The sequence below is a fragment of the Sphaeramia orbicularis genome, chromosome 9 (assembly GCF_902148855.1).
Source record: "Sphaeramia orbicularis chromosome 9, fSphaOr1.1, whole genome shotgun sequence".
NCBI classification, from domain to species: Eukaryota; Metazoa; Chordata; class Actinopteri; order Kurtiformes; family Apogonidae; genus Sphaeramia; species Sphaeramia orbicularis.
This window is the reverse complement of record NC_043965.1, coordinates 44,165,221-44,267,720: the sequence shown is the minus strand read 5'-3', so window position 1 is coordinate 44,267,720 and position 102,500 is coordinate 44,165,221. Positions and strand designations below refer to the sequence as shown.

At 36.1% G+C, this 102,500-nt stretch overlaps 1 protein-coding gene across 2 annotated transcripts; it reads right to left on the bottom strand.

Moving 5' to 3' along the window:
* Positions 1-12,377: 12,377 nt before the first annotated feature.
* htra4 (HtrA serine peptidase 4) lies at positions 12,378-71,847 on the bottom strand. Of its 2 annotated transcripts, XM_030142530.1 has the most exons (9): positions 57,362-57,419; positions 44,069-44,168; positions 40,937-41,141; positions 31,782-31,973; positions 31,622-31,654; positions 31,024-31,138; positions 27,879-27,936; positions 24,963-25,058; positions 12,378-12,602 (listed from the first exon to the last, which is right to left on the bottom strand). In XM_030142530.1, exons 2-9 carry the CDS (start codon positions 44,146-44,148, stop codon positions 12,437-12,439), a joined length of 945 nt encoding a protein of 314 aa, XP_029998390.1. In that variant the 5' UTR covers positions 44,149-44,168; positions 57,362-57,419; the 3' UTR covers positions 12,378-12,436. The 2 variants fall into 2 exon arrangements, with proteins under 2 accessions (XP_029998390.1, XP_029998391.1); XM_030142531.1 differs by lacking the exons at positions 12,378-12,602; positions 57,362-57,419 and adding an exon at positions 71,731-71,847 and having other exon boundaries at positions 24,959-25,058.
* Between the last annotated feature and the right edge of the window lie 30,653 nt (positions 71,848-102,500).

The window sequence follows — 102,500 nt, the reverse complement described above, 5'->3', positions numbered from 1 at the left end:
CATCAATAAGGCAAGAAATTCCACTAAGTAACCCTGACAAGGCACAGCTATGAAGTGGAAACCATTTCAGGTGACTACCTCTGGAAGCTCATCAAGAGAATGCCAAGGGTGTGCAAGGCAGTCATCAGAGCTAAGGGTGGCTACTTTGAAGAAACTAGAATATAAGAGATGTTTTCAGTTATTTCACACTTTTTTGTTAAGTACATAATTCCACATGTGTTCATTCATAGTTTTGATGCCTTCAGTGAGAATCTACAATGTAAATAGTCATGAAAATAAAGAAAATGCGAAGAATGAGAAGGTGTGTCCAAACTTTTGGCCTGTACTGTATATATATATATATATATATATATATATATATATATATATAAAGTTGTTTAGACTTGTGTTTGAGTTTGTGAATTTGCATCGTTTCTGCACTTCCAGCTGTTTTCTTGAACTGAGACGCATTGGGCGGCTGGCATGTGTTTGGCCCTTGTCGGCCACCGTACGTTTCCATCGCACATCTCAGAACATTAAAGTGCAAACTGTGCAAAAATAGAAACATTGCACATGTTTCTTTTCCAGTCCAGTCCTTGTCCATTCTCCAAACTTTAACTCTTTGTCCGGTCTAGTCACAGATCACTATGGCAGTAGATTGGTTTGTTGTACGTCCATAAAATGAGTCCAGGATGTTCCAACGCTAAAACATTAGTTCCACCTGCTACATGTTCTAACCTGAAGAAAAAAAACACCTAGGAATGATCCCATGCCCCCCCCCCCCCCCAGGAAACACTGACATAGATGAAGAAACATGCCCAAAGTGCAGGTGCCTGTTATAAAAGTCAGAAACAAAAACACATTAGAACATGTGTGCGGTCGACAGGTGGTAAAAGAAGTTAAACGCTCAGAGGCTGAGGACGAGGAAAGTGAAAGTGTGTTTTAGTGCCAACGGAGCCGACTGCAGATGAACCATTTCTTTAAATGTGCTCGATGTAAATTGTGTTCATCCAGTTCTCTAGATGGCTTCTAGTGCAGCTTTAATAGAGGAGGCAGACAGAGGGAAAGTAGTTTTTCTGGGGCGGGGGGGTGAGTCTGCTGTGGATGCTCCTCTTCTGGAATTAGATGCACTGTCTGTGTGGACTCAAGTCAAGCCGTGGATAATCTGGGACATAAGACAATAAATCGACATATTTAATCAGGTTTTCCCACCTGAACATAGCCATAAAATGACACGGCTCAGCCAAAAAATGAAAGTCCCACATGTGAAATGTCACTGGACCGCCTTAACTGGTCTAACATGAACCATGGTACTGTTTATGCCACACAATGCTCCTGTAATGTCACAATAAATGTCATATTTATTTCTGTCCATTCTTACAGTTTAATAAGAATATACATTTTTATTCTGTCCTGCACTTCATTCTTTACTGTATTATCATCCAGTCATTTTTCATATTTACTCTTTTCATGCGTGATATATGTAATTATCTTAGATTTTAGATTCTAGGATTTTACTTTTACTCTTTATTTTCTATCGCTCTTATATTTGTTTACTTTATTTGGCTCTATATTCCCCCACTTTGGAACAATAAAGGCCTTATCTTATCTTTTATTTATCTTCTGAACCACTTTATCACAGGGCCATGGGGGGTGCTGGAGCCTGTCCCTAGGGATGGGAATTGAGAACCGGTTCTTTTTGAGAACCGGATCCCAGTAGCTCGATTCCTTGGAATCGTTTGCCTGCCTGCTTAACAGTTCTGCTTAGCGATTCCACCTTCATTGCACATGCGTGATGATGTCACGCGTACGCTGCATTGTTTTGGTCGGAACGTAGCCAACATGGTGTTGAGGCAGAAACGGTCCAAACAGACGACACCAGGTCCACTGGAACACTGTCAAAGCTTCCATGTCTTCAAAAGGGTGGAATCCCTGCAATCTGCTCAAACATTTGTCCACAGCATGTGATTCATTTGATTCGCTACTTAGCGGTGCTCGTGAATCTAGTGGCAGAGTGAACACCAGACCATCATCCGGGCCCAGGTCCGGTTCCAGTGCAGGCAACAAATGTCGTACCACCTCAAATACAAGTTTCCGAAGGTAGGAGAAAGGAAATGAGGTGTACAACAATGGGAGACAAGCCGAGTCGAACCGGTTCCACATAGTAGAAATGTAGCAATAGAGGAGTTAGCGTCTTTAGTTTCATTTTCACTGTACACCCCCCCCCACCCCCACAATCTTATCTTATCCTACCTTACCTTATCATCTTATCTCATCTTATCTTACCTCACCTCACCTTATCTAATCTTATCTTATCTCATCTTATCTCATCTTATCTTATCTTACCTCACCTCACCTTATCTTATCTTATCTTATCTTATCTTATCTTATCTTATCTTATCTTATCATCTTATCTTACCTCACCTCACCTCATCTTATCTTATCTTATCTTACCTCACCTCACCTTATCTCATCTCATCTCACCTCACCTCACCTCACCTCATCTTATCTTATCTTATCTTATCTTACCTAATCTTATTTTACCTAATCTTATCTTATCTCATCTCATCTCATCTCATCTCACCTCACCTCACCTCACCTCACCTCACCTCACCTCACCTCACCTCACCTCACCTCACCTCACCTCACCTCACCTCATCTTATCTTATCTTATCTTATCTTATCTTATCTTATCTTATCTTATCTTATCTTATCTTACCTAATCTCATCTCACCTCACCTCACCTCACCTCACCTCATCTCATCTCATCTCATCTCACCTCACCTCACCTCACCTCACCTCACCTCACCTCACCTCATCTTATCTTATCTTATCTTATCTTCCCTTCCCTTAGCTCAGTGACCTGCGTCTCTCCACACATGGAGTAGATCATCATCACCAGAACAGCTGTTGTGGTTCAGGTCTGGCCTCTGCTGGCCAACCCATGTGTGAAAATGAGCTTTCATGCTCCCTGAACCGCTCCCATTCTGAGCCTGATGAATTCTGACTTTGTCCAGTCTTTAGTCTCTCTGTCAAAGTGATGGTTGTTTAAGAAATGAAACGCTACTCACTGTGTCATTTAGGATTAAAGAACTTGTTGCAGTTGAAACACATTAATCACTGTATTAATTATCTAAGGGTAAATCTAAGTAGAGACTTTTTGTGGCCTGGTTATATAAAATGAAGATTTCTTTTTTTGTTGTTGCACAAAATGGGACATAAATCACAACCAAAATAAAGTAAACAAACAGTAAATAACACCAGTTACTGCTACTGGTCACATTGTTATTAGTTGTTTCTTTATGATCAGCATCAGTCAACTTTTCCTGAACTCATAGAAACGACCCTGTTATCAACTTTAGAATTATAAATTATCCAGAAAATGCAAGAGGATTCATTTCATTTAAGAAGAAACAGGTTTTCACTGGACATGAAATGTAATGTAGTGAAAAAAACAGTATGTGCCTCTGAAAATGTAGCACAGAAATAATGTAGAGTAGAAATATAAAGCTGCATAACCTGGACGTACTCCAGTAAAGTACAAGTATCTCAAATCTGCATTCAGTACTTGAGTAAAAATAGTAGATTTAGTAGATTTTTTTTGTTTTTGTTTTATATTTTTATTGATGCACATACAACGGGAACAAAGGCACTTACATTTACATTTACATTTACCATTAAATATGTTTGTATACACTCATTTTCTTCCAGGGGCCACATTCAGTCCAATTTAATCTGAAATGGGCCAGATTAGTAAAATAATAGCATAATAACCAATAAATAATGACAACTCCAAATTGTTTTAGTGCCAAAAATAGCATTCAGTTATGCTAATATTTACATTTACAAACTATCCAAACAACAAGGATGTGAATAACCTGAAAAAAATGAAATTTGTTAAAAATATAAGTACAGTTTAATCAATATTATGCCCTGATTTATCATTTATACATGTGCATTACATATGAGATCTACAAAGGCACAAAACTTTTACTAACAGGCAGAATATTGTTAAAATTACATTTAATTTTCTTTAGACATTTCAGGTTGTTCATATTTGTTCAGGTTATTCACATTTTATTGTTAAAGGATAGTTTGTTAATGTAAATATTTTCATAATTTAAATTTTTTTTTTGCACTAAATCAAAGAGAAAAAAATGGTGTTGTCATTATTTATAGGTTATTATGGTATTATTTTTGAGTTTGATGCCCTAACTTGCACTTTGCAAATTCATCCCGTGGGCCGGACTGGAACCTTTGGTGGGCCAGTTTTGGCCCCCGGGCCACATGTTTGACACCTGTGCTATACACCATTAGATTTAGATTTGTATATTTTTAAGAACAAATAACAATTACAAAACAATAAAACCCGATAAAAAATACAACTAAATAATACTTAAATATAGTCTGTATAAAATAATTAAACTGGTCGCACAAACATTAGAATAAATGAAAATAAATAAATAATGGCACATTAAAAAATGTACATGCTAAAACCCAACATCTGTTCTATTTTTATTCCAACATCTTTCAAAATAGTTGTAATTTTCAAACAGGACCAAAAAATGCAGGTGTGGGTTTGTCTTGGTTTCCCCACAGCCCCTCCAGCATATTCAACATTTCTTAAGTGATTTATCACCATGTATTATAATATTATCTTCTTTATTTGGCTTTTTTTCAGTAAATAACAGGTTTTTTTCTATATTTAATTCACTGATCATCAGAGGTGATTTCTCACAGACTGCAAGGGAAGCTCGGCTTCCCCTAAAATTATAAAAAATTAAATGGTTAAATATGTTCGATTGTGTTGACATTTCATTGACTATAAATGTGTTAGAACACGTTCATCTCACAGATGACTTCGTTCAGAATCAGCTTTATCACAAATCAACAGACTCGATGTTGTTCACTTCTCATACATTCTCGTTGTGCTGTTTTCTCATTCGATCTCTGCTCAGTGCATTTGTCCGTAGACGCTCAGCGTCCATGCACTTCAAAGGGACTGAGTGGAACAGTTTTTTTCATTGCTTCAAACTGGACGGTAATTGGATAAATGCCACGATGTTGTCCCGCCCCCGGACGCTCGGCATCTCTGGGGGTGAATGGAGCTGTGGGCGGAGCTTGGCCGGGCTGGACGCCAGGCTTCCACGTGCTGATTGGAGGATCGGTCAAAAGGCTGAATCCTGTTTTATTGACAGCTAGTTTGAGATCTACTCCTTCACTGACACAGTTCAGTTTAATAACATCGCACATTCTGCTGTGAAATCAACAGAGAAACCACTACGAAATTCCTCGTTCATTTCTTCCACTGTAAATAAAACACACTCATTGTACTTACTTGTTTCAATTTAACATAATTTCAATGTCTTCTTGTTTAGTTGGTACAATAAGGTCACTGACCATTTTCTTAAAAAGGAACGGAGGGACGAATTTATGTTTAACCATTTTATTCATAAATTATGAGAACCTTGGTTGAGTTTTTTTCCTGAGTGTTTTTATTCCTCTTTAGGCATGAAAAAAACAATGCGACTGAAATTTTTTTATGAACCTATTTTTCGTGGAGTTACAAAAATGTCCACTCAGCTGGACAGCATGCATTTCATTTTTGAAGCAAAGAAACATGGATTAAAATCCATCATCAGAAAGTGATAAACTGCGTGAAAACTATGAAATAAAAACATTTTTCATACAGCCAATCTGATGTTTTCTCACATTTTAACGTACTCTAATACTAGTTATTACTAACTTCATGCAGACAATATGCAAAAAAACCCTTTTTGATTAAGAAAACTGTTGATTACAGTTTAATAACAATTAGCAATTGATTTAACACATTACTGCAGATTATTGCAGATCAGGTTTATCAGCCTGGTCTGCAAAGTTACAGTAATGGAATGAATTACAATGTATTATGGGATGATGCATAAGTGTCCACTGTGTTGGCTGATATGGAACTAAAACAACAAAACCCATGAATATAGAAGAGAACAGCTGTAGAATAACTGTCCACTGGAGTGACCAGTGTGCATGAAAGGGTTAAATAACTTGACTTTTTTTTTTTTTTTATGTAAGCCGACAATGAGCTTTTCCTCTCTGAAAGACGAGCAGCCGCCACTGCTGATCATATAGACGTTCATTAAAGCTCAGATTAATTTGAGGGTTATTATATCAAAAGCAGAGAAAACTGAAGAAAAAGTGTCTTTTTTTAGTCAAATCTATCATTTACTGAACATAAGCCCAGTGTCTCCATCCACTGTCATTGATCCAACTCCATGGGTTGAATCAATGTTGTAGAAGATGATCGTGTTTCCGCGGTAACTGCAGAGCCTTTCAACGTCCAGATGGGTCATATCTGATGACCATGAAAAGATGAAGAACTATATTTTACACCAATTATTTACATGGATTGAAAGGATTAATAGATCAACAGGTATTAAACACTTTAGATCAGTAGATGGATGGATGTTTGGGGTTTTATGGGTCAAAAGATGCAACAAAAGCCAAACGTATTTTTTAACAGAGTCAAAAATAATCCACATTAGCATGCTAGATTTCAAAAAATATATCCAAGGCACACTGTAGGATTTGTGTAAAAATAAAATGCCTTTATTTATTCTTGGCAGTCTTTAAAATACAGCCAACGCATTGCGACTTCTGGTCTTCATCAGGGCTTTTTTCACTAATGAGTTGCACACCTTCATACAATCACTTTAATGACCTGAAGGAGGGAGGTGTGAGGGAAAACAAACAAACAAACAAAAAAAACATGCATACAGACATACATATACATATGCACACACATACATGTACAGGGTGGGGAAGCAAAATTTACAATATTTTGAGGCAGGGATTGAAAGACAGAGTATGACCAATTAGTTTATTGAAAGTCATGAGAATTTATTTGCCACAAGAAAATTGACATAATAGAAAATGTTTTTATTCTATGTGTCCTCCTTCTTTCTCAATAACTGCCTTCACACGCTTCCTGAAACTTGCACAAGTGTTCCTCAAATATTCAGGTGACAACTTCTCCCATTCTTCTTTAATAGTATCTTCCAGACTTTCTGGTAATAGTTTTGCTCATAGTCATTCTCTTCTTTCCATTATAAACAGTCTTTATGGACACTCCGACTATTTTTGAAATCTCCTTTGGTGTGACGAGTGCATTCAGCAAATCACACACTCTTTGACGTTTGCTTTCCTGATTACTCATATGAGCAAAAGTTTGTGAAAAGGTATGGATAATAGTGTTAGGTATGATTATGACATCAATATATGTTTGGTTTCAAAACATTTGACGTAGTGCCTGCTGAGAAAAAACAACTAAATGTGCATTGTAAATTTTGCTTCCCCACCCTGTATATACACAAAAAAAACAAAGAATACAAATGAAAAAAAAAGACAAAAAAAAAAAAAAAAAAATCAATGAACCACAAAATAAATAAATAAATAAATACACATACATACATACATACATACATACACACACATATATTCAAATACACATACATGCATACACGTATATAAACATATATAATAAAATAAAACAAAATAATAAAAAAAATAAATACAATAAAATAAAAAACACTTATAAAGTTAGGTCCCACTCTTAGTACCACATGCTCAAATGCAATACACTTTGAAATCTTACTAATTCATATTTTCTCATTAATGTTGAATCAATCTTGTAGAAGTTGACGGTGTTTCCACGGTAACTACAGAGCCTCTGAACGTCCAGATGGGTTATATCTGATGACCATGAAAAGATGAAGAACTGTATTTTACACCAATTATTTACATGGATTGATAGGATTAGTGGATCAACAGGTATTAAACAGTTTAAATCAGTAGATGGATGGATGTTTGGGTTTTTATTGGTTAAAAGATGCAACAAAAGCCAAATGTATTTTTTAATAGTTTTATTACTCACTCATCTGTATTGTCTTAAAAGTTGTCTATTTATTCATTTGTTTTATACAAAGTTGATATTCATCAGTATAAAAGAAAAAAAGGCACAAACAACACACATCATCTATTTACATACATTATAATACAATCAATAGTCATCACTGTTTACTGGCATTACAAGTACTGTTTGTTAAAAATATGACATTTCTCACTTTATTCACAAAACTCTGCTGTATATATTTCAGATCCTCTTAGAGTAGAGAAATGTTAAACTGCATATTTGTGTGACAGACACAATACGTTGCAGCTGAGCAGCTCAAAAATGTCATGGTTCACATAATAGATTGTAGAATTTATTTGATTTAGTATCTTTTATTTACCCACATAGAAGAAAACCTCTTTGACAACACTGACCTTACTGAGGGATCACAAACAAACATCACAAAAACATACACACAGCCACAACAGAAAATAAGTATTATTAGATTCGTGTATGCAGTACTGGCCTGTTGAAACATAGATCAGTATGTTTCATTTAAGACTGTTAACGCTATCTTCATGTGCTGGTCGTTAGAAGAACAAGAAGACTCCTGAATCGGCTGTAATTCACTGAATAATGTGATTACCTGGTTTAAGCTGTGCACAGAATGTATCATGTAACATTAAGTATGTATGAACCTCCTGGAGGGTCAACAAAACGGAGCACCACATAGCATGTACAATAACTACAGAACACCCAATACTCGCAGGTTTCCATGGAACTTGAAACCCATCCTGAGAATTTCTAATAATAACACATAGATCTTGGTTGTAAATGGATGGATCTGCCACGGATTCAGTCGAACACGAAATGCAATGAAATACGCCTCAAAGTTCCACACATGGGAAACATTTAAAGGCAGGGATGCACCGATTCCGATACCAGTATCAGGCATCGGCTCCGATACTCAGTGTGTGTACTTGTACTCGTAAAAGTAATCCGATATAACTGCACCGATACCACTTGTGGCCGTGTGACATTCACAGTTCAGTGCAGCAGGTACGTGGCAGTGGAATAATGTGTGTGGAGCGTGAAGAGTGTGGGGATTTTTCAAAATAAATGACAGTGATAAAAGTAACGCTGACTGCAAGAAACGTTACAAACACAGACAGATACGGACGCAGCGTTCTGTCCGTCCTCTGCGTACATTCCATCTGTTTACCAGGTGCTGGCGGATGTGTACCCAGACGGAGAATACCACCAGGAACCGTGGAGGTAGAGCACAGGTGTCAAACACGGGGGCCAAATCTGGCCCGCCAAAGGGTCCAGTCTGGCCCATAGGATGAATTTGTGAAATACAAGAATGACACTGAAGAAATTATCAATCAATGGTGTAAAAACCGTTTTAATTCAGGTTCCACATACAGACCAATTAGATCTCAGTTGGGTCAGACCAGTAAAATATTATCATAATAACCTATAAATAATGACAACTGCAGATTTGATCTTTGTTTTTAGTGTAAAAAAGTAAAATGACATGAAAATATTTATATTAACAAACAAAAAATGTGAATAACCTGAACAAATACGAACAACGTGAAATGTCGTAAGAGAAGTAAACACAATTTTACCAATATTCTACCTGTTACTAAATGTTTTATGTATTTGTAATTGTAATGTATGTTGTAATGCACATGTGTAAATGATAAAGTGAGGCAGAATATTGTTAAAATTCCCCATGTTTTTTTCTAAGACATTTCAAGTTGTTAATGTTTTCCAGATTTTTAAGGAAACATTGTGGATATAAACATTATCCTAATGTAATTTTACTTTTTTCACTGTTATTATTTTACTGGTCCGGCCCACTTGAGATCATATTGAGGTGAATGTGGCCCCTGAACTAAAATGAGTTTGACACCCCTGAGGTAGAGGGTCTGTTCAAAGAGTGACTGTGTGAGTTAGTGAAAAACTGGGCTGGGCCGGTTTCCATCCTACTTATAATACTATGGGGGAACTCACCTGAATCTCTTGCATTATGGTGAACAGTTTCTTCGTGCCATCCACCATAAACAAACCGTGTGTTTACATCCAGAACCGGGAGGTAACTCGGGCATCTTCGGAATTTTGTCGCGATGTGCATTGTGGGAAATGGAGGCTTGCGCAGCCACCTGACAGCGGCAGCCGCTAAAGACATGACGAGGAAACGGCAAGAGCTCCCTTCCCTCTATGCATATTTTAGATGTTTCCGCGTCGTGTTTGTTTCATCCATATATCATAAGGTCGCGCTGCCGCTGTCCGAAGATGCCTCTGAATGTAAACACATGGTTTTGTTTGTAGTGGATGACACTTTGAAATTGTTCACCGTAATGCAAGAGATTCAGGCGAGTAATCACAGACAGACTTACAGATTCGGGATACCGAGGATATGACTGAGGTTTGACAGATTTGATGAAAAACTGGTCATGAAAGTCTTCTGCACCTTTAAAGGTGGGGTAGGAGATGTTTTCCTGGAGCATTTTTTTTACTATATTGCTTAAAATCCCTGTCACACCCCAATTGCAACCAATTAATTAAATGCTCTAAAAATAAAAATAAAAAATTCGTCACCTGTGGAACAAACAGGACTGAAAAAACACCATCCAATCGTTTTAACCGGCCCATCGAAATGATTGAACAGTGATATGTCTATCAAACTCAACTGACATTTGTCCTTCCCCCTCCCCCCTCTGCGTGCACCTCTCTTTGGGCATGAATTGTGTGTTTTCAGAGGTTCGGAGCACTTGTACAGGTATATTACAGCTATCTTAGGATGGAAAGTTCACCAGCAAACTGTTTTGTTGCTAACATAAATCACAAGGAAATGTAACGTTAGCCAGATAGGAATGAACTGGGGCTGTTCTGGAAGAGCATGGATCCGTGAGCCAGAGTAGGGGTCTTAGCCGGAGACGTGGCCGGGGTGTTGGAGCTGGAGCTGGAGCCAGAGCCGGGGCTGGAGCCGGTGAATTGTTGCTGTGTAGTGCTCGGTGACATGTCTATCAAACTCAAATGCCATTTGTCCCTCCCCCCTCTTCGTGCATGAATCGTATGTTCTCAGAGGTTTGGAGCACTTGTGCAGGAAACAAAGCCAGAGCCAGAGCTTGGCTATATTAGTTATATTAGGATGGAAAGTTCACTAGTAAACTGTTTAGTCACTAACATAAATCAGTAGGAAATGTAATGTTAGACAGATAGGTATGAGCTGGGGCTGTTCTGTAAGAGCGGGGGGGTTGGAGGACACTGAATGAGGTATGCATGGATCTGCAAGCTGGAGCCAGGGCCGTCGGAGCCGGGCGAAATTATGCTGTGCAGCGCTCGTGAACCCTCGGGAACAAGCACTGAGCGTGCCAGTACTCTGGAGGCGTGGCTTCGGGGGGACGTCCGAAGAAAGGGGTCTGGACTTTTGAATGATGTTTTTTCAAAATGTAGCTTACTCGAACCGTTTTTCCAAGATCTCCTACCCCACCTTTAAATGATCCTTAAAGGAGATCTGCAAAAATGCAAAATCTGCAAAAATGTTTGTTTTTTGAGTTGATGGGCATTAAACATAACAACAAAGAAGCATCAGTAGGTAGGAGGATAATAGAAATAATTTAAAACAGTGGTCCCCAACCTTTTTTGTACTACGGACTGGTATCATGCATGAAAATTTTTCGCGGAACGGTAAGAGGTGGGGGGGGTTCCAATAACAAAAACCTTTGTCAGTTCAGAGCATGTGATCTGAAACACTTCCACTGTATATCAGACAATTACAATGATTCTACAGTAGAATATCAACTCACCCTAATACAGAATCAGTCAGAACCCTGGACTTGTTTCCTTGCAACTAGATGGTCCCATCTGGGGCTGATGGGAGACACACAGTCCAGTTGTGTTCTGTAGATCCAGTCTACTATTTGGTAATTCATCATCACAGAAAACCCAGCCACACAAAGAGGTTGGAAACGGAAGAAGGACTTTCAGGGCTTTTGTGGCGATATCCACATATTCTGCTTTGACTTTAATCCAGAATGCACAGAGGTCTGAAGTTGTCTCAAACATGGATCGATGCGCCGGCAGCAGTTTGGAGGGTTTCATGTTCATTTACTAGTTGGTCACGGCAAATTAGGCATCGTAGTTGTGGCGCTTGTGTGTCACCTGTTGAGATGAACCTGTAACTTCGGCAGGAATCCTGATTTTTCCTTCTAAATGCAGCTTTCCGTTTGCAGGCAGTCTGTGACCCTTCTGCAGCCTCATCGTTTCATCGCTTCTTCCCGAAAAAGTTCTCCGGTGAATTTTGTTTTTGGCTCATTTCTTTAGCTTGTGTTACTACCGAGTCATGAAATGGCACCAGAGTCAAAAGAGGTTGAGGCGAGGGCGGAAACAGTCGCTTTTCAAAATAAAACCTCCGCAAGACTAATGGAAAAAATTGCTTTAATATTAACCACAATTTTTTTTCTTTGCGGCCTGGTACCAAGTGATCCACGGACCGGGGGTTGGGGACCACTGATTTAAAACATATATTTCATCCTTTGACACTGGCAGCCAGTACGTTCAGTCCATCTCTTCCGGGACGATGGTTAGCGTAACGTCCTGATCCTTTCGTTTTACCAGAACAGACAGAGTGGAGGCGCTCTGCACGGCTTCGCTCATATCTTCTGTGGAGTGGATCGGCCGACCGTTTATGCCCACGATCACGTCATGATCGATCATTCCAGCCCTGAAGAAAAAAAAAAAAAACACAACCCATCACACATGAAGGCTTAGACAACAGACCCCCCACTGACAGAGACTCTAAAGGAAACATCAGTGACCATTAGGCAGGTTTGTTCACCCCCCCCCTTCAGGACGCAAAGCAAACGGTGGAAGGTGAAGGGTCATGAGATGGACTCACTGAATGGTTTAACATTTACATTTGAGGCAATAACCTATTACTGCACATCCTACTGTTTACTGACTGACATTCAGTAACAGGAGGGGAGTAGAGATTTCCATAAAACAGCTCAGGAAATATTCCTGTTTCACATATATTACTACTACAGCTTCTTTTAAAGGTCGATAGAACAAACTCATCATGACTGAGACCATTTTTATATGGAATTATGCATAAAAATAAATGAGTATGCAAACTGTACATTTCATATGCAGGTGTGTTTGGGCCAGAAGAAAATAAAGACATAATATTATAAGGAAGAAAGTCACTATTACGAATGAAGAAAGTTTTTATGAATATTATTAGTGCTGTCAAAATGCAAAATGATTCAAAAGTTTGTTTGTTTTTTTGTTTGTTTGTTACTTGCTGAGCCATTGCCATTAATTTTATTATGCAAGGGTCAAATACACGTATATTTCAGAAATGCTATGTTTTTATTGTTATATATGTCTTTTTTCTCTAAATATTACACATTTATTATCATAATATTAAGTATTTTTCCACAAAGTATCAAGACTTCATATTGAAAGTGCGATATTTTGTGTGGTTCTAACGGATACAGAATAGAAATAAGAAGAAAAGGAGTGAAATACAGAAGTTTTTTTTTTTTTTTTTTGTTCAGACCAGGCAGTAGTAGAGTGATGTTCCCATACTACTACTTTGTCTGAACAAAAGAAAATAACCCCTGTATCATTAAGATAAGAAGACAAAATGAAGATTCTTGAACTAAAGGAGTGAGATCGTTACAATGTAATCTTACAGTAGATGTACTGTACATTAGGAGTGTGACAAAATATCGATATGGCAAACTATCGCGATATTTTATCATACGATGGATTACTGATGCGCTCTCGCTGCGTATGGTTTTTTACAATGAGTATTAAACAAGTGGTGTCAGGCAAAACAAACCCCGCCCCTCACATGCATTTCACCTATTATAAGTAAATGGGAGACGAAAAAAGGTTCAAAAAATTTGTCAGAAATTTTAACTTGGACCTACTTTTCCCAAAATCTAAAGACATCTATTCTGGGTCACTGGCAATCTATAAACCAAATTTGGTATGAATTCAACCAATAGTTTTGCTGCTACAGATATGTGAAATTTTGCCCATTATAAGTAAATGGGAAAAAAAAAGATTTAAAAAATTCATAAAACTTTGAACTTTGACCTACTTTTCCCAAAATCTAATCACATCTATTCTGGGTCACTGGCAATCTATAAACCAAATTTGGTATGAATTCAACCAATAGTTTTGCTGCTACAGATATGTGAAATTTTGCCCATTATAAGTAAATGGGAAAAAAAAAGATTCAAAAAACTCATAAAAAGTTGAAACTTTGACCTACTTTTCCCAAAATCTAATCACATCTATTCTGGGTCACTGGAAATCTATAAACCCAATTTGGTATCAATTCAACCAATAGTTTTGCTGCTAGAGTGTTAACAAACAAACAAACAAACCGAACCAAAAACAATACCTCATAGTTCCGCCCCTTTTGTCCAAATATGGTCACTTCCAACTCCTCAAAGCCAACCAAATTTCCAAACTACTGACTTCAAACTGAGAATTTCAGAAACTAAAAGGTGAAGTCACAGATCTTCTGTCCACTAATGGCTGTATATACCATCTGTGAGTTAACCTATATCAATTAATTTTTAGCTACTTAGAGAAACAAAACCACCTATAAACTTATCACCACCATTCCAATTCGCTAATAAAACTTGCTAACATGGCTAACATGTTCCCAAACATTAGCATTAACTTCTCTTTCTGGACGAACATTGAATTTACAGTGAGTCCAAATATTAAGTTGAAAGACTATAAATTCAGAGCGATATGCAATCTTCTCAGTTCTTTTTCCCCCTTAATCCTGATGCAGCCTTGTATAGGATTGTTGGATTCCCTTTGATAATTTAAATGATTATTTATCTAAATTGGGAGTACTGGCACTGTCCTTTTATGTGTTGTATTGTGAAAGATATTAATGTTCTGTCTTTGTCTGGTTTGTCGTTTTGATTGTTGGTTTTCATCATGGTTTAGATCTCTGTTTTTTGTTGTCACGTATAATTGTAAAAATTAATAAAATGTGGGGGAAAAGAAAAAAGAATTTACAGTGAGTCCAATGTTAAATGACATTTTAGTGCTGATCATCTGATGGTGTCTAAAAATGTCTGAGGGAAATATTTGAAAATTCACCAGCTAGTTGTTACAGCAGACATTCATTCATTCATTCATTCATTCATCCACTCATTCATTATCTGAACCAGCTTTATCCTCACTAGGGTCACGGGGGTCGCTTGGAGCCTATCCCGGCTATTTTAGTGCTGATCATCACAATTTTGTATGAATTCAACCAATAGTTTTGCTGTTAAAGTATTAACAACCAAACAAACAAATAAACAAACCAAACCAAAAACAATACCCCTTGCCTTTTCTTCTTGGGGGGGAGGGGGGGAGGGGGGGTAAATATAGCTGCTATAAACTTCTTACATAGTTCCTCCTCAGTGAGTCAAGTCACTGTTTTACATGTCATCCAGGGGGCGATACAGAGTGACTGAAAATTGGGCTGAAGTCACAGAAGAAGAAAAAACAAACAACATCGCTAATATGGTGGACTCAAGCGGTGAAGTTAAACTGAAATATGCACCAACATCATTTAAATCCAAAGTGTGGACTGACTTTGGCTTTTCTGGAATGGATGGAACAAAGCTGGATAAGGACTTTACAGGATGTACGAACTGTCTCTCAAAAATACAATACACAGGTGGCACAAAAACATGCACACTGGAGAGACATGAGATGTGGTGTTTTCTGAATGAGTTTGAAACAGTGTCACTGTTTGTCACACACCTAAAAAAATCCTGTTTACAGTTCTGTTGAACTAAAACAGCGTCATTGTTTCTGTACTATTACTGTTTGTACTCTGGTTAAATTATGCTGCAAAATATATACAATGAAAAATGTATTTTGTTTGTTTGTTTCTGTTTCACCCCTATAAACGCACACATATTTTAGGTTATTAACCCTGTAAAGCCGGAACCATTAAATCATTGACAGAAAATTCCAGTTCTTTGAAACTGGAGCCTTTATTGGTCCTTCTGAACACCCAATTTTTATTTTATTTTTTTTCCAAATATCAATTTCCATGTATGATTTTCAATTTTGTATCATATTTGATACATCAGGTTTCAATGCTCAAATTTTGTTATTTCTGAACAAGCAAAAACATAGTACAACACAAACATGTCCAACAAACTGGTAATTCCTTTTCAAAATTGCCAAAGTTCTGCCTTCTTCATCATTAATTTAATCTTGTAGTGTCACTGGAGAGGGCTCTGGTGAATGAATTCCTCCCCCTGGTGGATTATCTGTGTATTACATGTGTCTAATTGTATACATCAGGTTTTTCAAGAAAAAAAATATCACACTGATCATTGTAGAGGGCTTCAAAACTCATGTATCAAATATGATACAGTTGGGGTTATAGGGTTAATAGCAATATATATATTGGTAATCGCAGTATTGCCTTATCAAGATATTATCGTGATACATGTATCGCATATCGTTTTGTGAGGTACCCTGAGATTCCCAGCCCTACTGTACATAAATCAAACCAACATAAATGGCACAGAAGAAGGTGAGATATTCCTCCCAAGCTTCATATTTTCAGTACTAAGATAAGGAGAACGTGCATGTATGATAGTATGATAACCGTCAGTATTTTCTTTTTTTTTTTTTTTAACATCATCCCTTTACGATGAATGAGCGTAAAGATAACATTCTGATTTCAGCAGAAGAGGAGGAAAAGCGTCACACTGCAGCTCAGAGCCGACATTGTCACGGTAAAGTGACATGCTCAGCTTTACAGGATATATGTTAAACTCCTTTCCTACACCGTTCAAAGCTTCAGGCTTCAATGTCGTGGGAGGCGGCGTTGCGCGATTAAGAATATGGAGAATCTAAAAGAGTCAGTGAGAGGATTCAGTCTGCACCAAGAGGAAGATGTCAGAGCTCTGCCTGTGGGAAGCGCAAATATAATGAGCAACCGGACCACAGTTCAATCTGCAGCCTTGAGAAGTGCATGGATACTCTTATTCCACGCCTCGGAAAATATCCAGAGGCCTCCAAATGCCAGTTCACTGCGCAGCTGTTGCGTTTTGTAAAAACCGAGTGGCTAAACAAGCTCATACTGCGCATCATACAGATTAGCTCCGGGCAACCCTTGTGAATAAAAATCCTTCCCCTCTAGTGTAGTATATTACTCTGAAATTAACAATGATGGGAACTGAAGGCATATTTATGGCTAAACAATGCAAATAATTTCTTTCATTTTAACAGAATTAAGAACAACTGGCATTAATGAACATATTTATTATAGGGATTTGACGAAACCTCTGAGTCAATGTATATGCAACTGACAACAAAATACACACTCAAATTAACATTACAGCTCATATTCAGTTCCTCAAAGTAACTTAACAAGTCTTACACATGTCGAAATGAATTCTAAACAATCCTGCACAAAACGCAAAAACAAAATTACACATATGAAAATCAACTCTGTCCATTTCATAGCCGTATTATGCATATATATATATATATATATATATATATATATATATATATATATATATATATATATATATATATATACTGAACAAAAATATAAACACACCACTTTTGTTTTTGCTCCCATTTTTCATGAGCTGAACTCAAAGATCTAAAACTTTTTCTGTGTACACACAAGGTTTATTTCTCTCAAATATTGTTCACAAATCTGTCTAAATTTGTGTTAGTGAACACTTCTTCTTTGCTGAGATAATCCATCCACCTCACAGGTGTGGCATATCAAGATGCTGATTAGACAGCAGGATTTTTGCACAGGTGTGACTTAGGCTGGCCACAATAAAAGGCCACTCTAAAATGTGCAGTTTTATCACACAGCACAATACCACAGATGTCACAAGTTTTGAGGGAATATGAAATCGCCATGCTGACTTCAGGAATCTCCACCAGAGCTTTTGCCTGTGAATTGAATGTTCATTTCTCTACCATAAGCCATCTCCAAAGCTGTTTCAGAGAATTCATGAAGAAGACTGTGCGAGGAAAATGGTGGTCACACCAAATACTGACTGGTTTTCTGACCCCCCTGGACCACCCAATAGAGTGAAAGTGCACATTTTAGAGTGGCCTTTTATTGTGGCCAGCCTAAGTCACACCAGTGCAATAATCCTGCTGTCTAATCAGCATCTTGATATGCCACACCTGTGAGGTGGATGGATTATCTCAGCAAAGGACAAAGGAGAAGTGCTCACTAACACAGATTTAGACAAATTTATGAACAATATTTGAGAGAAACAGGCCTTTTGTGTACATAGAAAAAGTTTTAGATCTTTGAGTTCAGCTCATGAAAAATGGGAGCAAAAACAAAAGTGGGGCGTTTATATTTTTGTTCAGTATATATATATATATATATATATATATATATATATATATATGTACAGGGGTTGGACAAAATAATGGAAACACCTTCACCTCAAGATGATAATGCCCCAATCCATACAGCTAGAATTGTTAAAGAATGGCATGAGGAACATTCTAATGAAGTTGAGCATCTCGTATGGCCAGCACAGTCCCCAGACCTCAACATTATTGAGCATTTATGGTCAGTTTTAGAGATTCAAGTAAGACGTCGATTTCCACCGCCATCGTCTCTAAAAGAGTTGGAGGGTATTCTAACTGAAGAATGGCTTAAAATTCCGTTGGAAACAATTCACAAGTTGTATGAATCAATACCTCGGAGAATTGAGGCTGTAATTGCCACAAAAGGTGGACCTACACCATATTAAATTATATTTTGTTCATTTTTTAAGGTGTTTCCATTATTTTGTCCAACCCCTGTATATATAGACTAGGGCTGCACAATATTGGAAAAACTTTTATTTTAACCCTGCGATATATATTGCGATATCAGAAAATACTCAGGAGAATATAATAGCTGTGTGGTGCCGACGTAAATGGTCAAACAAATTAGTTGTGTTTCCTCTCATTGTGGCAACAATTGCAAGGCAAATGTCGACACAGAACACGTGTTTCAGTATCATCCTTCTTGTAGTCAAAATAATTCCAGATAACTGACACTGCTTTTCTTTTTGGCACCAAATCTTCGTTTACGGTGATTTTCTCTTGTCCGTTGCTCATTTTTCAACATTACCAGTGACTCACTCCAAACTGATTAAGAACATTTTGAATCAAATCTGTATTTTTATAACTCGTGTCATAAATTTAAGATGAAAAAATTAAATAAAACAAAAGGTCATGGAGTGAAGAAATAAAAGTGTCTAGAAGACATACAGAAGTATCGCTCGCTGACCCTCCACTTTGTAACTCTAAAGTTAAACATCCCCTTTAGTCATGTTACATAAATAATAAAATAGTCTGCGCTGGATCATAATTCAATGCATTGTTCAATATTTCAGTTCAATGCTTATTCGCACTAGAAATGATCAATAACTAGTAAAAGTAAAGTACATTCCACCCTCACTGTGTGGAATAGGAAAATCCTGTACATTTCTGAAGTTTATCGACTATTTCTTGCTTTCCTAAAAACCCACTTTCAACTGACGGCTTCAACTTTCCCACTTGCACTTGTAAAAGTTGCAAACAAACTATTTTTCTGATGGTACAATTTGTGCTGCTAAGTCCTCCTCCATAAATTCCTGTTTTTGGTGAATATAAAGAAACTGGTTTTTTTTGGCCTCAGCAGATGAGCATGAGAAAACTCTTAAGTGTCAAACTCTGCATAGATGGTATGACAGTGACAGATTACTGTGAGGAAACACTGAAAAATAGTTGTATTTGAGTGGAAAGGCGAAAACCCAGGGCCATAAAACCAGCACATTTATCTAAAACATGCTAAAGAAATACATCCCATAGAGGAAAGAGACTCTGCAGATGGTTGGAGTTCACAGTTTGCATAGTCATTCGATCTGTTAAGATTCAAGAGTTTGAATTAGTTTTATTATCATGTGTCAAGTAAAGAAACAAGTTTCCCTGCACAATGAAAATCTTACTTTTCCGTCCACACTGATTACCAAGACAATTTAAGACGTACAAAAAATAGAATAATTTAACTAGAAAATGAAAACAAACTAAACAAGTGGTGCCAGGCACAGCAAACCCCACCCCTCGCACATGTTGTAGTTCATACGTGTCAAACTACTGTCTACTGAAATGGAATGAACATGCAAAAACAGCAGAATTTGTAAATACTATGTTTAGTTTGAGTTTTCACCCTGTAATTACAAAACCAAGTAGAATCACATTGGAAAGCGCAACATTGATCGATAATATTTTTACAAACATTATTGATGGTGAAATAATGAGTGGTCTATTTCTGACTGACATAAGTGATCATTTGCCAGTTTTTATAGAACTGGATATGAACAACAAATTACCTTTACCCAACTATAAGCAAAAACCTTGTCTGGTTAGAACAAAGTCACCAGAAGCAATTATGGCCCTAAAGGAGGAACTCATAAATTATGACTGGCATGACGTTTATGTAGATGATGTAAATGATTCATATAATGCTTTCCTAGACATATTCCTGACATTGTACAACAGACATTGTCCTGTGAAAGAATATAGACAAGATTTTAAAAAGAATAAGAAACCATGGTTAACTAAGGGATTGGAAAGGGCTTGTAAGAAGAAAAACAGGCTTTATAGGGAATTTCTGAAGCACAGAACGAAAGAAAAAGAGAATAAATATAAAAGATACAAAAATAGATTGACAGCAATTATGAGAACACATAAAAAAGCCTATTATGATAAGTTGTTAGAAATACACAAAAATGATATTAAAGGTACTTGGAGAGTGTTAAATGATATGATTAAAAAAAGTAATAAAAAGGATTTTGCTACATATGTTGTTAAAACTGGTGACACTGTGGTGGAAAACATAGAGGATATCGTGAATATATTCAATGATTTTTTTGTTAATGTCGGTCCTAATTTGGCAAAAGATATTACCAAGTGGGAAAAGGATGATAAAACCTTTGATTTTGCTATTGAAAACAATAATTCAATGTTTCTTGGTGGAGTTTGTGAAAGTGAAGTGTTGGAAGTGGTCAGGAAATTTAAAAATAAAAAATCTACTGATAGAAATTCCATTGATATGTCACTCATAAAACAAGTGATAAACAGTATCCTTCAACCATTCACATATATATGTAACAAATCATTTCAAACAGGCACTTTTCCAGAAAATATGAAAATAGCGAAAAAAGTGATTCCGATTTATAAAAATGGTGATAAGCACATGGTGTCAAATTATAGACCGGTGTCACTGTTACCACAGTTTTCTAAAATTCTTGAGAAACTGTTTGTAAAGAGGTTAGATGACTACACAGACAAATATAGGATATTAAATGATCACCAGTACGGATTTAGGAAAAACCGATCAACATCTTTAGCAGTAATGGAATTTGCAGAAACTAAAGCAACAGCGGTGGATCAGAAACAACATACTGTTGGTGTTTTTATTGATTTAAGGAAAGCATTTGACACAATTGATCACTCAATATTACTACGGAAATGTGAAATGTATGGTATAAGAGGTGTGACGCAAAACTGGTTAACAAGTTATTTACAAAATAGGTCTCAGTATGTATCAATTGGAAATACAAATTCACAACTTAGAAAAGTAACATGTGGGGTCCCACAAGGTTCAGTTCTGGGACCCAAGTTATTTATACTTTATCTAAATGATATTTTTATGGCATCTAGTAAGTTAAAATTTACAATATTTGCAGATGATACTAATTTGCTTTATTCGGGAGTAAATATGAAACAAATATTAGAAACTGTGGAAAAGGAATTGAGCAAGTTAAAAATATGGTTTGATGTTAATAAGTTATCACTTAATGAAGATAAAACAAAATTTATGGTTTTTGGTGGTGCTAGGGGAAGTTATGATATAAAACTGAAAACTAATGAAATTGAAATTGAAAGGGTGTATGAAACAAAATTTTTGGGAGTGATTATTGACCATAAACTCTGTTGGAAACCACAAATAGAATATGTCAAACGCAAAATGTCCAAGGCTGTTGCGATTCTTTATAAAACTCGAGACTTGTTAAACAAAAAATGTTTGCATATGTTGTATTGTTCACTTGTAATGCCATATATGTCATACTGTGTGGAAATATGGGGCAATGTGTATAAGACTAATTTAGACCCAATAATTAAACTCCAAAAAAAAGCTATTAGAGTCATAAACAAAGCTGGTTATCTCCAATCAAGTAATCCACTTTTTGTAGAATCTGGTTTACTAAAATTTCTTGACATTGTATATTTAAAAACAATGGAATTTATGTTTTTTGTTAAAAGTAAAAACCTTCCTTTTTGTATTCAGAAAATTTTTAAGTTAAGAGAAGGACATTATCATTTAAGAGGGATGTTTGTGTTTGAAAAATGTAAAGTAAGAACAAACATTAAATATCACAGTGTTTCAGTTATTGGTGTCAAGCTATGGAACGGACTGAAGGATGAAGTGAAATTGTGTAGCTCACTGTTGAGTTTCAAAAGAATTTAATTGGTCAAATTATGAAGGGCTATGAAAGTAATATGATTACAAAATAACTTATTACACTGAATGTAGTATAATTTAAGTTTAAGTATTTATCTGCTGCAACTTAAGGTGTGGACATGGACTAAGGATGTGAATAGGAGAAGCAGAAATAAGCCTCCGGCTTCAGCTTCTTCCTTTTTCAGTTACAAAATGTGTTAATTTTATGTTTGTTTGTTTTTTAATATGTAGGTGTTTTGTTTTGTTGTTTTTTTAAAATATGTATGTGTTTTGTATTTTGTATTTAACTGAAATAAACATTCAAATAAAAAAAAAACTCATTTTCATTCAGGGGCCACATTCAGTTAAATTTGATCTGCAGTGGGCCGAACCAGTAAAATAATAACATAATAATATATAAATAATGTCAACTCCAAACTTTTCTTTATGTTTAAGAGCAAAAAAAGTAAATTTACATAATGAAAAGGTTTACATCTACAAACTATCCTTTTCAAAAGATGTGAATAACATGAAAAAACTGAAAAAGAAGTGTAATTTTAACAATATTCTGCCTCAGTTTAACATTTACACATTTACATTATAACGTACAGATCACAGTGGATCTACAAACACACAAAACATTTAATAACAAACAGAATATTGTTTAAATTGTACTTACTTCTCTTAAGACATTTCAGGTTGTTCATATTTGTTCAGGTTATTCACATTTTTTATGAAATTATACTTTGTTTTAGTGTAAATACATGAAAATATTTACATTTACAAGGAGAAACATTTGGAGTTGTCATTATTTCTATGTTATTACGAGTTATTACGAATTAGTATTTGACTGAATCCTGCCCACTGGAGATTGAATTGGTCTGAATGTGGAACCGAAACTAAAAGGATTGTTAATATCTTAGTGTAATTATTGCATTTCACAAATTCATCCAAAGGGCCGGACTGGACTGGACCCTTTGGCGGGCCGGATTTGGCCCCTGGGCCGCATGTTTGACACCTGTGTTGTAGCTTATTTATGTCATCATATCTATGCATGTGCTGATGTCAGCATAACAACTGCCTCAGTATGTGTGTGAAGTTTGAAGCAAATTGAAACAAACTTGATTTTTTTAAATAAACATTTGAAATTTCACTCATAAATAAATGGGAGAAAAAAAATATTTTAAAAAAATGTATAAAATATTACAATACAAATGCAAATAAAAATACAATACCCCTTGCCTCCCCTTTGGGGGGTGGGATAATAATGACTCATTTAACAATGGTGTGCAAAGAGGGTGAGCATAAAAAATATGAACTATAAAAACTATAAAACTAAATAAAACTATAAACTATTATTACTAAGTAAATATATGTTTGGGTCATTCCATGGCAATTCAACCAATGGTCCCCACATGACCCCCTCAGAAAATTCTGAAAAACTTCACACTTGTTCTGAGAAATCTATAATTATTCTGTCTGAACCATCATGCAGTTCCACACCCTAGTTCAAATATCTCCAGTATTATCATAACTTGTGCAATAATCAATGCCATTATACTGTTAAAAATGTCATTTACACCTACGTTTGGATACAATTTGAAGAAAATATAGTCATGCAGTAAAAAAATATTAAAAATAGAACCAGTTCTATCCTAAAGCTAAAATTTTGTGCACAACATCTTGAAACATATATGAAGACATGGTAAAAATGTCTAAATTTTCATTAACTGGCCACATGGTAATTTGGGTGCTCAAATAAGGAGTATTTCTGTGAAAAACTGAAATCGACCCATTTTATTCATTGCCTCACAGCAGCACTTTTCATGTAAATGTAGTCTTTTTGCAGTAGATTGTTGCATCTTGACCATATGAATCCATGCAAAAAAAAATGAGGTCTTTACTTTCATCCATTATGCCACAGTGCAAGCCTGGAGAGAGAGGACATTTGGAAGAATTAGCCTCTTCTCCTGATTTCAAGGCCTCATGGACCAAACATGAAGGCACCTACAATTATTTTGATGCAAAATATGGTCTTTTCAGCAGGATTTCACCCCAGACAGTAAGTTTCAGCAGTGTGGCTTAAATACCTAAGGAGATATAGCTCCTCAAAGTTGGCCGAAAAGCAAATTTGCAAAATTAAAAAAAATCAAATTTTCAAAGGGCTGTATCTCCTAAACTATTACAGATATGACATAAAAATGTTGGATGTGTTCGTTTATCTGGTAGGTGAACAAGTGGGAATTTTTTCAGAATTTTCTGAGGGGGTCATGTGGAGCACTTTCTGAAATCTGGTTGATTTGGGATGGAATGACCCGTTTACATAAATGGGCAATGAGTAATTGTGCAAACTATCAGAGATAAATGGTATGTTAAATGTGCAAAACTGCCAGAGATAAATAATATTATGGCACATATTGACTGTTGAAATGTCAAGGATTTTTAGAATGAAAATTGAAAATGGTTAATATGTCTGAACATTTGCACTTAATATCAGTTCATATACAGTGCAGTCACACATTTCAGGTTAGTCTTCTACACATCAGGTTGTGGCGGTTGTAATGTGATGCTCACCTGGATGCAGCTGCTCCAGGTATCACCTCATAAATGTAAACCCCTGAACTCACATCTGGAAATTCACTGTCCCGCTCCTGGAGGTCTCGAATCAATCTGGACCCAGAGAAATATGAATCAGACAAATTCAACAGCGTTTGTTAGGGCCATGTGTTTGATTTATGATAAGACTGAGTATTGAAAACTGTATCCTATCATTCAACTCACATTAGATGGGGTGTTTTTCATTTACTGAACTGCAATGACTCTATTAATTAAATTTAACCCTCCGGTATCCCATCCAACAAGGCCCTTACTAAGCACCAAGTGTGCCTTTTTTCGCACAATTGTGGAATAGTGTCAAAAAAAAAATGCCATACAGTTTGTTTTTAATTCTTTTACACTTTTTCTCTGTTTCATCAACTTGAGCCGTAAATAAAAATACCAAATACTCAATAATTGTCACATTTTTTAACCCTTTAAATGCTGTGTTTGTAATGTAAACAAACCATTTTCTTGGAAACAAAAAACACAAAAATTAATTATTTTTTTTTCAATATTCTACATAAAAAGTGAATCACATGTTATTTGATTTTTTTCATCCTGGCATATGTCAATGATTAACAGCAACATTGGTTAATTTGCATTATTATTTTTGGCGCTAGGTCAAATGTTCAAAAATACTAGCATCTGTTACCAACTGTGCGTAAAATGCACACCTATAAATCAAACTATTAAATATTATATATTGATTTATTTTTCTGCTCTAATTTGATTTTATTTTTGTAAATCCAGGTCAGCCCTAATCATACATAGCAAATGGAAGAAATAGTGCGTTTTAGGCACACTTGGGAGACAGATGCTAGTCTGGTAATTTTCTTTTGTTTACAATGTGCACATTTTAGTTGGTGGACAGAATTTTAAAGATCATGCAAAAATGAACAACTTTTGAATTCTAACCTTATTTAAATTGTGAAAAATAACATGAAGTTTTTTCAAACGAAGTGCAAAGTGTGCCTAAAAGGCGCACCCGGATACTGGAGGGCTAATGTGTGGCTCATTTTTTCATAAAAAAAACAAACCATGAAGCTTTATACAGTTGTGCAGTCTGGAGCCCTGAAAAAAATGCCTTCTTTCTGACACATCAAAAAAATTGTGTATTTAGCATCAAATCTTATGAACCAAACATGACAACACAGAAAAAAATAATGCCTTCACCTATAATGTGATCTTATAGATGGCAATGACAGTATATAAAACCTCATAAACAGGCAAATAGTCAAAGGTAGATTCAGTCACACAGCAAGAAGGAAATTAGTCTTTTTTTCCCCCATTTATTTACAATGGACAAAATTTCACATGTCTATAAAAACATCAATTTTGTTTCAATTTACTTCAAATTTGGCACATATATAGAGACAAGTGATATGCTGACATCAGCACATGCATAGACATGATGACATCAGCTGGATCCATGCCAAAATAAGATACAATCTTTGCGAGGGGTGGGGTTTGTTGTGTTCAATAAAAAGACGGTGTTTTGAACCTGATAATACAGAATATCACATTTTGGTTTAACGATAAACCAAACTGACTCTTCACTTTAACACTAAATTAGGTACATTTGAACCAAAACCAAAATGTGTGCTCAGTTAAAAATTAAGTGCATTCAATCACTTATTCAACAATTAACCACACTGTGGTTTTTGTTTTTGTCCTCCATATCAGTTGCAGTCGGTTTCATACCTGAGTTTGGCCATGATGAGAATAGACTCTTTTGGGTTTTCTTTTATGCTGTGACATGTCTGGTGTTAATTATCATTACAGCACATTACTGCCACCTACTGTTGGGGAGTATGAATGGGCGGGGCTCAGCTCCATAAAAAATATAGCATAGCATTGGTTTATTACCCCCACCCCTTGGTTCAGGGTGTATGTTGTAGAACAGGGGTGTCAAACTCATGTTAGTTCAGTTCCACATTCAGCCTAATATGATCTAAAGTGGGCCAGACCAGTAAAATAATAGAAATAATAGGATAAGAACTTTTGAGTGAAAAAAGTAAATTCCGTAGTGAAAATGTTTACATCTTTCAATTGTACTTGAACATAACATGAACAAATATGAACCTGAAAATTCTTTAGTAAAATAAGTGCAGTGTTAACAATGTTACTCCTTAGTTTATCATTTATACATGTGAATCACAACTTAGAGATCACAGTGGATCTACAAATACACCAAACATTAAATAACAGACAGAATATTATTAAAATTCCACATACTTCTCTGAAGACATTTCAGGTTATTCACATTTTTTGTTAAAGGCTAGTCTGTAAATGTCCATATTTTTGTGTAATTTTACTTTTTTACACTAAAACAAAGAGACAAATTTACAGTTTTCATTTTTTATAGCTTATTATGGTAGTATTTTACTGGTCGGATTCACTTTAGACTGAAATAACCTGAAATGATTTTAACACACTTGATTGTTAATATCATCGGTGTAATTTTTGCATTTCGCAAATTCATCCCAGGGGCCAGATTGGACCCTTTGGCGGGCCGAATTTGGCCCCCGGGCCGTATGTTTCACACCTTTGATGTAGAATATACCTTTAGTTCACATTAAGGATCATGGTCTGTCTTTCCTTAATGTTGTCACTATGTGCTTACTTGTTTTTTCTCTGTGTATAAAAAAGATGATATATTATTTTAAGGTTTTCTTTGTAATTTTGTGCATATAATCACATTGAATGGACCATAAAATTGCCATCATGGCCGCCACTAAGTATTTTCCCAGTGCCTCCATTTAGGAAAATAATCAGGAATCCACAATGTTCAACTGCACCAAGATCCATGTTTTTATGATAAACAACATCTATTTCACATAAAAGACATTGAGCTGTTTTGAAAAACTGGAAACTCTTCTTATAATTACTTACGATGGTGAGAGCTGGAGCATCCGTACGCCTATGAATTTCTTTTTTGCCAGTATATTTCCTAAAAAATGATGGAAAAACAGATGAGGGAAGAACAGATAATACAGGGGTGTTAAACTCATTTTCTTCTGGAGGCCACATTCAGCCCAATTTAATCTGCAGTGGGCCGGACCAGTAAAATAATAGCATGATAGCCAATAAATAATGACAACTCCAAATTATTTTAGTGCAAAAAATAACATTCAGTTATGCCAATATTTACATTTACAAACTATCCAAACAAAAAGGATGTGAATAACCTGAATAAAATAGAATTTGTTACGAAATATAAGTACAATTTTATCAATATTATGCCTTGACTTATCATTTATATGTATGCATTATAGGTCAGATCTACAACGGCACAAAACATTTAGTAACAGGCAGAATATTGTTAAAATTGTAGGCCTGTAACGGTACACAAAATTTTCAGTTCGGTACGTTTTCGGTTTTGAAAGCCACGGTTTGTATTTTTTTCGGTTCGATACGGGAAGAAAGAAAACCCCTCAAAATGTCTTTAATACATTTATGAATTTTTGAACATTTTTCCTCCAATTTTTGGACACAATAGAATATAGAAAAACAGGAATATAATTCTGCTGCTATAAATCAAATAGAAAATAAAATTAATTATTAATATTATTAATATTACTAAATGTATTTTAAACATTAGTATTGCACTTTTCCCTGACAGGTAGTTTTGAACAAACAACAAAAATCAAATCACAGTTCTGTTAGTTCACATTCTGCAGAAAAATACTGTAATGGCAAAATTACTTATATCCATATATATATATTCATATATATTTCCATATATTTCATATATCATATAGGCGTCTAACTCTATTTCAGATATATTCATGTCACTGTGTATTATAGAGCAGTTTTGACCTCTTTTGTGTTGTCTCCACAGTAGAAGGCCAAACCAACATTTCTCACAGGGGTCTTATCTCTAAGTTCCTGACGTTAACCAAAACACTTTCAACACATCATAATTTTCTCATGAGAGACAGAAGAGTACATTGTGATTTGTATTTTTGGGTTCAGACTGTCTCAGTCTTTTGTCTGAGTGATATCTCTTTCTATGGAGCTCCAAATAAAGGGATTTCTTTGACACTGAACACTTGAACTGACCCTTCTTTTTTGAAGACGAATTACAGGGTGTCCCATAAGTCTCCATACATAGGAAAAATAAACGTTTCTTGACATAAACCATTTTTATTTATATAATATGCTCTATATGACTGCCATTTTGTCGGGAACACATTTCAATGCGTGTCCTCCACTGCTGAAGAACTATAAAGAAGAAATATAAAGAAATACATGTTAGAACCATATATGTATGGAATGTATTATGTCTCCTATGTATGGAGACTTATGGGACACCCTGTAGTAGAGTATTATTTTTCCATAACAAAACCAAAAAAATTCCACATGAAGTGCAACATTAACAAGAGGACAAACTGGTATTTTGTTTAAACAAACTGAAGAGCAACTTTGACAACAAAAAATTAACCAAATTATTTATTTTAGGACAGAGAACAAACTGTTTAGGACACTGTGTGTACGTGCGTGTGCAGGGTGTGATTTATCGGGGGTGTGGTTTTTTTTTTTTTTGTTTGGTTGGAGCTGGGGGGGTGGGGGTGTCCATAACTAACGTAACTAACGCTGGCGTGAAACTATTCCTATTCCTGTTCTATTCCTCTGTTATACAGCGTGCGTGAGAGAGAGAGAGAGAGAAAGAGAGAGACAAACAGACAGAGCTAGTGTAAGTATTTTAGAACTACTGTAGTTCATAGGCGGTAAACAACGTCCGTCTTATCGCCGTCTCTTTCCTCGTTGTTGTCTTTCACTGGGACCTGAACTGATCCAAACTAGACTGTACTGATGGTGGAGGGTCTTCAGTCTCTTCCTTCCAGGTTCACATCATATTTGTTTTTTTTTTTTTTCACCTTATAATAATAATAATAATAATAATAATAATAATAATAATAATAATAATAATAATAATAATAATAATAATAATAATAATGATAAACTTTATTTGTAGAGCACCTTTCATACAGAAATTGTAGCCTAAAGTGCTTCACATTGATTGAAAAAATACAATATTAAAATACATTAAGATTTGATTAGAAATACAATAAAATAAAAATAAATATAAATATAAAAACAGCACACATTATGCATAGAATTTTTGAAGTGCAAGAAATAAGATGAAATTTGAGAGAAATACAATAAAATAAAAATAAAAATAAAAGCAGCGCACATTAAAATATTTGATTATGCATAGAATTTTTGAAGTGCAAGAAATAAGATGAAATTTGAAATACAATAAAATAAAAAATAAAAACAGAAATACAATAAAATAAAATAAAAATAAAAACCGCACATTCCTGGTTCCTGAATTGTGACCCCATTTTTATCCCCTTTCAAAGGCTAATGAGAATAAAAATGTTTTTAATTTGGTTTTAAATATATTCAGTGAACTGGCTTCTCTAATGTCTTTTGGAATTGTATTCCATAACTTTGGTGCATGGTTAGTAAAGGCTGCGTCCCCCATTTTCTTTGTAATACCTTATATCAGCTGCTATTTCGTATTTCAGGTCAACGTGTACGTCCTTCAATAAGTCCGTGTGGAACTTGTGTGGATTTAAAGTTCCGCATCAAACAACGTCTTTCATTCCTTTTTCTTTTTCTCAACACACTGTGCTGTTTCGGTACAGCTGTGTACCGAACCAAACAGGTGTGTACCCAAACGATTTGGTTCGGTACGTGTACTGTTACAGGCCTATAAAATTGCACTTAATTTTCTTCAGACATTTCAGGTTGTTCATATTTGTTCAAGTTATTCACATGTTAAAGGATAGTTTGTTAATGTAAACATTTTCATAATTTAATGTTTTTTGCACTAAATCAAACAGATGGTGTTGTCATTATTTATAGGTTATTATGATATTATTTTTGAGTTTGATGCCCTAACTTTGCAAATTCATCCCTCGGGACGGATTGGAACCTTTGCTGGGCCAGTTTTGGTCCCCGGGCCTCATGTTTGACACCTGTGAGATAATAGATGAATAGATGTATAAAGACTTAAAATCCTGCTCACCACTCAGTTGTCTGTTGTAAGAGTCGGCGAGGAATTGGCGTATTCTGTCGGCAGGAATCGCAAAAGAGATTCCAGCCGTCACTTTGAGAGTATTTACACCTATTACGTCTCCGTCCTGTTGACACAAACAATAAAAGCATAGTTTTATCGACTTCATAGCTTCGCATCGAGAGGAAACAAAACTATAAAGAGAGGAATGTGCCCCCTTTTCCCCCAGTGCACATGACATAAAGCACGATATGTCGAGTTCTCACCGATACATAAAAGGCTCTGTCAGTATTATGACTATTATTTTTAAAAAGAAGTGCACTTTTGAGCAGGCTGAAAGCAGCGACGTTAATAAATAAATAGACAATCTGTATGATTTGATTACACACTAGGAATGCAAAAGGCCTCTACATTGGGATTCTTGTTCTGAAATGCTGTGAGGGAGGAAGAGAGCAGACAGGAGGCTGTGGGTATTAAATAAAACAAAATCATGACCTTAGTCCTCACTATCATAAATAAAACAAGCAGGAATGTCAGTTTGGCAGAAAGCAGAACAAATATGCAAATGGCCTGGTATTATCCCTTTATGCATCAGGATAAATCCTCTTACCAAGTTGACAAGCGGTCCTCCGGAGTTGCCATACTGTGAATAAACAAAACAACCCTGTTACTGATTGTTAATTTAAAACAAAAGCTGTCAGATTAGATCAAACGCAGCGCAGTGAATAGGAAATAAGTGTGTTAGCCATTCATACGGCGCTCTCACTGACATTAACGATGGCGTCCGTTTGGATGTAGTCCATGTCCGAGTCCCGTCCCAGCTCCAGGCCGTTGCGCTGGGCGGTGCTGATGATGCCGGTGGTGACCGTGTTCTGCAGAGAGAAGGGGCTGCCCACCGCCACCACGAACTCCCCTGGACGAAGGTCAGACGACTGGCCCAGACGCAGGACGGGCAGGGGGCTCTGCAGCAAGACGGGGGGGGGGGGGGGGGGGGGGGGGGATTATAAGGATTTCACCATGTAGATTAGATTACATTACATTACATTATATTATCATAGATTACATTAGCATTGATTAGATTATCATAGATTAAATTAGATTAGATTATCATAGATTAGATTAGATTACATCACATTATCACAGATTACATTAGTATCGATTATATGATCATAGATTATGTTAGATTATCATAGATTGGATTAGCATCGATTAGATTAGATTACATTACATTACATTACATTATCATAGATTATATTAGCATCAATTAAATTATTATAAATGATATTATCATAGATTATTTTAGATTATCATAGATTGGATTAGGTTAGATTATATTAACAAAGATTAGATTACATTACATTGTTATAGATTACATTAGCATCGATTAGACTATCACAGATGATATTATAGATTATATTAGATTATTATAGATTGGATTACCATTGATTAGATTAGATTAGATTAGATTAGATTAGATTAGATTAACATCGATTATATTATATTATCATACATTAGATTAGGTTTGATTAGCATTGATTAGGTTAGATTAGATTAGCATAGGTAATGTTAGATTAGATCATCATAGATTAGGTTAGATTAGATTAGCATAGATTAGATTAGATTACGGTATTACAGATTAGATTATCATAAATTAGAATATCATAGATTAGGTTAGAAGAGATTAGTATTGATTTGATAAGTATCGATTGGATTAGATTATTTTAGATTAGATTAGATTAGATTAAATTAGATTATCATAGATTAGATTAGGTTAGATTAGATTAGCATTGATTAGACTAGAATCAATCAGATTAGATTGGTATCGATTAGAATAGAATCGATTATCTTATATTACTTTAGATTACATTTTCATGTATTAGATAAAATTATTATAGATTAGGTTAGATTAGTATCAGTTACATTATTTTAGATTAGATTAGCATGGATTACATTAGACTAGCATCGTTTGCATTAGGTTAGATTATATTATCATAGATTACATTAGATTAGCATGCATTAGATTACCATCGATTAGATTATATTATCATAGATTAGATTATTTTAGATTAAATTAGATTAGATTATTTTAGATTAGATTGTCATATATCAGATTAGATTACATTAGCATAGATTAGATGATCATATACAGTTCCTCTCTATACTATAGTCATAACCTCCCTGCCTATCTATCTACCTTGGTACAATAAGGTCTTTAAATTCAATAATTGAATGAATGTGTATGTGTTTCTTTCTCGTCCTTTCCTTGTTTTTTACTTTGGTTTCAGAGTATGTCAATACAACACTCCACATTTCCAAACACAAAGAACACATTTTTGAAGTTCAAAAGGCTAAATTGCTTCTGTACACACTATAAATGTGGCTGTGGGTAGAAGGTTAGCCAGGCTACACTGCTGACCCTCTGTTTTGTAAGACTGGATTGTCAATACAAAAGATATTTAGTTTTTCTGATAAAAAAAAAATATATATTTTCTGCTTTTCTCAAGGTTTCTACAGAATTTCTGCGAAGCCTTGAGTTTTTAATGAAGAAAACCGCAGTAGTGAACGCGAATGACTTTGTGACATGCACAAATATTCAACAACAAAACAACCCCATAGACTAAAACATGTTGTTATCAGGTTTGAATGGGTTCTGTGGATCTCAGAGCAAGAATTTCATATGTAAACGGTATTATCATACATGAAAAAAAAAGCACATTTTAGAACTAAATGCACCAAAAGGAGTCTTATGGTGCATTAGAATGAGGACGTGCTTCAATCAGCCTGAACACAAGGTTAGATGTTCGTCTGGTTTGTTGTGATCTCAGATGGAGTCACAGCTGCAAATGAAAATGCAGCAAGAAAAATACATTTTAAACTTCTGTGTAAGTAGTAGTAACGTTTATACTTCTTCCTACTCCTTTTTGACCATCAGTATGTGCTTTAAGATAGATTCTGTCCATTTAAATGTCATTTGTTTTTGTCTTAATTTGCTTTGTTTTGTTTTATATTGTTTCTTTGCACGTTCGAAATAAATACATAAATGAAAAATAAATGAAAACTGAAGTATTTGTATTCTAGAGACAATTAGCAATGACAGCCCCATTCTGGAAGAGGAAGTACACACTGTAAAACACAGTCATGTGCATTTTGACAAGACTTTAACATTTATTCATAATGACTTTGTTTCTTTCCTTCCTTCTTTCATTCCTTTGGTAAAAAATGTCTTTGTCATAAAATAAAAGCTGCTTTACTTACTTGTAATATGTTAATTGTATATAATTTTAGTAAAGAAAGGGGGCTATTTATAGTTTTTTTGTCTTCAGTTATTGATTTCAACACATAAAACAATCACTTAAAATTTTAAATCCAATTTCTTGCCCATATCGTCCAGTTTTTTTCTTTTCTTTTCTTTCATTTTGTTTACATCTTATATTAATTATGTTTCTCTAGTCATACATACGGTGGCCTAGAGGTCCAACAGCCCAAAAAATTATCCACTATAAGAAAAAAAAAGAGAACAGCCCAAAAATTATCCACTATAAGAAAAAGAGTACAACCCAAAAATTATCCACTATAAGAAAAAAAAGAGTACAGCCCAAAAATTATCCACTATAAGAAAAAAAGAGAACAGCCAAAAAAATTATACACTATAAGAAAAAAAAGAGTACAGCCCAAAAATTATCCACTATAAGAAAAAAAGAGAACAGCCAAAAAAAATTATCCACTATAAGAAAAAAAAAGAGTACAGCCCAAAAATTATCCACTATAAGAAAAAAAGAGAACAGCCAAAAAAATTATCCACTATAAGAAAAAAAAAGAGAACGGCCAAAAAAAATTATCCGCTATAAGAAAAAAAAGAGAACAGATCAAAAAATTATTCACTATAAGAAAAAAAACAAACAGAACAGCTCAAAAATTATCCACTATAAAAAAAAAAAACAGAACAGCCTAAAAAATTATCTACTATAAGAAAAAAAAGAGAACGGCCAAAAAAAATTATCCGCTATAAGAAAAAAAAGAGAACAGATCAAAAAATTATTCACTATAAGAAAAAAAAAAACAGAACAGCTCAAAAATTATCCACTATATAAAAAAAAAAACAGAACAGCCTAAAAAATTATCTACTACAAGAAAAAAAAAGAGAACAGCCCAAAAAAATTATTCACTATAAGAAAAAAAAAAAGAGAACAGCCCAAAAATTATGTTAAAAATTTTCAGCCTATGCTTTTATTTTTGGTGGTGGCCTCAATTTTAAAGCGAGACCTTTCGGGTAAACAGCGCCCCCTTAATTTGAAACGTGGATGATGTTTTATTTTTTTTCTTATAGTGGATTCACTTTTAAAGTCTTTGAAAAGGTTCGTTAAGCATTTGTATGTTATTTATACAATAAATTATATACATTTTTCTAATTGGATTTTATGTTTTTTGTGTTTTTTGTCCTTTTGTGTTATTATAGTAGGTTAAAGTGAAAAAATAATAGGAAGATGAGACAGATGAAGTTGTGCGGAAAAAAACGATTCCAAACATGGGTATAGTAAACATTTGTTTATATAGTATATAAAGGTAGAATCAAAGTGCTCAAAAATGGAAAAAATAGGCTCAGACCACTAAGGGTTAATATTAGAATGTTTCTGCAACAGACGGTACATTGTGCCAATTATTTTATTTTATTTTATTTTTTTAATTATTTTTTTTAATACAACTTGGTTACATTATTTCAGTGTGTGTATTAGTACTTTTTGAACATTTTGAGCACAATTTCAACAATACTGCGATAATAATGATAACCGTGATAATTTTGGCCACAATAACCATGATATGAAATTTTCATATCGTTACATCCCTATTGACTGCACTGGTTAAATCATACAAATGTTAAAACCAGGTGTAAGTCGTATTAAAGAGTCAATGTTGGTTCCATTTAAGCCAATTTAAACCAATTTTAATCTTAAACTGTGTAAAATCCTAAATATCGAAGCACCAATGTATGCAAAACCAATTAAATGGATGGAAATGTCAGCGGTCCAGTTGTGTTTATAATAAATGACCCGATGTCAGCTTCCACTTGGCTGAACACACCTTCTAAACACCAGCATGTTACAGTTCTCACTGAGTGCGTTATCACTTCGCTCAGAGCGCCACTGTCTCTTTTACATTTAACAAACCGTAAAACTGTTTGCATGGCTTCACCATTTAGTTCTACTTCCATTAGTCAAATGATTTCTGCCAACAGAGCTGCTTTAGAGAAGAGATTGTGGCACTCCAATTCTAACTCCTAAACAGGATTACGATTGTTTTTCTGAGGGAAACAATGGCTCCTCTGCACCTCGGCTTGTTCTGCAGCAGCTCCTCAGCTCTGGCATCGACTGCCAGAGGCCACAGACACACTGATGTTTTATGAAACGCACCTGAAATCACACTTTTATTCACTGGATTTGATTTGCATTTTACACGTGATATCACTTCATTTTTGTTATTGGAGTCCCCGACTGAACAAAGCTGTTATTTGTATGTTAATCCCATCTTATTTCCACATCTGTTTTTACATTATTCGGAAATGTTTCCACAGTTTGTAGACAGATGAGTGAACCTCTGCCTACATTTACTTCTAACAGACTCTGCTACTTGGTGTTACTAAAATCCTGCTCCTTTTAACATGTGTTGTCATTTATGTACTGTATTTTTATATCCTAAGATCAGGCCCTGCACTGGAGATGAAACTACTGGTCGGACTCATTTCAAATTTTACATGGAGCTTCCTTGGGACAATGACTCCAAAGTTTGTTCACAGTTTTAAGATATTTAGATTTTGTAATTTCTGATGAATTTTTGAAATATTACAAATTTGCCTTTACTGTAATGGTCCATATTTTAATGGGTTATAACTAGAGCCTGACCGATTAATCGGCCGGCCGATTAATTGGGCCAATTATAACATATAATTAACATCGGCCAATATGTAGCCGATAAATTAACTTTTTTTGCTTTTGATTCTGTCGCTCGCTGCTCCTGTGTGTGTGTGTGCTGGAACTTTAAAGCGAGTTAGTTTCACTTTCACTCCTGCTCGGACAATGATGCTATCACCCCCACACACACATCACACATAATCATGGAGCTACCCCCCCCGCCCCGCTCTGAAAATCACGGACCCCCCCCTCGTCTTATGAAGTATTCACTCCCCCACACACACCCATGTCTGTGCACTTCCTGTCTCCCTCACAGTTTCATTCTGCCAGCAGGCCTGGGTGTTAATAGTGTAGGGGAGACCGGGGACAGTTGTAACACAGGTCAGTTGTAACTCTTGCTATTGCTCCAATCAGGAACAACTTAGGACTCACCTAATTCACTCTGCACATGCTCAGTTTAGTCCTTAGTCCGCATAAGAAGTTGTAGTGCCGTGAGGCAGACACATCCAAATTTGTGAGTGAAAACATAATTGTGTGGTCAGTCATATTTTTTGCTCTAATTATTTTTGGGATTGCATAGTTTGCATTTGAAAGTTGTGTAAATTATATTTGTGAGATAAACAAAGATTTATGCAACTGTTTATCCACCTGTCCACAATTATCTAATAAAAGATTATTATATCCTGTGTAGATCAGTGTTCTTATTTCATATATCGGCCAATATATCAGTTATCGACCAATATTGGATATCATCTGATATATTGGATATCGGCTTTTTTTTAGCCCCCAATATCGGTATCGGCATTGGTCCCAAAAATCCCATATCGGTCGTGCTCTAGTTGTAACATGGAAATGGTTACAGATATCAGTATAGTTCCTATTGAGCACTGATAGGAAGTCATATATGGACTTTTATTTTGGTCCATGACCTTTGACCTTCAGTGACTTTGAAGGGTCACCAATCTTCTCTGAAACTACTGGTCGGATTCATCACGTCCACCAGAAGGTATTGTGATCACTTTGCTTTGTGTGTTTGCGTGTTGTTTGTTAGAAAGATAACTCAAAAAGTTATGGATGGATTTTCATTAAATTTTCAGGAAATGGTGATACTGGCACAAGGAAGACATGATTAAATTTTGGTTGTGATGGGGGGGACAGATCTGTCATGGCGGAGGTCTGCGCTCTCCGAGTGCTTTTCGTATTTGTTTGTTTGTTTGTTTGTTAGCAACTTTACGGGAAAACTATTACAACCATCTTCACCAAAGTCTACCCACAGATAGGCCTATGTCCTGGGACCAACCCATGAAATTTTGGGCCAAGTAGGCCAAAGTTCAAGGTCACAGCAAGGTCACAAAATCTCACATTTTCCTATCTCTCATCATTGAGCAATTTTCAAAAATTCATAAAAAATTCAAAACAACTCTGATTAGCCCCCAATTTGATCCACCCGTAGCTTAGAACAATATCTTGTATCTGGCACAAAATTGTCCACATCCACAGTGGAATGTGGACTCTGTGGACATTTCAATTTAACACTGAAAATCCCATTTATGACATATTTTTCATTTACATATGTTTCTATCTGGTTTATAAATGTTTCTATCTGGTTGCCTCCACCAAGGAGGTTATGTTTTTGCCAGGGTTTGTTTGTTGGTTGATTGGTTAGTTGGTTGGTTGATTGGTTGGTTAGTTAGCAAGATAACTCAAAAAATTATGGATGGATTTTCATGAAATTTTCAGGAAAATGTTGACACTGGCACAAGGAACAAATGATTAAGTTTTGGTGGTGATCAGGCGGGGGACAGATTTGTCTTGGCAGAGGTCTTCACTCTCCGAGTGCTTTTGATGTTTCAAATTGTTTTGTTGTAGCTTCCTTGGGACAGTTTCTACAAAGCTTGGTCACAGTTTTGAGAAATTTACATTTTTGACCAATTTTTGAAACATTAAAAATCTGCCTTTACTTATAATGGTCCATATTTTAATGGTTTATAACATGGAAACAGTTGCAGATATCATTATAGTTACTAATGAGCACTAATAGGAAGTCATATATGGATTTTGACTGAATTAGTTGCGTTCTCCTCCAGTAAAAGTTCCACCCACTTCTATCAGTAGATTGATCTCCTGCATCCAGACCACAGGACTCTAACATAGAACAGAACCTGACAACCTCACAAATTCAACTTGTTATTGCTTCTTGATAGAACATGTCGGTGAGGTACAGGGCCATTAGTCCTATTTTTTAACATTGGATTTGTTCAGTGAACCAAGTTCAACTAAGCCTTGACTTGTCAGTACCTGCTTTATCTTGATTCCAAGCTCAGACAATCTACCTCTGAGGTTGAACGTAAAGTTGAGCCAAATTTATAGCCACATAACTCGAGGCCTGGAGCGTTATATCAAATCTGCCCTTTAGGAAAGCTTTAGTGTTCCGTCTAACACGGAATGTAAGCACAGAAAGGTAAAGCATTGTACAGCTGTCACCACTCCCAGTCGTCTCAGCACTAATTTCTCCACATATTCCTCCCTGTGATCTCCAAGCGTTCATGTATTCAGATCAGAACTACAAATGTTAATCATCTGCTTCATGCTGAGTGGAGTCTGACTGAAGTGGTCGGGAGTCGAGACCCCTCTACCATACAAAGCAGCTGGTTGCGTTCGTGCGTGTCTGGGCGACGGCATGTTTTATTCAAGCGAAGTTTGCAAATACATAAAAAATATAAAAATAAATAAATGAATAAATAAATAAATAGCAGAGGCTTTGCATTTATAAGACATGACCAAACACGACCCAGAGGAATTCAGATGACAAACTGACCATGTTATGGAGGAGAATGTCATTTTGGCGGGCTAACGCCTTGATGACTTCTTCTACGAACGGTACGATTAATGCCCTTTCGTGTTCGCTGCTGCTGATGAACCGCCAGAGGTCAGAGGTAAACACACGAGAATGAATTTAGTCCAAGGCCTGTTGCATGAAACCTAGGGCTGGGCAAGTTAACGTGTCATTACCGCATTAACGCATTCATTTAATAATGCTGACAATTTTTTTTATCTCACGTTAATGCCGTTTTATTGTAACTCATATTCTTTTGCCTCTGCTTGTGTGCGTGTAGCGATTAGCTCGACAGATAGACAACAGGTTTCCCAAGAAAAGCCGGACGCCCAAAACTTCTCTCCAAATCTTTTACTTGAGACTCACTGTAAAACTGCAACATACATACAAAATATGTCTGAGTTCTGTTCATTGCCTCAACACATTTACATGGCATTATACATTTAAATGAATGGGAAAAAGATCGCTAGCTCGATGCTAACTTAAATGGGAAAATCTATAGACACGCTAACGATTAGCATTTACAGATTAATTTAAGATTTACGTCTTTTTATCCAGCAACATAGGTTCACGTCAGAGATATTTTATACTATTCATTCTTACAACAACTGAACATAAAATACTCACAGGCAAACGTTCTTCTGGCCATACAAACAGAGTGAAAGAAACGTGTGTGTTAGTTCCTTCTTATGTCTGAACTGGCTACGGTAACAGCGCAAGGACAAAACATACGTTAGTGCAATTTATTCCGACCACTAGAGGGCCCCCTTTGCTTGCTTTTAACAACTGAACATCACATATTATTGGGCTTATTAGTATTAGTACTTATTAGTGGGTTTAAGACTCCTGTCAATCACTCACAACTGGAAATAAACTGGTGTGGACATAAACATGGAGAAAAGTACCGACCTTTTCCATGGACATTTTCATTTTAAATGTCTTCAGATGGTGGGGTTGAGAAGGACACAGTTGTTTGCAAGCACTGACATGTGGAATTATTTTTATCACTGGAGTACTTCGAGTCTGAAATATCACTTAAAGGCAATACACACTGTTGATGCTGGCAACCCCCCCCCAATATAGCTATGCGATTAATCGTGATTAATTGCAGAAATCCATGCGATTAATTCCGATTAAAAATTTTAATCGCTGCTCAGTACTAGTGAAAACAGCAGGTACTCACATCGGGTTCGATTTTGATGAGCGCAATGTCGATTCTCTGGTCCACGTCTTTAATCGTGGCGTCGTAATGTGAACCTCTTTTCAGCTCAACTTGAATCCTGTGCTTGTTGGTGAGTACGTGAGCATTCGTGACGATCCAGCCGTCCTCGGAAACGATGAACCCCGAGCCGCTTGATACCGACACCTCCTTGCTGGAGAATGGCAGCCTGATGACAAGAAGAAAAACAGAGGAGTTGTTTTAAGACATCCATTCCTTAGGACTGGGATGTGACCCATGGATCAAATGCAAGAGATTGTATTTGCTTTACTCTGACAGTCGTAACTTCAACTGTAATACAAAAGGGTTGGTTTCATTCTGTTTCTTTTTCCGGACAGAAGAAAACAAGCCTCCTATCTCCATCATAAAACACAGGGTGTTCAGAAAGTCTCTTTACAATTTAACAAATTTATTACAAAGCAAATGAATAGACAAATCTGTGGAAATTATTACAATGAAAAGTAGATATTGAAGTTTTTTTTACACTTAAAAAAAAAAGACAAAAATGTGCGTTTTTCATTATTTATAGGTTATGATTGTATTTTCCTGGTCTGACCCACTTCAGATTAAATTGACCTAAAATGATTTTCACATCCTTGATTATTAATATCTTCATTATAATTTTTGCATTGCACAAATTCATCTCGCAGGCCGGATTGGACCTTTTGGCGGGCCGGTTTTGGCCCCCGGGCCGCATGTTTGACACCTGTGGTCTAAGACGTTAAATTGCGAAGTGAGGTACGGTGTTGAGTGAAAGTGTCTACTGTTGTTAGATTGTTAAACTCCACACTGTGTTTGTTTTCTGTGTTTGCTGTGTAGTTTTAGTTTTAGTGTTAGAATCCACGGTGTTCAAATGACATCAAAAAGGAAAATTAAAACAACACCTGTATGAAACTCTGCATCTGGAAGTTTAATCCGAGGGACTGCTACACCTCATCAATGGTGTCAATGACATCAGTGATCTTTGGCTTCAGGTCGTTGATATCCCATATCTTTGTTCGATACACGATATCTTTAACATAACCCCATAGAAAGAAATCCAGGGCAGTGATATTTGGTGAACGAGGTGACCAGGGAATTGGACCATCCCTTCCAATTCCACTGGTCTGGAAATGTTAGATTTAAAACCCACCAACATGCAGAACCCAATGTGGTGGTGCACCATCTACCTGGAAAATGATGGTTGGTTGAAGATTATCCAGTTGTGGTGACACTTAGACCCAATCCCAATTCACCCCTTACCCCTACCCCTTGGCCCTTGCACTTGGCACTACCCCTTGAAACAGAGTTGCAAGGGGTAGGGGTTGAAACATTCCCCTTCGAAATGGGACAACCCTTCCAGACCTGTTACATCATCAGCAGTCATCGATGACACTATAAACAGATGCGACAACTTTGTTTCTAAAAGAAGTCACCATGCCATCAGTAGTTGCATGGGCTTTGGGCATGTTTTTGCGACTATCAACTGCATACCACAGAAATGCGATCTATAACCCACTGAAACAGCATTAAACAAACGATCAAATGATTAAGTTATTTATGAAGAAAATACGTACATTTGTGTGTTTCTTTCATCACACTGCTGCACTTTTTTTTACTGTGTTTACCTCCATCTTGCCGATGATAGTGATGTGACATTCACGAACAAATCGAATCTTTTGAACGGCTCTTTGAAATGAACGATGGGAACCGAGTCTTTGTAAAGAGCCGTTCATTTAAAACATTTTTTTTTTTTAAGGAGGGAGTGTCCGATTGTCAATGTAGCGTCACTGGGGAGGCACTGGGCAGGAGGAGAATGTATTTAAGTAACTGCAGTGATTAATCACTTGTGTTTTGTGAATTTTTTTCTGCATGTTTACACAAATTTATTGTTCTTGTTCTGAGGGAAAATGCACTACAGTTGTTAAGGTATTTAAGTAATTGCAATGATAAATCTCTTTTGTGTTTTGTGCATTTTTTCTGTATGTTTACCAACATATTGTTCTTGTTCTGAGAATTGCACATTTATTGTTGTTGTTTTGAGGAGAATAAAATGTTATTTCATAAGAAGATGTTTTATTTTCTTCTTCATTTTTAGGCTACAGACTAGTCCACATAATGTACCGTGATGTTTTTGGTCAAATTCCAGCATTTGCCTAATGTCACCTCTCATGTCTTGTATTTACCCACACATTTAACTAACTATTCTTTTTTACGGTAAGATAATATTTACTGCCGCGCCAATTAAACACCTTCAAAATGTAATGTCAATCATCACATGTAGCCTATTTAGTCATTAAAACATTGGTGTTTCCAAATAATGCAAAAAACATAAAAGAGCCAGTCTTTTGAACGGCTCTTTTCAGTGAACGGTTCCTGATTGAACGACTCCCTTCAAAGAACCAAAAGTCCCATCACTAGCCGATGATTCAAACAGAAATATGGGAAATTTCTCCTACCCCTCTGTTTGTAGTGTGGTCCTGAAAAATCTCCATTTCAAGGGTCAAACAGCCCTCCCCCTTAGCCCTTCCCCTCTGACTCATCGAGAATCGGGACACCCCTACCCCTCCAAAATGGAGGGGGAGGGGCCAAGGGGTGAATTGGGCTTGGGCCAAATTCAGTCAAAAGGTCAAGGTAAACATTTGAAGTAACTGATCTCTTGTTGAAGAAAAATGGACGAATGATTCAATTGCACATCATCCACAATGGGATGAAAAACCTCGATAACCACTGAGTACACAGAACAAATCTGAGAATATATGTCACCAACTGCTTTTGTAATATTTTACTTAAATTGTAAACAGACTTTGTGGACACCCCGTATTATGATGTTTATCTTATACATGCATATATTTGTGATTTATCAAACTAATATTACTTTGAAATGACTGGTTAACATATTCAGAAAATTATATTATGAGTTCATGCAGAAATGGCAGTAAAATGGTCAAGGTCTGAGAGAAGTTCAGTGATTCATTTACACTCAAATGAGCTGTTATCCAGCTGTGAATGGAGTCGAGTTGTCATTTTTAAGTGGCACTGGATCCACAGGAAAAAAAGCACTGTTTTAGACCTAAAAACTGACATGTTTTATGCGAGTGTTTTAGTTCACTTCACCTTTGGAAAAGCTCCAGATGAACCACAGCCGGGACGATCTTATCCACGACATCAGCAATGAAGTTGAACTTGTAGCGCATGCTTCCTGGGTGTTGCTCACCTTTGTTTACATGGAAAAAACACAGAAAAAAAGGATATAATATGGCACATATAAACATAAAGACACAATTCTGTCAATCCAGTAATGTTATTCATAATTAAGCCGCAACTTCAGTTCTGTTTAAATTTTCGTTACAACATAATGTGAAAATCAATCCCGATATCAGTCTAAATAACTGTAATATGATGTTTTTACATATCATTACATGTCACTCATCATATTTCATTGGATTTCATAGCGGCTAAAATTCACTTAGAGGTCTTATTTATGTCTTTGTGCATAAGAAATCAATATAAGTGAATCCCCAAAGGAACTTTGTGTTGGTAAAAGCAAGTTCCTCAACTTATCATTTCTCCATGTGCATTATGGATCAGATCTACAAAGACACTAAACACTGAGGAACAGGAAGAAAAATTGTTACAATTGTGCTGAATTTTCTTAAAACATTTCAGGTTGTTCATATTTGTTCAGGTTATTCACATTTTAGTGTTACAGGATAGTTTTTAAATGTAAATATTTTCATAATTTAATGTTATTTTTTGCACTAAAACAAAGAAAAAAAAAAGTTGTTAATTCAAGATTTTTTTGGCTTAATTCAAGATTATTTTTTTACTTAATTCAAGATTTTTTTTTTGCTTAATTCAAGATTTTTTGGTAAATTTGAGGGTTTTTTTGGTTTAACTCAAGATTTTTTTTTTAACATTTAATTTAAGATGTTTTTGCTTAATTCAAGATTTTTTTTACTTAATTGAAGATTTTTTTTTGCTTAATTCAAGATTTTTTGGTAAATTTGAGGGTTTTTTTGGTTTAATTCAAGATTTTTTTTTTAACATTTAATTTAAGATGTTTTTGCTTAATTCAAGATTTTTTTTACTTAATTGAAGATTTTTTTTTGCTTAATTCAAGATTTTTTTCTTAATTCAAGCTTTTTTTTTGCTTAATTCAAGATTTTTTGTTAAATTTAAGATTTTTTTGCTTAATTCAACATTTTTTCCTTAATTCAAGCTAATTTTGTATTATTTTTTTTTGCTTAATTCAGTTCAAAAGTGTGGAATTTTGGCACTTTGTAAATTCATCCCAGGAGCCGGATTGGAACCTTTGGGGGGCTGCATGTTTGACACCCCTGGACTAGGGCATTAACTGAAAAGTCGTTTTGTGGACGTGTCGACGTCTGTGGCACAAAGTCGACGTTACTTTGGAGGAGTCGACTAGTCGTGCGTTATTCTCTCTCTCCCTTCCATCACCTGACAGCGCGTGAGCCGTCATTCAGCGCATATCCATACTCTCATCTTTCTACATGAAAACATGGAGCGCAGTGAGCGGCAGTGATGCACGGATCAGCGGACCCAGGTTGGGTTGGTGCGGGTCGAAAAAATGTCACTTTATTTGTGGGGCGGGTCAAAAAATTCATTAGCGCAAGGCCAAGACTGAAGGATGAAGACGACTCAGAGCAGGAACTAAACTGACTGTGATCTAGAAAAACTCTGGTCTCAGTAATGTTCTGCGAACCATGGAAGCACCACCAATACTGAAAAATAATGTGAACAGCCAGTGAGTTTGGATTATTCTGTTCATTTATTTCATGAAGACAATGCGCTCTTTTCTTTAACATGCTGTGTGTCTTTTCTGCTGCTGTCTGAACCTTTTCCACTTTATGTTGTTCACTTACATTTAAAAGAACATTCCAGGTGTTAGCCTATGTTTTCTTTGGTTAAATGTCTGAGGACTGTTGATGCTTGTGTCTTTCCAGTAGGGATGCACCGATACCGATACCAGTATTGGGCATCGGCTCCGATACCACTGGTCTACAATTTTTTAGAAATGATTTGCTTCAGACATTAAATGTGCTAAATGTTACGTATTTTAATAAGATTAATTGGAAAATAAATGACAATAGTGCTGGTTTGCTGATGTTTTCAAGGTATATGATTAAGTGTTTTTACACATATATATTGGTTTATGTACATTTATATAGCAGTTTCATAAATCTTCCACTAAATAGAACCTGTAAAGTGAATGTATTCTAATGTGCAGACTGTTTTGAAGTAGATCTTGTAGCTCTGAGACAAATATTCCTTTTGAGTCAAACCCATTCTCTCATTAATTCTTGAGTTTCACATTTTGACCCAAGGCTGTATCTTGGAAAGTTCAGCCAACCAGCATTTTTGACTGGATTTTTCTTTATCAGTGACTCTCATGTGGTAAAATTTCATTACTTTTATTCTGGAAGCATTTTCCTTGTAGACCAGTATACTCAGTGTGTGTACTCGTACTCGTACTTGTAAAAGTAATCTGATACAACTGCACCGATGCCACTTACGGCCGTGTGACATTCACAGTTCAGTGCAGCAGGTACGCCGTGGTGGAATAATGTGTGTGGAGTGTGAAGAGTGTGGAGATTTTTCAAAATAAATGACGGTGATAAAAGTAACGCTGACTGACAGTAACGTTACAGACACAGACAGATACGGACGCAGCGTTCTGTCCATCCTCTGCGTACATTCCATCTGTTTTCCAGGTGCTGGCGGATGCGTACCCAGACGTAAAATACCAGCGGGAGTATGGAGCGGTGCGGACCACTGCCAACAGAAGTGAAAACGAAACTTATCACTCATTTCTCTTTTCTCTTCCTGCTGAAACTAAACTTTTAAACCTTACCAGTGAAAATGCTGCAATATTAGTATCACATTAGTGTTACCTCTGTCGTCTCCATGTTTGTTATTACTGACTTTCTTCTTCTTCTTCTCAAAAAACTTTACTCTTCTTCGTGGTATTTGTCCAGTATGGTTAATTCAGAGTGGCGCCCCCTGGTGGATTAATTGAGGAACACTCATTCCAACACATTAAATGTCAGTAGCAGCACTTTGTTCCAGTCAGACTAATGACAACGACAATAAAGCACATTTACAAAAGGAACTAACAACTGGAATGGGATTATTAAGTACTCATATCAGTACTCGGTATCGGCAAGTACTCAAATGTAAGTACTTGTACTCGTACTCAGTCTGGAAAAAAGTGGTATCGTGCATCCCTACTTTCCAGTTTTTCCTTCTGCTCATTACTGTACATTGTTAATGTTCCAGTGAACGTCAGTACCAGTTGCTCACTGTTGAACAGCTGTGTCTGTGTTGTTCCTCCTCTGTTAATGTGATGACGTCATCATACGACAAATAAGTCGATCTGAAAAAATCTGTCGTCACTAAAGCCCTAGTATGGACACACTCAAACCCCAGAGTTTGCAGCAGATCTTAAAACCAGCCGACTTTGAGGACTTCCTGACTTTACTTGTTTGCCTCCACAAAGTGAAGTTGACAGTTTCGATCCAGCGTTGACAACATGTTACTCAAATTCAGATCACAACTTCACTCTCATCGCTATGACTACGTCTAGACATTGCCTGTAACATTTTTCCCATCATTAACTCTCAATGTCATTTCACAGCTTGCTAAGGTCTATTTCACTTAAAGGCTTTTGACAGTCACACTGTCATGGCTTAATGGTACACTTAAATGGATAGAAGTCAGACCGAGATCCTTACAGCACTGCTGAGGGGGACACCATTAATCGGCCCTGTGTTTCCATAGAGATAACTAAAAAAAATATCACCAATGCATCTCGAAAACAATTCAGAGAAGATCTTAATAGCACTTGAAGAACAAACATCATTACGAGAGTAAACTTAAACTCCTAAGACCCAGCTATGGGTTTTCTGTCCATGTTTGGGAACAGGAGTTTCACAGCTTTATACAAAAATAACGACAAAAAAACTGTCCACCACAAAGGACATTCCATAAATGTTTTTTTAAAAATGCATCTGAAAAAGCTGCTGCACAAGGATGTTTCCAATATGGGCATTTATTTAATTATAAAAAGCCAAAACTTGCACTTTTCCCCTAGAACACAGGTGTCAAACATGCAGCCCGGGGGCCAAATCTGGCCCGCCAAAGGGTCCAGTCCGGCCCCTGGGATGAATTTGTGAAATGCAAAAATTACACTAAGATATTTACAATCATTTTAGTTCAGGTTCCACATTCAGACCAATTCAATCTCAAGTGGGCAGGACCAGTCAAATACTATCATAACATATAAATAATGACAACTCCAAATGTTTCTCTTTGTAAATGTAAATATTTTCACGTATTTACACTAAAACAAAATATAAATTTGCAAAAAAATGTGAATAACCTGAACAAATATGAACAACCTGAAATGTTTTAAGAGAAGTAAGTACAATTTTAATAATATTCTGCCTGTTACTAAATATTTTTTGTATTTGTAGATCTGCTGTGATCTTTTGAAAGGATAGTTTGTAGATGTAAACCTTTTCATAATGTGAATTTACTTTTTTCACTCTAAAACAAAGAAAAGTTTGGAGTTGACATTATTTATATATTATGTTATTATTTTACTGGTCCGGCCCACTGCAGATCAAATTTAGCTGCATGTGGCCCTGAACTAAAATGAGTTTGACACCCCTGCCCTAGAATATATGTTCTGACTATGGTCTAACACAGTGGTTTCTAACCTTTTTTGCCTCGTGACCCCATTTTAACATCACAAATTTCTAGTGACCCCAGACATTCAAAACGAAGACTTTTTAAACATTTTTTTTGCTAAAATTAATTTGTTTTTGATCATATAATAGTTTGCTATACTATGTTTCAAATAAACGTTAATTTTAGATGACATTTAGTCTATATAATGTATATTATTATGGACGGAGGCAGTAAAGCCAGGTGTAGATTACTGCACAAAGTGAGAATTTGATTTTCCTTGGTCAGGATATGTACAGTCAGTCCAGCTTGGATTTCCAAGGCTGACAAATAATACTGAACAAACAAGAACTCAAACTATGAATTATGAAAGAGCTGCAGCATCTGAAACTGACCACAATGAACATTTGACAGATAAAACAGAACCACAGTGCTTCAGTTTCAGCTTCACAGTTTGTCATGTCTGTTATGGATTGGGATTGTCTCTGTCAACTCGCCATATATTTTTTATCTGTAATTTTTTTTTTTTTTTTTTTATTAATTACTAGAAATTTCAGGTGACCCCATATGAATTCCAGTCGACCCCACGTGGGGTCCCGACCCCAAGGTTGAAAAACACTGGTCTAACATATGATGTGCAATACAATGCTACAAAGAGTACAGCTTTAATGTGCAGAACAAAAGGGGACAAGGACATCAACTTTCCGAATTTTTACCTGTCAGGACAGGTGTTGAGTGTGAGCACCAAAATACAGTATTTAAGTCACTTTATTACGGATCAGATGTCCGATGATGATGATTTGTACGGGCAGTGTCGGATGTTACGTACCCAGACCAATATGTAGGCAAGAAAATTCTCAACGTGTACAAAAATGTTACGAAAATCTCTTCAGAGCATACTGTACTCTCTTTATACTGCCCCTTGTGGGAAAGGTTTAAAAAGGCTAACTTATAGAAAGCTCAAAGTTGCATATACGATTCCATGAGAATACAGTTTAAAAAAACCTCGATGGACTAGTGCAAGTGAATTATCTGGTAATGCAGGAGTTAACACTTTTCAGGCTCTTATGAGAAACTTATTGTACAAATTTATCTGTCGACTGAACGATTCTCAGAATTCCATTATTAGGCTGTTGACAAATCCCAGTCATAGTTTGGTGCGATACCAGTCGTCCTTGAGGCGACGCTGGTACAGTTGTATTTTATAATACTGGTGATGTTTTGTCTGTGGTTTTAACCTCTGTTTTTAATTTATTTTTATTTGTTGCTTGTTTGTTTTTAAATGGACAAAAAATGGCAAAATTTTTTTTAGCTTGAATTAAGGAAAAAATGTTCAATTAGGCAAAAAAAAAAAATCTTCAAATAAGTAAAAAAATTTTCAGTTGAGCCAAAAAATCTCAAATTTAGCAAAAAAAATCTTGAATTAAGCCAAAAAAAAAAAAAATCTTCAATTAAGTAAAAAAAATCATAAATTAAGCCCAAAAAACCCCCAAAATCTTCAATTAAGTAAAAAAATCTTGAATTAAGCCCCCAAAAATCTAGAATTAACAACTACATTTTTGTCTTTGTTTTAGTGCAAAAAAAATCACATTACATTATGAAAATATTTACATTTATAAACTATCCTGTAACACTAAAATGTGAATAACCTGAACAAATATGAACCTGAAATGTCTAAAGGAAATAAAGCACAATTTGAACTATTTTTCTGCCTGTTCCTCAGTGTTTAGTCTTTGTAGATCTGATCCATAATGCACATGGACAAATGAGAAGTTGAGGAATAATATTGTTAAAATTGTACTAAATTTTCTTACGTTTTTTAATTCAAATTTCAGTTTTTTTCAGTTTTTTTTTTTTTTTTGGATAGTTTATAAAGTAAGTATTTTCATAATTTAATGTTTTGTTTTTTTTTTACACTAAAACAAAGACAAAAATTTGGAGTTGTCATTATTTATATGTTATTATGTTGTTATTTTTCTGGTCTGGCCCACTGCAGATCAAATTTAGCTGAATGTGGCCCCTGAACTAAAATGAGTTTGACACCCCTGATTTAAAACATGGATTGTGTATAGTTTTTTTGGGTTTGTATGTTGTATTTATGTCGGTTTCATGTCCCTTTAAGTGACATTTGTGCCATTTTTAAGCCAAAAGTTAAAATGAATGTAGCTGAAACTGTCAAACGGTAAAATGGTACATAATGGCAAAATTATTACACTACCAACCATGGTTGACTTGATTAAATTTTTACCGATAAACAGTTTTAATGTAACAGTAAGCTTCTATAATTATTTAGTATAAAGCTTTCTCTTTTTTTAATCATTCCTCAAAAAATAGACTGTATTTAAGTAATTATTCATAATATTCTCAAATTTTCATCCTTCTACCCTGATGAAACAAAATCATTGACCTGCTTTATAGTAAATTCTGACCTTAATCTAACATAAAACAAGCAAGATTAGTTATTTAATTATTTTTTAATCACACTGATCTGACAAATTTCAACCAAATTCAGGGATTTCATCATAAAAGCTGACCTGAAAATACTCGTTCATGCATTTATTTTGACCAAGGTTGAATACTTCAGTGGTCTTTGGAGAGGACTTGGTAGAAAAACCATGAAAACCCTCAGTTTATTCAGTAATGCAGCTGGTAGAACTGCAGGCAGGGGTGTTCATTCAGGCTGTTTACTATTACAGAAAGTGTTGTTAGACTACTTCATGTTTCCACCATAATCAGGTTCAAGGTCTGGTCCTGGTCCTGCTTCCCTTCAGCTCCTTCTGCAGCTTGTTACAACTCTTTTATTGCACCTCTCCCCTGTCTCGACCCTTTCATTTCAATCTCCTCTTTAGACTCTTCACCCGCAAACAACCCTGCTTTAATAATTAATAATAATCAATAATTTAACAGTGTGGTGTCTTTCAGAAGTCCGTCCTTTCCCCTGAACGACGAGCTCGCTCAACTGTCGTCAACACACCTCGGTAAACATTTGTACAAATTGTTTTTTTCTTGCTCATTTCAATTTAATTAGTTATTTAACATTGTGATATCATGAAATTGTGTAAATATACACACCACTTTTAATTGTCGTACTATCTGTATGCATTATAAGCTTTCCACATGTATGTTCACACCGTGTCAAATACCACACAATAGGTTAGGGTTCGGGTTAGGTGAACCGAAGATCTTAGCATAAATTGACCAACGACCAAATGGCGTTGAATAACATGCGAAAGGATGAAAATGCGTACGTATAGCACGCCAAATGCCATAAGAACTGGCGTGATATACAACATGATTTCATGAGATCAGTGTCTATTTAACCCTGTAAAGCCTCAACGATTAAATCATTGACAGAAAATTCCAGTTCTTTGAAACTGTTGCCTTTATTGGTCCTTCTGAACAACCCCCAATATCATTTCTATGTATGAGTTTCAATTTTGTATCATATTTGATACATCAGGTCTCAAAGCTCAAATATTATTTTTTAACAAACAAATACATAATATAACACAAACACGTCTATAAGAAATTGGTAATTCGTTTTTAAAATTGGCGAAGTTCTGCCTCTTTCCTCATTAAATGACAGTCTTGTAGTGTCACTGGAAAGGCCTCTGGTGAATGAATTCCTCCCCCCTGGTGGATTATCTGTGTATTTCATGTATCTAATTGTATACATCCGGTTTTTAGAGGAAAAAAAAATATCACACTGACCATGTAGAGGGCTTCAAAACTCATGTATCAAATATGATACGTATGGCGTTATAGGGTTAAGAGCAATATATCGATAATTGGAGTATCGCCATATCGAGATATTATTGAGATCCATGTATTGCGTATTGTATCATGAGGTACCCTGAGATTCCCAGCCCTACTGTACATAAATCAAACCTACATAAATGGCACAGAAGAAGGTTAAGTTTTCCTCCGAAGCTTCACATTTTCAGTTTCAGCATGTATAACCGTTTTTTTTTTGTGTGTTTTTTTTTTTTACATCATCTCTATTCGATGAGTGAGCGTAAAGATAACATTCTGATTTCAGCAGAAGAGGAGGAGAAGCGTCACACTGCAGCTCAGAGCCTGGTGGATTATCTGTGTATTGCATGTATCTAATTGTATACATCAGGTTTTTCAAGAAAAAAAATATCACACTGATCATGTAGAGGGCTTCAAAACTCATGTATCAAATATGATACGTTTGGCGTTATAGGGTTAAGAGCAATATATCGATAATCACAGTATCGCCCTATCGAGATATTATCATGATCCATGTATCGCATATTGTATCGTGAGGTACTCGGAGATTCCCATCCTACTGTACATAAATCAAGCCTACATAAATGGCACAAAAGAAGGTGAGATTTTCCTCCCAAGCTTCATATTTTCAGTATTAAGATAAGGAGAATGTGCATGTATGATAGTATGATAACCGTTGTTTATTTTTTTTTAAATTTTTAAAATTTTTTTTACATCATCTCTATACGATGAATGAGCGTAAAGATAACATTCTGATTTCAGCAGAAGAGGAGGAGAAGCGTCACACTGCAGCTCAGAGCCTGGTGGATTATCTGTGTATTGCATGTATCTAATTGTATACATCAGGTTTTTCAAGAAAAAAAATATCACACTGATCCTGTAGAGGGCTTCAAAACTCATGTATCAAATATGACACGTTTGGTGTTATAGGACTGATATATTGACAGAGATGCCCCAGGAAATCGCATGAGGAAAATAAAGGTTTAATTTGTATCGATTTATTGATGAGTAAACACCGGGCTGCGTAATTGAAATAAATTACTGTGAGCAAGTTCTGACACATTACTGACCTACTTTGGAAATGTTATGGTTAATAGCATGGATTGAAAACAGGACAAGCACAAACTTCTACATAAAAGCACAATCAGTATTATCAGTACATTCCAAGGAACCCATCCTCACACCTGAATAGAAATCAAGTTTATTTTCATCAGAGATCACACATTTTCTGGCAAAAAAGGAGGAAATGGAAACCAGACTAAAAAAAGTAATAATAATAAAATAAATTTGTCTTTCTAAGCCAGACGTCAGCAAGAAATATGTTACCAGTTTCAATCTCTGCAAACCAGAGCCACATATAATCTATGTTTGTGAACTAAATATACACAGTTTGACCAAATAAGGGTCACTGACTTTAGTTTTGATTACAGCACATATCTTCTTGGTTGTTGTTCTTGGTTCAACTGGACTGGTTTAGCTCTTTTGAAAGCATTTTGTCTCTGATCCAAGAGACTGAACTGAAGAAGTTCTGTTAGAACTGAAGAAGTCTCTTGGATGAGAGACGAAACGGTTTCAAAAGAGCTAAACCAGTCCAGTTGAACCGAGAACAACTACCAAGAAGAACGATGACCTGGGCAAATGAGAACCTACAGACACATTCCCTGTGGCATTTATTTCCATCCAAAGTTGCATTAATTCTTTGCAAAGATCATTTATTACCTCCACCAAGGAGGTTATGTTTTTGTCGGCGTTGGTTTGTCTGTTTAGTCTGTGTGCAAGATAACTCAAAATGTTATGGACAGATTTGGATGAAAATGTCAGGAAATGTTGATACTGGCACAAGGAACAAATGATTAAATTTTAGTGGTAATCGGGGGTGGGGGGGTGGGAGTCCACTGATCTCCCTTGGCAGAAGTCTGCGCTCTATGAGTGCTTTTCTAGAAAAGACAGCACAGATCCCTGACCCCCAATCACCACCAAACTTTAATCATTTGTTCCTTGTGCCAGTATCAATATTTCCTGAAATTTTCATCCAAATCTGGGGCACTGATCTGCCTTGGCGGAGGTCTGTACTGTCTTTTCTAGTTGATGATGCAGAGCCGGACTACTACATAAAATCTTCTCCATCACATCCACATTTAGCTATTACTTTAACAGTCACACCTCTTGCTGACTTTTTCTGCATCTTTTCCAAACAAAACACTGGTGTCTAAACCATAAACTAAAAAGTTTTATGCAAATCTAAATCCTGAAACACCGTGAACAGTCCAAACTCTACACTGCTGAAGTGCACGGTGCTTGAAATGCAGATGTGAAATCTGTTTATTGCTAAACAATGCAGACATATCTATGGTTTTAAATAATAAACAATGGCATGATTTTAATCTGATGAATGGGCTCTGCGTTTCTGTTCTGGACACCTGCACTCGTATCACCTCAGGGCAACACAGTTCTTTCCTCCTCTCCACTAATCAAACACGTGAGTCCTATCCCGAAGCTACCGCAATCTCTGACTGATGATGTGTTTACAAAGTTGTATAAATGAACTTGTCTCTGCAGCAACAGCCTAAAATGCAAATGCCAGTGCTTGTATTGCCAAAAGCTACATTGGCAGAACACCAACTATTTTTGCTTGTGTGAGAGCGCTACCAACAAATCAACAATACACTCTCAGTTGGCAAGAGACCTTGTGGCGTACGCTATCCTCTCAGTTACACTTTAGGGCTATGCCAACATGATAAGGTGTATTACTCATCAGATGAATAGCACTTACTGTTGACATGTCATCTGTAATCTATTATTGAGTCTCAAACTGTCACTCTGCTAATATGCAAATCCTACTCCACATGGGTCAACATGTTTTGTAAAAATATTTCTAACTGATAAACACCCAAATGCCCACCAGCCACCAAAAGCATCTACTGATCTTACCAGTTTAATACTGTTGATCCATTAATCCGATCAAGAAATGTGAGGTAATTGAGGTCAAATACAGTTTGTCGTCTTTTCATGGTCGTTCAAAGGCTCTGTAGTTACCGTGGAAACACTGTCATCTTCTGCAACATTGGTTCACCAGTAAAACCCATGGAGTTGAATCAATGACAATGGCTGTAGACCAGGGGTCTCAAACATGTGGCCCAGGGGCCAAATGCGGCCCGCCAATGGTTCCAATCCGGTGAATATTTCTACAGTAGGAACAGGAAACTCCAACAGCAGTCACAGTAGGACTGTTCTATGTGTAGTCTGTACTATTTTTTTTTTTAAATGAAAGCTGCGTTAATGTGCACCTTAGGAGTTATGACTCAGTTTTGGGGAGTCGAGAAACTGTTGTAGTTTATTGTATAGCTAATCTCAGGTCTCAGACTGTGTTAGCTATGCTACATCAACAACAAATCATTGAGATCAACGTGTTGACTGCAGTCCTGTAGGCATGCAGGCTGAACTACAGACGAAACAAGACTGTTTTTAGCTTACCGGCTGACAGGCCATAAGCTATTGTCTTCATGCGGTGTCTGTCGGCATCGTCTGTCATCGTCTGTTGTCATTTTTCATCTGTAGTCATTTTGTCATTTTCAATTTCAATCATCTTCTTCTCCGAAACTACAATTCTGATTGACTTCAAACTTGGTATACAGCTTCTTTATGATGATGTCAACAAAAGTCAGTGAAATTATTTGGATCCGAATCTGATTCTGGATTTGGTGCCACTTTGAAAAATTTCCCCATTATAAGAGATAGGAAGTGGATCGATGCAATAACTCAATTTTTCAATCGTCTTCTTCTCCCAAACTACAGTTCTGATTGACTTCAAACTTGGTATACAGCTTCGTTATGATGATGTCGAAGTATCAATAATATCAAGTTGGAATTTGAATTTTTTACAGATCTGATTGGAATATAACAAAAACATGGGCTATTTCTGTAATAGAATAAAAACACATAACTGGTGATAATAAATAACATCTGGATACATTTCCCAAAGCTTTTAATTTGGCCGGTAAGCTACAGGGCCATTGGTCCAATTTTTAGAATTGCAGCTGAACCGCATGTCCTCGAAACCTCAGTATTATGATACATTTTGACAATAATTTGTTGACACAAGAGAAACAGCAATTGCATCACTCACAGCTACACAATATACACTACTATGTTGTTATTATCTATGGCTACTTTATTCATTTTACATTAAGCAACATATTATGTTATTAAGGCCTGAAAAAAATTTGGCACACACATACTGCCCTTTTGTGACTTTGAGCCCCTGCCCCTCTATAATCCTGTGCACGTCCCTGGTAACTAAGAACTGTAATGGTATTATTAAGTACTCATATCAGTACTCGGTATCTGCAAGTAAACAAATGTAAGTACTTGTACTTGTACCACTGGTGCATCCCTAAAAATAAATAGTGATAAATCACTTAAGAAAGGTTACATATAGAGAAAAAAATCATTTGGAAACTGCCACAAAAGTAGCACTTTATGGGTTAAAGAGGAATATGAAGGTTTTTAGTGAGTTCCTTTTAGCCGTAACTACACAAAAAAGGCCAGTTAAGTCAGTATTAACATTAAATGTAATATATATTGCAGAAGAATAAGTGAACAGAAAGTGCTCTGACCCCATTTCTTGCTGACAAACTTGGAACCAATATAAACAGATTAAACAAAGCATAAGTTTTAACAAAGACGAGTAAACAACCCAGGGCTTTATGAGATGATGAAATACTGAAAGTATATATTAACCAAGTTGTTTACAAGTTGTTGTTTTTTTTATATATATAATATGACCCGCCGTCTGCAGTGACAGTAGCTCGGTTAATAGAAATAGAAAAAGAAAGACAAGCAGAGTCAATAGGGAGCACAACAAGAGGTTCAAGGCCTCTCGTTCTGTTCGGCAAACACAGACAATAGATGCTCTCTCCCACACACGAACACAAACAAACATCTTACATGAAGCAGACAGAGGAGCTGCAGATGGGCTAGCGTCTCTGGCTTGCAGCGTGCTGATCCCCCCGGTTATTGAGCAGCAGACGAAGGCGATGAAATGTAATGACAGGCTTCTTGACATGCACATTATCTGGGAGGCACAGGGCCACGCTGGCCTCATTTCCCCTTCGCTGCACAGGGTTAGACAGGTTTAAGGTCTGAGATTTGTCCTCCAGGCTCATAGGGTGGAGGAGGATGGGTGAAACAACAATGAAAAAAGACAAGTTAAAAATTCACGATGAGGTTTTTTTATTATTTTTTTTTCTAATCAAAATAATATATCTGCATCTGGTTACAAATTCTAATACATGGAGAGAATTCAAATGGAAAATAATTACTAGATATTTCAGAACACCAGAAATAGTTCCAGTTCATGCTGGAGGAACTGAGGAGCACATACAGGGTGGGGAAGCAAAATTTACAATGAACATTAGTTGTTTTTTTTCTCAGCAGGCACTACGTCAATTGTTTTGAAACCAAACATATATTGATGTCCTAATCATACCTAACACTATTATCCATACCTTTTCACAAACTTTTGCCCATATGAGTAATCAGGAAAGCAAACGTCAAAGAGTGTGTGATTTGCTGAATGCACTCGTCACACCAAAGGAGATTTCAAAAATAGTTGAGTGTCCATAAAGAGTGTTTATAATGGAAAGAAGAGAATGACTATGACATAATCATGTTTATGACCGCCTTCTAGCCCAGATCTAAACCCTCTGGATTCTGCTATTTGGGGCGTTTTAGAACATGCTCCCAATAGAACATCACACAGCAATGTCGACTTTCTTAAAGATACTATTAAAGAAGAATGGGAGAAGTTGTCACCCGAATATTTGAGGAACACTTGCGCAAGTTTCAGGAAGCGTGTGAAGGCAGTTATTGAGAAAGAAGGAGGACACATAGAATAAAAACATTTTCTATGATGTAAATTTTCTTGTGGCAAATAAATTCTCATGACTTTCAATAAACTAATTGGTCATACACTGTCTTTCAATCCCTGCCTCAAAATATTGTAAATTTTGCTTCCCCACCCTGTATAGCAGATCACACAAGGGATGTCAACAATTAAACGACTATCAATTAATTGTCGGTAAGAATTTGCTTGATTAAATTATTAATTGTCGGTTAATTGCTCTTTTCCACAGTGGGATTTGTGGTGTTGACAGTAGGGGGTGTCGCTGCCCAAACAAGGCTTCACCGCTGAGGTTGAATACTGGGGGGGTCACCCTATCCCACAGGTGTCAAACATGTGGCCCAGGGGCCAAATCCGGCCCACCAAAGGGGATGAATTTGTGAAATTTGTGCAAAAATTACAGCGAAGATATTAACAATCCTTTTGGTTCAGGTTCCACATTCAGACCAATTCAATCTCCAGTGGGCAGCACCAGTAAAATACGATCATAATAACATATAAATAATGACAACTCCAAATGTTTCTCTTTGTAAATGTAAATATTTTCATGTATTTACACTAAAACAAAGTATAATTTCGCAAAAAATGTGAATAACCTGAACAAATATGAACAACCTGAAATGTCTTAAGAGAAATAAGTACAATTTTAACAATATTCTGTCTGTTATTAAATGTTTTGTGTGTTTGTAGATCCACTGTGATCTGTCAGTTCTAATGTACATGTGTAAATGATAAACTGAGGCAGATTATTGTTAAAATTACACTTATTTTTTTCAGTTTGTTCATGATATTCACATTGTTTGAAAGGACAGTTTGTAGATGTAAACCTTTTCATAATGTAAATTTACTTTTTTCGCTCGTAAACATACAGGAAAGTTTGGAGTTGACATTATTTATATATTATTATTATTTTACTAGTTTGGCCCACTGCAGATCAAATTTAGCTGAATGTGGCCCCTGAACTAAAACGAGTTTGACACCCCTGCCCTATCCACACCTATCCACACCTGTCTACATCTGTCCACATCTTTGTTTCTCCTGTAAAATTTGGCAAAAGTTACATCGCAGGTTTTATCAGGAAGCCGACAAAATGTCATTGCCTGTTCTGTATCCGATGGTTCAATAAATCAATCATTAAGAAATATGACATGCTTTTTTCATGAAGTATATAAACAATAATTAACTTTTATTCTTATAGACCCTATCCAAAGAGAAATTCAGGTTCTCAGAAAAGTTGCTGCTTATCAATTAATCGATCCATAAGGTCAACCAACTAATGATTAATGGATTAATCGATAATTTGCATCCCTAATTCCCATCCACATATTTTGGCTTTATACTAATTTAAGTGTGTTTTAGAGGGAGGTTTTTCAAATGAACTTCACAATTCGGGAGAGTACTCATAATTTGAGAGGTTTTGGAGATTTCGTATTACCCAAATTTTGAACCACTCGTAAACACTTTTGCGTGTCTGTATGTGGAGTGAAACTTTGGAACAGTCTGGCCATCCAACACAAGCAATGCCAAAATATCCACCGATTTAAACTGTTATACAAAAATATGGTCTGGTCCCAGTATAAAGATGGAGGGTCTTAAAACTGATGTTCCATAAATACTCTGTCTTAAATGTTAATGTGTGCTTGTTGTTCCTCATCTAGTTGGTCTGTGTTGTCCTTTACCATCTGCTGTTGTTCTTACCATCGCTGGTATGTGCTGCTCTTTACCATTAGTGCTGTTGAAGTTTTTTTTTGTTTTTTTTTTCTTACCATTGTTGGTCTGTAATTATTGCTGTTCTTTACCACTTGTGGTATTGTAGTTTTTTGTCTTTACCATTGTTGGTATGTAATTATTATCATGTAAACTGACGGTTAACTGTTACCTGTGGTAACACCACCAGGAATGTATTTTGTTTCTATTTTTCTTACACACATTTTGGTTATGCACTGTAAATACTGTCACATGAGTTAATTCTAATTTGGTATAGGCCTATTTTGTTCCATTTTGTTCATTGTTCTGGCTTGAAGTCGAAGGACAGGAGTGAATATTTAAAACATTATTATGTTCAGTTATTTGATGATGAGAATGGAGGTGGGATTAAATAAATTTTTCTTCTTCCCACTCCTTTTCGAGTATAAATGAATGATTTTTTTGGGGGGGGGGATTTTGAATATGCTTGTATACTATAAATGCTCAAAATAAACAAACAAATGAATGAATGAATGAATGAATGAACATCCCACAAACCTTCACAGTGGCAGTATTGGGAGTAATACCCGAAGGTCTGGATAGAAAGGCAGATAAATACCTCATGAATATATAATTCACCGCTGCCTTAAAGTCTATAACCATCAGCTGGATGAAACCAGAACCTCCCTAATACAATACATAGATTAAAAAAGTTTGGGATATTTACCAAATGGAGCAGATCACATTCTTACTAAGGCTTCAGAAAACCACCTTTACTAAAAGATGGGCACCAATGTTACCTTTGTTGCTGCAATAATATTTATTGGTGATGCAAAACTCCATGTTGTTTATCAAGGTGTTGTCATCCTGACTCTGACTAAGATTTATACAAACAGCCTTATTTTTGGAAGTGGACATTATTTGTTTGCTGGGATTGTTGTTGTTTTCTTTAATTTCCATCCTATGTTGCCTGTAGAGGTTTTCGGGAATACACATACAGCTGTGAAAAAGGAAAAGAACTGTATTTAAATGTATACATAGTATTGTACTAAAAAAAAAAGAAGAATATGTAATAAAAACTAAGTAAAAAAAAATAAAAAGTACAAAATCCGTGTTAGTCCGGATAATCCCGAGAAAATGCTATAAGCAGTTTAGCAGAAAGTCACTGCTGTCAGAACTGTTTATATTGAAGTGGATTATCCACAGGCAGCAACGATTCTAAAAGAGAATTTTAACTGTTATCATTTAATTCCTGGACAAATCTATTGTTAGTGCATGATGGCTGGTTTGTGCTTTGATTTGGTTTAGACGGAGGATATTTTTTAATACGCCGATGTAAACTGAAACACTAATATTGTTTTGGTGTGGTTACAAAGGACACAGATTCTTAACAAAAATATGCATAAGGAGTGCTAAAACGTAGAAAATATATCAGATTAATGCACATTAATGTGTTAAAGTGCCAAAAAAACAAAAACATATATAGTTCCAAACTCATATTCAGAGATGTTGTATATTTTAATGATTTTGAATATTTTGTGGGAGACAATGTTTCAAGTCAACACATTTTTAGAGGACAGTTTTTTTTAATAATTTGTTATTGTTATGTGTTATATTTTGTTAAATGTCTAAAGGGGCTAAATCATGATCAAGTGGCTGAAAAGTGAAACTAATGCTAAGTATTAAAATCTGCAATAAAACAAATGTCCACTGGGGGGCAGCTTCAAAAACGAGTCAATCCCCATAGACCTCCATAATAAAATAACCAACTCAACAAAACTTGTTCCATTGGTAGATTTTTTTTTTTTTGCTTGAATTAAGCAAAAAAAAAAAAAAAATAAAAATCTTGAATTAAGCAAAAAAAAAAAAAAAAAAATCTGCCAATGGAACAAGTGAAAATTGGTAAGATGGTAAGACTGGTAAGATTGGTAAGATTTCTTGAAATAAGATTTTCTAGATCTATTGTCTAAAAATCAGTTCTTATATCTCACTGAAAAGTTACTCTTTAGGTCAGGCATGTCCAAAGTCCGGCCCGGGGGCCAATCACGGCCCGCGGTCAGATTTATACGGCCCACAGCTTCGGTTTTATAATGTATTATTTATGGCCCGCTTGGACTGTTGAACAGGGTACATGAATCATAAAAGGTTCAAAATGCAGTTTCTCCTTTCACCTTATGGTGGCAGCACCACTCTAACTCTATCTGGCTCTGTGACCTCGCCGTGAACCATTTTCGCTAATTTCTAACCATGGCTCCTGTAAATAAAAAAAAAAAAAAAAGGAAAGTTGACAGTGAGGGCCGCCGCTTCCAGGAGAGATGGGAATTACAATTTTTTTTCACTGAAAATCGAGGTGATTGTGTTTGCCTAATTTGTCGAGAGACTGTTGCCTTGTTTAAGGAATTCAATGTAAAGACACACTAGCAGACAAAACATGCTAAGGCATACGACAAGCTACAAGGGAGTGAGCGTTCCGAAAAAGTGACGCAAATTCAAGCTGCTTTAAACTCACAACAGTGACTCTTCATGTGAACCTGGGAGTTCAGTGAATTCACCACCAAGGCAGGCTACCAAGTTGCCAGGTTAGTTGCCTCTAACTGCTGGTGTTATGTACTTGTAGATGTGACACAAATATTACTTTCTGAATGATTTTGTGAAAGACAAGAGTAAGAGTCATATGTTTTCATCTTAAACGTTCACAGACTTTACATTACTGAGTAATATATGAGTAATGATTACTCATATAAGTCACGTTTAAAATGAATGTGGGGTTAAGATTTTTATCAACTTCTTGGAAGTTTAAGATACTCCATACAGTTTGTTCTATGTTATCTGACTCCAGATGTGAAAGGAAGGCAGAATTGTTTTGTTTTGGTTTGGTTTTTTTTAATTTGTTCACACCTGAGTGGCTTAGATTTGGTTACATTGCCATTTAAAAAAATTATATTGTGACAATGAAAATAAAATTATTGTAAAACAGCACATTTATATGTAATTTTTACTGTTTAAAAAACGTCCGAAGGGACCACTGGCCCCTGGCAATCTCCACATTATCAGATCTGGCCCTCTTTAAAAAAAGTTTGGACACCCCTGCTTTAGGTGATTATGTCTTCTTTTAAGTGTGATGAGATATTTTGAGTAGAAATGAGAAAAATACACTTGGTAAGATTTGGATTTTGCAGTGTGACTAGAGCTTTGTGAAATTTCCGGATTTGTCCGAAAGTCACAGTGTTTCGAAACTGTGCAGGATCTGAAAAACGGTTCAATTTACAGGGTTAAAAGTTAACTCAGTTTAATTTGTATTTTATTTTAACTATTTTTACTGGGTTTTCCATTACTTATGTACATTTCTTTGCAGCATACATTAGCAATAGACATATATAAAGTATAGAACTGTATAGAAGCGCTGCAATATTTTAATTATAACACTCAAGATTTTCATTCCCTTCCCGTGCCCACCCCATCACATCCCAGCCCTCAATTCAGGCCTCAAATGCAAATCTTCCATGTGTGGTTGTACAGTGCATGTGGTCAGCTTAACCATGAGAGATGCCAAATAAGAACATACATGTCTTGAGATAATATTTCACGTTACTTTCAAAGTTTAGGTGCTGACATAATTGAAACCATAGATAAGAGAAACAAGGGAGAACAAAGAAAAGAGAAAAAAAAAAAAGAAAAAGCTGGGGGTTGCCTCTACTCTGTTATTAATCGTCTCTGTTCAGCATCACCTGTAAACTGTCATAGTAATCAGAAAAGGGGTTCTGAGTCTTGCTAAAATTGTGCAGGGTGCCTTTCAGGGTGTATCTTATTTTTTTTCATGTTTTAGAAAGTCTTTATTTTGTATTTTGTGTTGTATTTTACCCATTCTAACATACATACATAACTTAGCATTAGCACATAGCACACATTAGGAGCAATCAGTACCATAGTCTGCTGTATAGTGACAAAAAGTTAAGTTTAATCACTTTACTATCTCTGTAGCAAAGCTCAGTCTCTGAATTTTTCCTATCCTAAAACACACATTAGGAGAAATGAGCTGCCACTGAAGGGGGACCAACTCCAGATCTTCATCAGTACTGTGGTAAAAGGAACTGACATGAGACCTAACCCATATGCACCTGATTTTAATACTGGCAGAAACCTGTACGGCATGCAGAGAACTGGCAAATTTAACCCTTTCATGCATAGTGGTCACTCCAGTGGACAGTTATTCTACAGCTGTTCTATTGTTTATTCATGGGTTTTGTTGTTTTAGTTCCATATCAGGACTCTTATGCATCATCCAAAACACTACAATTCATACAATTACTGTGACTTTGCTGTTCTTGATAAACCTGATCCACAGTAACATGTTTTAGTGTAAATCACTTGCTAATTGTTATTAGACTGTAATTAACAAACTTTTGTTTGTTTGTTTGTTTGTTTGTATATCCTCCTGAGACCCAGCAATGCATTTTGTCCTCTGTAGGGGACAAACGTTGGACAGTTTTACTTTAAAAATGCTGTCCATTACAAAGGTCATTCCATTAAATAAATCAATCAATCAATAAAAATAGTTTTAAAAATGTATCTGAAAAAACAGCTGCATTATGCAGTTTCCAATCAAGACAATTTTTTAATGTAAAAAAGCTAAAACTGTCCATTTCCTGGGTCTCAGGAGTATATTATCTCCATGAAGTGAGTAATAACTAATATTAGAGTATGATAAAATGTGAGAAAACAGTAGCAATTTAGCAATTAGTGGCATTAAAAATGCTTTTATTTCATAGTTTTCACACAGTATAACACTTTCTGATGATGATTTTAAAATAATAATAATAATAATAATAATAATAATAATAATAATAATAATAATAATAATAATAATAATAATTCTTTGCTTCAAAACTTAAATGCATGGTGTCCAGCTGAATGGACATTTTTGTTACTCCATGAAAATATGTTCATAAAAAAAAAAAAAAAAAAAAAAAAAAATCAATTGCATTGTTTTTTTCATGTCTAAAGAGGAACAAAAACACTCAAGAAAAAAAATATTGACTAAGGTTCTCATAATTTGTGCATGAAAGGGTTAAAAAACAAAGGTCTGACCCAACTGGGAATCAAACACACAACCTTCTAGCTGTGAAATAAACGGTAACCACCACACCACCATCCCACCACAGAGACAACCCCCGAAGGCAGAACCAAAAGAAAATCCTGTTTTGTCCACACTGTTATCCACTTGTTGACCAAAGACATCTGCAAATTTGGGTCAGATCAAACTGTAAAGTCTGAACAGCTGCACCAATGAAATGAGGTAAGCTCCTTCTGCAAAATAAATAAAATTCAGATTAAGGTCAGGTTTTAGATTTTTTAAGAACTCACACAGACCCTATTCTGACTCCCTTTCACCTTTCATTTCACGGTTTTCTGTTTTTTTTTTTTTTTTTTTTTGTCGTATTGTCAGATGAGTGCTACTAAGGCAGTTTGAGTCTTCAGAACTACTGCTTACTCATACTCACATGTGACAACTCAGGTGAACACGGTTGTCCTTCTACACTTATGGTTTTTTACACGAAGCCTTCACCTACTTTGTACTGAGGATCTGTCTGTAGTCCTGCCTGTCATCACCTCAGAAAAAAAACAAACAAAACAGAAGAGTGTCATTCTGAGGCCCAATCCCAGCTCACCCCTTGGCCCTCCCCCTTACATTTTTTTTTATTTTTTATTTTTTAAATTTTTTTAAATAACTTTAATTGAATTGAAGGAGATTTTACAAAGTATTAGAAAACACAAAAAACATACTCATCTAAACTTAATTGCTGTATACATATTTCCCCACCCCTGTATATGCAATTTTGCCCAAGCCCAATATCCTGACCAAGGAAAATAATAATAATAATAATAATAATAATAATAATAATAATAATAATAATAATAATAATAATAATGGATTAGATTTATATATTGCTTTTTTTGGTCACTCAAAGCACTTTACATTATTGACCCATTATTCATTCACTCTCACATTCTCCCTCTGGTGGTGGTAAACTACATCTGTATCCACAGTTGTCCTGGGGCAGACTGACAGAAGCGTGGCTGCCAATTTCCACCTACGGCCCCCTCTGACCACCACCAAACAGTCATATGCATTCATACACCAGTGTGAGTAGCACTGGAGGCAAGGAGGGTGAAGTGTCTTGCCCAAGGACACAACGGACTGACTAGGACAGAGCGGGATACGAACCGCCAACCCTTCGGTTACTGGACGACCCACTCTACCATCTGATCTGTAGATCGGATCGGGACACCCCTACTTTCAAAATTTAGGTGCTGACATAATTGAAACCATAGATAAGAAGAACAATGGAGGAAAAAGAAAATAAAAGAGGGAAAAAAGGAGGTACTCTGTTATTAATCGTCTCTGTTCAGCATCACCTGTAAACTGTCATAGTATTCAAAAAAGGGGTTCCGAGTCTTGCTAAAATTGTGTAGGATGCCTTTGAGGGTGTATCTTATTTTTTTCATGTTTTAGAAAGTCTTTCTTTTGTATTTTGTGTTGCATTTTATCTATCCAAACATACACACATACACACAATAATAATAATGGATTCGATTTATATGGTGCTTTTTTGGTCACTCAAAGCACTTTACATTATTGACCCATTATTCATTCACTCTCACATTCTCCCTCTGGTGGTGGTAAACTACAGTCTACTCTCGTTAAACCGCCCGCCGTTATACCGCCATTTTCGCTCACCGCCGACCAAAACCATTGCACAAAAATCCCCAATGTATTATTCCATTAGCTACCGCCATTTCCGCCTATCGCCATCCGCCAGCCCAGTTCCATGCACAAACAACACTTATACCATTGATTTCCCGACCGTTATACCGCCAGCGTGATTGCCATCGAGTTCACATAAATTTTAACAATGCACTGAAACAAACGCGCCAGACGCTGATCGCGACAAGCTACGAGTAGGTCTACGGAACGGCCACCGTTCATTTATCGCAGAACACTCAGTAGGTCAGGATGTCGGGAAGAGGACGTGGGATTAAGCCAAAGCCTCAAGATGATGGGGTGTCATTTCCCGACACGGTATAATAATGCTTAAAATGTTTCCCCACTTTAAATGATCCCTTACAACATAACAGAATCAAGATTTATTTAGAAACGCAATTAGAACGGGTTAACGGAGGCAGCATAGACATCATATAGTAAAGACATGCACGTTGTAACGCCATTTTTGCTATGCCGCCAATTTGGCCGTGAACGGAAGTTGGCGGTATGAGAGTAGACTGTACGTCTGTATCCACAGTTGCCCTGGGGCAGACTGACAGAAGCGTGGCTGCCAATTTCCACCTACGGCCCCTGTGACCACCACCAAACAGTCATATGCATTCACACACCAGTGTGAGTAGCACTGGAGGCAAGGAGGGTGAAGTGTCTTGCCATTTTAGCAAAAAAAAAAAAAAAGTCTCTGTTTTGAATGTCTGGGGTCGCCAGAAATCAGCAATGTTAAAATGGGGTCATGAACCAAAAAAGTAGGGAAGCACGATACCGATATGAGTATCAGCATCGGCTCCGATACTCAGTGTATGTACTCGTAAAGATATCCGATACAACTGCACCGATACCACTTACGGCCGTTTGACTTTCACAGTTCAGTGCAGCAGGTACGAGGAGGAGGAATAATGTGTGGGGAGTGTGAAGAGTGTGGAGATTTTTCAAAATAAATGACGGTGATAAAATAAAACGCTGCAATATTAGTATCACATTAGTGTTGCCTCTGTCATCTCCATGTTTGTTATTACTGACTTTCTTCTTCTTCTTCTCAAAAAACTTTACTCTTCTTCGTGGTATTTGTCCAGTATGGTTAATTCAGAGCGGCGCCCCCTGGTGGATTAATTGAGAAACGCTCATTCCAACACATTAAATGTCAGTAGCAGTACTTTGTTCCAGTCAGACTAATGACAACAACAATAAAGCACATTTACAAAAGGAACTAACAACTGGAATGGGATTATTAAGTACTCGTATCGGTACTCGGTATTGGGAAGTACTCAAATGTAAGTATTTGTACTTGGTCTGGAAAAAAGTGGTATCGGTGCATCCCAACAAAAAAGGTTGGAAACCACTGACTTACGGGTTAAAAAACGGCCTGGAACGCAGCATTAGTCTTTCCTACTTTATCTGCAGGTGCTGTAAACTTTTAGAGTTCTTTTAACTAAAGACTACTGCTGCTTGACTAGTGACCAGACCCCATATAAAAATATCTCCAAAAGGGGATTTTCCATTTCCATTTTCCTCATCCTTTTATATATTTTATGACCCCTCCCGCAGATTGTATGACTACCTGTCTGTCTACGAAAGCAGCAGGAGAGTGAGTGCATTTTTCTACTTTGTGGGTGGCTATCAAAAGAAACTGCAGCCCCATTATGAAAACAGATAGGACAGGGAGAGAAAATGAAAAGGATGAATTTGCACAGGAGTATGGCTGGGCGTACCCTCAGGAGAATTTAGGAATAATCGCTGGAGATTTGTATCTGCAGGTTTTCTTGTTTCTCTTCTGAGCATGAATATGCAGATTACTGGAGGCTCATACATCAAGCTCTCTATGAAAATGCACATATTTCACATGTATATCTTTTTTTTTTTTATCCAACGTAACAGTCTACACAGTCCAGACTGCCTCATTATCTCCTCGAGGTTGAATCGAAGTTCACAGCTAATGACGAGTCTTCAGCAGTGTTTTATTTAGTCCCATTAAAGGTATCTGATCATATTTTCAACCTTTCTGTGTCCAGGGGATGGTTAAAAAGCACAATAGTTCTACATCATTCGGTTAATCCTGTTTGCTCACAGCAGCGTGGCTATGGAACTGCTTAAGGTAACGTCACCAGCAAATGTGAATCTGAGAGATTTTCTCCTCTTACCCCCTGGCAAATCAAGTCACCACTAGTCTGTTGCTTACATGAAATATTACTCTCTATGCACAGTATGTACTTTAATGTGCTGTCTGAAGTCTGCACACAAAAATGTCAGGACAAAGAAGTGATAATACGGATTGCAATGTGAAAATAATAAGCTATCATTGTGAAAATACAGTGCAAATACAAGCGAAAGTACATATGATGATAAAAACTAAATGCCTTTCATATGCAGAAACGCTGCCGTCATGTTAACATACTATATATTTCATCAAGTGATCATTATTTTAACATGTACAGCGCATAGCATTTTAATGCCTCAGCTGGTTGTAAGAAATCCCAGAAGAAATATGCCTGTAGTTTATTCAAATGTATGCAGAGTACTGTCGATTTTATGCATAAAATATTACAGTAATCTGCAAAGTAACTACACCCGTTTGATAAACGCGCAGATATTTAAGTTTTAATACAATGAAGTGGAAATGTAATGCATGCACATGATCATAACAGCGCAAAAGAGACTAAGAGCCATTTTTAAATTTGTATTTATTCTATTTTTAATGACAAAGTGAGTGTAAAAAGGGATACAAGAAAGCTGGATACTGCCCAGTGTTCTTACATTATAAATGCCAATAAGAAGTTTTCTTATCTAATTATTATTATTATCATTATTATTATTATTATTATTATTATTACTAGCCCATTAATTAAATGACAAAAGCCTATTAGTGGTCAGGTAAGACTAAATTCATCCAGACTAAATCAAGTTGTCTGATCAGTTGTTTTCTTATTTATATTTTCATTAACCCTTTCATGCATGAATTATGAGAACCTTAGTCAAGATTTTGTTTCCTGAGTGTTGTTATTCCTCTTTAGGCATGAAAAAAAAAAATGCGATTGAAAATTTTCTTATGAACCTATTTTTTTTTTTCTGCGTTCCACTCAGCTGGACACCATGCGTTTAATTTTTGAAGCAAAGAAATATATATTTACTGATATCCTGTGTGAAAACTATAAAATAAAAACATTTTTAATACTGCTAATATGATGTTTTCTCACATTTTAACATCCACTAATACTAGTCAGTACTCACTTCATGGAGATGTCATACGCAAAAAAAAAAACAAAAAACCTTTTTGTTTAAAAAAAACCCAAACAAACAAACAAACTGTTAATTGCAGTCTAATAACAATAACAAGCAACCGATTTACACAGAAACATGTTACTGCAGATCAGGTTTATCAAGAACAGCAAAGTTACAGTAATGGTATGCATTGCAGTATATTATGGGATGGTACATGAGTGTGCACTGTTTTGGCTGATATGGAACTAAAACAACAAAACCCATGAATATACAAGAGAACAGCTGCAGAATAGCTGTCCACTTTATTATTATTATTTTTTTTAACCCTTTCATGCATAGTGGTCACTACACTGGACAGCTGTTCAAAAGTATTCTCTTGTATATTCATGGATTTTGTTGTTTTAGTTCCATATCAGCCAACACAGTGGACGCTCATGCATTATTCCAAACACTGACATTCAGACCATTACTGTAACTTTGCTGTTCTTGATAAACCTGATCTGCAGTGACATGTTTCAGTGTAAAAAAACTGCTAATTGTTATTAGACGGTAATTAACATTTTTTTTTTTTTTTTTTTTAAGAAAAAGTTATTTTTTTGCATATTATCTCCATGAAGCGAGGAATAACTAGTATTAGAGTATGTTCAAATGTGACAAAACATCAGATTAGCAGCATTAAAAATTATTTTGATAGTTTTCACACAGTATATCAGTAAATATATGTTTCTTTGCGTCTAAAATTAAACGCAGGATATACAGCTGAGTGGACAGTTTTCTAACTCTAAGAAAAGTAGGTTTATAAAAAAAATTAAATTGTATTGTTGTTTTTCATGCCTAAAGGAGAATAAAAACGCACTGTAAAAAAAATCCTGTTGTTTTTATGGAAAAAAAACTGGCAGCTGTGGTTTCCAGAACAATACTGTAAAAAACACATCCAACTGTAAACATATTTACGGAGTAACATGTAGATTTAACATTTTAAACATGTAGATTTAACCCTGGATTTAACTGGTAAATGGACTGCACTTATTTAGCACATTTTCTCCACCTTCATGGTGTCCAAAGCACTTTCCAAAGCCACCAGGTCCAACTGGGAACAGTTTAGGGTTCAGTGTCTTCCATGGACACTTGGACATATGGACAGTCGGAGCCAGGATTGGAACCACCAACCCTTTGGTTATTGGACGAGCTGCTCTACCAACTCTACCAACCCATTAATTTACAAATTTAAAATGTTACATTGTTAAATGTTTACTTTTTTAAATAACTTTTTTATATATATAAAAAAGCAAATATGCCGTTATTTCAACATTATGGTCTTGCAGTTTAAACAGCACCACATTGTTTTTCAATTTACAGTTTTATTTTCTAAAAACAATAGAAATACATCACTTCTACATACAAATCTGGTTTTGTTCACATACTCTTCCTGTAAAAACTACAGCTATATTTGATTCAATCATTAACACAAAAATCTTTTCATATAAAAAACTTTGCATTGTATTGTCACTTACAGTTTTTTATGTTGCAATTTTACAACGTTTTGGTGCTAATTCTACAGTCATTTTTTACAGTGTACTCAGGAAAAAAATCTTGATTAAGGTGCTTATAATTCATGCATGAAAGGGTTAAATAAATAAATAAATAAATAAAAAAAACCAGCTGTCCACTGCAGTGCCCACTCTGTGACAGGCTTCAGTTCACATCCATCTCTTGGAATGACCACCTTACCAGAGTCACAGGCCCCCCTCTGGATGAGGATGACCGGGGGGGTCCCCTCCATCTCGGCCCTCCGGTTCTCGGCAGTCAGGCGGCAGATGCTCGGGTACGTCCTTCCGTCACTGCCGCACACCGGCCCGTGGGACGCGCACACGCACGCGCTGCGGCCTCTTCCCTCGCACCGCAGCCCCTCTCCGCAGGACGGACCCCCACCGGACCCACCGGACCCCCCGCAGTCCTCCCCCTCCCCGGCCGCGCACACCACGCAGCAGCCGCAGCCGTCCTTCACCAGGCCGTAGAAGCATCCCTGGGGGGGCAGGGGGCACTGGGCAGACCCGCACACCTGTGGACAGGGGGGTCTTCTCAGCAGCCCCGCGTGAACGGAGGAAGGAAGAAGAAGAAGAAGAAGGACAGGTCCTGCAGACTTCATCCTAGACTATAGAAGAGCAGGTCCTCCTCTGACTGTTCTGCAGGTGTGTGTGCGCTGCGCATGTGCACTGCCTTATACACTCCACCTCCAGGTACAGGTAACCCCACCCATTTCCGCTCCACACTGACTGTTCCTCTGCTGCAGGGGTGTCAAACATGCGGTCCGGGGGCCAAATGCGGCCCGCCAAAGGTTCCGATCCGGCCCCTGGGATGTTTTTGCAAAGTCCAAAATTCCACAGTCTTGAATTGAATTAAGCAAAAAAAAAAAAAAAAAAAGATTAGCTTGAAATAAGGGAAAAAATGTTGAATTAAGCAAAAAAAAAAAAAAATCTTGAATTAAGCAAAAAATAAAAATCTTGAATTAAGCAAAAAAAAAAAAAAAAAAAAAATCTTTAATTAAGCAAAAAAAAAAATCTTAAATTTTGCAAAAAAAATCTTGAATTAAGCAAAAAATCTTGAATTGAGAACTTCACATTTTTTTCTTCGCTTTAGTGCAAAAAATAACATTAAATTATGAAAATATTTACATTTACAAACTATCCTGTAACAATAAAATGTGAATAACCTGAACAAATATGAACAACCTGAAATGTCTAAAGAAAATTAAGCACAATTTTAAAAAGAAAGCACTCAGAGAACGCAGACCTCCGCCAAGACAGATCTGCCCCCCCCCCCCCCCCATTGAAAATCCACCCATAACTTTTTGAGTTATCTTGCTAACAAACAAACAAACAAACATGCACACAAATACACAAAGAAAAAAAAATATTTAAGGGGTACATTTATTTTTCAGATACTTCTTTTTAAATAAATCACAATCTCTTTTTTTTTTCTAATAGGGGATAATTTTTTGGGCTGTTTCACATCTAGGCCACCATACATTTACCATAAATATGCAAAAGACACAATACACAGTGATAAAAAAAAATAAATTGAAAAATAATAAAAACATACACTCTAATACTCCACTTATTATCATATTTCTGCAGTTATTACATTCAAGTGAACACACTCCTCTGTGAGAGCCACACAGCCAACAGTTATGGGATATTATCCAGAACCATTCCCACATGGTTTGCGACATCTGTGACATGGTGACATCTGAGGAAATGTGACATTTTGAGCAAGTGTTCACTCGCAGAGATGGACACAAAGTTTGTTTGTAAGTCAAGAGAATTCACCATGTTTTACAATAGAGCAGGGGGGTCAAACTCATTTTCGTTCAGGGGCCACATTAAGCCAAATTTGATCTGAAGTGGGCCAGACCAGTGAAATAATAACATAATATAGAAATAATGTCAACTCCAAACTTTCTTCAATGTTTTAGAGCAAAAAAAGTAAAATTATGTCATGAAAATATTTACATCTACCAACTATCCTTTAAAACACAGGTGTCAAACATACAGCCTGGGGGCCAAATCCGGCCCGGCAAAGGGTCCAATCTGGCCCGTATGATAAATTAGTGAAATGCAAAAATTACACTGAAGATATTAACAATCAGTGGTGTAAAAATCATTTTATTCAGGTTCCACATACAGAACAATTACATCTCAGTTGGGTCAGCCCAGTAAAATATTACACCGGGTTACAAAAAAATGTTTTTTGCAAGTTGTCTAGGTTTTTTCAACTGAATTAGGACCATTTTGCACCGCTAAATCAAAAAATGACGTCTGTTTTTCTCAATCAGGTCAGGTTTTTTTTGCTAATTTGATTTTGAAAAATTTGATCTTCTCACAAAATTGATTACATTTTTGTGACTTTATCAGTTGATTTTTTATATCGTTCTCACCCAAAATAGGTTTTAAGAGAAAAAAAAAAATCATTTTCTAACAGGATGTATTTATTATTTATTATGTATTCACCGCAGATGTAGCAGAATACGTCAGGCTTATTTTTGCAAGATCTTCTAGTCGAAGCCATTTCATTCACCTGTAATATTAAAAAAACATTAATCACAAATTGGCAAAAGTAAAATCTTCAGAACTCGTTTATTTCAAGAAATATGAAAGAATTTTGTATCATATGATGTGAGAATGCCCATAAATGTAAGCAAAAATGTTAAAAAGCCAATATGTAGCATAGTTCAGAAAGTTGACCTGATTGAGCAAAATTAATGTGATTTTTGGATTCATTTAAGGTCTGATTTGATCCAAAAATAAAGCATAAATTAATGTTAGCTGACACCAAACAGAATCCACAGATCTAGTTTTGGTTTCCTGGATTTGTGGATCCATCTCCTTCTCTGTTCTTTGTCTTTCGGTGTCTGTAAAATGATAGCTCCGACTGCTTTTCAAACCTGTTCATGCAGTCAGTCGCACAACAGCTCTTCCCCATTTTTTATTAAATATTGTTCTTCAGTTTAGACAGTATTGAAGCCAACGCTGTCATCTCCCTCTTTCTGCCAGTCAGTGGGTGGAACCACGGTGACTTCCGCTAGCGGTGACGTCATGTGCATACCCACTATTATAAGACATCATGAGCTCATTTTGGGCCGCGCATCTTGAGTTACACACATACTGTACATGGTGCATTTATAGCAGGGGTGTCAAACTCATTTTAGTTCAGGGGCCACATACAGTCTAATATGATCTAAAGTGGGCCGGACCAGTAAAATAATATAAATAATAGGATAAGAACTTTTGAGTGAAAAAAGTACAATTCCATGATGAAAAGGTTTACATCTACGAATTGTACTTGAACATAACATGAACAAATATGAACAACCTGAAGATTCTTAAGTAAAATAAGTTCAATATTAACAATATTACGCCTTAGTTTATTATTTATCCATATGCATCACAACTTACAGATCACAATGGATCTACAAATACACAAAACATTAAATAACAGGCTGAATATTATTAAAATTCCACATACTTCTCTTAAGAGATTTCAGGTTATTCACTTTTTTTTTTTTTTTTTTTTTTTATAAAAGGCTTGTCTGTAAATATAAACATTTGTGTAATTGTACCTTTTTTGTACTAAAACAAAGAAAATTTACAGTTTTCACTATTTATAGGTTATTATGATAGTATTTTACTGGTCTGATCATTTTAGATTGAATTGACCATTGACCATTTTTGCATTTCACAAATTCATTCCAGGGGCCGGATTGGAGCCTTTGGCAGGCTGGATTTGGCCCCCGGGCCGCATGTTTGACACCTGTGGTTTATAGTTATGCTCAGTCGATCTATCTATCTATGAAATAGGGCTGCACGATTTTGGCAAAAATAAAAATCCCGATTTTTTCCTCTAAAAATTCGATTTTGATTTTTGGGTAAAACTACAAAAGACAACAGAAGTCAGCATGTCGTTTTCGTGAGCAGCCCACAATGCAAGGGCACTGCTCTGACCTCAAATCTGTGATGGTATCACGTGATGAACCCACAGAAGTTTATTTTTTCTTAATTAAATCTTTATTGAATGAAGTAGAGTATACAAACAATGTATACAACAAGAAAATAACATAAATTTGCCAGGGGGAATACACTATAATACAATGCCCAAATCAGAGCAAATACTTATGTTTTTTATACCTTTTTATACCTGCCTTTTGTTTCCAGATTTATCTAACAGCTTTAAATAAAGTTCAACATCTTTCAAAAAAATTAATATTTGGTTTTGTGTACAGAACTTACATTTGGTGAATGAAAAATTTAGCAAGTAAGAGGACTAAATTAATTACTTATATATACACACCACACACCACACACACATATATATATATATATATATATATATATATATATATATATTTTTTTTTTTTTTTTTTTTTTTTTTTTTTTTTTTCTGGGTATCTGGGCCCACAGAAGTGATACCAGTGTAAGTCAATGACAGGCATCAGTCGTGCGTGCGTGGACCACGTTAATATGAGTGATCCACATGTGGTTCTATTTAAACTGGGGGATCTGTGCGTGGAACAGACAGACCCAGGACACACTGGAGGGATTCTATGTGTGGAGCTGGTGGATGTGTGTGGGCACAGGGCTGTGTGGGCTCCTCTGCTGAGGCTGATGACCCGGACCCGGACCCGGATCGGAAGAAGACAGTACGGTACGGATCTGGGACAACGGAAGATGAGTGATCCGCATACAGTACTATTTCAGTTGCGGGATCCATGCGTGAAGCCACAGCTTACACTGCTATAAGTACTGCGGGCTCATGAACACATTTAAAGTCCGGTCATTACACGGACTTCTGTGACAGACCGCTGTCACTGATAGGAGGAGGAGCCTATGGTAGCCGGCAAGCGCGCGGCCCGCAGGCACGAGAGATGAAATCGATTTTACGATTTCCCTTTTTTAAAAATCGTCCAAATTTAAAAATCCGATTTCGATTTAAAATCGATTAATCGTGCAGCCATACTATGAAATATTAGTTTAAAAGTGCCTACATGAAGTGATTGATTGATTTCATTTACCCACGCTGTCCTGCACAACTCAAAGGTAAGTTACAGATACATTCATTTAAGGGATCCATCTTCATGAATCAAAGTACCAAGGCTGTATTCCATGGCCTACAGGTCGGCTCAGGGCCAATAATTATCCTCCAGTTGCAGCATGTTCATGTAGATTTGCATTGAAAGTCGTGTACGCTAACCTCTGTGGAATGCGGCAGCATCAGGTTTATTGTACGGGGTGTTTCATGTGGTGGCCTTAAGGCACTGCATTCTCTCACTGCGACTGATTGAGACAAAATTTGCATGTGATTAGTACCGATGGTGAGAGGGGGTTTCTTTATAATTGAGGTAATGACATTTAATGCCATTAACCTCAGGGCCTGTCTATGATATTTATATTTTATAACATACAGTCCTATAGTCCTTGTTCTCACAAACAAACTTCTAAAATAGAGTCACCTGAAGTCACATGTCATTTTACATCACTTGTAGGTTTTTAATAAATAATAAATGACTCTATGATGTGCACATTTTATTTTTATGATCAGGCGCCAGTGATCCAAAGGGACTAGTAATGCATGTATTTACATACATTAAGTCGTATCGTTTCATATACATTACCTATATTTGTATTTCCCTAGAAGCAGCAGGCCGTGCAAGATGCCATTTAATGACAAACTACCGAGTGGAAAAAGTGAAACAAAAGAATGCAAAAGTAAATTAGGAGGAGAGACATGGAAACTAACAATAAATGAAGGAGTGGATGTCCTTCTTATGAAATGCAATTTCTTATTTAGATGAATGTGCTTTTTCATTTCTCTCACTGGAACATAAAAAAATGTCTCATTAATGCAGGTTTGGTTTTATGCTACTTTCTGCAAACTATTCAATAATGCAGTCCACAGACTCAAACAGACTAAATTAATAAATGACAGGAATTTCATCTTAAATAGTTGAGACATGAGGGAATCATTTCAGACAGACAGTGATTCTTCATGAAGGATGTATCAGAAACTTTTCTCCAAACTATGACCCAGTCCAGATGTACCGTCATCCCTGATCACCTCATGGTCTTTTCTGACATCCGTTGGTCAGTGTCTAAGGCTGAGTCTGGAAGAACCCAGAAGTCGACTAGAAGGAACAGGACAGTAAAGCAAGGCAAGGCAGGTTTATTTCTATAGCACATTTCATGTACAAGACAATTCAAATTTCTTTACATGAAACATTAAAAGCATTACAGCAGAAGGCATGAGAAAAACAAACAAACAAACAAACAAACAAACAAACAAGCAAAAATCAGATAATCAGATAAAAGAGATATAAAACAGACAAGCAGATAAAACAGATCAAAACTTTTAGCTTAAAAGGAACAATGCAGATCTGAACTGATGAATACAAACTCTATTTAAATGCAGCTGAGAACAGGTGGGTCTGTAACCTGGACTTAAATAAACTCAGTGTTTCAGCTGATCTGAGGTTTTCTGGGAGTTTGTTCCAGACATGTGGAGCATAGAAGCTGAACGCAGCTTCTCCGTGTCTGGTTCTGACTCTGGGAACTGACAACAGACCGGATCCAGATGACCTGAGGGGTCTGGTGGGTTCATACTGGGTCAGAAGGTCACTGATGGATTTTGGTCCTAAACCATTCAGAGCTTTACAGACCAGCAACAGAACTGTAAAGTCTGTCTTCTGACAGACAGGCAGCCAGTGGAAGGACCTCAGACTTGGACTAATGTGGTCCACTTTTCTGGTCTTAGTGAGGACTCTAGCAGCAGAGTTCTGAATGAGCTGCAGTTGTCTATTAGATTTTTTCGGTAGATCTGTGAAGACACTGTTACAATAATCAAGCCGACTGAAGATGAACACATGGACTAGTTTTTCCAGGTCCTGCTGAGACATCAGATCTTTGATCCTTGAGATGTTCTTAAGGTGATAGTAGGCTGATTTTGTGACTGCCTTGATATGTTTTTCAAAATTTAGGTCTGAGTCCATCACTACACCCAGATTTCTGGCGTGGTACATTCCTACATGTCACTACATACCACATTATTTATTCATTTATTTAGTTTTACTTAACCAGGAAGTCCCATTGAGATTAGAAATCTCTTTTGCTCGTTACCAGCAATGAAGACATGATGCAAAAATTCAAGTGACATAAGCTACAGCTCAAAATAAACGAAGCTTATGCTGTCGGGGGCCGACAGCAAGGGTATATCTCCAAAATCCCTCCAATCCTCAGCTGTACCAAGATACCAACTTAATTTTGGATGACTGATATGAACCAAATTTGATCTTGATTGGCCATACTATATCTATTAATAATGTCCAAAAAATGGATTTATCAACAGAAGCACCCCCATTTGGACAAGTGATAATATTCATGAAACACCCAAAATCAAAAGGGTTCTTCCCCTAGGGGTCATTGATGTTGGTGCTAAAGGGGGATAGTTATCATGTTCACACAAAGGATATCCGACCTGAATCATGTCAGAGAAATATTTGCTGAATAATGTCAGAAAAGCTATTAGATATTTGTTGGACGATCAATATGAACCAAGTTTGAGCTTGATTAGCCGACTTTTTCCTTAATAATGTCCAAAAAAATGGATTTTTCAACAGAAGCTCCCCCAACCATTTGGAAAAAACACACCACCTGGTGTCAAAATATGACATCATGTAAACTCAAAGTAGTGGCATGAAGAAAGAGAATTGTTAGATGATCGATATGAACTCAATTTGAGCTACATTGACCTGATAGTGGCAGAATAATGGTTAGAGAACCAATTTTTCTCCACAAAACTCCACCTAGTAAATGAAAATGACACCATATGAACTCTGGAGCATAGAGAGAAAATCAACATTTGAAAGACGATCAACATGAACCAAATTTTGATCTTTTGAGATAGCTCGCAATGAAAATTCACTACAGGTGCCCTTTAAATGTACTATATAAATAAATGTGACTTGGAAAAAAGCACCTCAAACAAAATACCTTTTTTCAGTCTAAGAAATGTTAGTTTTCCAATATTTTTGCTATCACTAATTTGTAATTTAGGCAAAAGCTGCCATTAGATGAAGGCGGGATTTATATATATATATACATATATATATATATATATATATATATATATATATATATGTATAGCCAGTTTATTGCAGGGCTAAACCATCAAGGTGCGTAACGTTGGGAGAAAAATGGAATACTAGGAGAGAACCCACAGATTCCTATGACCTTTGTTCTGTGAGACAACTGTGCTAAACACTGCACCCACACACTGCCTGTAAAACAACATCCCATAGTAAAAAATATATAAATGGTACATGAGTGAGGTGCAGTCCTCTGATCTGAATTCCTCTGAATCCTTGTTAACTTTCAGCAAATCAGAGCATTCCCAGTTTATCTTTTTTTTTTTTTTAAGGTTTTTTTCATGCTTTCACTGGTAACCCCCAAGTTTGGCATCAAAACACAATGTATTGTGGATAGGGACGGGAATCAGAAGGAACCGGTTCTCAAAAGAACTGGTTCCTAGTAGCTCGATTCCTTGGAATCGTTTTGCCTGCCTGCTTAACGATTCTGCTTATCAATTCCGCCTTCGTTGCGCATGCGCAATGACGTCACACGTACGCTGCATTGTTTTGGTCAGAACGTAGCCAACATAGCGTTGAGGCAGAAACAGTCTAAAAAGACGACACCAGGTCCACTTACTTGGAACCCTTGCAAAGCTTCCATGTCTTCAAAAGGGTGGGATCCGTAAGAAGGGAAAGAAAATGAGGTACACAACAATGAGAGACAAGCCGAGTCGAACTGGTTCCACGTAGTAGAAATGCGGCAATAGAGGAATTAGTAAAGAGTCCAGCGTCATCTGTTATTATTATTTGTACATACTGTATATGTTATATTTTCTGTGCAGAGATGGAAATATAAAAGACAGTTAATGCAAACACTCGTTTGTACTCTTTTATTCTCTCACCCAAAGAGAATCGATAAGAGAATCGATAAGGAATCAGATCGATAAGCAATATCAATAATGGAATCGGAATCGTTAAATTCTTAATGATTCCCATCCCTAATTGTGGATAATTCTTTCAAGCAAAGTGTGCAGAGGCTGATGACATATAGTAAGTGCCAATAAATAACTCAACATGTTATGATAAAGCCTTCAGTTACTTCATGGCTTTACACTGGGACAGCTCTAAACTCTTGGACTTACCAGGAACTAGGGCATTAACTGAAAAGTCGGTTTGTCGACGCGCCGACGTCTGTGGCACAAGTTGACGTTACTTTGGAGGAGTCGACTAGTCGTGTGTTATTCTCTCTCTCCCTTCCATCACCCGACAGCGCGTGAGCCGTCATTCAGCGCATGTCGATACTCTCATCTTTCTACATGAAAACATGGAGCGCAGTGAGCGGTAGTGATGTGCGGATCAACGGACCCGGGTCGGGTTGGTGCAGGTCCAAAAAATGTCACTCTATTTGCGGGACAGGTCAAAAAATTCCACAAAGCGGGGTAAAAAGAAAACAAAAAACAACCCGTCCATCACTAGTACAAGGCCAAGACTGAAGGAAGAAGACGACTCAGAGTAGGAACTAAACTGACTGTGATCTAGAAAAACTCTGGTCTCAGTAATGTTCTGTGAACCATGGAAGCACCACCAATACTGAATAATAATGTGAACAGCCAGTGTGTTTGGGTTATTCTGTTCATTTTTTCATGAAGAAAATGCGCTCTTTTCTCTAACATGCTGTTCGTCTTTTCTGCCGCTGTCTGAACATTTTCCTACTTTATGTTGTTCACTTAAATTTAAAAAGAAAATTCCAGGTGTTAGCCTATGTTTTGTTTTGGTTAAATGTCTGAAAAGGACTGTTGATGCTTGTGTCTTAGTGTTTTCTCCTGCTCTTTACTGTACATTGTTAATGTTCCAGTGAACGTTTAGTACTAGTTGCTCATTGTTGAACGGCTGCGTCTGTGTTGTTCCTCTGCTCTCAATGTGATGATGTCATCATACCAAAGTTATTATCGTTAACGAAAACTAATGAAATGACGAAAACTAGAATTGAAAAAAACATTTTTGTTAACTGAAATAAATCAAAACTATAATTAAAAGAAAAAAACAAAAACTAACTGAAACTGTATTGTGTGTTTACAAAACAAACTAAAACGTATAAGAATTATGGATAAAATTCCCTTCGTTTTCATCTTTGTCAGTGTTGGATTGATATGAAATCGATTTATTTCACTTGAGCAATTTTAGCTAACGGCACCATACGACACTTCACAGTCCGTCACTTCTTGTCACTTGTGGTTTCCGGTCATCTTCTCGTTCCCACTCTACCTGGAAACATGGAAACTAAAGTTGGGAGAAAGCAGCAGAGTCCTGTCTGGGATTTATGTGAATACGACGGCGAAGAAGAGAAAAGACCCAACGAAACTAAAACTAATACTAAAACTAAGCATTTAGAAGAAAATTAAAACTAATAAAAACTAGCAAACCTGCTCTAAAAACTAATTAAAACTAACTGAATTAGTGACAAGAAAGTCAAAACTAACTAAAACTAAACTATAATGAAAATCCAGAACTATTATAACCTTCCATCATACGAGGAGTCGACTCGACTTTGACTTTATTGACAAATTAGTCAATCTGAAAAAAATCTGGAGTCACTAATGCCCGACCAGGAACACACCTAAAAGTCTACAAGTGTGAGTTTTTAGGTGAACATTGGGATTGGGCCTATTACAGAGGGTACCAGTAAACCCAATCAAGACCACCATCTGCTATGGCCCTTTGAGACAACAGACAAACACATAAGCCAATGAATGAAGAGCTTGTTTATTCCCATATCAGATCAGTCTGGAAGTGAAGGTTTGACCACAGCTTGAATAGATGCCAACAAACACAATGCATGGACGAAAACAGTGGAGCTGCAAAGTGAAAATGCTAAAAAAAACAAAAAAAAAAACAACAATTGGATTGCTAGAAAAAGGCCTGATAAGATAAGATAAGATAAGACTAGAAGCACTCGGAGAGCGTAGACCTCCGCCAAGGCTGATCAGTGGGCCCCCCTGTGGGCCCCCCCACCCCCGATCACCCCCAAAAGTTAATCATTTCTTCCTTATCCCATTTCCAACAAACCCTGAAATTTCATCAAAATCTGTCCATAACTTTTTGAGTTATGTTGCACACTAACGGACAGACAAACAAACAGACAGACAGACAAACAAACCCTGGCAAAAACATAACCTCCTTGGCGGAGGTAACTAGAAGCACTCGGAGAGCGCAGACCTCCGCCAAGGCTGATCAGTGGCCCCCCCCGTGGGCCCCCCCACACCAAGGAGGTTATGTTTTTGCCAGGGTTTGTTTGTTTGTCTGTCTGTCTGTCTTTCTGTTTGTCTGTCCGTTAGTGTGCAACATAACTCAAAAAGTTATGGACAGATTTTGATGAAATTTTCAGGGTTTGTTGGAAATGGGCCCCCCCGTGGGCCCCCCCACCCCCGATCACCACCAAAATTTAATCATTTCTTCCTTATCCCATTTCCAACAAACCCTGAAAATTTCATCAAAATCTGTCCATAACTTTTTGAGTTATGTTGCACCACTAACGGACAGACAACAGACAGACAGACAGACAAACAAACAAACCCTGGCAAAAACATAACCTCCTTGGCGGAGGTAATAAGCCTACATTAGTCCCACAAGGGGAAATTCCAGGTCTTTAGCTGCAAAGTACAAGCACACAAGAGCAAAGAAGTGCAAAATCAAGATAAGCACAATCAAGAAAGCTATACATGAACCTAACACTGCTAACAAAAAGAAGACATAACCTACCACGTAACTACCACCAATTAAACTGTGAGGACAAGGGCAATAGGATCTTCGACTGCCCTAAAGTCCTTCTCCTGAGCCAAAACACCAAATTAGACCAGGACCACAGAAACCCAGTGAAGGTAAGTTAAGCAACCTCACAATTTATTCTACTCGTTTCAACTTATCAGGCTTGGCATCAGGAGGAAGTGACTAACAGGGCTGTTTTGAGGGGAGAATTATTCCATCAAATGTAGTTACATGCATTAATTTACCCTTCTATATTAGAGTATATTGTGTAGTTCTCTGCCAGGCAGGCATTGGTATGGGCCTGTTGAAAGCAAAAAACATGATACAGCCCCGAGGCTATTGTGTTGAAATCAAAGAATACAGTTAGTAGAGCACTCATAATGATCACTGCCTGTTGGTGTATGTCCTGTTTAACCCTTTAAAAGCTGTAGAAAAACCTCAGAGGAGAAGAATACTAGTAATGTAATTGTCTCCAAGTATTGTGTCCACAGGAGTTGATACCATGAGAAGAAAACATAAGGATGTTGCTGGTGTTTCTGCTATATTTGAGAAATGGTTGAAATCCTGTTTGATAAAAAAGCTGAAGTTAGTGTAATTAGTTTTACATCACTACTTGTCATATTACAGTGTCAGTGATTGCATTTTCCAGAATAGAATAAAGGTTTTGGCGATCAGTGATAAGTGTTTGATTAGATTTTTTTCATTTACTTTATTTATTAGGGACCATGTACAATTTTTGTACTATTGCCATTTGATGCATCATAGCAATGTTAGCCTTTGGTTAATTTACGTCTGCAGTGCCCAAGATGTGGAGGGAAAAAAAACAAAACATCCTTTTTTGTATTTCATCAATAGTGTAAAGATTTACAAGTAAGAGGTGGAAAACAGATCATCACAGAGATGATTTCTCATAGACTGCAAGGGAAGCCCGGCTTCCCCTAAAATTACGAAAATTAAATGGTCAAATATGTTCGGTTGTGTTGACATTTCATTGACTACAAATGTGTTAGAACACGTTCATCTCAAAGACGAGTTCGTCAGAATCAGCTTATCACAAATCAACAGACTCGATGTTGTTCACTTCTCATACATTCTTGTTGCGCTGTTTTTCTCATTCGATCTCTGCTCAGTGCATCTGCCCGTAGACCACAGGTGTCAAACATACGGCCCAGGGGCCAAAACTGGCCCACCAAAGGGTCCAATTTTGCCTGTGGGATGAATTAGTGAAATGCAAAAATTACACTGAAGATATCAATAATAATAATAATAATAATAATAATAATAATATAATCAATAATAATAATAATATAATCAAGGATGTTAGAATCATTTAAGGTCAGTTCAATCTCAAGTGGGTCAGACCAGTAAAATTCTATCATAATAACCTATAAATAATGACAACTGTAATTTTTTCTCTTTGTTGTAGTGTAAAAAAAAAAGTAAAATTACACAAAATGTTTACATTTACAGACTAGCGTTTTGCAAAAAAATATGAACCTGAATTTTCTTAAGAGAAGTATGTAGAATTTTAACAATATTCGGCCTCTTACTAAATGTTTGGTGTATTTGTAGATCCACTGTGATCTGTAAGTTGTGATGCACATGTATAAATGATAAACTGAGGCATAATATGTTAAAATTGCACTGATTTTTCTTAAGAATTTTCAGGTTCATATTTGTTCATGTGTTCAAGTACAGTTCGTAGACGTAAACATTTTCATTACGGAATTTGACTTTTTTTCACTCGAAAACTGAGAAAAAACTTGGCAGTTGACATTATTTATGAGTTCTTATCCTATTATTTATATTATTTACTAGTCCGGCCCACTTTAGATCATATTAGGCTGAATGTGGACCCTGAACTAAAATGAGTTTGACACCCCTGCCGTAGATGCTCAGCGTCCATGCACTTCAATGGGCTATCATGGAACAGTTTTTTCATTGCCTCAAAACTGGACGGTAATTGGATAAATGCCACAATGTTGTCCCGCCCCCGGACGCTCGGCGTCTCTGGGGGTGAATGGAGCTGTGGGCGGAGCTCGGCCAGGCTGGATGCCAGGCTTCCACGTGCTGATTGGAGGATCAGTCGAAAGGCTGAATCCCATTTGATTGACAGCTAATTTCAGATCTACTCCTTCACTGACACAGTTCAGTTTAATACCGTCGCACATTCTGCTGTGAAATCAAGAGAGAAACCACTACGAAATTACTCGTTCATTTCTTGCACTGTAAATAAAACACACTCATTGTACTTCCTTGTTTCAATTTAACATAATTTCAACGTTTTCTTGAGTCAGTTACAGAATTTAATCATTTCTTGTTCGAGTTTAATATCATTTTGTAGATAATTAAATCAATCAAACTGTCGGCTAGGTCGGAGTGAAAGGAGCATCTCTTGTTTAAAAAGGCTGAAGTCTTACACCCACAACACAATGGGCCAAGGCAATCTAAGCAGCCCAGCTCTGCTGGACATTGAGAGGACACTGATAAAGTCCCTGAAAAAATGCCTACTTGGTACGATAAGGTCACTGACCATTTTCTTTAAAAGAAACGGAGGGCTGAATGTATGTTTAAATAACTTGGCAATTTTTTTTGATGTAAGCCGACAATGAGTTTACCCTCTCCGAAGGACGAGCAGCCGCCACTGGATCATCAGTAACCCAGTGCTAAGGTTTTACTTATGCCACTAAATAAGAAGCTATTTTAACCTCCCAAGACCCAACTATGGGTTTTCTGTCCACATTTATGGACAAGAGTTTCACAACTTTATACAAAAAGAAAAGAAAAGAAAACTGTCCACCACAAAGGACATTCCATAAAAAAAAAAAAAAAAAAAAAAAAAAAAAAACTGCATCTGAAAAAACTGTTACATCATGAAGTTTCCAATATAGGCAATTATTTAATAAAAAACAAAAAAAGCTTGTACTTTGCTGACATTTCCTGAGTCTTACGAGGTTAAGGGATATTTGGAAGTACAGATTACATATAATATTTCTGCTAATGAAGAACAGAAAGGTGGAGGAATCTGGTGGAGATCAGGAAGTATGTGCTGATGTAACACCAGAGCTTCACCCTGTAGGCTGATGTGTTGATAATGTTGTTGTTGGCCCTGGAAAGCGTTTTTGGCAATCCAAAGTGTAAATCCTGCCTGACAGAAGATGACAGGTGTTGTTGTTGTCCTTTGAGTTGTGATCATAGACTGAAGTCTGTTGGTGTAAATCCTGGATTAAAGCCTGGGTTGTACATGTGTGGACTGTGGTGAGGGAGGGCCCTTAAAATGTTGTAACTAGGGGTAGTCCTGCAACAACCAATCGATTATATTGATCCAAATCGATTCTTTAAAGAGTTGGCAACGAATTCGGCAGTCGATTCTTTGGGTCTTGCGCACGTTAGTATTAACGCGTGCCCGTACACTTGGGTGACCTAGTGTCCTGCTTTGTGCAGGACTGCAGAGCATTATGACCATTTTTTTCCACGTCCCACAAATTGAGACGATGTTTGCATTTGATTGGCTCTGGCTCTTTCAAGTGCAGGACAGTCGCCTTTTTCCAAACACGAATTTCATTTTATAGCGGAGACAGCGCTATCACCATTAGCTGTGTCCGCTATCAATCAACCAACATACACGTGGGGTCAGGACTTCATCAACTGTCACCGGCGTCCTCCTGAGCTCCGCCCACTGACACAAAAAAAACAAACAAAAAAACAAAGCCTCAGACACCAGCATGCAATATTGGTGGAAATCATGGAAATCCCACGCAAAAAAACAGAAGATGCAACTACAGAAAAGAATGGGACAATGTTTCTACTTGAGTGAAAGTGGTGGGGGGTGATTCACTGAGGGTATTCTGAGGAACTATGTCGAACTTATTTCTCCATCGCATATGGAGGCGAGTATGATCTGAAGCGACACACTGTATGAATGTGATGTTTGGGTAAATTTGATCCACATTCCCTTTTACTTATTTTAAGTTTGGAGTTTGAACTGAGAGACAACAAACAACAAATATACTTTTGTTAAGTATGTGGATATTTATTTTTTGACAAAATTCCACAGGATATTTACTTTATCTATTCTATTTTTATTACTGGGTTATAATGCAAAATGTTTGACTGTTCTGTGTTTGGATGCGCAAATGTTTTAGGTCCAAGAAATTTTACGTTGACTGGAAGTGGAAACAGCTGTTAAAATGTTGTCAGTTATGCCTTTCTGTTTTCTTGCACATAGATTAGTTTACCTTTGAGGGTTGAGAACATGTAGTCAAATTAATAAAAAAAAAGCTGATTTTCTAAAAGTATTTAATTACAATATTTGAAACTTGAAGTTTCTTTTTGAGTTTTTACAAGTAGATTTTTTATTTTTTTTACAAGCAAAAAAAGTTGTTGAAACCTGTGCAAAAAAAAAGCAAAAAATAAATGCCCAGTGTAAAAATATGCATACTGTGTGCAACCAAATCAAATTGTTGTTATTCATATTTATAAGCTCGACAATAAGATGTACATTGTTTAAAAATCTAAACTTTGTTCCAGCATTACAGTTAAGGTGGCCATACACTGTGCGATTATTTCGATAGTTGCACGCAGCTCCATCTCAAACTGTGCAAATCAATCGTAAAGTCAGGCTCACAATTTATGTTCTCACACTGTACGTATGCGACCTGACTGCTCACACTGTAGGACCATACATCAGGAGACGCACCACACGTTCCAGTGTTGTATCCGGAATACAACGTTAAATACCAAGGAATCCGAAAGTGCATAGACCAGGGGTGTCCAACATGCGGCCCTGGGGCCAAATGCGGCCCCCAAGGGTCCAGTTCAGCCCCTGGGATGTTTTGCTAAGTGCAAAAATTCCAGAGTCTTGAATTGAAATTAAGCAAAAAAAAAAAAAAAAAGAAAAAACTTGAATTAAAGAAAAATCTTGAATTAAGCCAAAAAAAAAAAAAAAAAACCTTCAATAAGTTAAAAAAAAACTCTTCAATTCTGCAAAAAAAAAAAAAAATTAAAAAAAACAATCTTCAATAACGAAAAAAAATCCTGAATTAAGTAAAAAAAAAAAAATCTTCAGTTAAGTAAAAAAAATCTTCAATTAAGCAAAAAAATCTCAAATTTTTACAAAAAATCTTGAATTAAATCTAAACTTTACTCTACGGACCCGGGATTACCCTACCTCTGAACAGTAACTATGGACTGGGATTTTTGTCAATGTAACGTCTTTAATTCAGAGATCAGAGACGTGATAAGTAAGACATTTGGCTTCATCGAACTGTCAGATGCCATGTAGTGTAATTACCTTAGATTCCACCAGGGGGAGTATAGACTTTGTGAGTTAAATTCGGAAACCACTACTTTCCCCTCTGTGGGCCACAGCTTCAAAATGAAGCCAGTAGCCGTTAGTTTTCTGCAAAATAAAGCGATATTTCTACAATTTCCAGAAAGTGCTACCTGTAGGTAGATTCTGATTCATGATTCTTGTAAAGTCCCATCTCGTGACGATGCTGCAATTCTCGTAAAATACTGTATAGTTCTCGCAAGACGCTTGTTATGGACACACTGAGTTTCCTTCCAAACCTCCACGGTGTTTCCACTGTAGTGTGGGTTCATCTACTGCTGTTGCAGTGAGTGACTGAAACTAAAGAAGAAGGGAACGTACAATCGTCCAAAGGCAAAGTCCGTATTTATGGTTGTGGCCACGCAGAATGGACTTCTGGGAGAGAACTGTACTTCAGAAATTCACCTACGAGCTGTGGATCCAGAATTTGTGAATGACCCAGGCAACCTTTAATGAACTGTGTGATGTTATTGAACCTCTGGTGGCACCAGACTTGTCCTGCCCTCTGGAAGCAGTTCCTCCACAAAAGCCAGTGTCTATGGCTGATATAAACTAGAACCACCTGCTCTGAGTCCAGGGTCATAGGGGAGACGTTTGGTCTGAGCAAAAACCACCGTGCACAGATGGGTGAAAATGAGCAAAATGTGTTCCATTCCACTTCTGTGCTATCCCTACTTCTATTTGGAAATGTCTCAAAAACCATCTCATGACAGCGTAAAAACTTTTTTGTGATCTTTGACAGTTTTTGCGAAATTTCAGTGTTTCCATTACCAGTTTTCTATTGTGCAATTTACATTTTGCACATTTCTGAGGGTAATGGAAACTCAGCTACTGTTGAAGTATTGTGTTGTAATACCACTTATGGCTGCTCCAATGACCCCTGGCTCCTGTAGACTTACATTACACTAAAATACCAGCCCATTATTATTATTATTATTATTAGTAGTAGTAGTAGTAGTAGTAATAGTAGTAGTAGTAGTAGTAGTAGTAGTAGTAGTAGTAGTAGTAAAAGAAGTGGTGTAGTGGTCCCTGGAGAAGTGGGTATACTCTCAATTTTTTATTATTTTTTTTTAGTAGAGTTTATTCTGCCTTTCTCATTTGCATTTCTAATAGTCGCACATCTTTCAATGAGACTTGCAGTGACCTGTCAATCAACTGGGGGTGCACTGGCACCTGAGGTGTCCAGTTATGCCGCGTTTCTACTGCGTGGTACTGGCTCGACTCGACTCAGTGTTTTTGCATTTCCATTACGAAAAAGGACCTGGAATCTGGTACCCGGTATTCATTTTTTTGGTATCACCTCCACCAGGTTCCAAGCGATACTAAACCATGACATGCAGACCACTGATTGGTCAGACAGTTTTCTCTGTGACTTGCCGTTTTACAAAAAACAGATGCGGAAGTTGACAGTAAATATAGCGGTAGGTTAATCCACATGATAACAGCCCAAAACTACACCATGGTCGGTTGAGGAGATTCAGTCTTTGGTGGCCGACGTAAAAAATTCAGACGAGACAACGTGCATCGAGCAACTTTTCAGCTACTCTCTGAGCAGATGACATGGAAATAACGCGCCGCATCGCTATGACATCCAGGTACAGTAAAGTCAGTTGTATCCTGTAATGGAAACAGTCTCCAGTCGAGTCAAGCCGAGCCTAGCTGGTTCCACATAGCAGTTAGGTTCCAGAGGTGGCCGGCGATAGTTAGCAATAGGGATGCACCGATACCACTTTTTTCCAGATCGAGTACGAGTACTTACATTTGAGTGCTTGCCGATACCGAGTACCGATATGAGTACTTAATAATCCCATTCCAGTTCTTAGTTCCTTTTGTAAATGTGCTTTATTGTCGTTGTCATTAGTCTGACTGGAACAAAGTGCTGCAACTGACATTTAATGTGTTGGAATGAGCGTTCCTCAATTAATCCACCAGGGGGCGCAACTCTGAATTAACCATACTGGACAAATACCACGAAGAAGAGGAAAGTTTTTTGAGAAGAAGAAGAAGAAAGTCAGTAATAACAAACATGGAGACGACAGAGGGAACACTAATATGATACTAATATTGCAGCGTTTTCGTTAGTAAGGTTTAAAAGTTTAGTTTCAGCAGGAAGAGAAATGAGCCATAAGTTTCATTTTCACTTCCGCTGGCGGGGGTCCGCACCACTCCGTACACCCGCTGGTATTCTCATTCTATTTACGCATCTGCAAGCACCTGGAAAACGGATGGAACGTACGCAATATTTTCCTCGACATGACTTGCCCCTACTCTGCCTCTGATTGGCTCGTAAGTCCTCATGCCTAAAGTTAACCAATCTAATCAGTGAAGGCAACGAGTATTAGCCAATTAGAGGCAGAGTAGGGCGGGTCATGGCTTCACCATCCTAGGAGGAAAAACGAGCAATTTGATGTACATTGGGGGGATTTAGAAGTGGGTATACGCAATGCTGACTGAAAAATAAGTAGGTATATTACTTATTTTTCAGTAGTAGTAGTAGTAGTAGTATTATTTATGAAGTGAATGACCTCTATGTGTGACCTGCCCTTAATCCCCCAGTGTCAGTCTGGTTAGGATGAGGGGCTGTTATCTGCTTTGAGTCTGGGCAGTATACGCCGTATACCCTGGACTACCCCACTGAATAGTAGTAGTAGTAGTAGTAGTGGTAGTAGTAGTAGTAGTATTTATTTATGCAGCACTCACTCTGGTTTGATCCATTGATTTGAGACCTCTAATGAGTGACGTGGTATTTATAGATTTTTTTAATAAACGTCCTTTATAATGACTGATTTTCACGATCATGACAGTCTTCTCACAGAATATTTTAGTGATCTTGACATCCTGCAGGAAGTGTGGAGGCTCCACCCATTATGTCCTGTCCTCCACAATCCTCCTGAAATGTGCGCTGAACCCAGCAGTGATCATCGCTCAAATCATGTCTGAAAGCCATTAGTGTTGAAGAAGAAGAGCAAATCAGCGACAGCACCACAGGTTGTAAAGTTCTAAATGTGACACTTCTTAGAGTAGTTTCATTCTATTCAGATTAGTGTGTGGATGGAGTTTTATGTACTTCTGATTTACCGTTGTCCACTTTCACAGAGTTAGACTAATGCATAACAGGCATATGAGTGGTGCATATGTACTGTTCCTCTGAAAACTTCACTTCCTTTGTAGTTTTGCACAATGTTATTTTATTTTATTTTATATCACTTCGTGTGGGAAAAAGACTTTAAAATATTTAGTTTCATCTAAAGCAGGGGTGTCAAACATGTGGCCCGGGGTCCAACGGCCCGCCAAAGGGTCCAGTTCAGCCCCTGGAATGTTTTTGCCAAGTGAAAAAAATTCCAGTCTCAAATTGAATTAAGCCAAAAAAAAAAACAACAAAAAAAATTATCTTGAATTAAGGAATAATAAGGAATAATTTGGAATTAAGCCCAAAAAAAAAAAAAAAAAATCTCAAATTTAGCAAAAAATCTTGAATTAAGCCAAAAAAAAAATTCTTCAATTAAGTAAAAAAAAATCTTGAATTGAGCAAAAAAAAAAACAAAAAAAAAAAAATTCAATTAAGTAAAACAAAATAATCTTGAATTAAGCCAAAAAAAATCTCAAATTTAGCAAAAAATCTTGAAATAAGCAAAAAAAAAAGTTCTTCAGTTAAGTAAAAAAAAAATGGAATAAAGCAAAAAAAAAACCCCAAACAAACAAAACTTCAATTAAGTAAAAAAAACACAAACAATTGAAGCCAGAAAAAAATCTTCAATTAAGTAAAAAAAAAAAAAAAACTTCATTAAGCCAAAAAAATCTCAAATTTAGCAAAAAAATCTTGACTTAAGCCCAAAAAATTATTTAAGTAAAAAAAATTTGAATTAAGCAAAAAAAAAACCAAAAAAACAAACAAACTTCAAGTAAAAAAAAAAAAAAAAAAATCTTGAATTAAGCAAAAAAAAAAAAACTTCAATTAAGTAAAAAAATAATCTTGAATTAAGCCAAAACAAACAAACAAAAAAAAAATCAAATTTAGCAAAAAATCTTGAGTTAAGCCAAAAAAACCGTTCTTCAATTAAGTAAAAAAAAAATTGAATAAAGAAAAAAAAAAAAAAAAAAAAAAAATTCAATTAAGTAAAAAAAAATCTTGAATTAAGCCAAAAAAAATCTTCAGTTAAGTAAAAAAAAAATAAAAAAAAAAATCTTCAATTAAGACAAATAAATCTCAAATTTAGCAAAAAAATCTTGAATTAAGCCAAAAAAAATTATTTAATTAAGGAAAAAAAAAAATCTTGAATTAAGCAAAAAAAAAAAAAAAAAAAAAAAAAAAACTTCAATTAAGTAAAAAAAAAAAAAAAATCTTGAATTAAGCCCAAAAAAAAATCTAGAATTAAAAACTTAATTTTTTCCCTTTGTTTTAGTGCAAAAAAATAACATTAAATTATGAAAATATTTAAATTTCCAAACTATCCTGTAACAATTAAATATGAATAACCAGAACAAATATGAACAACCTGAAATGTCTAAAGAAAATCAGCACAATTTGAACTATTTTTTCTGCCTGTTCCTCAGTGTTTAGTGTCTTTGTAGATCTGATCCATAATGCACATGGACAAATGAGAAGTTGAGGAATAATATTGTTAAAATTGCGCTAAATTTTCTTACGTTTTTTAACTTAAATTTCAGTTTTTCTTTTCTTTTCTTTTTTTTTTTTTTTTGATAGTTTATAAAAGTAAGTATTTTCATAATTTAATGTTTTGTTTGTTTTTTTTCCACTAAACAAAGACAAAAATTTGGAGTTGTCATTATTTCTAGGTTATTCTGTTATTATTTTTCTGGTCCGGCCCACTGCAGATCAAATTGAGCTGAATATGGAACTGAACTAAAATGAGTTGACACCCCTGATCTAAACCTGAAATCTTGTTTAGAAACGTAATGCAAAGAAAAACCCAATGCCAGATTTCATTTCCAAGCTTTTTTTTTTTTCTTTTTTTTTTTTTTGTGTTTTACATGAAGTTGGAGAGCTTTGTCCAAAAAAAAGCACACAGCTTTTTTTTTTTTTTTTGTACTTCAGCTGGTTCCTGATCTTCTTTGTTTGGGCTTATAGATGCCATAATTAAGTGTCTGTTCTCATTAGAGCTCAGAGAAGGGCTATCTATTGATCAGAGAGCGGTCTCCCTCACCTAAATTACACCTGTTTGAGGGCAGTGCCGTGGTTTCATCCACAGATGGAACTCATTTGATGCTATTTCTTGAAAGTGCTTAAATTCTAACTCTTTGTGACTCATCCGTGTCATCTTTAAGGAGCTTCTCTGAAAGATCCGAAGCAACCTTGATCACATCCTGCCGTCGGGTAATGTAGATGGACACCCGAATCCAAACTCGGCGGAAATCTAATTTAGATACTTGGACATTCATAAAAGCCTTCAAAAGTACTCTGATAAGATAATGCAGCGCTGAGAGGATCTGTGTTACTGCTCGTACAACAGACGGACACATTAACCCTTTCATGCATGAATTATCAGAACATTAATCAAGATTTTTTTTCTTTATTCCTCTTTGGGCATGAAAACAACGATGCAATTATTATTATTATTATTATTTTTTTTTTTTTTTTTTTATTTATTTATTTATTTATTTTTTTTTTTTGGAGCTATTTTTCATGGAGTTGCAAAAATGTCCACTCAGCTGGACACCATGTGTTGATTTTTTAAGCAAATAAACATGTATTTTCTGATATACTGTGTGAAAACTATGAAATAAAAACATTAAATGCTGCTAATTTGATGTTTTCTCACATTTTAACATCGACTACAAACAAAAAGTTATGGATATTTTACATTTTTTGGCTTTTTTTTTTTTTTTCAGTTGGGATTCTTGCACAACGATTATTACTTTTTTGTGTGTGAATTGAATTGAATTTTTTTTTTTTTGGCTTAATTCCAGATTATTTGTTTTACTTAATTGAAGTTTGTTTTTGTTTTGTTTTTTTGCTTAATTCAAGATTTTTATTTTGACTTAAATGAAATATTTTTTTGTTTTGTGGCTTAATTCAAGGTCTTTTGCTAAATTTGAGATTTTTTTTTGTCGTAATTCCAGATTTTTTTTTTTTTTTTTTTGTTACTTAACTGAAGATTTTTTTTTGGCTTAACTCAAGATTATTTTTTTACTTAATTGAAGTTTTTGTTTTGTTTTGTTTTGTTTTGCTTAATTCAAGATTTTTTTTTACTTAATTGAAAATTTTTTGTTTTCTTAATTCAAGATTTTTTGCTAAATTTGAGATTTTTTTTGGCTTAATTCAAGATTAGTTTTTTACTTAATTAAATAATTTTCTTTTTAACTTAATTCAAGATTTTTTGGCTAAATTTGAGATTTTTTTTTGGCTTAATTCAAGATTTTTTGTACTTAATTGAAGTTTTTTTTTTTCTTACTTAACTCAAGATTATTTTTTTTTACTTAATTGAAGTTTTTTTTTGTGCTCAATTCAAGATTTTTTTTTTTACTTAATTTAAGAACTTTTTTGGCTTAATTCAAGATTTTTTGCTAAATTTGAGATTTTTTTCGGTTTAATTCAAGATTATTTTTTTTACTTAATTAAAGTTTTTTTTTTTTTTTTTTTCTTGATTCAAGATTTTTTTTACTTAATTGAAGAATTATTTTTTTGGCTTAATTCAAGATTTTTTTTCTTATTCCTCTTTGGGCATTAAAGCAACAATACAATTAATTATTATTTTTATTATTATATTTTTTATTATATTATATTATTATTATTATTATTTTATTATTATTTTTTATTTTTTATTATTTTATTTTTTTTTTATTTATTTATTTTTTTTTTAAATTAAGCTATTTTCATGGAGTTGCAAAAATGTCCACTGAGCTGGACACCAAGGGTTTAATTTTTTAAGCAAAGAAACATGTATTTACTGATATACTGTGTATAAACGATGAAATAAAAACATTAAATGCTGCTAATTTGCTGTTTTCTCACATTTTAACAGTCTATAAACAATAAGTTAAGGATATTTTTAATTTTTGGGCTATTTTTTTCAGTTGGGATTCTTGCACAAAGCTTTTCACTTTTTTGTGTGTGAACGGAATTGAAACACATTTTTTTTTTAATGACCAGACATAGTTTTATTTACAAATGGCAAAAATGACAAAAAAGACACAAAGAAGACACAAAAAAAGAAATATCCTTAACTTCTTGTTTGTAGTGTACTCTAATACTAGTCATTACTCACTTCATGGACATAATATGCCCCCCAAAAAACTTTTGTTAATTACAGTCTAACAACAATAACAAGGAACTGATTTACACTCGAACATGTTAGATCAGGTTCATCAAGAACAGTAAAGTTACAGTAATGTTTTCAATGTCAGTGTATGGGATGATGCATAAGCGTCCACTGTGTTGGCTGATATGGAACTAAAACAACAAAATCCATGAATATATAAGAGAACAGCTGGAGAATAGCTGTCCACTGGAGTGACCACTATGCATGAAAGGGTTAAAAAGCACTTTCATTTTTCACCCAACAGAAGTTTCATCTGTAGATTGATTTTCTAAAACTGTTTTAACTAAAAGTCTGTACATTTTACAGCAGTCAAATTAAATTTATATTGAGCAACTGATGCCATTGATGATTTGTTAGTGTCACATACAGAATGTGATGAAAGCCTGAATATGGGTGGTGTTTGGTTGGATTGGTTCAGTGATGCTCTGCTTTGATCGGTTGTTACATCGTTAGTCTTATGTCACTGACTACGTTACATGATGCACAAAATATTCTGTTTTTGCTCTTACTCCAAAAAAAAAAAAAAAATCCTCATAAGTTGTTCACAAGACTAATGAAAATGAATATTCCATTAATATTCCTGTTTATGTGCAGCTTTGTACATGCCTTCAAACACCTTCTGGAAAATGTTGGCTTTTTTATCGTTAGATAGCAGTGGCGATTTTTCACAGACTGCAAGGGAAGCTCAGCTTCCCCTAAAATTATGAAAATTAAATGGTTAAATATGGGGCGACACGGTGGTGCAGTGGTTAGCACTCGTGCCTCACAGCAAGAAGGTCCTGGGTTCGATTCCAGCACCAGTTGATGGGGGTGGGACCTTTTTTGTGTGGAGTTTGCATGTTCTTCCCGTGTCTGCGTGGGTTCTCCCCAGGTACTCTGACTTCCTCCCATAATCCAAACACATTCACTGATAGGTTCATTGGTTAAACTAAATTGCCCATAGGTGTGAATGTGAGAGTGATTGTTTGTCTCTATATGTTCAGCCCTGCAATGAACTGGCAAAATGTCCAGGGTGAACCCTGCCTTCACCCGTAAGTAGCTGGGATAGGTTCCGAAGTGACCCCCGTGACCTGAGTGAGGATAAAGTGGGTTCAGAAAATGAATTAAATGGTTAAATATGTTCGGTTGTGTTGACATTTCATTGACTACAAATGTGTTAGAACAGTTCATCTCACAGACGAGTTCGTTCAGAATCAGTTTTATCACAAACCAACAGACTCGATGTTGTTCACTTCTCATTCCCGTGTCTATTTCTCATTCGATCTCTGCTCAGTGCATTTGTCCGTAGACGCTCAGCGTCCATGCACTTCAATGGGACTGAGTGGAACAGTTTTTTTCATTGACTCAAAACTGGAAGGTAATTGGATAAATGCCACGATGTTGTCCCACCCCGGACGCTCAGCGTCTCTGGGGTGAATGGAGCTGTGGGCGGAGCTCGGCTGGACGCCGGGCTTCCATGTGCTGATTGGAGGATCAGTCGAAAGGCTGAATCTCATTTGATTGACAGCTATTTTGAGATCTACTCCTTCACTGTCACAGTTCAGTTTAATATCGAAGCACATTCTGCTGTGAAATCGAGAGAGAAACCACTACGAAATTACTCATTCATTTCTTGCACTGTAAATAAAACACACTAATTGTACTTCCTTGTTTCAATTTAATATAATTTCAACGTTTTCTTGTTTCAGTTACATAATTTAATCATTTCTTGTTCGAGTTTAATATCGTTTTGTAGATAGTTAAATCAATCAAACTGTCGGCTAGGTCGGAATACAGTTTTTATCAGTGGATTGTATAACTGAGTCTCATTGAAAATTATATATACATATATATATATATATATATATATATATATATATATATATATATATACATATATATATATATATATATATATATATATGTAATTTGATTGTTTTAATATTTTAATACATGTACATATTCATTAAAAAGTCAAAAAATATGCAACATCTTATGTAAAGTTAAGGCAAAAAACTGTATTTTAATTATGGAAAATTATCATATTTTTTATGAGATGGTTATTTTCTGTTATTTAACAGTACTTTTTCCGCACCCCTGCTGCCGGCGTAATACTGGGTTTTTTTTTACTTTTTTTTTTTTTTTTACAGTGTAGTCAATCATTAGTCTTAAATCATTAGAATGTATTTCAGTTGACTGGAACAGACATAGATTTTCTACTTGTGTACTTCTTTTCTCATCTTTGTGGTCAGTTGAACTGTTTGCACACAGTTGGAGTCTCCTCGTTCTCTTTGATAAGCCTGATCTTGAGCCGTGTGGACATTACCATGACTCATACTGAAATATTTCACTCTTGACTGTTTGATTACACATTTTTTAATGAGCTTATCATTCATATCATATTTGGATTAATTATCTGTCAGCAAAACTAAAATACTGTAAGCGCGCATACATGCAGGCAAAGTGTATGGAGTCTCCAAATAAATATACACTATTTATGATGGAAGTAATTTCAGCAGCACTGCTTCTACAACAATATAAATTACACTGCTTCTGTTATTTCTGCTGCTACGTTCTGCACGGTGTGTGCGAGTCCCTGACAAGTTTAATATTCATTTTGATAAATATCAGCCGCGAAAAGTCATTAAATTGTCTTAAAACGTGAATAAAGGTTTTAATTCCAGTATGAATATTTTATGTAACTTGATTTGTTTTCTTTGGGATCTCTTTAAAACTAGTTTAGAGGCATAAAACTTAAATCTAATCTAATGTTTTAGTCTCCTTTACCTGCACTTATATTGATGATGCAGGCTACTGTGCTGATGCTAATAAGGATTTTGATGAAATAATTTAATATACGTTTTATTTAGAGATGCATGATTGTGTCATTTTGCGCCAATACTCAGAATGCCAATTTAGCCAATTGTTGATAATAATGTTATTCCCGTTTGTCATTTTAAAAAATTATTATTATTATTTATCCTCCCGTTTTTGTCAGTAAAATCATTTTAGCTGTTTTAACGCAAATGGAGTATGGAGCACTGAAATGGAAAAAAATACATCATCATTTCCAGATTCTGTCACTAGTTGCTTTTCCATTGGACATCTGCGCAAAACTTTACAGATATTTACTAAATGTCAAAAAACACAGAACTGCGTAATGTCGGTTTTTGTCCATTAAATCACAAATGTAATGATTTGTTTATTTATTATCATGAGATGACACAAGATTTTATTCCATAAACATGATGAGGAACGTAAATATGGTGTTGATTTACAGATATATTCATTGTTATTATATATTACCCCTCTATCTCGTACTAAATTAAAAATAGGACCAATGGCCCTGTAGCTTACCGGCCAAATTAAAAGCTTTGGGAAATGTATCCAGATGTCATTTATTATCACCCAGTTCTGTATATTTATTATATTACAGAAATAGCCCATGTTTTGGTCATATTCCAATCAGATCTGTAAAAAATTCAAATTCCAACTTGATTTCATTGATACTGATTTATTGGATCAATCCACTTCCTATCTGTTATAATGGTAAAATTTTTCAAAGTGGCACCAAATCCAGAATCAGATCTGGATCGAAATAAAGTCAATACCTTGTGCTGACATCATCATACAGAGCTGTATACCAAGTTTGAAGTCAATCAGAACTGGAGTTTCGGAGAAGAAACAATTCAAATTTTGTCCCATAAGAGCCCATGTTAAATTTTCCGTAAGTTCCCGGATCCAGAAGAAGATCCTGATCAACATGTGGACATTATTTTTGGTCATCTCCCCATCAGGGCTGGACTGGAGAAATTTACACTGGATATCATTTATATTTACTGAGTTATTGCATCCATCCACTTCCTTTCTCTTATAATGGGGAAGTTTTTCAAAGTGGCACCAAATCCAGAATCAGATCCAGATCCAAATAATTTCACTAACTTTTGTTGACATCATCATAGAGAAGCTGTATACCAAGTTTGACGTCAATCGGAATTGTAGTTTCAGAGAAGAAGATGATTGAAATTTTTGTAACAGACGACAGACAATGTTGACAACGGATGCTACATGACGACAGTAGCTTACGGCCTGTCGGGCGGTAAGCTAAAAGTGATTCAGTTTCCTGGTGTGCCCACACATACCGCAACATTTCTTCTTTGCTTGATGTAATGTCCCTCAACATCCGTTTTTTTTTTTTTTTTCACTTGACTCTAGTTGCGAAAAAAGGTCTTTCCATTGCAGTTTTTTCTGATATACCATTTGCGCTACGCCCGAAAAACCACCTCTTGCCAGTGGAAAAACTTTTAATCAAAAAATGAGACTTTTGACGAAATTGTCATTTTTCCATTAGGTAAAATTTTATGTGCAAGTTATATTTGCGCAATTTGAGTGTCAATGGAAAAGCAACTACTCTTATTTTCTAAAAACATAGCACACACACACACACACACACACACACACACACACACCTTCATAAAACATCTAATTTCTGTGTTAGAGGTGATAAACTGAAATGTCTGTGGGTGCTTTTCCCACAGTTTTGTCTCGCAGACAGAACTGTGCAGTAAGTGAGAAGAGCAGAAAGAGGAGAGAGCCCTCAGTGTGTTCATATTGTTAACCCATGCACACTTACGGCCTGATTTACTAAAAGTTTGTGCGTGTAAGAATGTGCGCAAACTTGACGGCACACACAAAAACACGTTGAAGCTTATCTACTAACAGGACACACCGAGGGTTGCGTCTCTCAAATGGTCAAAATAGCTTGCGCAACCCATTTAGCGTGTTTGCCTAGACCAGGGGTGGTCAACCTGTGGCTCCAGATCTGCATGCATCTCTTCATCCTCCTTGTTGTGGCTCCTCCCTTTACTGCAGTTGAGCCAGCCGCCATTCTCCTCTGCATGGTCAAGCCAGCTGCTAGCGTTTTTCTTATGCGCTACTCATTCGACAGTTACGGTAGATGAGCCCTTACTGTTTTTGTCCGGAAGGCACATTCGCTCCCATGCAGCTCATTTATGATCTACGTTAAAGACGCAGACGGATACGGACGGAGGGTTCTGTCCGTACTTTGTATATTTCTCATGTAATTCTGTCCGTTTTCCAGGAGCTTGCAGATGTGAACCCAGACGGAGAATATGGAGCAGTACAACTGGAACTGAGGAGGAAGTGTTGAGTTTTGAAGAGAATCATTTCCACAAAGAGCGATACTTTTCAGAACAACTATATGAGTATGAGTACTGTGTACTTTTGGGGTAATCCTACAACAGATTCCCTTCCAAGCTATAAAAGTGTGTTTTTTTTTGTCTAAAATAGGCTTTAAGACTAAATTCAATGATGAATCAAATTATTTTTTCCAATATGAACTTCATGAATCTGGTTTATTTGGTATTAGTACTTCATATACTATTACCACAAATACTATGAACTACTTTTACTGTGTACTGTTGGAGTAATCATACTCAAAATCCTTTCCAAGCTTCAAAAGCGTTTGTTTTTTCATCTGAAATAGGCTTTAAGACTAAATTTAATAATGAAGAAAATTAATTTTTTGAGTAAGTACCTCGTGAATTTGGTATTTTTGGTATTAGTACTTCATATACTATTAGCACAAATACTATGAAATACTTTTACTCTGTACTTTTAGAGTAATCATATTCAAGAATCTGTAATGCTGCTAGTACGAACCCAGAACCCAAATGCAGAACTAGGAGGCGGATGTAAAAGTTTACAGAGTTTATTAAATTCAGGTATCACAAAAATACTGGCTGTGATAATGAACAGGATCTTGAGGACAGCAGCCAAGGAAGTCCTCGAGGGATTCGTCCTCCGGGCGAGGGACACGAACCCACGGTTAGTCTCCGGGTTTTGAGTCGGCACGCCGACTAGGGAGAAGCAGAGGGAGGTCAGGGACGGAAACAGGTCAAACACGGGAGAGCAAACAGACAGGCAACAGGACATAGGGGTAAAGCTAGCTCACGTACCAAAAACCAGGCGAAGAGGTCAAAATCCAGGAAGGCAGATGGAGGCAGACAAAACCGACAGGGAGCAGGCAAGACAGGCAAAAACAGGATGACAAAACGGGTCGAAACACAGGAAGGCAAACGAACAGACAGGATCAAAACGCTGGTAAGTAGACTACGAGAGAATACGAACTGGCGTCTGATCAGGGGAAAGGACAGGGTATAATACACAAAAGGGAGGGAAGACAACGAGACACAGGTGGAACACATCAGGGCGGAGACAGGTAATCAGGGAAAAGGTGAACACGAACCAGGAAGGGAAGTAAAGACAACAGACAAGACACATGAGGAAAACTTAACAAAATAAAACAGGAAGTGGCAGACAAACATAAAAGACAGACAACACCAGACTAACGTCCGGTAGCAGGCTTCATAGAATCCATTCCACACTGCACTTCTGTTTGTTGTATTCAGTGGTTGTAACAGATAAATATATAAAAAAAAAAAAAAAAAAAAAAAAAAGATTAAAACTTTCAAAAGTTTATAAGCTGTTATTTTTTGTGGCTCCACAA

Coding starts and splice junctions, on each gene's coding strand:
- htra4 (XM_030142530.1), bottom strand. CDS start 44,148: ATGCGCTACAAGTTCAACTTCATTGCTGATGTCGTGGATAAGATCGTC. Junction 31,974..40,936: donor TCATCAAAATCGAACCCGAT/GTGAGTACCTGC, acceptor GTCTTGCTGCAG/AGCCCCCTGCCCGTCCTGCG. Junction 31,139..31,621: donor GAGGACCGCTTGTCAACTTG/GTAAGAGGATTT, acceptor TTGTGTCAACAG/GACGGAGACGTAATAGGTGT.